The sequence below is a fragment of the Barbus barbus genome (genome assembly GCF_936440315.1).
Source record: "Barbus barbus genome assembly, chromosome: 20".
Lineage (NCBI taxonomy): Eukaryota > Metazoa > Chordata > Actinopteri > Cypriniformes > Cyprinidae > Barbus > Barbus barbus.
This window is the reverse complement of record NC_136748.1, coordinates 19,578,701-19,722,879: the sequence shown is the minus strand read 5'-3', so window position 1 is coordinate 19,722,879 and position 144,179 is coordinate 19,578,701. Positions and strand designations below refer to the sequence as shown.

Genomic DNA, 144,179 nt, shown 5'->3' with positions numbered 1-144,179 from the left:
ATAAGTGCTTAAACATACAAAAATACATTGTATTTATAATCAGAGCTTAAAGACACTTCATATTTGATTTGCATGTTTTCTTAGTGGGGAGGAAATTGGATTTTGGAGAGCAGCCAGTGGCCTTTGTCCTAAACAACAACATCAAGAATACCACTGAACTGACAGAGAGTGCAGATGATTGTTAAAATTCAGTACAATAGATCATGTTGCTATAACATGAAGGTTTAGTCATAAGAAACATTTGTACAAATATATTTCCACTATTGGTACGCATGGGCGCAATCCACTGAAAATGGTGTTGCCAAGAAATTCAGTCTCATTCTTTTTCTATATGCATATTTTGATTAACTGTATTAATTTACAGCACTGAAGTGACTTTCTAAAACCCACTGTTATGATTCCTTGATTCCAAATCTGAAGTGGAGAACACTGAACAAACCCTCATTTCACCAGTTGTCATCCCCTGAGATGATCCAAAACAAAGTTTCACATAATTAATGTAATCCTGTTCTACGTTGAGTACCATGACATAAAATTGTTTGAGGAATATAATCTGGATTGGCAAAGCTCCGTGTTTTGAACCCTTAGTTCTCACAAAGTATTCTGGGAATGTGCATAAAATCGGTTTAGCAAATTTTTTTCACTTATTTAATGTAATTTTGAGTTTAAACGGAATATTCCTATCATAGGCTACTACACATATATTAAAGATGAACATTTTCATGTAAACAAACTTAAAAAGTTAACCTATGTCCTTATCTGATCTAATGTTCCAAAATAACACTCTTAACTAGAATATTTAAAACAATGTGATGATTGAATCTTTAACTCTTTCCTCACAAACATGTCCATGACTTGATAAATGTTGCGTAGTAGATTGAGAAATGTCTGATTTTGACTTTTCTTACATTTTGTGGAAGTAGGGTTAACCAAATGTATTATTGGCATGTCCTTCGCAAACTTGTTTTGCCACACAGAACTCAAAATACACTGTAAAATGTATATTATTTACATTCTGTGTGCTGCTTTTAAAATTCAGGTCCCACTTTATGTTAGGTGGCCATAGCTACTATGTACTTATATAAAAAAATAAATGCAATGTACTTTCTGTGTTCATATTGTATTTACTTATTTACACTTATGCCGCTATTGAGGTGGGATACGGGAAAGGTTAGGGACACGTTTGTTGGTATGGGTAGGTTTAAGGGTGGGTTAAGGTATAAGAAATGGGTCAACAGTGTAATTATATAATTTCAGCTATTAATTACAGATGTAATTGCATGCAGGTGTTTTTAAAAATATAAGTACAATGTAAAAACATGTACACAATAAGTGCATTGTATAAAATGATTAATTTAAACGTAATTACATAGTAGTTATGGCCACCTAACAAAGTGGGACCAAAATTCAAACAAAATCTGTTGAGATGAATTAAGTGTTTTATCTCATTTAAATATATGTTTAAACAGGAAACAACAGAATGTTCAGTTAACAGCCTGTGAGCCAAAGCTGCTCTTAGAGATGCAGCTGGCATACTTCAGTCATTTCCCATTCAACTGTTTTTTTAAAGATAAGATTTCTCAGTGAATTACTGCATTAAGCATATCTGGCATCAGTTATTGTTAGATCAATTCTATTAAGATAATGATCTGGTTTGGACGAATGTAAGATTTGGCCTTAGCTCGATGTGAAGGAAAAACGCTTACCCAGAGTGCCTTTCAGTGCTGTTATTTTGGGACATCTACAGCGCTCTCATTCAAATCCAACTGAATGAGATCCATCAATACTTCAGACCAGAGCCAAAAACACCACTGGAGAAAAATGAGAGAGTGAGGGAAGATGGAAAGAGGCTGAGAAAGAGAGAATGAGTATGTATGAGCGAACGAAAGGGAGAGAGAATGATGACATAAAAAACAGTCACTGAATTTATGAGGGATAATGTGGGCGGTGAGAGCAAGAGAGAAAAGTAACTAAAAGGAAAGAGAGAGAATGTAAAGGTGACACAGAACAGCAACAGTACCGCGAGACATTTGGATTTGCCTCTAGTGCAAACTCTTGGAGAAAAACGCCTAATAAAACGAACTAAAATCTAGTGAGACTTCACCTTAAAAATGTCTCCATTTTCCCTCACTCCTGTCACCTGGTCGGGGTGCAGTTTTTGCTCACTGTCTGTGCTAGATTGCTATCAGATAATCCCAATGGGCCTCTCTACGCTAAGGCGTCGTCATAGAGACAACATGCAGAGAAAGCTTTGGAAGAATATAATCATCAAACTTGATACAGTGCCAGTGGGTGGAGCCACAACTGTCAAAAAGGAACATGAAGGAGGGAGGAATGGAGGAGTAGAGGCTGAAGCAGTGCACAGGAAGCAGAGAGCAGTCCTGTCAGTCATGGGGCTTTGTGTTGTTGTCTTTCAACGGAGGCACAATCATTCAGTTTTTCTGCTTTTTGTTCATCTCTTGACATCAGTCTGCATGAGATTTCCGCAAAGCTGTAAGTGCTGTTTAACCAAAGTCGATCCTTGGACGGTACTCGAGAACCATGGGATAAGCCTGGGGTAAAAACGAAAGTAAAAAATTACTTCAACTTTGAATATTTTGATTTAAGCAGGAAATCATTGTCGTTATATTGTTATAGTTTTCTATCTTACTTTATTGTGGTGTAAAAGGCAAGGACACAAACCTAGGGGCATCGATGTGTCCTCTGATTTTGTGTCAACCTCTAGTGTGTGTGTAACTAGAGAAATATGACTCATAGATCTGTCAGTAGCTGTGAGCATTTTTTTTTGCTCCTGCCCCCCACAATCACCACCAACTCAGCGACAGCTGTTCACACTTCTTCTCATGAGCACACACACTCACACACAGATTCAAACACACCCACGTATTCAGGGTCAAACTAACTTTTCAATAATTTACCTGTCAAAGTTCTAGTAGTTCTTCCAGGGGTTTTCAAACTTTTAAAAACCACAGATACCCAATTATGATGACTCCCTTAGGAGGGACCCCATCCTAAAATTTAATTTTCATTTATAAAAACCCATTTATATTCTGTGAAAAAAAATTAAGAGTGATATAAAGGAAACATGTTTTCAAAATTAAATAATAAGCTTTTATATTGTCATTGACTAAAGGAAGTAGTTAAAGATTCAATGTAACAGAAGTAGCATTAGGATTGTTTTTTAGTCAAGGTTTTTTTTTTTTTTTCTTTTTGTCAATTTTAGTAAAGGCAGGGTTGTGGTTCATTACATCGGTTGTTGATTGGATGGAGGCAAATCTGAATGCAAGCTTGCAGCGACTGTAAGAAAGTGGACTAAATGATTGAAGACATCGCCATATTTCAACAGAGATAATTCTGTTGTTTTATGGGAAGATCAAGTTGATTAAAAATGATAAGTTCAGAAAAAGTTAAAAAATAATACATTCAAGAATTAATTGTTTAAAATAAGATTAATAACAAGTATTTAGAAAATAGATTTTCCATTTTATACTGGCTTTTAAATATTATCTGGGAAAACAAACATTTTTAGTAAGTTTTTTTTAACAAAACTTTTTGTTAATCAATAATCAAAATTAAATTTTGATATATGATCAGTCTTAAGACAGAATAATAAATTAGTAATTTCAGTCAAGATGCAATATTCTGAATGTAAATGTTTAAAAATACATTTTGGAAAATTCTCTCAAATTCTTTGCAGACCTCCTATCACCCCTGTGCAGGTCTAAAGTAATGTTGCAAACTCACACAAACACATAAACACACAGATTTGTTTTTCAATAATGGTGGTAACTTTCTAATAACTTCTGTTGTTTTTATACTGAGCCAATGATATTTCTCATCCCGAAGCCTAAAGTTATCATTGAGGTATTAATAAGGAATAAGGATGTTAAAAAAGCCATTTTCCTCCTGGGGATGGTTGGCTGGTCCATACAGTGCAGGTGATTTTACGTTTTACTATCCTTGTAGGGACATTCATTCCCAACAACATTGGCCAAACTTAACCGAGACACACTTACGCTGTCACCCTGAAGTCTCCAGCGAGTGCGGTAGATGAATTCCAGGGTGTGGTCTTTGCCCATGATCTCTCCGTTACACAAAACATCGAGCTGTAAGAAACAGGTACAGAGTCGACAGCAGGCAAATTATATTTCATGAAATCAAATAATAGGCACATAAAGAGCACGGCATGTTGTGTGTTACGTACACATTTAGTGAAAAGTCTCAGAAAGAACATCCCTAGAAACAATTTTCATTGACTGTCAAGTTTAACAACTGATGGGTAGGAGCTCATTTATTAATATCTGTATTGAACTGTGAAAGGAACCTATTAACTCTCAATACACACACAAAAGCATTTATCTATGTTGACAGCCCTGTGAGATTGTAATAAAACAGTATTTTACCTCATAAGAGCTTGGCAGCTTCAATTTTACACAGAGGAACTTCTTAATGGTTCCCACCGTCACACGGGTGGAGCAACGGATGAATTTCTTCATTAAACCCTGTTGCAGAGAGACAGAGTGCAAATTACAAATATGCACACACACACACACACACACACGACACACATCTTTTAAATACTATACTATATATTTACTTTAACAATGCTTTCTCCTGATTGGCCATTGTTTCGTAGACAGTCCAGACAAATAGCGATCTGAGGATCACTCCTGTGGTAGTCTCCACCTTTCCCGTCATTATCCTCTTCATCACTCAGGCGAGCTTTCTTAGCCATAGGGCCATCTAGAAGATAGACAAAGGAAATCTGGCCTTTAACCTTAAAGTAATTTGGTGTATACTGTATGTGTACACGTGACTCTGTGCATGAGAGGTTATGGGTTTTGTGTAGGGAATAGCTAAGCATTACCTTCTCCATTTGATTTGATCTTATTTTTTCTCCAGAACTCAATTTCCTGTTGTTCCTCCTCTAGTAAATAAACACAATCATTTAAAGAAAGTACATTAAGAAGCAGTTAACAGATATACAAACCCTTAGCAACCAAAAAATAACCACATAAACTACAGAGGATGTGGATTATAGAGAATAAAGTATGCATGTATATGTATATATACACACTCACTCTCTCTTAGTCCAGGCACCAGCTTGAAGATGATCTCCTCCAGGGTCTTATCTAGCCTGCAAAAAGAAAGGCCAAGACACCATATAAAACACAGGAGGGCTCGTGTGTGTACTTAATCTGTGCATGTGAGAAATGAGTGTGGGTGAGTTTGGGCACCTCAGCATCTCTAAAGGGTTGGTTTCATGGACTTGTATCCCACATTCCGGACACTCATTACTCTCCTCAAAGTGCTGAACAATACAACTCTTACAAACTAGAGGAGAGTGGAATTAGAAGAGAAGGAAGAACAGAAGATCAGGTCAAAATACTCTGAAACTATCAAACCGTTTTCATTCACTTTTTGATGGCTCATATATGTGGGAAGTCGTGGCCTAATGGTTAGAGAGTCGGGCTCGTAATCCAAAGGTTGTGGGTTCGAGTCTTGGGCCGGCAGGGATTGTAGGTGGGGGGAGTGAATGTCCAGCGCTCTCTCCACCCTCAATACCACGACTGAGGTACCCTTGAGCAAGGCACCGAACCCCCAACTGCTCCCCGGGCGCCGCAGCATAAATGGCTGCCCACTGCTCCGGGTGTGTGTTCACGGTGTGTGTGTTCACTGCTGTGTGTGTGTGCACGTTGGATGGGTTAAATGCAGAGCACAAATTCCGAGTATGGGTCACCATACTTGGCTGTATGTCACTTCACTATATGCAGGTCATTGAATCTAAACTAATTAAAAACAACATTAAGCAACTATACTACCAGTCAAAAGTTTTGAACTGTAAGATTTAAGATTTCAAATGTTTTTCAAAAAGGTCTCTTCTGCTCAACAAGCCTGCATTTATTTGATCCAAAGTACAGCAAAAGCAGTAATATTGTGAAATATTTTACTATTTAAAATAACTCATTAACATCATTACTCCAGTCACGGGATCCTTCAGAAATCATTCTAATATTCTGATTTGCTGCTCAAAAACATTTCAAAATCAAATAAATGCAGGCTTTGAGAGCGGAAGAGACTTTACATTATATTAAAAATCTTACTATTCAAAAACTTTTGACTGGTAGTGTACATAATTATCAGATTACTTTTTTTTTTTTTTTTTAATCAGAACAAAAACAATGAGTGCATTTTGAAGAATTACAACACTGGTTTTGTAGTTTTAGTTAGTCACTCCCTTACACTACTGGATTTTTTTAAAGGTTATTAATTCACTTTTAGTAACCCTCTGCTCTAAGACAAACACCCACTGCCTAACCTCACCGCTGTATCTACCGAACATTAGGAGACTTTCAGGTGGGTTACACCAAAAATTTGGATGTTAAACATGATAAGTGTGAAACAACTTTTGGAGACAGTAAAGATATGAGGCAGGTCAGATAAGCATGTACGGGCAGGCCATTTTTCCATTACATAATAATCACAAAATATTCTGCTTGTTTTTATTCTCATAAAGAGAAAATGAATGGTGCAGAGGACATGAAGAGAATGTGTGAGACATGGATGACTTACAAGTGTGCAGGCATTCTGTAACAGCGGTGGGCTTGATCAGGTACCCACGGCAAATTGAGCAGGTGATGTATCGGTTGAAATCTCGGACCAGGTGCTTTCGGTGGGTCGCCATCTCGACTCAAAGGTCACAGAGGTCAGGAGATCGCAAGTTAGAGTCACAGCTCTGCCTGTGCACTAACACAGGGTTGCCACTGTGATTTTGTCATCGCCTCGGTTTTGAGGCAGCTGTAACTCCGATCTGAAGACATTATTGTTGAGAGTGACCCTAGTTTAAAAAGCACAAAAAAGGTTAATTTTAAGAACACTTGTTACGTGCTTTTAGTGACTTATTTTATGCCTCCCCATGACAAGCAAAGAATCAAAACTGTTTACGTCACACAGTCTGTTTCAAAACCAATCTAACTCAAACCAGATTTGAGCTGAGCCTTATTAGTCAAAGTATATCAGAGTTTAGGACTCCTTTCAGTCTGAAAACTCTAAGGAAAGTCCCTGTCAGGAGAGACGGGAAAAGCTAAGGGTGTGTCGTTTCAAAAGTTCTTTTGAGTTTTCATTGGCTTGATGTTAAGGTCATGTGGCCACAATATAACCACCAGATTCAGCAAGAATATTGAGGCCCTCTTTCTTTTTTGCATCAGATGCACACACAACAATGTCTTGAATATTTAAGAGCCTGATTTCAGAACTGACCAAAGTCTCCCAAAAAGTAGGATATCAAACAATATTTTTAGTGGGTCTGTACTATGTTGTAGGTTAGCATTATATAAATCAAATAGAGATTGTTAGAAGTGCTGACTTTGAGTGTTGTACAGTAGCTAAATTGCAACATTCGTGTAAAGCAATTATTAACATTTATTTGAGAAAATATGAGTAAAAACTACTATCACATCAACTGCTTTGGATGGAGATATAACACGCACTGCCTACTAACACAATTCCTAACAGTTTTGGAACAAATCTTGCCTTTTTGAGCAAGCATTTCTTTCCTTAATTCTCTGTTTAACCACTGAAAAAATGTGAAATCATAGATAAATTACTCCAAATTGTTTGGAACATCAGTTACAGGCCTCTATATATGCAAACATAAAAAGGTGCTTGACGGAATGTATGCAAGGTGTATGAATATCCCAGGATCTGCTCTGATATTAATGTATGTCTGAACACACTGACCTTTTTGTGACAACATGCCCCAATAGCATGATACTATGCAAGTCGTCACAAGCTGCCTATGATAGTAAACAGTTGTGAAAGTCCAATATTTCTGCAATATGTACATGCACTGTAACAGTATTTCAGTAAAACAAGGTCATCGGTCAATCATTTCACATGACGACGTAGTCCTTGTGATGCTCTCTGCTTTTTATGTAATACGCATGTATAAGAGGAGAACAGCAACTCACAGGCTACTGAGGAGAAATGACTGTGAACATCTCTTTAAAACGCATTATAACCCAATTGACCTGTTCCTATGTAGCTTTTAGTGTGCATGCGAAACGCGCAGTGTGTCACAGTCCCGTTATCTCATCAGCGCGAGCGTCAAAGACTGCGTGACGTCATCCCCATGGAAATTATAACACATGGCAAGTTGAGCTCGTCTCTCGACGTCGTTTTTACATCCTCTAATTATGTATCTATACGCTCCACCAGAGCGGACTGACGGGCTCGCAGCCTCTGTCGTACCACATGACATAATTTCTCCCCTCCCCAAACTTTACACACATTCGGTGCCCCCAAACCGATAACGTAGCGCAGATTCCCCAGTTCCGTAGCTATCCGAAATACACTCACCGTTACGAATCGCCTCGCCTCGCTCTGTGCTGGACCGTTAATGGAGACTAAAAAAAATGGGTTTCCGAAAGCCAGAGAGAGTCAGATCGTTGCAGCCCGGCGGCGAATTGAGCGCGTGCAGGCGGTGCGTGGCTGGTAAACTCGCGGCCGACACGGAACTGGCAGCAGCTCGCGCAGAGAAGGGGCGGGGGACTCACGAGCTTGTTTACGCGCTGCTGTGGAGGGAGAGAGCAGTTTCTCACCATCTTAACATTATCAAAAAAAAACTATTAAGTTAAAATCTTGGGAATGATGACACACGAAGTTTTTTTTCAAGTTGAGGCTGAAAATAAATGTAAGGGAAAGCTGGGTTAACATGTCACGTATTGTACTTTTTATTATTTGTTTAAAAATACTTTAAGTAGGCTTTTCTACATTGACAGATAGCCTACATTGACATGCTGTCTACAAAAAGCTAAAAAAAATCATTAACGCCCAGAAAAAAGTAGCCTAGTAAACAAAACAATTATGAAGCTAAAAAAATATTTTAATTTACATTTATGCAAATATAATGTATTATATTTAATAAATAAACGTATAACACATAACACTAATTACATAAAATAGTTTATTAAAATTTGGTTAAATATTTATATTTACTGTAATTTTATGAAATAACATTCTTCCTTCATTAGGCTATATAGTTGATTCTTGAATGTCTGAATTTATTGTGTTCACTTGCTTATCCAAGCAAGGATTTGTGTATTTATTATTTGCACATATTGGTTTTATGGGATTTGTGCAATTTTTGAAGGTATGTGTGTACCTTTTTTTAGAACGAGAGAAGTTTTAGTTTGTACTGTTGGACAAATTACAATTTATTCATTCATTCAAAAGTTATTGTAAAATATGATATTAGAATTTATTGAAATGTATTAATAAAAAATAATTTAAGACAATTTTAAACTAAATATTTGAAAACAAGATCACTGCTAGAAAGGACATGCATTTATGTAATTTGACTTTTGACTGAAAACCCTATTTCTAATATAGATTAGACAACTTCCTCTCAATGAAAAGTAGCCCGTCTCCTTTACTTAAGGCTGTCATCTCAGTTTTCAGCCCATGCCCTCTAAAACTGTAAGATGCTGCAACCTTCTATATTATCCAGGATACTTGTACTAAAAGGCCCTCAAACTCTTCTCTTTACTCCTAGTGTGGGTGAGTCCTTTGTGTGTGGGTAAGAGCACACACTCTTCTGGGTGAATGGTGATACATGTACATTTCTTAATGAGATACACACCTCTGTGTTATAGCTTTGAATAATGTAAACACTCTCCATTACTGTGTTACCACAGCAACAGAACATAAGCGCAGTGCCCTTTGAACTGAATATCCAGCTCCTCGATGAAAGATCTTCTGACATCTCTGCTCCCTCATGCATTGTGATGTCTTTATTCAGATCTGTAGGCCTACAAAGCTATTCATCAACACATTGTTTACATGAGTGCTAAAATAATGTGTGGCATCCATAAACATACAGAACGATACTATGTAATTTTCTTTTCATTCTCTTTATGAGCACGCAAACACCGTAAAAAAAAGATTTTATTTTTATACCTCTGGGTGTCCTTCAAATTCTTGTGATTTCACTTGCCATTAGAAAGCACTATTTATAGAAACAACAACAATAGAAAAAATCTGTGAGCTGTAGGAAAACAACAAATGAAGTGATCTCCTGTCATTTCAAAGGCATTTAATGTGTACTGCTCAAAAAGCAAGAGTTATTAATGTGCAAATAACATTTTAGAGACCAGCTAGAACTTCAAAGCATTGTACTGATACATTGCTATGTGTCTCAACAACTGATGCATAAAGCTTGAGGCATGTCTAATGAGTTACTCTGACTGCTGGTTGCTTGCTTGTCAAACATAACCTGTCATGAGGAGGAATGGACTGGCAATCAATCAATCAATCAATTAATAATAAATAAATACACACACTTTGGATCACTTCAAGAAGAACTGTTACATACGTAGCTATAAAAATAAATAAAAATGTTTAAAAATGTATATAAAATATAATAAAATGTTGTACATGGTCATTAATGTATATTACTTATTAAAGCTTTTCTTGAACATATTTGAGTCATGAGTGACATATGCAAAAGAAAGAAACACAGAAAATACACAATAAAGTATTAAATAAAAGTATTTTTTATTAATGTATTGATTATTTATTAAATTAATTTGATTGATTTAAAGATAATAAAACGGCACAAATTAAACGTGCTTACATTTCTTTAAACTTCATGGTTGTCTAGCTTTTTAATAATACAGTCTCCAGTCAACTTTTTGATAATACAAATACAATTTTTTTGTCATGCTGAAGCAATAGAAAAATTTCTAAAAACAGAGAATAATTTTATACTGAGTGATAGCTTTTACCTTAATAAAGATATTCTGTGCTCCTTCCTGCTCGTCTTGCTCTCTCTCACATCTTTTTTCTCTTCCTCTCACTCTCATCCCCTCACACAAAGACTGCAGAAGCAGATAAGATTCTGTTGCTTTGACTAAAAAGAAGGGAACAATGAACTCTTTGCTTCCCACTGACGGTGATGACATGAAATAGATGAATAAAAGGGGAGAAAGTAAGAGAGAGAAAGTGGTAGCTAAGCAATACTGCTTGCATAACACTATACTAACAAAGGCAAAGCTAAAAAAACACATTCTCATGTCATAACACAAACTCATAACAGACATATTTGAATTTCAAAGAATCATTTCAGCTAAAAGTGAACAGCTGTGAGAGGAACCTGTGTACCAGGTGATCATCACATTATGGCTGTATGTGAATGAGTGCTCAAGTTTGGCACAAAGAAGGGAAACAGAATACAGGCCCATAAAGAAATGTGTGTGTATGTCTATGTAATTTATAACACTTCAACAGCTGCAAGAAAGGCCATAAAAGTAAAATCTTAAATCTCAAAACCAAATGTTCATACCAGTGTGTGTCTGCTGTACTGTAGGTGCACACAAAACTCTTTTCCCTTTAGCGTTTGTGGCTGCTTTAGTGCTTAAAGCATTAGTCAATCCATGTGGACTCTCAGAAACCTTAAGCAGACCAAAACACCTTCTATAATGTCTTGATTATCCCCCAAAAATGGACCTACTCGATGTTCATGCTACTCTATGCTACACTAAATTCACCTCCAGTTTTAACTAGATTTCATTTTGGCCTATTTAGTTTGAGGTGAGCTTAATCCTGGAACTATTAACCTCATTAAAAGTCATTAAATGTGTCAATTCATTAACCGATGCAAGTATGAGCTGCATTCTCAGCGCTGCTGCAAGGGGCGCTATAACAGGAATTAGTACATAATATAAAATGTGTCTGTGTAGTGATAAATCAGGTCCTCCTTTGAAATTGGGTTCTCTATAGACCTTTGTTCATTTTTGACAGGAATGAAAACCGGGCTGTGAGGAATAGAAGTACATTATATTCAAGAACATATAATTGTTCAACTGAGAAAATCAGTTGACAAAAACTCCATAAAACAGTTTTAAAAGTTGTGAACATTAGGCTATGTGATCTAGGACCATTATGTGTGTGCCATTGTAAAGACATTAAGTTTTTTCCTCACAGCCTTGTTTTCTTCTGCGTTAAATTCAGTTTGGTGTCTAACCTGATTAAGGTCTATTAGGACGCCATATTATATTATTTGTTTTATTACATATTATATGCCGAGTAAATGTATAAGCTACATATTTTAAATTAATATTGTTTGTGTGTACTTGGTATAATTAGTTGATAGAGACCTGATGGCGAGAGGACCCGTTTTATCATAAAACCGACACATTTTGTGATGCAATGACATTCAAGTTCAAGTTTATTTGTATAGCGCTTTTTACGATACAAATCGTTGCAAAGCAGCTCTACAGGAAATTAAGTTTCCACAATATATTTATATATTGCAGAAACCTAATACACTTTCAGTGCTGCTTGCAAGTTTGTGAAATTTTCTATATTTCAACATAAATTTGACCCAAAACATAATCAGATTTTCGCAACCTTAAAGTCCTTAAAGACAAAGAGAACCCAATCAAACAAATGAGACAAAAATATTTTCTTTGTCATTTATTTATTCAGGAAAATGATCAAATATTGCATATCTGTGAGTGGCAAAAGTATGTGAATCTCTTGGATTAACAGTTAATTTAATTAGAGTCCATCTGTGCAGAGGTGTTTTCAGTCAGTGCAATGACTGATATCAAATGTCAATACGTGACCTGTTTTATTCAAAGAACAGGGATCTATAAAAGTCTGATCATGTTTGTGGAAGTGAATCATGTCACGAACAAAGGAGATTAGTGAGGACCTTGGAAAAAGAGTTGATGTTGCTAATCAGGCTAGAAAAGGTTACAAAACCATCTCTAATGAGTTTGGACTCCATAAATACACAATCAGACAGATTGTGTACATGGAGGAAATTCAAGACCACTGTTATCTTCCCGAGAAGTGGTCAACCAACAAAGATCACTCCAAAGCAGAACATGTAATAGTCTGCGAGGTTGCAAAAGTTCCCAGGGTAACTTCTAAGCAACTAAAGGCCTTTCTCACATTGGCTAATGTTAATGTTCATGAGCCCACCATCAGGAGAACACTGAGCAACCATGGTGTACATGGCAGAGATGAAAGAAGAAAGCCACTGTTCTCAAAAAGAAAATTGCTTGCTAAAGATCATGTGGACGAGCCAGAGGACTATTGGAGAAAGGTTTAATGGATGGGTGAAACCAAAATAGAACTTATTGGTTTAAATGAGAAGCTATTATGTTCGGAAAAACGAACACACTGCATTCCAGCTTAAGAATCTTATCCCATCTGTGAAACATGGTGCTGGTAGTATCGTGGCTTGGGCCTGTTTTGCTGCATCTTTGCCATGACAGCCTGCCATCATTGATGGAACAATGACTTCTGAATTATACCAGCAAATTCTAAAGAAAAACGTCAGGACATCTGTTTAAGAGTCTCGAGAGAACGTGGGTCACGCAGTAAGACAACAACCCTAAGCACACAAGTCATTCTACCAAAGAATAGTTAAAGAAGAACAAAGTTAATGTTTTGGAATGGCTGAGTCAAAGTCCAGACCTTAATCCAATTAAAATGTTGTGGAAGGACCTAAGCAAGCAGTTCATAGGAGGAAACCCACCAGCATCACAGAGTTTAAGTGGTTCTGCACTAAAGAAACGGGCTAAAACTCATGTTATTGTGCAGGACTGATCAGCATTTACAAGAAACTTTACCTTCAGTTACTGCAGCAAAAGATACTGAAAGCAAAGATTCACATACTTTTGCAACGCACAGATATGTAACACTGGATCATTTTTCTCAATAAATAAATGACAAAGAAAATATGTTTCTCTCACTTGTTTGATTCAGTTGTCTTTGTCCACTTTCAGGACTTATATGAAAATCAAATTATGTTTTGGGTCATATTTATGCAGAAATATCGAAAATTCTAAAGGGTTCACAAACTTTCAAGCGGCACTGTACACTGATTCCTAGTATAGCGAATGTGGCAGCACTGAGAGTGCAGGGTATAGGCCTACTTGTATTGGTTAATGAATTGTGCTCTAACACATTTATTGACATCCAATTCGGCCAAGTGTTCACGTAATTGCGTTAAGTATTGTTCTAGCCTGATTTGGCCTAAACGGCTTCTTCGTTTTCCCTTCCAAATGAACTACTGTCATGGAGGAGCCAGAATTTTAATTTGTGGGGGGGCATCTTAAAATGAGGGGCCCGCCGGTGTGATCACTTGCACTTAAAATACTCTGTCATTTTTGTTCATACAGACAAGAATAAATACATCGTTGTGTCTACATTTGTTTGTGTACACTCACAATAACAACAATAACAACAAAACACACTGTAAAATAATGAAACCAAACAGAATACTCTATTTCTGCCGTCTCGGTCCCAGTGAACTTGAGGACATCGAAAATGAACTGAAACTCCATTGCCTTACAGACATGAGAAATATATCTATAAAGCGTGAAATGTTTTAATATTGAACCAATTCAAATAGAAAACAAATATTCTCAAATGATGTAATCCATAGCCTATATAACATGTATATCGTCCACCGCAGAGATGACGATTAGGCATCATTAACTTCATCACAAGCTATCAGAGTAAAAAGCAATCACCCCGTAATAGTTATATTTTCTAATGAGACTTGGTTGTGGATATGTCTTTGACTGAGTTAATTAACTGATGTGGTTTTCATAATCCCTCAGGTTACAATAAAATAGATGTTAATGAACTAATTAATGACAACAGAACCTCCTAACAACAACAAAACTCATGTTTTGTTTGAACTGATTTTACTGTATTGTTTGACTGTGCCCTTTCATCACTCAGACCTAAATGTGGAAGCATTCCAGTACACGTATTGTAAGTCGCCAGTAAAAGATTGTCTTGTCATAGAAGCTTTCCAAGTGTTCTTGGAATGATCAGGTGATGAGGAAATATGTGTGTTGTGGACACATTGATGGGATCAAATGGTCCGCATGTGAGCTGTCATGCAAAAAGATATATTATCTTAAAACAACACATGAGCCATATGATCACAGTTAAGGACATAGAATTCCCATAACTGGAGGTTCCTAAATCCCCTCACCGTTCCTAAAACTTCACAGCACTTCCGAATCCCTGTAGCATTCCAAGCCCCTGCCATTGTGAGAACATAATTCCACATTCTTATGTTTGATTTACTGATGTTCTACTGCCCCTATAAGCCTCTTCAATATGGTCTGGAACCCAAAACAGTCTGGTTTTCAGCTCTGGGTTAAATCAGAATTATAAATAGCCATTTGTATTTGGATTTATTTCTTTGTAACACTTGTTAACACTTATAATTCTATAAAATAAATATAAAATATATAGATTTGTAAAATAACATTTAATTTAATCAATACATGCATGCTTTTCATTATTATTATTTCATACATGTTTCTATGTATGCATGTGAGTGGGCAGGAAAGAGTGGGTTGTCTGTGTATATCCTGCTTATTTAACTCTGAGTATGGCAAGTTATTCTGGTGCGGTGCCTGTTTGGATCCACAAAAATAAAAATCATCACTATATCTATAATGACTAAGGCAGCTGTTGCGTGTGCTGCACACATGCAATCACTTGCCAGAGAAGCCATTTGCCAAGGTTAGTGGGTTAGAGCTCTGAATCCTTACAAGCCTTCAATGATACTGTCACATATACACTTGGTAACACCCTGTAAATAACTCTTATTAGAGACACCCACAAAGCCAATGGCTAAATTTAACTACACCTCAGACCTGTCAATACAAACACACATACACACATGTGCAACTGTGTATAAAAACACACATGGGGCTATTCCTTTAAAACACAGCTGATTGACACATATCATTCAATGAGCAATTCAGCATGGAAAGTGTTGACAGCTGGTGTTAATTTAAAAATGATTTTTTTTTTTTTCATACAGTCTGATTTTGAATGGTCACTGCTCTTTTTTATTACCGGTGCAGCGTCTAAGAGATTGACAAAAATGCTGCATTGCAGGGAATTGTTTACATCTGATGGAACAATGGGAGCTACTTATTAGCAACTTAGATAGTATTCACACAAGTGTGAGAGTCAGTCACTGATCCAAGTATTTATTTATTATTATTATTACCAGTTGTTTTTGCTTTATTTTTTTAATCATGAACAGCTGTTCTATAAAAGAGTTTAACACCACCATTGGATTTATACTGGTATTAATAGGCATAAGTGTCATATTTTGGGGGCTGCTGTCTCAAATAATGTGAGAGGACTCCACTATATCCATGAATTAACAGCCTACAGCACAGCTACTGCTGCGCCCTGTCCAAATGTTCCACACCCAGAGAGCTAAAAACTGATCTTTGGCTGACGCGTGATTTCCCTCTCTGCTCTTCAATTCAGGCTCACCAGAGTAACCCTACTAATTTATTGTTTGTAAACCATTTAATATTCTAAAATATATTAGTGACATTAAAATACATTTTAAAAGTTAAAAGATTCTTGCTTAAATGGCATTTCATAGTAGAGTAACACTATCGGTGCGTCCCAAATCGCATATTGTACATTATTCGATGACGTTTTGTAGTATAAATAGTGTGAGTAGTGTGTTCATACTGAAATTTCTAAAAAGAAAAATTGCACTTTAAATAGCCGGATGACGCAATCATGCATTCAACTGTCAAGGTTTTAATTATAGCAAAGGGGCGGGTGGGGGGGGCCTCTATCAGACTTCAATTATGAAAGACAAAGTAAACTTATACACAATTTTTAAGTGCATAGTGTACCGTCCATCATTTGGGACAAAGCTTATGTAGCTTTTTTAAAACTGCATATTACTTACGGAGGAATAAATAAATAAATAACAAAAGAAAGAAAAAGATGGATTTGGAAGAATATGTCTACTATCACAGATGGTGGAATGATGGAAGTATGCAATTTCCTGGGAGATCCATCCAGAGAACCCTAAAATTGAAATAATTTTACATACATTAAAAAAACCAATAAAACAGTATATGTTATTCACAGAAAGCTATAAATTATAAACTTATATGATTAACGGTACATCAAATATTTATTTTTTGCATTCCAATTTGCTCAAATATCAAAAGAGAAAACTCCACAATAATGGTTACACAAATTTAAAACAGAGGAAAATAGAGAGAGAGATTGGTAATGACAGAAATCACTCAGAAGACAGAAATCACTCACACAGATGCTGTATTAGAAACACCTCATAGCAGAATTAACTCGTTTTTCATAATTTGATGCAAAAGTAATGTAATATAAAATAAAGTGTTATAAATATACATCAATTTTAAAACTGAAAATATTAAATAAAAATGTACATATATATCTTAGCAGTATTTGCAATGCTGGTGAAAGTTGAAAAGCATTATCACAGTCTAAAAAGAGTCCATCATAGGGTTACGTTTGGGGTATGTACATAAAAAAACATGCTTTATGTTTTGTTTTTGTTTTTTGGCTGTAGCTATTCACAATTTTGTTGAAACAAACAAACAGTCTAAATATAATGTATTATGGTTTTACAATATTATCGATAACTGTCACATCAGAACATCTTGAGTTGCTTTTTTAAGATTAAGGTTGGTAAAAAGGTGTAAACCCCACATGTGGCAATCCAGGCTTCTGTCCTTGAGCAAGACACTTCAGAATGCACTGAAAGCTCCTGTCATTAGTTACTCTTTCTTCATCTTGAGTCATGACCTTTGGCAAATCTCAGATATAGGTCTAGACAGTGGTCTAAGTGTCTCCTTTTAAGGCAAACACCATTGCGAATAATCTTGTGATTGGTTTTGATTTATGACTGGGTGAGCTCCTAACTCTTTACAGTAAACTTTAGATATATCACTAACTGATCGTATGAGCGATCGCACTTGCAATTCGGCACCTGTTCAGCTTGTGGTTGAAGGGCATGAGCGCCTTGCAGAAGCATGCACCTGCAAAACACAGCCGTTGATGGATGACATCAGCTCAAATTTATCTGTACATATTGCTCTCTGTCCATAAGAGGTGAGAACGTGTCTCAAACTTGTCACTCTGTCATTACCACGAGGCTATTTAAAGCCTATGTTACTGACTCTCATCAGACAGTATTGTCATGTGCAAGGCAGTTCACAGACATCATTCAATACCTGTCAGGCTCACGCTAGACTTGCGCAACTTGACAGGCTGGCGTGTTATTTCTGAACATTTGTTACAATGGAAGCTTGAATTAAATTGATCATTAAATATAGTGAGTGTTAACAGCTCTTGATTGCTTCATGCAAAAGTGCGCATGGTGACATGAACACTAAAAATGACCCCATGATGTACAAGAATAAATGTCCTTGAATATAAATGTAATACTCATAAACAAATAAATACTATACAACACTGTAGACTATTTTAACCATACTGTACTGTTCTATAGGGAATTGGGGGTAGTTGCCACATGTTGGAAGCCTGTTTCCATAAAAAAAGTTAAGATGTAATGACTTTTTGTTTAATTTTTTTTCTAATCAAAATTGTGAAATATAAACTCAAAAGAAGAAAAATCAGAATTTACTCTCGTTTACTCTCAGTTCCAAGAAAAAAAGATCTCAGATTTTGGGGTAAAACATCTCAATGACCTTTTTTATTGTCTACTCTCTGGCAGAAAGAAAAAAAGTAAATGTGTAAAATTGCAATGTGTAAAATCACAACTCTGAGAATAAAACTCAGAAATTTGAGATATAAACTCAGGATTGTGAGATAAAAAGTCAATTAGCTTTTTAGTTATTTTTTTTCCACGGCAGAAACAGGCTTCCATTGACATTTTAGTGTTATACTTTCTATTTTGCATTTTTTAATCATTTCATTTGTATTTTGTAATTGTTTTATTTTCAGTGTTTACCTAAAAGAAAGAAAAAACTATAACTATAATGGGACTGAGACTTATAATTTGTCTAATTTGTGACACTTTACAACGGCAATAATGGACGGTGTACATGTTAAGAAGCTTTTTTGGTATGCAAGACTTTAGTTCATGTTTGTGTGTCTAAACACAACCTGAATTTAAAATAATAATAATAATAATAATAATAGAATTACCCTAAGAACATTTCACTGGAGTACGCCTAAAAAGTCTTACAAGTAGTCTCCCTTACTATAATTGACAAAAAGGCCACGTCACACTTCTTTATTGCTTTTTTCACGCGCTAAATAGACTATGCAGTCATTCAGTCGTGCACCTGTTGCCCACCCGGGTGTCAGTGGTCGCAGGTCAGGCCTGGTAGTCTGGAGCTACTGGCGAGACGCGCAGTCCATTCCAGAACGGAAGCCGCGCGTTCCTGCCTCGTGCAGTCATCGCTTGCGCGAGATTCAGTAGATGCTCGGAAAGGATGAATGAAGGTGTCTCGCGCCATTGGAATTTTGTGGGAGGTGAAAGAGTGGGAGAGAAAGTAAGGAACATGATCTAACTTTTTTATGGACCGCGCCAGACTCTGGAACCGGTGTAGCCTATATATATAAGGGAGGTGATGGAGAAATCATGCACAGATCATCAGTGAGCTGAGCAGGCAACACCGATCGCTTTGGGACTGTAATTGAGCACAAAGAGAACTAACGTTACATCCCTCACCACAGCCTTACAGCAAAACGCGCAACCGAGAGCTGAAGACAAACTTCCAGATCACAGACATCATGGGACTGCTGCGTGTTGAAGAGCTGGTAAGTTTTGTGCTGATGCATGCAGTGCTTTCTGGGAGTCTCATCTGAATGTTGACATGTAATCAGTTAGCTTCAAGATTTATATCGTTAGAATTTTGTGCAAGATAAACGTGCAAAAATCCCATGCAAATGCGTGGGTTTACCTAGAAACGCACATACACAAATTTGAGAAAGCTGTTTATGCTGAAATGTTGTAAGACAAAACGAAACTTATTAGCTATAAACACATATGATAAAGAAAACTGGGTTGCACTTTATTTTAAGGTGTCCTTGTTACAGTGTAATCTACCTTTAAGTAGCTACTGAGTAATATGAATTAACTACATGTATTTACTATATGGTTATGCTTAGGATTAGGGGTTGGTTTAGGGTTACTTGCATGCAATTATGCATAGTTAATTTGTATTTTAATATGAAGTACATGTAACTTGTGTAGCAAGGACACCTTAAAATAAAGTGTTACCGAAAATTGTTAACTAAAATTATAGGCTACATTTGAAATATAGCGGAAGATGAAAAATGCTCATTTTAAAAAACATGTATGAAATGCTCAAATTACTAGAAATAAGTTAAATAAATATAAATCTAAAAGAAAATAACAAAACTAAAACATAACTTAATAAATTAAAAAATATAAAATTATTAAAAATATTAATATGCTGTAATAGTATATCAGTAATACTAAAATAGCACTGTTTACTGTTACAGCATACTACAACTGTAGCATTTAACGTTACAGTGGAAAGAATTGAAAAACATAAGTAAAAGAAAGGCAGTACATAACAAAGAGAAAAGTTACAATAAGGAAAGACCAGAAGAGAAAATGCATAAAATAAAATATGCAAGAGAAAAATGTTTGTGTTTACATATTATTATAAGGAAAGGGATGAAATAAAGAACAGGCTATAACAAACAGAAAGAAGGTACACAAAAGAAAGAATGCATAAAAGAGAAAAAAATGATGAGTGTGAGTGGGGGATGGAGCAGTGTGATGTTATTAAATATCTGTCAGCGATTAAGAAGGATCCAGTGTGTCTAGAATGATCCAACTGCACAGGCCTGTCCTCCTATTTTAAACAACTGAAATGACACAAATGTGTGTAATTATTTTTTTAGGTTCTCAAAACAGCTGAACACTCTCTCCACCCCACCCACACAATCACTAAATTAAACTACATCTGCTTTAAACTGCACACTTGTTCTTTCCCTGAAAGCTGTTAAGTCCTTGAAACTGATTGTGTAAAAGCTGTGGTCACACTAGACCACAGTTGCTTGGGCTCCGTTGACTTTAATTCATACATATATGAAATCCAAGAATGATGAGTGTCATGTCCAATCACAGGTCACTGGGAAGAGAGGCGAGGGAAAGGTGCCAGTAGGTGCCTGTGCAGAGGTGTTTGGTGCAGGAGAATATGAAACCAGCATCATTCAGGAGAAACAGGATGGACTTCAGACACAACAAGACCTGAATGACACCACCCAGAATGACACCAAACCATGTGAAGAGAACCTCAAACTCAATGTAAGAATGAATTCAACTTGATAAAATGAACATGGCTACAATTCCATATAGTAACATAGTCATTTTTTTTAGGTTGACCGATCAGGACAGCTAAAACTAGAAACTGTAGAAGACCTCTTCAATATTTTGCAGCTGAGGAAGAGGAGAAAGGAAAGGAAGATTCAAATGCCAAAGAAACAGCCAGAACCTGATATCCTGGTGAGGAACTCCTTCCATAATGCATTACAAATATGGTTATATCATTTTAATGCGGCTATATCATAAAGATTTGAGGTTTAATTATAACCTAACATCATTTCAGCCTGAAACCGTGGACCAGGCTTTATTCCTAAAGGCTGTCACAGAGAATAAAATGCCTGTTGTTGAGAAATATTTAGCAGATGGTGGAGACCCCAATGCCTGCGATCATGTGAGTGTATAACACAAGAACACACGCATCTCACACTTGCCTTCACTTGTGCTGTCATGTCCTGCAGAATTAAAGGGATAGTTCACCAAAAAAATACATTGAAATTATTGGTAACCAAAACATTCTTCAAAATATCATCTTCTGTGTTCCACAGACGGTTTGGAACAACATATATGTGACCCTGTATCACAAAACCAGTTTTAAGTAACACGCTTATATTTGTAGCAATAGCCAATTGTATGGGTCAAAATTATTGATTTTTCTTTTATGCCAAAAATCATTAGGATGTTAAGCATAGATGAGAAGATATTTTGTAAATTTCCTACCGTAAATATATCAAAACTTAATTTTTGAGTAATAATTTGCATTGCTAAGAACTTCATTTGGACAACTTTAAAGGCGATTTTCTCAATATTTAGATTTTTTTGCACCCTCAGATTCCAGATTTTCAAATAGTTGCATCTCGGCCAAATATTCTCCTATCCTAACAAACCATACATCAATGGGAAGCTTATTTACTCAGATGATGTATAAATATCAATTTCTAAAAAATGGACCATTTTGTTTTGTTTTTTGTAATATTTACTTTGAATTCATTTTTATTTTAGTTTTAGGTTTATTTTGGTTCTTCAACGTAAACTTATTTTATTTTACTGTAGTTGGCAACATTTTGAGTTTTAGTTTTTTAGGTTTTTTTATCTAATATTTAGATTTTATTTTTATCCTCTTAATTTCAGTTAACAATTAAAAAATGAACAGTTTTTGTTGGCAACATCAATACTGACTCTCACTTGTTCTCTCTCTTTCAGTTTAAGCGCTCAGCTCTACATAAAGCCAGTGCCCAAGGTCACATAGAGATCATGCAGAAGCTCCTGGAGAGTGGAGCATCCATGGATCAAAAAGACAAGGTAGCACAGATGGTGGATGTGACTGTTACACCAGTGCTGCAAGAATATTATCTCACATTTATTTTATATTATAATTCTGAGATGCAGTTTCTTTATTGCATGTTCATAGCTGGATGCTACAGCTGTGCACTGGGCCTGTAGAGGTGGAAGCCTGCCTGCCCTGGAGCTGCTTCTCAATAAAGGAGCCAAATTCAACTCCAGAGACAAGGTAGATGTCACCAGATGGATTTTTGGACGTGATAATAACATTCACAAATCATTCTCATGCTTTTCTTTCTAAAGTTTTTGTAGCAAACAATGATGAAGCAATCTTAATCCTTCTTGTTCTTAAAGTTTTCAATGTGCCTCTGGCAGCACTGTAGTTTGCTCTCTTAGCACAAAATGTACTAATCACAACCCTTGTTGTGTATCTTCAGCTATGCAGCACACCCCTCCATGTTGCCGTTCGTACGGGACATTATGAATGTGCTGAGCATCTCATTCACTGTGGAGCTGATGTAAATGCTAAAGACAGGGTAAGAATTCTTTCTGCGCTCTTTTCAAATATTTTCCAAAATATTCAGAATTTTTAATATGGTAACTTTCATATAATATATTATTTGATATATATATATTATATCATAATCAAATTTTAAATGAACTATTTTTGTGTAATTTTGAACAGCAAATTTAAGATATTAATGCATTTTTCCACATTTAGTTCTTCTTCTCTAATGCCAATGCATTTTGTTTGTTTAGGAGGGAGACACACCAATGCACGACGCAGTGAGGATAAACAGATTTAAAATGATAAAACTGCTGATGATGTATGGAGCCAGTCTAAATGCCAAAAACAATGTAAGTTCAATTAGGGTACATACAGTACAATCCATACTATATGATGTTGAAGTTTACATGGTGCCTCTAGAGACGGATTGAGGCACTACAGGATTCTGTACTGACTCCACAATATAAAAAATAAGATAAGCAAACAGATTTATAATGCTTGATTATTTTATAACTAAGAAACAATGCCAATAGCCAGTGCAAAAAAGAATTGTCTCATACTGTGTTTCTCAGAAGTCTTAGTTAGTAAATCTGTTCAAATGGGTATATTTTAGTGGATATATCCTAAAATGATCTGTTATTTACAGGATGGAAAGACACCAATGGAGACCCTGCTTTCATGGCAAAAAGGTGCGAAAAACATCCTGAATAACTTTGATGAAGAGGAAGCACCAAATCCAAATGTACATCTTTTCAACATCCATCCCAATGCTGAAGTGTTATAAAATGCTTTTTCTTTCTTTCTTTCTTTCTTTCTTTCTTTCTTTCTTTCTTTCTTTCTTTCTTTCTTTCTTTCTTTCTTTCATGTTAAATGTTAAATTAAACAGTACTTTGCAATTTACATAATGATGACGCTAATTGCTGGCGATAGGGCGTCTGAAATATTGTTGAGGTTATTTGTAAATATTGTTTTCTCACTTGTCTCGCTTGATTTTGAGAGCAAAGAATCTTCTGTGAGTGGCACAAAGCATGAACATGTGTTAGTGGTTAGTGGTTGTAAATGTTGTAATTTCATTACTTGTTACTGCATTTTGTCGATGTCCATGGCAGTTTGAACTACTGGAAAAATGTTGACAGACTGGAGGCAGAGCTGTAAGTGTTCAGAAATGGAACAGAATGTGAACGCTGGTCTGAGAAGGTTTATTATAATGGATATTATTGTAATTGTTATGTAATTATGGACTGGATTTGTGAAAGACTTTGGCACTGGGTACATGGACATCCCTTATGAAATGCATTGGTATATGTTTTATTTTAAACCTTAAATGTAATTGTGAAACACTTGAAATATATGTGAATAAAGTGTTTTGGTATGAGCCACCAAGTGTTTCCTGACAGTTTTATGTAACTTCTTTATATTAGCATTTTAAAATAATGACAAAAAATATGGACAGTGAACCTATAAACTTAAATTAGTTTATTGTTTAGTTTTACATTCTTTATATAAACACAAACTGTAAATGCCTCTTTAATGTCTCCAAGCAAGAGCTGAATTTGTATTTAGGCCTCATTGTCTATTAAAAAGAAAGCTATCTAGACAAGAATAGCTCTATCATCTTTGACATTCCTTCTTAATGTTTTGCACATACTCTTCTGTTTTTTTCTTATTCTATTTGGGTACATTTCTATCTTCTTGTTCGCTTATTATCCTTTATTACTTGCTGAAATTGCAATGCACTTTTGTTTGGTATTTCAATGTAGGAATATTTGTATGTTGTTATTGTTATTATATTGCCTATTCTTGTTTCTTGTATTTTGAATGTGCATAATTGAAAAAACGTATTTCTACGAATTACACAAATTATGCTTAAAACAACACAACTTAAGAAATTAAATAACAAATCGAAAACGCACACCAAACAACTATAAACCATAGTACAAACAAGCAGCAATCTGGTTATGAGAAATGCGCAGTCCACCTTTTTTTTTATTTTATTTTTTTAATATATTTGCTCAGAAATACAAATGTAACAGAACATATGCCAAGGAAAAGAGCCAGGGGTTCAAGGATGGCCAAACAATAGCAATTATAAATCAGAAGAGAAAGAGTGAAGAAAAAAGTAAACAAATAAATAAAGGAGATAAATAAATGAGAAAAAAGGACAAATAAAATAGATAAACAGATCACATAGCAACATACTCTTCCCTCAAAACTTAAATGATCAAATACAAATTATACAAAAACACCAAAAAGTGAGCATACATTTAAAGTTTTAATTGCCTTTTTGTTACAGGAGGTAGATAAAGATTTAATATAAATTTTAATATCTTCTTGAAAGTAAGAAAAGTTCGGGGTAACTTTCATAAACTTTCATATTTTGCAAGCAAAATAATTAAATGGCAGAGAATGTAAATATTTCCATATTGCTTCTCAAAAGGGAAAATTCCAAACAAAACATCATTGTGTATGAAATTTACAATGAACTGGCAAATGTCTTGCAAAAGTTTTCTTGTATGAACACAATGCCAAAAAAGATGCAAGACAGTCTCTGGTTGCGAGTCAAAAAAACTACAGTCCACCTCACGTGCACGAGCACTCGCTCCCAGCAGCCTTTGCGGTTGCTCCCGCTTATCCGATTGGTGGAATTTGAAAATAAGTACGCGCGACAGTTTGGGAGATGAAGCAACACTAAAAAACACAGCAGCGGAGTTAAAAACAATATAACACACATTATCCACTCCCAGCCCTGTAAGTCAATCAAGTTATGTTGTTGTAATGAGCGTGTTTTGCTGTCCTGTTCTTATTGTACGTTTGTCAGTTCGGGTGGGTGTTAATGTAATTTTTGTGTTTGTCAGATTGACTTATAAAATATGTAAAATTGTGTAATTGTCTGTTAAACTGAACATAAGATCATACAATTGACAAAATGCTAAAATAAATAGGACCTGTGTTATTACCATCAGATGTGATTAAAGGGTTGTCATAGTTATTCTCAGAGGCTGTTATTTCACCCTGCTCTGTTATGTCTTCTCATATGTTTTTTAGAGTATTATGATGGAGTCAGGACTAAAGGATGATACGGCAAGACCGGAGATGATAGCTGTGGAAGATTTAAGAAGAAATCTGTCCTCAGATTTCAGCGAGTGTTCAGATTTCCAGGTAAGCTGGCCATGAACAATACTACAGGATTAAGTGTGATTTTTACATTGTGATTAATAAAATGACCAACAGAAATGTTTTGAGCCTTGATGTTTCTTTTGAAGGACCCGTCTGACCTGGAGAAGGAACATTTGAAGGTGTATCTTAGGATAAGACCATTTTCATCAGCTGAGATTGAGAATGAAGAATCACAGGTGAAAATAAGGAATAAATGGTTCAGGGGTACTGCACATATTGAAGCACCCTAAAATGCAGACCCTCGTGTACAATTTTTTTATAGGGTTAGGAAAAATATTTTAAAGAGAAAATGCCCCTGAAAATCTGTTTCAAATATTGCCTCCAAGTAAAATGATTAGTCTGTGCCTTCTCTCTGTGTTTTTGAAGGACTGTGTAGCCATTCAGCCTCCAGAGACTGTGCTCCTCAAAGCTCCACAATCATCTCTTTCTGCCAGACTCAGTGATAAATCAGTGCCAGTTACAGCTCAACGTTTCCGGTTTTCACAGGCAAGCAGACCCATCAGCACAAACCGTCTAGATTGTGACTGATTACGCGAGCCAGTAGTTTCCCCTATTTAACCATTCTGAAGAATCTTCAAATTTGTCTTTTTTTTGGCTAATTTTTCTACTGTTCGAGGTCAAATGTTGTGCTCTGTCTCGAGTCATGCACATAACTTGGATTTGTATGACAGATTATTCACAAAGTGATATTAACATTGTGGTATTTTTAGGTTTATGGTCCAGACACTACACAGGAGGAGATGTTTGATGGCACAGTGAAGGGTCTTGTGAGGGATGTGCTTGAAGGACAAAACTCTCTGGTCTTTACATATGGTATCACTAATGCTGGGAAGACCTTCACTTTTTTAGGTTTGTATATTTTGTTTTTCTTATTGTATTAATAGACTGAATTATTTTCTTTTGTAGCTGGCATAATGCCACAAATGTTGTCAATGGAGCTTAAAAGTCAACGTGTTAATGCTCCACAATCCATTTTAATTTGAGCAAGAAACAAAAGTTGTTTCCGAGGCAAAAAGTTGTTATATTTCAATGAAAGATTACAAACTTTTTTTTTTCTCTGAAGAAGAACACAATAAATGCCAGGAATGTGTAGTAGGGTCAGTAAATTAAGGTCAGTTTCAATCAGACCAAACATGTAAAAGAGTCTGTGTTAATTCAGAAGTAGAGATGGATCATTTGTTCCGCATCAAAAATGAAAAGAAGGGCAAGAAGGTCTATCCATTTTCTCCAGGGGTTCTATCCATTGGTTGTCAATTGAATGGAGGCAGATCTGAGTGTGTGTGTGTGTGGTGACATTTTGATTAATACTTACAAGGTCAAAAAATTTATGAACACAGCATGCATAAACAAATCATTCATAATAAGATAATGCATAATTAAGATGCATTTACACAATACAAAGCTTGAATTTCCATGCTGTGCTGACTTTAACAGTGATTTGCTTTTGTACAATATTCAAATTCAAGAATTATGTTCTGATGGTGTTTTGATGTATTAGGTCCGGATACTGATTTAGGCATCTTGCCTCGTTCCCTCAACATGATCTTCAGTAGTCTGGATGGTCACATCTTCACCCAGATGTGCCTAAAACCCCAGAGGTGCCGGGATTTCATCCGGCTCACCAAAGATCAGCAAAATGAGGAAGCAGTTTCCAAACGCAACCTGTTAAAGCTTTTTAAAGAGGTACTGTATGTCCAGAGATGGGTTGCTTACAAATTGTAGTCAGTTACTGATTCCAAATTATATGACAAAAATTGTAGTTAGTAACATAATCCAATACATTACACATTTAAGGTAATCCAATCGGACTACTTTTAGTTTACTTTTGAACTATATCTTGTTTTTTTTTTTTACATTTGATTTAAATAGGATAATATGTACCATATGTTATTACGTCAAGGTTTCCCAGACTGGGTTTGTGAAGGAACTGCAGGGGGTTTATGAGTTTAATAAAAAGCTAATAATTAATTAAATCATAAAAATGTTAAAATAAAACTTAAATTAAATGAATCAATAAAACGCCTACTAAAAAAAATTAATATTTGTTTACCTACATGTCATGAGACCTTAATCAAAGTCAGAGAACCATTAACATGCAAATGTGATGCTTTATTATTAAAATATTTATTTTAAAATCTCAGGGGTACGTCAAATAAAAATACATGGTAAAATAACCAACTGTAATTCAAATAAAAATGAATGTGTTCATCAGTAGTAGATGCAATGTTGAAACACTTCTTAAACCTGAAATGCAGCAGTCAAATGCAGTGTAGCGACCTGACTAATAACTGATCTCTGTGTGAATGTCCACAAAGCTGTACGACTTTCTGAATGTATATATGTGGTAGGCTATTTTAGAAAGGAAAGTTTAAAAGATGAAAAAGGAATTAGGGAGAATCAGTAAATTATTGCTAAATATGTAATCATGTAAGCCATTAAAAATGTAATTGTAGTCTGATTATTACGAGTATTTTAAAATTACAAGTACTTAATTTTTGTGAACTGTGCATGTCATAGTGAGTTGAACAACTTTTCAGGGCAGTTTCATTTGACTCAATCTTTAGTTTTTGTCTTCTCTTTAGACTGATGCACAGAAGAGTACATCTTGCCATAGCTCGAAGTCTGATCTTGAAGGTAAAGAGATTTTCTTTTTTTTATTATTGTTTGTTTTATTTACATCTTGTGCTTGGCAGTCTGTTTATATATTGTTTGTCTGGCTGACCCATAACTTTCTGGTTGCCTGTTAGATGGTTCCACTCTAAGTGATGTAAGCTCTGCAGTGAATGAGAGGAGCTTAGCTGTGGATATGGACACACACACCAAGTTTTCTATTTGGGTCTCATTCTGTGAGATCTACAATGAGAACATCCACGATTTGCTAGAACAGCATTCAAACAATGCTTCACGGAGAACCAACCTCCGTCTTTGTCAGGATGTCAAAGGAAACGCATTCATCAAAGGTAAACGAGCATCTATTTATGTAATTGGCTATTTATTCTATCATTAAATTGTTACAATGTGTACGATGAACCTGATGGCTCATCGAAGCAAAAGCTGAACCCTGATGTTTTAAAGTTTTGCATGTAACAACAAAAATAATGCATGTCGTAAGGCTGCATTTATATATGCATTTCTCTTTTATGCATTTGACAGATGATTTTATCCAGTGTGGCTTGATTGCATTCAAGTTATATATTTTATCGGTTCAGGCATTCCCTGAGAATCAAACCCATGATGACCTTGGTGTTGCTAGAACAATATGCTGTTTGAGCTGGAGGAGTGAGATTACACTGCAATATTTCTTCATTAAATCATTCCAAAGAGCAATTATATTTCATTTGTAATTACTGAAGTGACTTCTGGGTTTTTTTTCTTGGGAAAATGTGTAATAGCTAAAACTGGCCAGGTGCTGGTGCTAGAGCAACAAGAAAAAATGTAGCAATGATAGCATTTCCATGTGTTAAGAGTGATTCAGTCAGTTCATTTAAGGTGCTGAATCAGATTGTGTCTTTGCTCATAACGGTTTTTGTTTTCTAGATCTGAGATGGGTGCAGGTGAGCAGTGCTGATGAAGCCTTAAAAGTGATGAAACTGGGCAAAAGGAACCAGAGCATCTCCAGCACTAAACTCAACCTGCTCTCCAGCAGGAGGTACACTATACAAATTCTCTAACTTCCTGCTGTTTATCCTTTTTAACACAGTGGTTGTTGTATGCATATGTAATTCTGACTTCATGTCTTCTTTGGCTGATTTTTAGCCACAGTATTTTCTCTGTCCGGATTCTGAAGGTGGAAGATGTGGGAATACCCAGAGTGGAGTCAGTTAGCGAGTGAGTCTGTGTATCCTTATCTGAGTTCTCTAAAGGTTGCGATGTGTTTCAGAATGGTTTGTAAAAGTATGTACTCTGGTTCAAGACTGGCACTGTGTGATCTGGCCGGATCGGAGCGATGTGCTAAAACACAAAATAAAGGTGAAAGGCTGAAAGAGGCAGGAAACATCAACACCTCTCTACTCAGCCTGGGAAAATGCATCAATGCACTGAGAAATAACCACCAGGCCAGGTATACAATTTATTTTTATTTTTTTATATTTTTTCCCCCTTTTCTTTGTCCTTTAAATACTCTTATTTTGTCCTTTCAGACAGCACGTTCCATTCAGAGAGAGTAAACTCACTCACTATCTGCAGGGATACTTTACTGGCCGGGGTAAAGCCTGTATGATTGTAAACATTAACCAGTGCGCCTCCATGTATGATGAGACGCTCAACGTGCTCAAATTCTCTGCTGTAGCTCAAAAGGTGTGTAGTTTCCTAATATGGCTGCATCTCAGGGTAAGATCACTCAAAAATTAAAATTATCATCAATTACTCAGCCTCATGCCATTCATCTTTGTATATTTAGTGTAACCTGAGATATTTTTAAAGAAAGCTGAGGGATTTCTGTCTCTTACATGGATGCAAACACCTCACCTTTTGGTGAAAACTCACCCTTTTGAGATCAAAATAGGTCACCTACAAGATTTGTGTAGATCCAATGAGAAAGGTTTTTTTTTGGGGGGGGGGGCTCTTTTTACAGTACCATTAGTATCAATTTATATCTGTACCCGCTTGTAGTCAACCACTTTTAAACGCTCCTGTGTGTTTGTGTGCTCTGGTTTCTAATTACAAAACCACGTTTATTTACATGTTTTTGCAGCGTTGAGTATTGTAGCCAATCACAGGCATCTCTGTTGAAAGCAATGTAGGTTCATCAGAAGAATCCCCTCTGAACTAATTTTTTGTTGTCGTAAGTTTACAGAGTTCTAGACGCTTGCAGATTTATCTAATATAATCAGAGAGAGACAAAACGTATACGCGGTGTAAATAAGAGATTGATTGTGTTGTTAGTCATTGATTTATCAGGAGTTTTCACGCGAGTAAGCTCGGTCAGTTGCGCTATAAGAGCTTTGTTCTGTTTCTCTAGAATCTCTACATAATCCATTGACAATTTGAAGGGGGGTTGCGTGTCTTTGTTACCCTTTTCACCCATGATGTGTTTGCATCTCTGCTCTTATCTATTCCACCAAAACTGTGATGCTTCAAAAACTTAATAAAAAGATTGTAAAATAAATCCAAATGAAATCCTTGTTTCAATCCATGGTTTAATTTGTGTTGATCAATGTTTGCATGTGAATAAAATCCTAAATCTATGTATTATATACAATATATATCTTTAGAAGAATTAGATTCAACTTCTCAATTCTGATTGGTTATTTTAACAATGCGTTTATGAACTTTAAGCATCAAAGTTTCAGTGAGATGGACTTTCAATGGAGGGACCGAAATGTGTCAGGTTTCACTAAAAAAAAGTTTATTTGTATTTCAAAGATGAATGAAATTCTTATGGGTTTAGGCACAACATGAGTGTGAGTAATTGATGACAGTTTATATTTTCCTACATTTTTCGACCATTTAATTGTTTTCCCGTCATAGGTTTCTTGACATTGCTCAAACTGCTGAAATTTTTTTTTTTTATTATTATTTTTTTTTTTGCTATAATGCTAAATGTTTTTTGTTTTTTTTTCGGAGCTGTGTTATGGATGGTTTTGTGTTTTTCAGGTGGTGGTTCTCACCACTAAGAGTGTTCCAGTGGTGGTGAAAAGGAGTGCCAGAGAGGTGTCCTTCATTATCAACAACGTTGATCGTCGGGAAATGCGGCGCAGCTCGCTGGTACGATGGGACCCGAGCCTTGAGGATGTCCAGGAAGATTCTGACACTGAGGAGGATGAAGAGGAAAGTGAAATGGAGGACACCATTCTGGATGCTGAGGAAGAGGGGAAAGAGACTGTGCTGCTCGATAGGGGGGTTTATGAGGTGAGATCTGGCATCTTACACCATAAGTCACATCTATAGTCATTTTAGTTTTTTTCCTAATCAGCCAGCTTTAAGTGTCACACAAGACATTTTAACTGTTTTAATGTTTTTTTTTCATTCACTTAGGACAGACAAATATTGATGCGTTTATAAATATTTTTTTATATTGTTGCTGTATGTTTTTAAGTTTGCATAACACTGAGGTTTTTGCGTCAGCATGGCTGTTTTGTACTTGTATGTAAAGGCCCAGCTGCAGTTTATAGAGGAGATTCAGCAGCAGTTGAGGAAGGAGAAAGCCAAACACTTAGCTCTCGAGGCACGTGTTCGAGATGAAGTTACAAAAGAATTCTCAGAGCTGATTTCACAGATGCAGGAAGATTACAGGTCAGAGATCACAGGCCCTGTTTTCAATTGTGTGTAATTAAAAGCTAATTACAGGTCATGCTATATGATGACCCAAACTGCTTTCTTTTTTTCCTTCTATTTTAGTGAGCGCATATCTAGAGAGCGGGAACTGATAGAGGAACGTTGTGAACGGAGACTGGAGATTCTTAAAAACCTGGTGGGAAAAACAGCTGTGGAGGATGACAGCATTAATTCAGCTGCAACCAAATCAGAGGTACAGATATGCTAGATATTCAGGTTGTACTATACTTACTAAAAGCTTTCTTTAAAAGGTGATCTTATGTTTTTGTTAATGCTCAATTGTAGTGGTGAATTTGTGTGTGTGTGTGTAGGAAGAGAACCATGTCTCTCTAGACATCATTCTTGACTCTATGAGCAGTGACCTGGCTGGAATCAGACAGGATGTCCAGGCTGCCCAGTCCTGCTTGGTGACCTCTGACCGTAAAGTCTCTGTGACGCTGCTAGACCTTGAGAAAAAGGTCACTGAACTTTCAGAACTGCTCAGTGAAACTCAGAATCAGCTGTCACTCAAGACACAGGGTGAGAAACGATCGACTGCAGATAAGCAGACCCACAGCAAATATGCCCTTGCACAGAAATGTTTTGTGCTTCCCTTCTCCCTTGAATGTTATTTCTTTTCTCTTTTTTTTTTTTTTTGCTGTTAGGGTTCCCCCTATTCTGGAAAAATTTAATTAGTACTTTTCCAGTATCTCTATTTTTTTTTTTTTTTTTTCAGTTATTTTAGTATTTCTTCAGATAGAAATTGCTTTTTGTGAGACCAAAGCATTTCCATGGAAAACTCATGGAAATTATTTGGCCAGAAAGTGTGGGAACCCTGTATTATGAGACACCAATGCTTTTGCAATAGGACTATAACCACATACACTTGCTTAGTGTTCACACGCCACCGTAGCAGGCTTCCTAATCACTTGATCTAACACCAAGCCCCATACTCCCTCACAGAGCTGGAAACCCAGGGCAGACTGTCAGATGAACTGGAGGAGGTGAAGAAGGTAAAACAGCCACTGTAACAGGCTTCTGCCATTTTAACACTTAGTATGAGGACCAGACTCGCAGCATTTCTACATAGGCAAGCTCCACATTTTTTCTCTTTAGAAACTGTAAAAATGTAGTTGAAGTAGAGGTGTGCGATATGACGATTTTTGATCGTGGACGATAAAAATGTCTCCACGATCTGCTTTTGAAGAAATATCGTAGTATCGTGCTACAGCGCACATTGTTAAATACAGTTCTGGTCTCCGTCTCTATATACTGTACAACACGACATACAGCAGTAGAGTTACTCTGACAGGACACTGCACTTATTCGCGATCGATCGCAAAAGTACATTATTTGCACACAAGCCTTGCTGGTTAAATGTTTAATTCGCGCGCTGGTCTGATGTGCGCTTTTTCTGAGCGCAAACACCTGAAGCATGCGCACTAAAATGCAGGGACGTGCACAGGGGGGTTGCTCAGGTTGCCCTGGCAACTGCCCATATGCCCTTTTCGACTCACGTTGCCCTTCCGAGGAAAAAAAAAACAACATCGTACAATGGATGCAGATTTTCACGTAGGCCTAGATTAATAATAATAATAATAAAAAAAAAATCGAAAAGCCTCATTCACTTCTATTCGGGCACCGAAAGTGAAAGTCAGTAGGGGAAGGGCAAACTCTGTTTACGTGGCTGCTGCAGCGCTGCACGTGACGGGCACCTGAGCTGAGCCTGCATGAGCGGGCGCGAGATTGTCGCGGTTGTCGGGTGAGGTGTCTCATATGGAGCGATTTTTGTGCCGATATTTATCAAACGAATCCAGTGTTTTGCAAATAAACACAATCTGCTTTGCAAAGAAAAACTCAACTTTCAAACAAACGCAAAGTGATTTTCAAATACAAAACTCTATTTGAGAGAAAATGCAGAGGTGTGGACAAATATATGTATTGTGTGTTACAACTGTGAAACTCATTTGCCTTTTTATGAGGAAACTTGGCTTGATTTTGTCACAAATGCGACAGGCTGATTTTCTCACACGTGAGCGGGCAGATTTTCTCACATGTGAGCAAATTTCTTTTACAAAACAGCAGATGGCGCTGTCGGTCAATTTATGCTAGTCTCCCGAGACCTGAAACACCTCTTTACCTTTTCAGACCAATATGAGTGGGGAACAGGTGAGTTTCTGTCTTACTAGATCTATAATTAACCATTTAGATATAGATTTTCACAAAGTGACCCTACTACAGTGTCATTGAAATTCACAACAAGTGCTGTAAAGTTGTTAACATAATTGATGTAGGGATTTTCATGACTCAAGTCATGTTTTTCTGTGTTATTATTAGTAGTAGTTAAGGTGATTGAGTGCTGTATTTCAGTGTTTTACTTCTTTGTGTATATATATTTTAATAAAGACCCTGTTATTCTCAGTCCTTCATATAGCCCGTGAGTTGTTTTTTTTTTTGGGGGGGTGCCCTTTTTTCAGGTCAGAGCAACTGCCCCTCAAAATTCCTGTGCACGTCCCTGCTAAAATACCTGTCTAACAGCGCCTGATTACTTAACTAAATTATCTTTTGCGCTAATACTGTCAAAACACGCAAGGTTTACATACAGACTCAGTTGGTTATCTCTAAAATGAAAGTAAATAGTTAAGAGAGAAACAGATGCTTGCCTGTCTATTAGATGCGTGCAGGTCTTAAAGGGACAGGACACTAAACATGCTGTCGACTGTCATTAAAAGGATAGTTCACCCTAAAATTTACTCACTCACATGTTGTCCCAAACCTCTATTAATTTATTGTGCTGAACCCAACATAAGATATTTTGAAGAATGAGGTTAACCAAACAGTTGCTGGTACACATTGACTTTGATAGCAGGAAAGAAAAATCCTATGGAAGTCACTGTGGACCAGCAACTGATTGGTTTTCCACCTTCTTCAAAATAGCATTTATGCACTGTTTGTTTTATGTGTAACTTTGTTCTTATTTTTTAATAAGAAAGATAAAATAATGACAAATTTTTATCTTTGCCCACTTTGGCCTAAATATCTGCCATGTCTTTTTTTTGTTTTTTGTTACCTTGAAAGGCTTTGTCTTTCTAGTTTGGCTGTGATGCTCAGACAACTTGTAAAACCAAAATAGTAAAACCAACATGACATAGAATCATGATATTTCTAATAAAAAAAAAAATTGTGATATGTTTTTTTTTTTCCATATCGCCCACCCCTAAGTTGAAGTTGTGGCTTGTTCTTCTGATTGTAGGCTCTGGAGAGCCACAAGCAAAGGGAATGGGAGCTGAGTGAAATGTGCAGACAAAAGGATGAGATGGTTTTTAAACTCCAGACAGCTCTTGACCAACATGTTGAAAAAACAGCTCAGGATGTGAGTATGAACATCTAGAGATTTGTTTTCAAATGTCCATAATAATTGGATGTACACTGCCATTCAAAGATTTGGTCTCAACGTTTTTATTTACCATGTCTTTTTTTTTTTTTTTTTTTTTGCGGATTTCCAGAGAGCTCTAATTGACTCCATCAAAAAGGAGATCATCCATCTTAAATGCAATTGTACCTGCTCAGAGCAGCGGCCTGAAACCAGAAAGCGGCGTCAGGAAGGGGAGGGGCTTGATGGACAGCCCCCTCTCAAGAAAGGTACAGACTCCGCCCCAGGTGCTGAAAAGTGCCTCCCAGCTTTTGTCACAACCAGAGCTGGCCGAGAGAATCGGGCCAAAGGACGACGATACCTTCACGGTCTAAAAAGGCTCTCAAACATAAAGAAATGATCGTTATAAATATGTTTTAGAAAAAGTTACCACAGTGCATAAGACCTGTATTTCAAAGTACTTCTGTGAAGTGTACTGTTTTTATGAACGCAACTGAATAAAGAAGTGTATTTATTTTACACATGGAGAACGCTGCACAAAATAAAAAGCACTATAAATTATAAAAGGGGGGTAAATACCAATAAAAAAGGATGCTTGACTTTTATATATTGAAAAAAAGAGTAACAGGAATGTTGTTTTAGTGTTAAAGCATCCCACACACATGAGGTGCTTCCTGAGTATGAATAGGAGGCTTTCAGGCTGAGTGATTCCCCTCTTTCATCTTCAGAATGAAATCAAATTGAAAATTAATTCTATGCCCAATGTGCAAGTAAAGACTAGTGCATTTTAGATTAAATTAATTACTTGCTTTGTTGCCAGGACAGTAGCAATAATTTTGAAATGCCTGGTTGTACCAAACTAATTTAAATCATGAAACAATTTTTAAATTAAATCAATTTATATTAAACACACACAAATATTGCATGTCACACTGGCAGATCATTAATATAAAAATTTATATATATAAATATGTTAAGTCTTTCTAAAGTTCTCCATTCTTTATAGGTCCCCTGGAGGACTCAAAAGTCCAAGATGATGTTCCAGATAATGGATGTCAAGACTCCGCCCTTCTTGAGGTCAAAGGTCAGCTGGAATGTTGCCTTGCTGAATCCAAACAAAAAGACAAGCAGATCACAGATCTGGAGCAGGAATGCCACTCATTAAAAGTTTGCATTCAGGATCTGAAGTTTAAATTGGAAGAAAGTGTTTCACAGGAACATATTCTGCAAGAGAAGCTACATCAGACATCCTTGGAAACTAAATCAATGGTAACAGCAGTGGATTGCAGCAATTTGAAGGTAGAAGTTGTGTCCAATTATAGTAACACTACAGAACATTTAAAAGGTTCTTCTCAAGAACTGGCTGCTTCCAAATTACAAATGGTTAAGCAAGATCACGAAATGGGAGAGAAGAACAAACACATCTTGACTCTTAAACAGGAAATTACACTACTGCAATGGGAAGCAGAAACCTCCAGAAACACATTAGCTGACTATGATGACCTCAAAAAAGTCAACTCTGACCTGCAGGCTGAGGTGACAACCCTTCGTGGGGTCAAAGCTGAACTAGAGGAGAAGGTCAGATGCCTTGAGAAAGAGAAGGAAGAGAGAAACACAGTGCATCTGTCTAAAGAGGAGGTGCTTGGAGATAGGGAGGTGGGGCTGACGAACCCTAACTCTCTTGGATCTAAAAACAGGGAGACCCATAGCAAAATAAACATCACAATGTCTGAAAAGGAAGCTGAACTGGCACAGAGGGAGAACGCCCTAGCGTCAAAGGAGGCTCAGCTCTTAGTGCTGCAGAAGAAGCTGAAGGAAGCGCAGGAGCGTCTGGAGGAGGAGGAGACGCAAGCTGTGCAGGAAGCACGCAGGAGGGAGGTAGAGAGGAGGAGAGAGCTGCTGGCTGTGGCAGAGGAGGCCATCGCTCAGAAAGATGCAGAGCTGCAGAAGAGACAAGAAGAGATCGACCGGTCAGTTATGTTCCTCTTACAATTACAATGCTGTGTCCTAAAACACAAGTTACATTAAACCACCATACAAAATCTGTTTATTTTTGTAGCGTGTCAAGCACATTCACTATTTTTCTTTTTTCATATGTATTTTTAATACACTACCATTCAGTGGTTGAAATAAATGAGTACTTTTATTCAGCAAGGATCCATTAAAATGATCAAAAGTGAGTTCAAGTAAATGCTTTTCTTTTGATGTATTTAACAAAGAAACCTGGTTTCCACAAAAACATTAATTTGACTGTGAAATGGAAAAATTTATAATTATCATTTTGTGTTTAGTCAATTCACTTGTGCTCAATCCTTTTGTTTAGAAGTGAATGGCTGTTTAATGTTGATTCTTTATAAAACAAAGCTTGTTTTTGGTGTGAACTTGAGTATTAGCAGCTTTTCTATAAGCATTGATGATTTTCTTGAAAGCATCAAACTGCTTGAGAAATGTTATTACTTTTTCCCTCTAATGAATTTTCTTGCTTTATTTGTCAAAGATATTGCACAAGATTGCTGCTTTTGTTGGATCAATGATTATCTCACACAGAAGGACATTGATTTATTTTAGCAGCCTGGAAGGCTTTTTATTGTCTCTTCTTACTGAATAAGCACTAAAAGGCAAGTATATTTGTAATTGAGATTGTGTGTAGTGCATTTTGTCAGAATAATGGTCATGTCTTTAAGGCTTTAGCACAATCCAGTAATAGCAAATGAAATGCATATTTGCTGAAGTGAAAAGAAAACTAATTTTACACGTACTCAAACATCACTGAAAAAAGATCAATTTGGAAATGACAAAAGGTAAAGATAAACACTTCTCTTGATTGACCAAGCAGACATGGTTTAATGATGCAGATAACCTCAAATTTGCCCAAATACTGCCCAATTAATCGGACCCCATTTATCAATGCTTTTGCCTCAGATTTATTGTTTCTTTTAGTTTTTTTGGTATTCATTCTATGTGCATGTGACTTTTCATCACTCAGGTTAAAGGAGGAGATTAAAACGAGCGAGTGTAAGTTGAACAGTATGGCTGTTGATCTGCACAGAAGGGAAGATGATTCATCTGATCTTCGGGAAAAACTCTGTGACTCAAAGAAACAGATTCAGCAGGTCCAGAAAGAGGTGAGAACTCACTGTGTTTCAAACGTCTTTACCGTCTGGGCCAAAATGTGTCCCAAGTTTATATTGAATCTGACTGCCATTGGCTTGTGCTACAACTCCTTATGACTTAGATCTCCTCCATGCGGGACGCTGAGAAATCTCTACGAATGAAGCTCAGTGATGTAGAAAAGACTAAAGCACAGCTCCAAAATGAGATCGCCAACAGGGACCGCACCATCAACCAGCTGAAAGCTGTAATCACCGCCTAGCAATGAATAACTAAAACCACAAAGAGAGAAACATTAATTGACACTGTCATGTGAACTAATTACTTTCTCTTTGTTCTAAAACAGGAACGATCTTCTGAATCGAAATCAGATAAGAATCTGCTGCTCTATCAGAAAGCATGTAATGGTAGGATATATGTTGTTTAATTGCCTGTGTCTGCACAAGTGTGTGCAGTAAGGGGTGTCTTTTATTTATTGTCAAGTGTTTAATTAAATGCGTGGCAATAAACAGTAAAGCATGTTAATGTTTGTTGATGGTTTCCATAGATTTGCAAGAGCGCGATCATGTTATTGAAGACATGCGTTTGGCTCTGACAGAACAGGAGGAAACACAGACAGAGCTGGACCTGGAGCTGGACAACAGAGAGGCTCAGATAAATGAGCTCACTCAGGGTACAAGATCACATGGAGAATATTGCATTCATAATACTTTAATGTACTGTAAAGCATTTAATAGTAATATCATACATTTTATATATATATATATATATATATATATATATATATATATATATTTGATGAAAGTATTGCAGGGTTTTGCTGTCTAACATAACATAAATTGAAAAAATAAATACAAACTACGGTATGTAACAAGTTTAATAAAAAAAAAAAACATTTGGTATGTCCCCATTTTGCTTTATTCACTTTATGTTCTCTGGAGTGATTTGCTCTCTTGTTCTTTAAAAGGAAAAAAATCTGTACGAAGGAGTTCATATGATTATAGGCACATATGTACTTATTTCTTAGTGACCAAAAATAAGTACAGAATTTTACGCATGAACATCTTTTTGGCTTTAAAACCATTAAAATGAAAAGTCTTTATATTTAAATAATTTATAACCTCACTCTATTTATTTCCAGAATTGATGAAGTTGAGAGAATTGCAACCTGAACAGAAGAACAGGAGAGATTCCAGATCAAGCTCTGATGACGTTTTACAGGCCAGACAACAGACCACTCAGGCTCAGGAGAGCTTAAAGGTCTGATGTCTAAAAAAAATTTTTTCTCTTCAGCTGTAAGAGAAATGTGTGCTCATTGTCTTTGTTTGGTTCTTCGGGGTTCATGTTTGTAGCTGGTAAATGAAAAGCACCAGGCAGAGCGCAAGAAGTGGATGGAGGAGAAGTTGGTTCTGATTGGTCAGGCTAAAGAGGCTGAGGAGAGAAGGAACCAGGACATGAGGCGATACGCTGATGATCGAGAACGGCATGCTCGCCAACAGGCCGAAATGGTAAATAGCAGTGTGTGTTCAGACACTAAATATATTTTTAGTTTAAGAGAGAATGACTGTTGATTTGTGTCAATTAGGAGTCTCTTGCCGCACGTCTTGCTGCTCGTGAGGAAGAGATGGAAAGCTGGAGAAAAGAGAGAGATGCACTCGTCTCTGCTCTGGAGGTTCAGCTGAAAAAGCTTATCATGTCCAATGCAGAGAAAGACCAACAGATCAAGATCCTACAGTCCAGAAACACCTCCCAGGCACCAGAGGTCAGTCTAGTGTCTGTTACAAACTCATGCTACACTACCTACTAGAAAATAACATTTTAATTGATCAAGTGACAGTAAAGCCATTTAAAAATTGTCAAATAAATGCTGTTCTTTTGAATTTTCTACTTATCAAAGCATCCTGAAAAAAGTATCACAGTTTCCACTTACCACAAAAATATTAAGTAGGACAACCATTTTCAACATTCATACAACCATTGATCATAATAAGAAATGTTTCTTGACCATTAAATCAAGATCAGGTAATCAGATTTCAAACCTAATTGAAACCAGTAGATGCATCAGCCAATCATTGCACATAATGGGGTGGGCAATAAGCAAAGAATGTCACTATGTTCTTACAAATTTTGGTTGATGATAACATTTATTGTAATATACACATTTTTATGGAAATATTTTATTTTAATGTTATGTACATTGCAATAAAACATCTTTCATGTATCTGTTCAGCATGTATTTTTTAAAAGAACATTACTGTAAAATTATTTGAGATAAAAGCATTATTAATTCATATGTTGTTCGGTAATTCTTGCGGTAATTCATTGTGGCAGTACAGGTGCATTTTGGAAAGTGTGATAGCAGTGTCGTCATTGTTCAGTGGCACTGAATACTTCATTCTGATTGGTTGACAGACATTGTAAGGGTTAATTTAGTCCTGATTTGTTTACTGCATTAGTGTCAAATTAGCAGAACTTCAAAGAGCCATACAGCTCTTTTGAAGCAAACAAATCTAATAAAAATGACATACAATTCAGAAATTGTTTTTAGCTGAACTAAAGCTGACTGGGACCACTCTCCAGCCAAAAAATATAATTATGGAGACCTAGTAATGTAGCTTATGTGACTATAAGACATGTATGTGTCATGTATACACACAGGTCCCTATTGTCAACAATAGCCTTGCTTCTGAAAATATACATTATTTTTAAACCATGCACATTAAATAGCTGTATTACCACCAGATTGTTTGCTGTGTTGTTCTACAGTTCATTTCTTCATCAATTTTACCCTACATGAAGTGTTGTTTTAACATTTTGTCCCTGTCTCAGGAGGTCACTGAGGACAACAGGACCGAGACACTGCAGGCAGAGCTGGCTGCAAAGGAGGCAGAGATCCAGAAACTAAAGGAACACCTCCGTGTCAGCATTATAGACAGCAGCCTTCACAAAAACTCATCTACCCAGGTGTTTTATTACTGCCATTCATCCGTTACCTTGGATGATTCATTAGAGTCCGCGTATGACAAATATAATCGCTGTCAAAAGCCCAAGATTGTAATTTGAAGTGACTTTACTCTGAATGTTCTCAAAAAGCATTTTGGCATTTGTACTAAACACACTGCTGAGTGACCTTGTCCTTCAAACGGTTATTTATATATATATATATATATATATATATATATATATACCTCATTTTATATCACTATATATATATATATATATATATATATATATATATATATATATATACATACATACCTGAGCTGAGTTCTCTGTCTACTAGGAGAAACTGCGAGTCATATGAGTAGAGCTTTTATATAGATTCTGTTATATTCGGTAGAATAACCCTTTATTTATTTTCACTTGTTTGTACATCAGGATGCTTTCCAAAGAATTCCCAACACTGCCTGCTTTGTACACATGCATTCATTCAGGCAGTTCTTAGTATTTATTTGTACCAACCTGAGGTGATGTGTTGTTTATTAGACATACTGTAGCTGTTTATTAAATTGAGTTTCTGATTAGATGTTGAGTGAGGAATGTTGATTGACTGTCTCTGAATTGCTGTGCTAGACAATGGAAGCAGAATTATCTGACACGAAGCCTCTGAACACCAGTACACTTAAACACACAAGCAGAGCCAGAGGATCTGTCACCAGTCAGGTAAAACAAAAATGCATCTTATTTATCATTTAATTGTAAAATTGTCAATCACTTTCTGTTGCTTGCTTTTAACTTGTATTCTTTTAGATGGCATTTAGTTTTGTGCAGCAGTAGATGCAACACACAAGTGCATATTCATCATCTCTCTTAGTTTTTAACAATAGATAAACACCACAAGGGAAAGTTGTTATGCTGACACTAATGGTATAATGAATTAATGATTTAGATTATTATTAATATATTATCGTTCACCGTTAATTCATTTTCATTCCTATTAGATTAATGTTTGTTTAGACCGCAGTAATTTAAAACTGATTAATTATATATGTATTAGTATGTGAAAAATGTGTAAAAACTAGTAACGGTACACGTATTCGTACTAAACAATTTCGGTATGGGTCTTACGGTTTGGTATGCATGTGTCCCAAACAAACACAGCATTGTTTTAACCACTGAATGAGTGAAACTTAATTGGAAACTTCCAGTTTTATATGTTACTTTTGATAAGAAGTGTCATCTTTGAAATTGTCAATTTTTTCAGAAACTTCAAACAATAATGCCATTTTCACTCTCTCAGATGTTGCACGACAGATCAAACGGCCACACAGAGAGGGCGTTATCATCTCTTCCTCTTTACTACTAGTTTTAATGTGAAATAAACTTGAATGAACAACTCATGCCTCACGTAATCGCTCAATCAGTGTTTCAACCGTGGAAAGACATCAACAAAATAGCTTGTAGACAATGTCACGTAGCATTTAATTTAGCTCAGGCAAGTCATTAGTGTCCACCGCTGGTTAGTTTCCAGAAGAAATTAAGTGCAGAGAAGAGCATTTCGCGAAATATTAGACTGTATACTCATATTTTACTTTACCTCTTAGTTTTTTTTAGTGGGAAAAAAAAAACAACCTTTGTTTTCTTTCCTTAACCTCTCCCTGTCTACCTAGTACTTATGCTGCATTCACGTGCTATCAGAATTATCGTAAATACGAGTTTCCTAGTCGGAAATTGGCCATATAAGGCCGTTCATTTATTTATGATTTATGCAGCATTACTCTGAACAATGCCTGAAACTTTGTATTAGTGATGTATTAATTATTTAATGTATGTTAAATGCATGTTATGTAATAAGATTTGACAGCCACTGTGTAAATGAATATATTTCAACAACAAATAGAAATTTTATCATTTAGAAGTTAATTTAAAAACTATTTACATGTTTATATACAATGTTTTTTGTTTTGAGTGTTAATTATATTTCAAAAGAAATATTAATTAAATATAGTTTGGGCTCTGTTGTTAATTGTAACCTTATAGTAATGTAAAAGAGCTCCCTATAGTTAGTTTAGAGCAGAAGCTGAGGTTGATTTTTATCCCTATATATAATTTAATTTATTTAAAGAAATAGTCATTTGTTCACAATACCACTGTTTAACAAAAAATAAATAAATTTAGTTTTTCCCCCCTGCTGTAACAAAACCATACCGAACCGTGATGTCAAAACCGAGATCCATACCGATCTGACATGTTTACTGTTTAAAATGTTGGGGTCAGTAGGATTTCTAATATCTAATCTCTAGTATTTTACAGTTGTGTCACCTCTTGTCTCATTAAATGAATTTGTTGCTTTTGATGCATTTGCTGATTTTTGATTAAAAGCATCTACTTTCTGAATATGTGCGCACATTTCTCAGCCCATTGATTATGATAATCAAGTTAATAATAATGATCTTTATATCACAGAGTTCATCCGGTAGCTGTCCGCTGGTGCTAGATTCATCAGAGATCTCCACGGAAACAGGCAGACGTTCCAGGTTTCCGCGGCCCGAGCTGGAAATTTCCTTCAGCCCTCTGCAGCCGGATCGGTTCGCTCTTAAGCGGCAGGGTGAAGACTCTGCCGTTACTGTAAAAATCTCCCGACCCACACGTAAAAGGAAGAGCGGAGAGATGGAGAAGGTGAGAAATGAAATGGATGGAGGGGGTTTAGAAAATGGTTTTCAATTCACACAAATTAGAATGGAGTACTGTGACTGGAATGACCTTCAATCATCTTGTGCTTGAGCTGTATGTCTAATCTTTTCAATGTTTAGCCTTAGAATTATGGGAAATTGACTAGATTTAGAATCATGGGAATTTGACTTGTTCAGATTTATCACACAGTTTTCAGTACTTTTCCTCCCCTTCAGTTGATTATTATACAGTTATTATTGATATTCTTCATAAAACCAGCAGACCATCTGCTGCTGACCTAATTTGCACAGCCAGCAGCCCTTTAATTGTCCTAATTAGGCATTAACAAGGCTCTAATTTTCCTCACTTACGCTTAACGATCAGTGTTCATTGTGCATGGGCAGCAAAATGGCAGTCCTATTAAGCATGTAGTTCTGTGTGTGAGAATATATTTATATGTGTGCGTGTGGTTGAGCGTGTCTTGGCCTAACCTCTCACACTCTTCTCCAGACAACAAAAAAACTTGCGGACACTTGTTTTGAGAGCAATAACAATAATTATAAAATACACAGTAGGTTTATAGATTTCTAAAGGCTGTTTATGGAAGTTTAATTGAATTGTTCAGACAAAGGGATTACAGATGCACAAATTCAAATCTACCATAAATGCCGACTAAACAGGGTGTTAACATTTTATTAAATTACACTTTATAAGGGTAGCTATGCACTTAAGACTCTCTAGTCTGGGTAGGTCTTGCTATTCTCTATTCTCAACAGTGTCACGCTTCCCCATGCTTTGTAGCTGCTAATTGTTGGAGACTTTTGTAATTGAATGGAACAAACTATTTTTAATGGCGCTTCTGCTCACTTGAAGAGGAAAGGAGGCAGGAGCAGCGTGGTGAAAAAGAAAGCTTTCTCTGAACCCAGTGCTCAGGTACCCTCTTCCTGTTTAATCCTACCACAGCTCTTCCACCTTCAGGACTCCTAATGGTCTGGACTCTCAGACACTCAGGGTCACGTTAATTTCCTCAGGTTATCCCACTGAGCTGGATATTGGATGTATAAATCCATAAATTGTGAAATAACTTTATTGTTTATTTTGGCCCTCTCTAAATATTTTTTCTTCACACTAAATCAATTTGGGCAAGTCTGTATGATGGAGGTGTTCCATTAAAGTGCCCCTATTATGCCTTTTCGAATATTACCTTTCATGCAGTGTGTCATGTAGCAGTATGTGAACATAAACTTTCTGCAAAGTTGTGAAGCCGAAAGTGCACGATATATAAACTTATTGTCTATCAAAAAAAGAGTCGGCTCACAATCGCCTAAACGGGTCGCTAGGATTTGGAATCTTAGTCTGTTACGGCTGTACGTCACGAAGTAACACATTTGCGCTGTATGCGGTAGACCAATCGCAAAAGGACTGTGCCATCTGACCAATCACAGCAGCGATGGCTCACAGAAAGGAGGGGTTTAGAGAAACTGATTCTTTGAACTGCTTTGTACGAGTCGTTTAGGAATCATTTAGAAATTAGGTCAAATTAAAGCTATTTTTTTTTTTTTCTGTTTGTATATAGTTTAAATGTAAGTTTTCCTTTGATGGCAAAGCTGAATATTCAGCAGCAATTTCTCCAGTCTTCATATCAGTGTCACATGATCCTTCAGAAACATTTCTTTTTAAAACAGTTGTGCTGATTTTTGTGGAAACTGTGATTCGCTAACGAATAGGAAGTTCAGAAGAACAACATTTATTTGGAGGGGGAAAAAACATTTCTTGTAAAGGATGATGTAATGCATCATTGCGGAATAGAAGTATCAATTTCTTACTGAGCCCAAACTTTTGAATGGTAGTGTATATAGTCATTGTTTTTATCTATTCTTAGTGGTAGTGCTGATTCCAGTTCGTGTAATAAAGATCACAGCAATAATAAATAACAATAGATGTGAAAGAGTGTTACCATTGGGATACATCAAGATGCTCTCCTCAAAAAGTGGATGCAGCTTTCAGACAGGAAGTCCTTTACAGTCCATTGCTAACTGAAATTAGGTCTGGCTCTATTCTGAGATGTAATCACCCACTTATTTACAATCCAGTTTATTCCTTATGTGTAAAATCTACTTCATTCTCATTGAATATTCTTTTTTACTCTGAAATTTGTCCCATTACGAAAGTAAAGTTTGCCTATGCTGTTTCATGTTGACTTTATAGGATCTGTTTTAGCTTCCAGACTCATTTACTAAAAGCAAAACGTGACCTAGCTTACACCTCTTTAATCGAAGTTTAAAATACAGAAATGAAATCCTACCAGTAGCCTTATTAACCCTTTAAAGTCCCTAATGAAGTTTTTGTGACCATTTCATCCAGGCCATTTGGTTAGAGGTACTGATGGTGGAAATGCAGCTTATGAGTCATTATCCCACAAGCCTTTGATGCATCAAAGAAATAAAAACCTTTCTATCAAGGTGGGTGTGTAAATGGATTGGGTTTTGCTATATGGTTTTGCAGATCCATTAGGTTGATATTTCATGTAAGAGCAGTCCATGGCATTTGTATCTACATGATGCATAACCGACAAAGGCTTTGGGAGATAATGCTCTGTAGAATTTAAAATAGACCCATAATTCATCATTCACTCTTCAGATCCTCAAGATCATGACTTTTCACATTTAATTGGGAGGAAATCATTGTGATCGTGCAATACCTTCACCCTCAACACCTTTGAATTATTGTAATTACACTTTCCCATTTCATGGCAGGAAAACACCAGCACCTGACTGTAGAACAAGCCATCATTCTTGATCTCTCACGCGTTTCCCTCAGATACGATTGAATGGTGAATGACTTGGCAGGTTCCTGGAAGTCAGGGCATTAGTCTTGCTTTAATGTGAGCTTGCAAGTCAGAGAGTGGTATAGTATCTCACCTCCCAACACTAGAAACAGCAGGTGACAGATGTGACAGACAGAGATCCGCCCTGTTTAGACTGGCGGGGGTTACGAGCATGACATTGGCTGTCACATGCAATGTCACAGGTGTGATCTTGTTGTCTAGAGAGAGAGAGAGAGATAGCGACAGTAAGGGTGTGATGGAGTGAAAACGCAGAGAGGTTGGTGTGAGAGAGACAAGAAGAAACTGAAAATGATGAGTCACTGGAGAGACTAAGAACGCTTTCAGACTGAATCATTTATTTATTCTGCAGATGTGATTTTTTTTTTTCATGTATTATTTGTTTATTTATATGTGTGTGTAGAGAGAGATTGAGAGGGATATGGCAGATGTTCTGTTGTCTTATTAATGATTTAATGCACTGCACTCTCTTGGCACTAGATCTGTCAACTAATCCTCAGGGCACTGTTTCCAGCTGACCTGAAACCAATTTGTGTTTTGTTAGGATTAAAGATTCAAATCAGAGACTCAGACATGCAGTGCTGTCAGTGTTTCTCCATATGCATTTAACATATAATTAGCAATTCTACGTTTGCTTGTTGGTCAGAATATAAGCAGAGGGACTGTTAACCACTGCGTCTGGGTAACTGTTCTTTTCCTTGTCTAGTTGATCATCATAACATCCATCACATCTTATCTGACCAATCACAGCCAAGCATTCAGATTCTACGAAGGCCTGTTTCACTGTCTGCATTGTGTGAACTGCACATGCCATATTATGTGGTTACAGCATTCATGCTAAACTCTTATTTACATGCTGCGATTGGCACATACAAACCTTTTGTTCAGTAAATCTGACTGAATTCAGACAATTTAAGCAATTTATAGCTACACTTTGGAGTTTAGGTCCAATGTAGACTTGTTACCATTCAAAAGTTTGGGATTGGTAAGATTTTTTTTTTTTTAGTCTCTAGGCTCACAAAGGCTGCATGTAAAATGTAATTTATTCATGTGATTAATTTCAGCAGCCCTTACTCCAGTCTTCTGTGTCACATGATCTTCAGAAATCATTCTAATATGCTGAATTGATGCTCAAAAAACATTTATTTTTATTATAGATGTTGAAAACATTTGGAAATCGCGAGAAGTTTTTCAGGGTCATAGAAACAACAGCATTTATTTACAAACATTGGTAACATTATAAATGTCTTTACTGTCACTTTTTGACAGTTTAATGCTTCTCTGCTGAATAAAAGTAATTTCTTTTTTTTTTTTTTTTTTTTATCTGACCCCAAACATTTGAACAATAGATATATTTCATGTAAATTGTTTGTTTTTTATGGCCCACTTCCAATAACCATTTTATAATATAAAATAATAGGCTTTGTTTAGATACATTTTCAATCTTGTAAGCCAGGAATCACTTCGTTTTCTGCACAGAGTTGTAGGTCGGTTACAAATCAGGAACACTATTCGTGTGAAAGCACAATACAAACCTGTTGTTGTAGCTTTTGCTTTGCTCTGTTTGCAGACACTCAATGTGTGAAACAGGCCTAAAAGAAACCAAAACATTAATGTTAGCCTTCCGAACTCTGAAATATGTTTACTCTTGCACTTTTGTCATTCCTCAGGGTGGGGTGGAAAGTGAGAACATCAGGAATACAAGGAGTAGAATGACTCCTCGCCTAACGCCTCATCAGGAAGAGGTGAGTAACCACATTCTAATACTCAAGCACTAAGTAAATTTATCAAAAAAAAGAAAAAATGTCTTCATAAGGAAATCGATCTCACAGTTTGATACTGAAATTCTTGTTTAGATTAATTAAGAGATGGAATAAGGTAGAAATTAAGAGAAAGTGGCTCATAGTCACTGCATCGCACACACACTCAAAGAGTGTGAATGAGAGAGTCGTGAATACTGATCATAGCAGTGAGTGATGAACACTGTTCTCATTCTTCTCTGCCCTCTAATGCCCAGGATTCAAACCAAAAAGGAAAAAAAGACAAAACCATACAGAAGATTGGAGACTTTCTTCAGGGCTCTCCTACCTTTCTTGGAAGTAAAGGTCTGGAAAAAACATTCTATAATTATTACCCTTTTGCTAGACTCGGCCATCTTATTTGTCTGACTATTACATGCTTTCTTTGTTTCAGCAAAGAGGATCATGGGATTGATGAGCGGAAAGTCCCCTGATGGTGGGGCGATGTCTCTAAAACTCAAATCCAAACGTGACAAACGAAAACACGACAGACCAGAGATCTCCTCCCCAATGGACATACCAGCCCATCAGGTACTGTACTGGTAAACTTACACTAGTGTTCCAAATTTTGTGGTCTGTAAAATTTTTCTTGTGTTTTTGAAAGAAGTCCTATATGGTCACCAAGGCTGCATTTATTTGATTGCAAATACAGTAAATCAGCAATAATGTGAAATTTTACAATTCAAAATAAGTATTTTCTATTTTAATATATTTAAAAATATCATTTATTCTCGTGATGGCAAAGCTGAATTTTCAGCAGCCATTACTCCAGTCTTCAGTTCACATGATCCTTAAGAAATCATTCTGATGTGTTGGATTTGGTGCTTCAGAAACATTTCTTCTTCTTATCAATATTGAACACAGTTTTGATTTTTTTTGTAATAACTGATCTTTTTTTTTCTTTAGGATTCTTTGATAAATAAAAGCTCAAAAGAACAGCATTTATTCAAAACAGTCTCACACTCACTCTTGATCAATTTAATGCATCCTTATTAAATATAAGAATTCATTTCTAAAAAGAAAAAAACTCTTACTGACACACAACCTTTGAAAAGTAGTGTACTTTACGCTGTCAATGTGTACAATGAACTTCAACCTAAAATGACATTAACGTTCTTAGTAACAGTTGACATTTGACCTTTCTTGTAGATCATTGGCCGGAATCCAGAGAAGAAAGAAAGTGAACACCTTATCAAGAAACGTCTTCGCTCTAGAATTGTGAAATAATCTGGAGGGAAATGTGTTTTTATTCTGTGTTTTGTATCTTCTTTTTTTTTTTTTTTTTTTTTATCAACTCATAATTTTTTTTTTTCTTTTAATCTGATGCACTTTTCATCTACAATATCTATTATGTATTAGTTAAATTCTCTTTACTTTTTAGCAAATATGGCACATAATATATTATCCTGGAAATGAACTAACACTAGTGCCGCTTTTAATGGCAAGTTGAGATGAACAGTTTTCATAAGCTCATGTATGGAAGAATTAACTAATTTTTGCTGCTCAAGTTAGAATGGAAGTTGAGAAATCACTACTGCACATTTCTGACACAAGCTGTACGTTTAATCCACGGTTATTCGTTTACATTGTGCTTATGCTGCCCTGTATTTAAATGCAAAACTGTTGTTTCCCCCAACCACTTTCTTCTTTTCAAGCTATAAAAATGCACACACACACACAAAATATAGCACAAAGTAAAAGTTTATGGGTTATTGTGATTTTTAATTTTTCATCCCACTTGTCAACCTTCTTTTGTTCTTGTGTGTATCACCCTGTCACAAACCATTAATATGTGCCATTCACATGATAAAGACTCTCCATTACCATGTCAGTAAAACTGTGCCAGATGCCTAATGACACCAAATGACTATTCGTTTGAATTACTGAACAAATGCTTTATGTAACAGAAGGGTAATTGAATTTCCCAATTGCAACGCGTGGCCTTGTACCCTTATCTAATTTTGCGTAAAAGGAGTGAGGGGAAGGGTGAGGAATTGGGAACAAGCCTATGTCTTTGTTGGCACTGAATGAGAGGATGTGAACGGGGTGGATACTTGCAATGATGAATCACGGTTTTGATAGTGTTGAAAGTGTGCATGTGGTGAAGACAAAATGGAGGAGTGAAAACCGACCATGTGAGGAGGAGGAATAAGGAGAGATGAAGAGAAAGAAAAAAAAAATACAAATGAACGACGTTCAGCCCAGCTGTGCTTGTGCAGGTCTTTGTAGTGCAATTTTCCTCTGATTTCATAGTTGTGAATAATAATTGTTTTGCACGTGCATGATGTACATATCGATGTTTATGTGCTTCCCAGGTAATGTAGGGTCATGAGACAAACCATATCATAGTACTGAGACTGCTCTCATTAGAGTTACAAACGACCTGCTTTTATCATCTGATCGTGGTTGCATCTCTCTATTAGTACTACTGGATCTTAGAGCTGTGTTTGACACTATCGACCACAATATTCTTTTAAAGAAAACAATAAAACAAATTACCAAAACCCATTGGACATGATTATAACAACATCAGAAATAACAGAGCTCATTACAAATCTCAAATCAAAGAAAGCATGTGGACAAGACAACATCAGTAATGAAATGCTCAAACTCAGCAGCCCTTACATAATTCAAGCTCTGGCAAAATTATTCAATCTGATTTTATCCTCTGGTGACTTCCCTGAGACCTGGTCTGAAGGACTGATCACTCCTATATATAAAAAAGGAGATAAATTCGATCCCAGTAATTACCGTGGTATTTGTGTGGGCAGTAACCTAGCTAAGATTTTCTGCAATATAATAAACAACCGCATAGTGACATTCCTTACAAGACGCAACATCCTAAATAAATCACAAATTGGCTTTTTACCAAAACAACGTACATCCGACCACATCTATTCTCTCCACACTCTAATTAACAAAAATCTAAAGGGCAAACAAAGAAAAATATTTACACGTTTTGTTGATTTAAAAAAAGGCCTTCGACTCTATTTGGCATGATGGTTTATTATACAAATTGTTACAAATTGGCATTGGTGGAAAAACATTTGATGTTATACAATCCATATAAAAACAGTAAATGTGCGGTCAAAATTGGGAATCTCAGAAGTGCGTTCTTCCAGCAGGGTCGTGGAGTGAGGCAGGGATGCAGTCTGAGCCCAACCCTGTTTAAGTAGAATTTAATTAATGGTACTTTTACTTGAGTAGAATAATTTCGTACTCTTTCCACCTCTGCTTAAACCTAAACAATATTATTACCATTGCTTTTAAAATCATGCAATTCTAATTCTAATATAGATTGATATGGCGAATTGCTTCTGTGATAAAAGGCCCAGCATGTACATTCATCAGGGGTTATAAGACCAAATTCACAACACCCTTCATGATCAATCCATTATGTTTGTAGATGATAAATACACAATGTCCAGAATCACTCGGAAGTGCAGGGTGCTAGAGGTGTGAACAGTATGTAACAGCAGGTGCTAAATGCTTTTAAAAACACACTCTCACACACACACATAAATGTGTCATGGCTGTTTTTGATGTGGGAAAAAATTAAAAGCAACCTAAGCACCTCAGTAAGTTAGCTGTGACCAGCCTGCCTATGCTGAATAAATGCTCACATATGCTTTTATATATAAATAGAGGTCCACTTCTTTAAAGTTCCAGAACAGTAAATTCATTCACAAAGAATTCAGTATTTTTCTATAAGCGTAATATGAATGATTTTGACTGTTTTGATGAGAGCCAAGAACATGACCTGTCAATTTAAAGGTTTTAAAAATGCATTTTGGGAGCAGTCAAAACATGCTAGACTGACTCATTAAAGGGATAGTTCACCCAAAAATGAAAATTCTGTCATTTTAATTACTCACCCTCATGTCGTTCCAAACCCATAAGACCTTCGTTCATCTTCGGAACACAAATTAAGATATTTTTGATGAAATCTGAGAGCTTTCTGACCCTCCATAGACAGCAATGATATTACCATGATCAACGCACTGAAATGTAGCAAAGACATTGGTAAAATAGTCCATGTGACATCAGTGGTTCCACCGTAATTTTATGAAGCTACGAGAATACTTTTTGTGCACACAGAAAATAATTTATTCAGCAATTCTTCTCCCCGAGTTACTGTCTTCTGCCAGTTTGGAGAGTACACCAGAACGTAATCAACATAATCAGCGTTGTTTACGTTCAGCATGTGCGCGCTGTCTACTGAAGGTAAAAAAAAACGTTGATTACTTTGATTATGTTCTGGTGTACTCTCCAAAACATGTATACATATTTGTCAGTCATAAATAAATGAAAAAGGTATAAAAACTGCAAGATTTCTGCACTCTTGATTTTATTTAAATAATCATAACATTTTAAAACACATTTATTCAAATGGCTTAGAATCAGCATAAATCTGTTCATTGTGAATGTACAAGTATGAACATGGTTAAAATATTGCTCACTGTGGAACAATCAACATTCAATTAGTTTAAATGTATGAGCTTGAAACAAATTAGATTTCTTATTGATAAATAACTTATCATCTATCTATCTACAGTTGTGGTCAGAATTATTGAAACCCTTGGTAAATATGATCAAAGAAGACTGTGAAAATTAACCTGCTTTGTTAATCCTTTTGATCTTTTATTTAAAAAATTCACAAAAAGCTAACCTTTCATTGGATAATAAGAATTTAAAATGGGGGGAAATATCATTATGAAATAAATGTTTTTCTCAAACACACGTTGGACACAATTATTGCACCCCTTGAAATTCTTAAGAGTAAAATATCTCTGAAGTATACTCCCATTCATATTCACAATTTTGAGCACTCTAGGGTGATTATGAACATGAAATTATCCAGCCATGGCTTCCTGTTTCACAGAAATATAAATAGGAGGGAAAACAAAGCCCAAATTCCCTTAATCATCCATCACAATGAGAAAAAACAAAGAATATATTTCTGATGTGCAGCAAAAGATAATTGAGCTTCACAAATTAGTGAAGTGGCTTTAAGAAAAGAGCTAGAGCAGTGAAAATCCCCATTTCCACCATCAGGGCAATAATTAAGAATTTCCAATCAACATAAAATGTAATGAAACTGCCTGGAAGAGGACGTGTGTCTATATCGTCCTAATGCACGGTGAGAAGGAGAGTTTGAGTGGCTAAAGACTCTTCAAGGATCACAGCTGGAGAATTGCAGAAAATAGTTGAGTCTCGGGGTCAGAAAACCTTAAAAAAAAATTGTCAAACAGCCCCTACATCACCACATGTTGTTTGGGAGGATTTCAAGAAAAATTCTCCTCACTCATCCAAAAACAATCTCCAGCATATTCAGTTATCAGACAGGACTGGCACTTCAAATGGGACTGGCTTCTATGGTCAGATGAAACTAAAAAATGAGCTTTTTAGCAGCAAACACTCAAGATGGGTTTGGTGAACACAGGGATAAAAAGTACCCCATGTGTACAATGAAATATACTGCTGTATTTGTGATGTTGTGGGCCTATATTTCTGCTGGAGGTCCTGGACATCTTGTTCAGACACATGGCATCATGGATTCTATCAAATACCAACAGATAAAAAATCAATAAGTGACTGATTCTATTAGAAATCTTATAATGGGCCATGTTTAGATCTTCCAACCGTACAATAATCCAAACACAAACCTCAAAAACAACACAAAAATGGGTCACTGAGCACACAACCAAGCTTCTGCTGGCCATTCCAGTCCTCTGACCTGAACTCTGTAGAAAATGAGTGAGGTGAACTGAAGAGAAGAAGCACCGTCATGGAGCTGTGAATCTAAAGGATCTGGAGTGATTCTGGATGAAGGAATGGTCTCTGATCTCTTGTCAGGTGTTCTCTAACCTCATCAGGCATTATAGGAGAAGATTTAGAGCTGTTAAACTGACAAATGGAGGTTTCAAAAAGTATTGAATAAAAAGGTGTCGTTAATTGTGACCAATGTGTATCAGAGAAAAACATTTATTTCATAATGATATTTCCCCCCATTTTAAATTCTTATTATCCAATGAAAGGTTAGCTTTTTGTGAATTTTTTAAATAAAAGATCAAAAGGATTAACAAAGCAGGTTAATTTTCACAGTCTTCTTTGATCATATTTACCAAGGGTTTCAATAATTCTGACCACAACTGTATCTATCTATCTATCTATCTATCTATCTATCTATCTATCTATCTATCTATCTATCTATCTATCTATCTATCTATCTATCTATCTATCTATCTATCTATCTATCTATCTATCTATCTATCTATCATCTGTTACTTTATGTGACTGACAAAGGTGCATCACATTAGTTTGTTAAAACTTTTTGATGTAAATTTTATATACAATTCAAACAAATAAATTAAAAATTATGGCCTTAAATGTTTTTTTGTTTTGTTTTTTTGCGTACATCATACACCTTTAAAATGCAAAAATGTGTTGAAACACTACAAATTATAGTCACTCATGTGACTACAGAGCGTCAGTTTTCTTACAGTCTGAACAAATTGATTGTATTAAAGCAATCAGATACACAAAGTGGAAATCTTCACCCAACATTCCTCTCGACGGACTCACTACTTTGTTTCAAACCTATTTCAAGCGCATCTCCTGATGAGGCCAACAATTAGACCCATCCCCACAGGCTCTCAATTCTTCTGTCTCTCTTCAGCACAAGACAAAGCTGCACTCTGCTTGTTTATAATTTCAAATGATGTGGTAACTTTCTGCCCTAAATTATAGGTAAGGCAGATGATTATAACTGCATTGTTTACCAGGCCTGGATGCTTCGGATCAAGCTGATGTTTACATGCCTCCCTGACATTTTCTGCATGCAGAGGAACAAGACCAGAAGAAATTGGAACAAAATATAAAAAGACTAGACTGTGTCAATAAGTCAGTTAAGTGACGCAATCAAATGACACAGACAATGACTCAACTTGAGGCAAAAAAACTAAAAATGTGACAATACATACAAACGAGTCAAGTCACTATTATTTGTATAGCGCGTTTAACAATGCAAATTGTGTCAAAGCAGCTTTACATCGGCTTGATATACATTTGTTGTCAGTTATAATCATCAAAATTAAAGGAAATAAACATTTGAAATATACCAGTCTGTGTAATGAATGAATCTAATATACAAGTTTCACTTTTTGAATGGTATTACTGAAATAAATCAACTTTTTCATGATATTCTAATTTTATGACCAGCACCTGTAAAGCTGGGTGGCTATATCAGCTTCACAGTATTTAGACGGGGAAATAGTTTGTCGAAATAGTGTCATTCTCCTCTGGCCAGATAAAATCAGTAGTTTAAATCTAGGCTAAAGCAGAATCAGATTGTGCAAAGGACTCATCTGGTTCCTGTGGTCTTGTCCCGATGGCCGTCTTGGAGACAGGGTCTTCACTGGGGATCAGTCTCTGGGGCTCATCTAGGTGTCCTGGCTGTAGAGGTCATCTCTAGGTGCTGATCCACCATCTGATCTGGATACAGTCTGGATCTGGGTGGCTACGGTGACCTCGGAATAAGAAAGAAACAGACTAATATTAGCGTAGATGCCATTCTTCTAACAATGTAACAAGTACATCAGGTGTTTTGGGAAATGTTCCGGTTCCGGTTGACCTAATTAATGCAGCCTAACAATCCTTTAACGGATTTGAATTATAGAAATGCGATAGTGTATTATGTGTAAACCAGGTTAAAGAGATGGGTCTTTAATCTAGATTTAATCTGACCGAGTGTGTCTGCTTCCAGAACAGTGTTAGGTAGATTGTTCCAGAGTTTGGGCGCTAAATAGGAAAACGATCTCCTGCCCGCAGTTGATTTTGATATTCTAGGTATTATCAAATGGCCAGAGTTTTGAGATCGCAGACATGAAGGACTATAATGCGATAAGAGCTCACTCAAATACTGAGGTGCCAAACCATTCAGGGCTTTATAGATAATTAGCAAGATCTTAAAATGTATACGATGTTTAATAGGGAGCCAGTGCAGTGTTGACAGAACCGGGCTAATGTGGTCATACTTCCTGGTTCTCGTAAGAACTCTAGCTGCTGCATTTTGAACCAGCTGGAGTTTGTTTATTAAATGAGCAGAGCAACCACCCAATAAAGCATTACAATAATCTATCCTCGAGGTCATGAACGCATGAATTAATGTTTCTGCATTTGATATTGAGAGCATAGGTCGTAATTTAGATATATTTTTAAGATGGAAAAATGCAGTTTTACAAAATGCTAGAAACATGTTTTTCGAAGGAAAGATTGCTATCAAAAAGTACGCCTAGTTTCCTAACTGATGACGATGAATTTACAGAGCAGCCATCAAGTATTAGACAGTGATCTAGGTTATTACATGCAAACGTTTTTGGTCCAATAATTAACACCTCTGTTTTTTCAGAATTTAGCAGTAAGAAATTGCTGCATTCATGTCCAACTATACATTCCATTAGTTTTGCAAATTGGTAAGTTTCATCAGGTCACGAAGAAATATAGAGCTGCATATCATCAGCATAACAGTGAAAGCTAACACCATGTTTCCTAATGATATCTCCCAAGGGTAACACATGTAAAGCGTGAAAAGGGGCCAAGTACCGAGCCTTGAGGTATTCCGTACTGCACTTGTGACTGGTACGATACCTCTTAATTTACTGCCACAAATTGATGATGGTCAGATAAGTAAGATTTGAACCATGCCAGTGCACTTCCTCTAATGCCAACATAATTTTCTAGTCTATTTAAATCTTCTAGTTTTCTCTTTGTTTTTGTTTGGGGCTGGTTGAGGTCTGGTTCAAGAGTTTTAAAGTAAGACCTCCAGATTGTGCCAGATTGAGTAATGCGTTTGATTTGGGGCTTTCAAAATTTTTAAAGAGATTCCAGAAATAGTTTTGGTATATTGATTTATCGATTTCATAAACTTTAGCTTCATAAAATTGATCTCTTTTGTTGCAAATGAGCTTTTTATAATTTTTCAAACAGTTGGAGTAGGCGATTGGCCAGTTCTTTATGCTCTCTCTCTCATTCTGTTCCTTTCCTTAATAATTTTGTTGATTAATGCAAGATCCTTTAATAGCACAATAAAGCTGTCATCATACCCTAAGACCCATCAGCCCTGTTGGCGGCAAAGGAGAGGAGTGGACTCATTCTGAGTGGCTTAATCAAGATTGCAAACCCAGATTTTGACAGAAAGGTGCACAATGAAAATTAGAAATTAGAGAATAGCGGAAAACAAAATGTTAAGGAATGAGTGAAAGGAACAATTTATGGAAAGAGGTATGAGCCTAAACCTTATTTTCAGTATATGCCACTCTAATTACCACACCACTCGTTAATCAAAATCTGGCAGACATTTAAATTGCCCAAAGGCTTGATAGGGAAGGATTTCCAGAAAACATTCAGCCTAGAAGGACAGAAAACAGTTGAACCTTAAGCCGCAATGTGTCTGCTAGTTACGCTGCTGACTGGACTAATTAAGTTAATCCACTTGGCTTTAGAGAGAACCCCATCTTTTTAGGTTCATTTACTTTCAGACTGTGTGTGTGTGTGTGTGTGTGTGTAAGCCAATAAATCATTTTAACAGTCTTCTCTAAACCTGAACCTTAATGCATATTAAACATTTAATTAATGCTCTTAATAAAACCTGCTTAGGCATGACTTGAAGATACTGATAGCAAAGATGTGTTGATACATTCCAATTTATCTCAATCTTTAAGGATGCTTTAAGTTGTGACTGTGATTTTTTTGAAGCAGAATAAAAGGGATAACATCTAGAATTTTTCTGCAATATAAAACATGTATTCCCTTTTCAGCTGCCTATTTTATGTGGTTATGACTCTATTTTAGATTTTGATTGAAAGTATTTTGTTATCTTTACAGTACAGTCAGAAAAAAAAGTATTAATATGTAACATTAAGATACTAATATGCACAATTTCGAGGTAAATAAAGTACGTTTTACCTTTTGAAAAGGTACTACACATGATGGCTTTTTTGTCTGAGGGTTTGAAGTAATGGCAAAAAAGGAACATACAGTAATTATTGCACTCTCCAAAATTTTGTCTCCTCACACGACAGCTTTTGCTTGTATTTTTCTGTCTCTGTGTTCTCACAGACACAGATTTGGTGTTATTGCAGATTTATGTAGTGAACTGTGTGTGTAAAACATTTGTTTTGAGGCACAATCAAACCAACTGCAAAGTTGTACTTCTATTAGGTCTGACAGAATTTTAAAGAGGGTTCCTGCAGACCTGTTTGTGTATCTGTTTCTCAGATACTAATGTGATTTATTAAAGATATTATGTGTACAATCAGATCTGCAACATTTAGCCAGGACAGATAAACATAACAGATGGAATTGATATATGGATTTAATATACTCAATGCATCAATTACATGCATGGGGCATCTGAAGAACATGGGCATGCATGTGTGTGAACATATGTGGCATATTTCAGAGTATTGGTCAGCAATTTCAAACTGTATTCCATAAATGATATATAATATTACAGAAGAGTCTTCCTGTGTTGTAAAAATAACCCTGCCATCATCTGATATAAGCATTAGATACAAATACCCTTCTTCTCTAGCCTCCTCCTGTTTCTGTTTGTTCTCCCCCTCTCCTCCACCTTGATATCCCCACACACACTGCTATTTTCTGTCAATAATCTCTTCCACATACCAAATATATAGTAAGATGATACTATAATGGGACTTACAGTCTGTGTGCTTTTTATTGGTCAGGCAGGCAACAACATAACTATTGCTCATTGTTGGGGTTACAGGTTTGAAGTAAATAAAATACTAAATGTTGGTGGTAACTCTGCGTTTGTGCTGTGTATATGAATGATACCTCAAAATGTCCAAGAAAACAGACTTATAACTTTCACCTGAACAAAAAAAAGAAGACTTGAGCCATATCTTGGGAAAAGAATAGCAATTTGGGGATATTTACAACTTCGAAAAGTCTTGTTTTCACATACTATTTTATTGTATTGACTTTAAAGACTGAATTCTCCTCAGTTTTCACCCTTGTCTTCAGTCTGTGTTGCTCTAATGCTCACATTCCGTTGTAGCCACTCTACAGCTTGCTTTTTTCTTCCTCTTGCAAACCAGCTAAAACAACCATCAGTGTTTCATTAGCTATCCTGTCGTACATACATTCAATATAGTCATAGGTTTTCTTTCTATAGGGCATATGAGAGTGTGTGTGGATGTGTTTGGATGTGTATGTGTGCTTCCTGTGTACATGCTGTGAGATTATGAGATGGCTGTGGGGAGCACAGCCCTCTGTAATCAGCTTCACAGAGGGGATCTGACCAAAAGGCTGTGTAGTGGAAAAACAAACAATCATAAAATGAATAGAGCTTGTCTCATTTAATACTTGTATACTTTAAGACACTTTTATGTGCTATTTCGTTTCAGAGTTAATAATCAGCATTTATAAGGTTGAAATGAAAACAAAAAGTTACAGGAAGTATTGTTCCCATGAATTTTTCCTAAAACAAATCAACAAAAAACTCAGTTAAGGTGTTATAAGAAAACTAAATCAACCAGCTGAGGTGAATGTAGACTGGCTCATATTACATCATTTGCATTGTTTGTTTGTTTTTGCCAGGAATTCCACTGTAAAAACATGATTATGTGAAAAATAAGTGAAACAATGTGAACTGATAGAAACGTTGTTAATGATCTTGATTATAACTTTTCTTCAAGTAGTCTGTGTAGTAATTTAACAAATTGAGCATGGAACTAAAGTAACAATTCAGAAATTGTCAACTGCTTTTTAATTCTTATTCCAGAGGAACATAACTTGAGGGAAAACAGATGTACAGACAGTCACTCGAGTATTATTACTTAGACATAATTGCATTAACCTTTATAATAATTACCTGCTCTGACAATTGAGCCAGTCCTTAGGTTATCACATAATCCGTGCATGAGGAAGCCCTGCAGTTAGACACAGCTGACACAACCTCCTGAAAAAAAAGAGTGACAGACAGAAGCAGTGAGAGAGAACTGAATGAATCTGAGTGTAAACGACGTCCTCAAAGGGCATTGATGAGTAACAGGTAACATTTTGGACAAGCAACAACGGGTCCTTTTGATAAACAGCCCAGTCAGAACACCGGCCAACAGCCAGAACACAAATAATGTTGTATATAATGCAAATTCTGTAATCATGATTAACGTCTGTGATTACTGTAGTGAAGTAAGCCAGCTTGAATATTTAATACTTTTTTAAAGCAGGGTCAAACACAAGTATGAGCTAATCAGTCTTAAGTGCACAGAATGCTCACAGATGAAGCCTCTTGTTATTTTTCTCAGCTTCTCGGTGCTCTCAGCTCACTTGCTTTCTCTCAGCAGGTAGTTCGAGCAATTTTTGCGACCAATACATTTCTGAGCCACTTCATATGCAAATAGCAGGGAGACGGATGAAGAATACAGACGTATCTATTTTTCTAGCGCAGAAATCACATTAAGAGCAGTTCAACAACCCACTGCAACCTCTACAGCAAGACAAGAGGAAAGCAAGAGGAAATTGTATTATTATAATTATCATCCATTGACAAAGTGTGATTGCTAAGGACTCAAATGAGCTTCCCAGAAAATATTAAAGGTATTTCAGCGGGATAATTTAGCTGAGCATAATGAGATTTTCAGAATTAATCTCCAGGTTCCAAATGTAATTAATTTATGCAAAAAAATAATTAATTAGTGTTCATGAGAAGAAATGGACTCAGGTGAGTCAATAATCTGGAGTGAGTCTCATCACTGATGAGGTGTCATGATGGATGGAGAGAACATCTAAATGTTGGTGGAAAAGAGGAAATAAAGTTGGAGGAAAATTAGAGAATCAATAAAAAGAAAAACACAGGTGATCAAAATTCTCCTCTCTTGCTCTTACAGCTGAAAGGATTTTCTCAGGTGGGTGAAATGTGAGGGAATTATTCTGACCTGTAATTTTACAGTCCTCCAGTCCATCAACCACTGCAGCGTCAGCCTTTATATTTTACTTCTTAAGCGAAAAAAATGATTTCTATGTGTCAGCAGGAGCTTATACAATACTCATGGATCAGATTGATGTTGGTGTAAAATCAGGTCCATCATCAGCAGCAGTGTAGCCTCTCTGTGAATGGATTTTGCAGCAGCGGCAGGCAGCTGTCATAGAAACACTGGACCCTTAAAACAGAATTCCCAGCAGGGCTTCAATGACTGGGCAACTAATTAGATTTGAGTCATAACAAGTGCTTTAGTGATTCTAAGTGAATGGGAACACCTCCCCCACAGTTCTCTTCCTTTTCTTTCCCTTCTCCCGCCATCATTCTCTTATTCTCATCTCCTGGATGTATTCAAGGTGAAGTCATAGAAATAGCAACCTGATGGGAAAAGTGTGTAATGAGTGAGGTAACTGAGCAGCACTTTTCTATAGATCTGGCAATGTTCTGAGGTTGATTCAAAGCTGTAAACGCAAGAACTTCACAAAAATCCCAATTCTTCCATCCTTTATTTCTAAATATCCACAAGGAGTAACATTAAAACAACAGCGTTGAATATTTACACAGGTAGACATAAGTACAAAAGTCATTACAAATTTGTTGATATTTTTATGCACAAGTAATTGTGAGGGACTCAAAAGAGTGAACCTCATTACAACTGCATGATTTTTTCTGTGACATGTATGATAAATAAATACTAGCAACAAACAAAAAGATCCAAGAATCAAACTATAAATAGCTGCCTGCAAAAAAGAGACCCGAGTCAATCTCATCAAAATCCCTTTAATTACTGATCTGTGATCAGATTACATCCTGTTCCTTCTGGCTTAATCACAGCTGCAGAAAGAAGCTTAGCTGACATTAGATCTGTGCTTTAATGCCTTTTCCATCAATACATAAAACAATCGGTGGTTTTATACAGAGTGAGCATGTGAAGAATGAAACGGTTTGCCTTTAGTTGTGTTTAGCAGAGAGGCACAAGATTCAGACACAGATGAATCACACTTAGTGAAAGAACAGGTGCTGAGAATTGACAAGCTCGATAAACGTTTTTTAACGCAGAAACTGAGCTGAGTGGTTTTCTGTTTTCAAGATTGAATTAATCTAAAACGATTTCTCCCTACAGTTCTATTGATCTGTATTTCTAGAGTCCCTCGAGTGACAAGATATCATGATACCGGTGCAATATTGCACACTACTTGTATATAAATTCATATACATATATATTTCTTGCTTTGTTCTTTTATATTATCTGTAATTAAAATAGAAGCTGAACTCATCACCTATAAGTATTTTTCTCTCTTGTTCTACTAAAGGAAAGCCAGTGATTGTGTTCTTGTGTCAGCAAAGATGAGAAAATGCAATTGCACTGACCATAACTGTCTAATGCACGCCTCTGTCTAATTTGACCACTGTTTTGGACTGTGTATGTACTGTCCAAACATGACACAACCCTAAATGCCATCATGACCCTTTAGACTTGTGAGTTCCTGTGCAAATGTTGACCTCTGAACTTTGTTTGCACAGTTGGGGTCACCCAGAGACAACCACCTCCGGTCTTTCCACCAGTCGTAGGGCCTCATGCATGCCGGCGGCCGACAGTCTGCGGTTAATATTGCGGTAACGGCAGCTGAGCAGGCTTCGGTAGGTGGTGCGCAGGTCACGGTTGAAGAAAGCGTAGATAAAGGGGTTGATGAGTGAGTTGGCGTAGCCCAACCACAACAGCGTTCTCTCCACCCACAGCGGGATGCAGCTACACTCTGTCCCGCAGATGAAGGGGCGGGCCGTGGAGAGGAGAAAGAACGGAAGCCAGCAGACGGTGAACGCTCCTACCACAATCCCGAGCGTGGCCGCCGCCTTCTGTTCCCGCTTGAATATAGAGATGTTCCTGCGGTCCGAGCTCCTCTTGCGCACTCCTTGCAGCAGTCGAGGCAAACGCGCACACTCTTCCACTTCCCTCTGCAGCTTGATCGCGACGGTTACACAATCCATTTCCACATGTTCTTCCGCCCCATCAGCCCCTTCTGCCTCATCCTCCTCTTCCTCCTCCTGTCCTGCACGAGGGAAGCCGGTGATGGTGTGTTTGGCAGCGCTGAGCTTGGCGGCACGGTAGATACGGTAATACATGACCAGCATGACAGTCATGGGGATGTAAAACGCAACTGCTGTAGAGTAAATGGTGTAGCCAAAGTCTTGGCTGATCAGACACACACGGTCATCGTTCACATTCTGTGCCCAGCCAAAGAGTGGCGGCAAAGTGATTGATGCAGAAAGCAGCCATACAGAGAGCACCATTTTGGCCATACACCAGCCATTCTGCCTCACTGGGTAAGTTAGGGGTCTGGTGATGCCAAGGTACCTGCGATAGAGGGAAAATGCATGGACAAGTAAGAAGACAGGACTTTATTTAAAGTCATTTTATCATGACAAAAATTGCTTCAGCGATATGTTGATGAACTATTTTGTGCCATACATTTTTAGCTATTTGATTTAGATTTTATCCAGTTTGTTTACTGGTCTGATCAAAAGAGTCAAGACCCAAAGAATGAATTTCTCCAACACTGCATGCCAGTTCATAATAAACAATTCATGCCACACAGAGTTTCAAAGCAGAAAAATAAAACTTAGAAGCATTTAATTTCAAAGAAACCTACTTGATAGCAACTGAATGTGTAATTAGTAACACTTTACAATAAGGTTTAATAATTAATTAACATCAGTTAATGTTCTGGAAAAAATTATAATTATGATATATGATAATATAATTAAAAGTATTTGGGAATTAATATTCACTTGAGGAACCAAAATCATGTTTGTTTATAATAGATTACAAAAAAATTATTTTATTCTAAATTATTTGCATTCTAAATGTTGTATAATTTAAATTGTACTTGAGTTGAATGTAATGTTAAAATATTAGTTTTATGTTGAAAGTGATATTAACATAAAATTATAAATACTATAAAAAGTACTGTTGAATGATACCTAATGTATTCACTAATCATAACAATGTTATTGTAAAGTGTTGCTAAATCATTTTTCATGATCATTGATCATGATTATGAATGATCAATAATTATCAGTCCACCCTTAAGAAAACTCACCGGTCGATGCTAATAACGCAGAGGGTCATGATGGACGCGGTGCAGCACATCACATCCATGGCTATAAACACGTTACAGAAGAACTTGCCAAAAATCCAGCGGCCACCGATCAGGTCCGTAATGCTGACGAACGGCATCACCGCGAGCGCAACAGAGAGGTCCGCGAGCGCGAGGGACACGATGAGATAGTTGGAGGGCTGCCGTAGCTTTTTCACGAAACACACGGAGATGACCACAAGCAAGTTTCCGCAGATGGTAATGAGCGTGAGCATGGTCAGCACTCCACCGATCAGAACCTTCTCGACCTCTCCGTAGCTAAGGATCTGCTCCGCGCAGCGCGTGCCGTTCGCCACCTCCATCATCTCCAGAAGGATCGGGGAGCTGGAAGGCTTCATTTCCAAGGATCCGGAGCCCGCAGCCACTGCCACCTCTCCAGACTCGTGCGCAATTTTGAATAGGCGAGGGATAAGGACCTCGGAGATCATCATGTCGTTAGAGGTTTCCTCGCATGCACCTGTCTCTAGCGCGCGCTCCTCGCCCATCAAGGACTTCATAGTTTCTCCGTGGCTTTGCGCGACAGTTGATCTGTTGGTATCACCTAGCACCATGCCGTGCTCCTTTTATCCATGAACTTTTCAGAGCGCCGAAGACGGCAAGAGATCACAGCTGCGCGCGCAATAAGTAATGCACATCCGATTAGCGTTCAGTCACTGACTCGCGGCTAATTTCTCTATTTTTAGAAGAGATAATTGGTTCGTAATTTTTGCACACCATGTTCTGACAAAAACTGAGTGAGAGGGAAGTTTATCATTTTGTTTTTAAGCATTAATGGCTGCCCACTGCTCTGGGTGTATGTTCACTACTGTGTGTACACTTGGATGGGTTAAATACAGAGCACAAATTCCGAGTATGGGTCACCATACTTGGCCACACACCACTTCCCCTTTCCTTTCCTCAAACAGATGTCTCACAACACCAAATTTATAATAGTCATGAACTGATAATGAATTTAATTGATTGAGTAACAAAATATATTTAAACGTTTTGTGTCTCTGATTTTAGGCTACCATTTTGTCTGCTGCAGATTAAAATAATTCCTGAATCTATTACAAGAATAAAATAGTGCTGGTGTTACAATTTGCACTGCTACGGGTGGGTTTTAACAATAGTCTTTAATATATTGTGTCATTTGTGACATTTCATATTTTGTGTGTGAATATTGTGGTGATCAAAAATAATATTATTCTTCATCCCCATCTACAACCTGAATTCCGGAAATGTTGGGACTTTTATTTATTTTTTATTTTCATTTTTTAATAAAATGAAAACTAAAAGACTTTCAAATCACATGAGCCAATATTTTATTCACAATAGAACATAAATGTTTAAAATGAGAAATTTTACACTTTTGAGCTCATTTCGAATTTAATGCCTGCTACAGGTCTCAAAGGGCTGAAAAAGCAAGAAATTTAGAAAAGATTCAGCTAGGAGAACATCTAGCAACTAATTAAAGGGATACTCCACCCCAAAATGAAAATATTGTCATTAATCACTTACCCCCATGTCATTCCAAACGTAAAAGCTTTGTTTGTCTTCAGAACACAATTTAAGATATTTTGGATGAAAATCGGGAGGCTTGTGACTGTCCCATTGACTGCATAGTAAATTGCACTGTAAGGTTGGGCCGATAGATGATGCCATCGTCCATCGCCGATGGCTGACGGACATCACGATATTGAGCCCACATCGTGATTCCCCCCCCACCCCCTCTTCCGCAATCCGCCACATCCAAATAATAATTGGGATAATAATTAATCCTAATAATCCCCATACACTTGATTGGCTCTATGACTCTCTCCTCTCCACCTGTAGCTGGTGTGTGGTGAGTGCACTGGTGCCGTTGTACTGTGGCTGCCGTCGCATCATCCAAGTGGATGCTGCACACTGGTGGTGGTTGAGGAGAGACCCCCCCACGATTGTAAAGCACTTTGGGTGTGCAGCAATACACAATAAAGTGCTATATAAATGCATCATTCATTCAATACCGTGTTCGGAAAGGAAATTAAGTGTACTACGGAACCCCTAGAGGGAATAAATATCCTACGAGATGGGAGGATTAAAAAAATATATTTCAATACTTTCTCTCGCAATTAAATCGTTGGGTAATTATGCTGTACATAAATTGTTGCATCAGGGAGCTGCAACTAATATGCAGGCCATTGACACCGCTTTTGAATGCGAACTCTCATTTCACTTTCACTTTCGAGATTCGCGATCACACGGATTCTATACTACGGAGCGGCAGTATTTACCACACATTTTAAAACATTAGACATTTGTCAGTGGTGCTCAATATCTACAAATCATTCACTATTGTCCTATCAGTCATCTCTCCTTACTCTGTGTATGTGGTAAGTAACTTTCATGTGCTGTAATGTAACAGGCAACCGCTAGCCGCTAATGTCCCTTTAGTGGCTCCATAGAACGCGTTATTTGTTTTCCGTGCCTTTCTGCATACAGATTCACGCTTCGGGCACACCCCTAACCCCGCTCCCCATGTCATCGTCCATCACGATGTTTCACTGTAGACATCGTCCGATGCCAATTTGATAGACATCGCCCAACCCTATTGCACTGTCAAGGTCCATAAAATTTTTGATGAACCACTGATGGCAGATGGATTATTCTGACGATGCTTTTCATACTTTTTTACTATTTACATTTAGTCATTTGGCAGACACTTTTATCCAAAGCGACTTACAATTGGGGAATACAAAAAGCGATTCATCTTGAAGATGCAATCAGACAGAGGAAGTGCTCGTAACACCAAGTCTCAGTCATTGTTCAAATAAGTACAAGCTAGTAAGGGAAGGAGAGAAAGATAGAGGGAAAGATTAAGTTTTTTTTTTTTTTGAGTTTAGGATGAAGTCAAGTACTGCCGAAAGAGATGAGTTTTCAGTTGTTGCTTGAAGATTGACAGGGATCCAGCATTCCGGATAGGGGTGGGAAGATTATTCCACCAGCCAGGAATGGTGAACGAGAATGTTCTGGAGTCATTGGGATAGTCACAAGCCTCCTGGTTTTCATCCAAAATATATTAAATTCTTTCCGAAGAAGCTTTTACCGGTTTGGAACAACATGGGGGTAAGTGATTAATGACAAAATTTTAATTTTGTGGTGGAGTTAATTTTAAGTTAATTGATATCAGGTCTGTAACATGTTTAGCTATAAAAGGGATGTCTTCGAGAAGCAGAGTTTCTCAGAAGTAAAGATGGGCAGAGGCTCTCCAGTCTGTGAAAGAGTGCATAAAAACAATGTGGAATACTTAAAAAACAACGTTCCTCAAAGTCAGATTGCAAAGGCTTTGCAAATATCATCATCTACAGTGAATAACATCATGAAAAGGTTCAGAGAAACTGGAGAAATCTCTGTGCGTAAGGGACAAGGCCAAAGACCTTTGTTGGATGCCCGTGGTCTTTGGGTCCTCAGACGACACTGCATCACTCATCGGCATGATTCTGTCATTGACATTACTAAATGGGCCCAAGAATACTTCCAGAAACCACTATCGGATTCTGCCATTCTGCCATCTGCAGATGCCAACTAAAGCTCTTTCATGCAAAAAGGAAGCCATACGTGAACATGATCCAGAAGCGCCGTCGTGTGCTGTGGGCCAAGGCTCATTTAAAATGGACTGTTTCAAAGTGGAAAAGTGCTATGGTCAGACGAGTCCAAATTTGACATTCTTATTGGAAATCACGAACGCCGTGTCCTCCGGGCTAAAGAGGAGGGAGACCTTCCAGCGTGTAATCAGCGTTCAGTTCAAAAGCCAGCATCTCTAATGGTATGGAGGTGCATAAGTGCATACGGTATGGGCAGCTTGCATGTTTTGGAAGGCACTATGAATGCTGAAAGGTATATAAAGGTTTTAGAGCAACATATGCTCCCCTCCAGACAACGTCTATTTCAAGGAAGGCCTTGTGTATTTCAGCAGGACAATGCAAAACCACACACTGCAGCTATTACAACAGCATGGCTTCGAAGTAGAAGAGTCCGGGTGCTGAATTGGAATGCCTGCAGTCCAGATCTTTCACCTATAGAGAACATTTGGCGCATCATTAAACGAAAACTACGACCACAAACTCTTCAGCAGCTGGAAACCTATATCCGGCAAGAATGGGACCAAATTCCAACACCAAAACTCAAGAAACTCATAACTCATAACATAAATGTGCAGATGTCGTCAGACTGTTTTGAAAAGAAGAGGAGATGCTACGCCATGGTAGCCTAAACATGCCCCCGTCCCAAATATTTTGAGACCTGTAGCAGGCATCAAATTTGAAATTAGCTCATTTTGTGCATAAAATTGTAAAAATTTATCAGTTTAAACATTTGTTATGTTATCTTTGTTCTATTGTGAATAAAATATTGGCTCATGTGATTTGAAATTCTTTTAGTTTTCATTTTATTCAAATTTTAAAAATGTCCCAACATTTATCACATAATTTACTTTAACTTTAATTTTAAATTTAAAAAAATAGCCAATCCACCAGGACACTTTAATTGAAAACAGCACATCAAATTGAAACAAATAGACCTATAGAAATGCATAAAACATAGCTCAAAATCATAAAAATAATATCATTCACTCTGAAGATTTATTATCTGTTATGTGTAATATTTCATGGGACAATAGAGGTTGTCTGGAGAGTAATGATACAATAGAAATTCCCCTTTGTATTCAAACGACTTCTGTTTGAGTACAATAAAGAAGAAAATTATTTCATCCAGAAACAAGCTACACTGTTGCCTCCTAGTGACAAAATATATTTCAGGTCAGCCAAGAAGTCAGAAAATTAGTATTCTTTTTTGATAAATAAACGAGGTGGTTGAATAATATATCCCCTTAATGTGCTATATTAATTATTTGGCAAGCTTAAGCTCTAATGACTTTTTAAATATGTTAATGAAATTTAACATTTGATTAATTATTTTGTCAACTGTGTTACGGACAAATTCTGTCAAATGAAACATGAATGAAGTATCACATGTTTGATAACACATTTGTTTGAAGGTTTTTGAGTCTATTCACCAGAGTTTTTGATGTTATCTGTCTAACTGATTTGAAAATATGAATTTGGGGCATCATAATGGGCGTTCTGTGAGATGCTATCATGAAGGATGAAACTTTCTTCAACATAAATCCAAAGTATGCTGAAGTTAGCGTTATTCACCATCCTTACCAGAGACATCCGTCTCCAGAGATATCCCCATCTTTTTGTCTGACGGTTTAGTTCACATTTAAAAGATTTATAACATAAAAACCACACATAACACAGTTGACAGGTATGACCTTAGTATCCATAAAGCAATTTAAACACACACACATTATAATAACATACATTATAAAGTTAATGACTATATTACATTATTATAAAGTTAAATTAAGTTTTACAATGCATCATGACACTTCAAGTTGTAAGGACTTCAGGTTCAATAACATCATAACACTTTATCAGTCATGACTATGTGGAAACTAGGGTGACCATACATGCCATTCTTCCCGGACATGTCCTGGCCAGGATTTCTATATTGCTTTGATTCAAAGTACCTTGAGAGCTTTTCGAAAACATAAGGAACCGATGTCATACACCACACGCAAACAAAGTCGAAACCTAGATTTTAGCCATGTCTGGGAAAAATGGCACGTATGGTCACCCTACAGAAACAGATATATGCCAGATCTATAATATTATACGTTTAAGTCAATCATGAGGAATTCTGAATGCTTCATAACCCTTGACAAATATGAATATAATGTGCATATAATATTATGGATAGGCCTACTGAGTTCATAGAAAGTGTGTCCGTGATTAGATCAGTTAAGTTTATCCATTGTAATGCAAATCATGGTATTTAGGCAATTCCTATGTAATTTGCGTGTAATGACAATAGTTTGTGAATATTTTTTTTTTTTATCAACAGCACTCAGTGGGAGCATAAATTGACCCACAAAAGTTGTTTGCACTGTGCTCTTTCGTCGCTTGATCTTTCGTTTAGGCACGTTGATCCATTAAATCACTTATTATACAAAACCATGATCCGCACTCACATGAAATAGTCTTTTCTTTTAATTTTATTCTACATTTTATCACCAATAGGACAAGGACACATACGTTTTGGCTCAAAAGCCTTCTTCGGTGTGTATAAATTGCATAAATTGACCCTGAATTGCCAACAATGTCAACCGTGTTAATCCTTGTCAACTGTGTTACAGCTGATGGGTAACACAGATGACATTTCGGCCATTTTAGGGCCTTGTGCAAACTGCTGACCTTGGACTAGTTAGTACATGACCTTGATTAACTTATGTTTTTATATTCTTTCTCTACATATTTATAAATATAACATGTGACGCAAGTTCACCAGAACATGTTGATAACACAGTTGACGGTCAATTAATCTACTCTACGTGCAGACAATAATATAGATAAAATATTGAAGAGGAGAAGTTATAACTTTCCACACTGTCTTCAAACTTCCCTCCAAAAAAGGACTTTGGAACAAACCATTGCTGATTTATAGGGGTTTTTATAGTGAGTAACACAGTTGACACTAACACTGACATACACAAAATGGATGATTTAATATAGATGCATGAGCAAAATATTTTTTTAAACACCTTTCTCATAATTTAATGATTATTTTGCACAAATAATTATAAGAAATATATGCAGAAAAATGTATTTTAGAGCTAATCTGAAGAGCAAAACCTCACATTTACCAAATCGGACAGCACAAAAACAGCAACTTCCAGTATGGAATAAGCCATTTTTGCAAGATAAAAGATGGATATTTGTTGGATTTTTGTATTAAATTAATTAGAAATGTCCCCTGATATAAAAGTGATCATTGTTTGAAGTGAAAGGTTAATGAAAAATTAGTCAAATTGATAATAGAGTCCATGGACCTGACATGTACCCCTAATTATAGAATCACTCACATATGAACTACACCTGCGGCTGCTCTGCTGGGGCATCTGTGTGCACTGAAGTCATTCACTGGGAGCTGAGCAGCTGCCTAAAAGTAACTGTAAGAATATAGTTATACAAATAAAGTTTGTTCTGAGGAATGGTCAAACATCTTTTCTTCACAGATGCCATTTAGTTTTTAGTCAAATGCAACGATATTCATGCATTCACGACTCCAGGGCCGGCCCGTGGCATAGGCAGTTGCCTTGGGCGCAAAATGATTGGGGGGGTGCCGCACAAAAGGAAAATAGATAAGTGACAACACTTGTACTTATATATATATATATGTAGCGCCCCCCCCCCTACCCTTAACCTTTAATAGGGCGGAGCACCCAGGTTCTAACAATGTCTCTCGACTTTATATGAATGTCTCTCCTATTACCCTAGTTGGCTACTGTACCCCAGACTAAATATATTTATACTCTATAAATAAATTAAACTCAATCCACCCAAAAGGTAAGTTTAAAGAGATTAACCATAAGATTTATTAAAACAACAGGGGAAACAAAAATAAAAAATAAAATAAAGGAATAGTGTATATATAAACACTGGAATGGATTATCAAAAGTCAGAAATGTATATTACTTTTGAGAAATAACTCTTAATACCCGTAAATTAATACAGTACACCATATATAGGATTAAATCACCAATAGAAATATCAGTAAACCCTATGTATGTGATGGGGAAATCAGTAGCCCCACACCACACTTAGATGGTAAATAAAACCAAAACCCACAGAATAAAACACACGAATGCAGAACAATCGTCAATATGACAGCGTGGGCCCACACACACACACTCACACAGTCAAAACAACCCACCCCGTTGCAGGCCTGTAACGTTGCTGGGGAGCGTTGTGGCCTTGAAAACAGCAAATGGCCTCTTCACTCAAATGAGCCAAAATAAATCAACAAATCACCTGAACTCCTGATGAATGCAGATGAACTCCGCGATGTTCCTCCTTGGAAACAGCTGATCGTCCTGTAGCCTCCCCGGCAGTCGGCAGAAAGGCGGCGCGGTACTCTCCACTATGTCAGCGGGGATAAGAGGGCGGCCTGGTCCGGACTCCGGAGCTTTAACTCACTCAAGGAAATCAGTCTTGTACCCAAAATGAACCAAACTCAGATGACTATTTGCAGCCAGACGCCAGTTAGCCGTCTGGTTTCTCACTCAGTCTTAATAATGAACAAAGCTTCGTGCTGCGCTGGGAAGCAGGCTCAGACGAAAAAATAACCTTACTTTAAACTCTTGTACCAAGTATAAAACACAACCATAACAAACAAAAGTCTTCAAAAAACAGAATATATATTTAACTCACCAAGTCAGTAGTTAAAATCACTATATCTTTTAGTCTTAATCTCCCAACTCCCTTCTCGCGATCGCTCAAAAACTCCCTCTCCACTCCTCTCCAATCAGAAATTCCCTTCTCCTCACAGAGGCGGGAATAAATCAAAGATTAACCAATCACCAATAAATGAACAAACATGCTGGGCAAAGCCACGTTTTAGCATGTATATCCCAATCAAACTTTATAGTTGTGCGTCGCTCTTAAAGGGGCAGTACATAGATAGATCAACTGAACACACAGACACTATTATGATACTATCTGAATCATAAAACTTATAAATACTATTTAATCAGTAAATAGCTGTTAATGAACTGACTAATAACCCTCACTGGGTTACACTCTCCCCCTTCTTTATGACTCATGTCCCCATGAGACTAGCCATCTACATTAGTACCCGGGCTCTAGATTTTAAGTTTTCACTCAGTCTAAAACATTGAGAGCACAGGGCCATAGGGTGGCACCACAATGTTTTGCAAACATTTTTCTTTCTTGGGGAATCTTCAATTTGCACCACCATACCCCTATATACTAGGGTTAAGGGTCTGTCCATAGATTGCCCCAGTTCATCATAACTCAGTTTTTTCACTGGTTTTACTTGTCTCTTAGGACGAGGTTCAACTCTTTCAGTTTCTGCTTCTTTTTGGAGATTCATGAACTGCCCGTCTCCCCCTTCTGATTCCAGATCCTCTATCCGATCAGGGGTCGGCAAAGAGATACATTCCGCTTCCCACTCTGGTAGATCTCTCATCACTTCCCTTTGATAAGGAACTCTTTCATGGCTGTTATGGACCTCTAAGTTTTCTGTATTTACTGATGGGGTGTGCATCTGTCTGACCGGTCTCCTTGGTTGAACTGGGAAGTAATCACACAGGCTACTTTCATCACTATCAGAGTGATCTATTGAATCACAACGATCTTGTTCTGATTGCTCTCTTTGTGTTTTCTCCACAGCTTTTGCCCTGGTCACAACTGGAAGCTGGACCTCTTTCCTCTCATCAGGTAAGTACAACCTCACTCTATCTCCGATAGGTAACAAATGGTCTCGATGCAAGGTCCTGACACTCCCTGTGCCGGTCTCTGGCTTTACCCTGTATACCGGTAAGTTTGACAGTTTCTCCATAACGAGGTACGGTAATGAGTTCCAGCGATCCTGTAACTTATGCTTTCCTGTAATGGCCAGGTTCTTAATAAGAACCCGATCTCCTTTCTCCAAAGTCTGATATTTCACTTTACGGTCGTACAGTCTCTTGTTCCTTTGCTGTGTCTTTAGAGAACTCTCCGAGGCTAAGTGGTAGGCATTCTGCAGCTCTCTTTTCATTCTCTCGACATACTCCAGATGTTTCATCCCACTCTCACCAGCTGCCGAAGTCCCAAAGCATACATCCACCGGAAGACGAGCTTCTCTCCCGAACAACAGGTAATAAGGTGAGTAACCAGTTGCTTCATTTTTAGTACAGTTGTACGCATGCACCAACTGACTGATGCTTTGGCTCCACCTGTTCTTCTGGGCAGGATCCAGGGTACCCAGCATGGAAAGAAGAGTTCGATTGAAACGCTCCGGCTGCGGGTCTCCTTGAGGGTGGTAAGGCGATGTCCGAGACTTGCGAATTCCCAAGATTCCCAGGAGTTCTTTGATGAGCCTACTTTCAAAATCACGCCCCTGGTCGGAGTGAATGCGTGCAGGCAAACCATAATGTATGAAAAACTTTTCAACAAGGATCTTGGCCACTGTTAATGCTTTCTGGTCTCTTGCAGGATATGCCTGAGCATAGCGGGTGAAGTGATCTGTGATGACCAGCACGTTGGAGATTCCCTTCGAGTCAGGTTCAATAGACAGGAAATCGATGCATACAAGATCTAGTGGGCCACTGCTCGTTATGCTGTTCATGTAAGCCGATCTTTGAGGTAAAGTCTTCCTAGTGATACATCGTCCACATTCCTTCACATACTGCTCCACGTCTTTGTTCATGCGTGGCCAGTAGAAACGATCTTTGCAAAGTTCTGTGGTTCTCTCAATTCCAAGGTGACCTGCCCCGTCATGAAGAGACTGTAGCACCTGGGCCCGGTATCTTTCTGGTAAAACTAGCTGCTCTCTCTCTCTCCCGCTGGTACTTGTTGTAATTCGGTACAAGAGGTTGTGGCGAATGTTCAGCTTCAAGCCCTGTTGCCGTAAGAGATTCTCAATGGGGTTAGAACTTTTTGTAGTGTTAAGTATATGCCCTTTCTCCACTTCCTGCTTCACCTGTCCGATGATGGGGTCTTGCTCTTGTGCTAGTCTCAAGTCATAATTTGACAACTGCTCTTTGTGTCCTATTTCCAACTGTACAGGACAAACATACACAGAGGGAATGACTTCTGGAGTAGCACCCAACTGATCCACCAGCCTACTGTATGATTCATCGGAGGTGTGAGTATCAGCCAGCTGACAGATGGCCCTTACTCCTGATCTTGGTAAGTCCACCCATTCTTGTGACAATTCAGTGGGTGCGTGATAGCGTGACAGTACGTCCGCATCAATGTTGTGACGTCCCGGCTTGTACTGAAGGCTAAAGTCATATGTGGCTAAGGCTGCCAGCCACCGATGTCCCGTTGCACTAAGCTTAGCGGTGGTCAGAACGTAGGTGAGGGGGTTGTTATCCGTCCTAACTGTGAACTTTGCTCCATACAGGTAATCGTGGAATTTATCCACAACGGCCCACTTGAGTGCCAGGAATTCCAACTGATGAATGGGATAGTTGCGTTCAGCAGCACTCAGTTTGCGGCTGGCATAGGCGACAGGTCTCAGTCCATCTGGGTGTTCCTGATTTAACACGGCACCTAAACCACTCAAGCTTGCGTCGACATGTAGGACATAGGGCTTAGCTGAATCTGCATAGGCCAGTACTGGGGCATGTGTAAGGCAATAGATGATGTTATGAAAGGCCTCTGTGCAGCTGGAGGCCCAGCGCTCACCAAACGGCTCTGACTCATGGTAGTACTTGCCTTTCGGTACAGATTTGTAGTGACTTTTAACAGGGGGATAACCTTTGGTTAAGTCAGTCAGTGGTCTCACAATGCCAGAGTAGTTCTTAATAAAACGGCGGTAGAAACCACAAAATCCCAGAAAGGACCTCAGAGACTTCAAATCGTGCGGCATCTCCCAGTGTGACACTGCTTTCACCTTCTCGGGATCAGCAGCTATCCCATCAGTAGAAACAATATGTCCCACATATTTGACTTGTGGCTGACAAAACTGGCACTTGTCTATAGATACTTTGAGCCCATATTCTTCCAGCCGAGCCAACACTTTCAGCAGCCTTTCCTCGTGCTCTTCTAATGTACGGCCAAAGACAATGATGTTGTCCAGATACACAATGACCTGGAGAAGATGCATATCTCCAACAGCTCTCTCCATTAGCCGCTGAAATGTGGCAGGAGCTCCCGTGATCCCCTGTGGCATACGCTCGAACTGGTAAAACCCCAGAGGACAGATGAAAGCTGTTTTTTCCTTGTCCTCATCAGCCATCTCGATCTGATAATAGCCACTACGCAAGTCTAAGACGGAGAACCATTTACTTCCAGACAGAGAGTCCAAAGCATCATCTATTCTGGGAGTGGTGTATTGATCAGGAATTGTTCTGGAATTCAAAGTGCGGTAGTCTATGCACATACGAATGGTTCCATTTTTCTTCCGCGCAATCACAATTGGTGAGGCATAAGGACTCCTGGATTCTGTTATGATGCCTGCAGCCAACAGGTCTTTAAGGTGCCGCCTCACGTCGTCAATGTCTGCAGGTGCAACACGTCTGGATCGTTCCCTAAATGGTCGGCTGTCACTCAGTCTAATATTATGTTTCACTCCTTTTGCTCGGCCCACATCCCACTCCTCAAGGGAAAACACGTTTCCGTGTTCAGCTAACTTCTCTCTCAGCCTTTTCTCCCAAGCAGCAGGAATAGAAGAGTCGCCAAACTTGAACACGCTGGGATCTATCCTCTTCGGATCTATCGGAGCATCTGGCGTAACTGTGACCGTGTCAGTTGCAAAAACTTTAGCAATTACTGTGTCAGTTGGGATGCGGATGTCTTTAGAGGTCGCATTGCATACCAGCACTCTGAAGTGGTTCACATCAATGGCAGAAGAAGACATAACCGTTGGAGGGATAAACAGCCCAGCTGGAAGATGACTGTCCATGGGTGTTTCCACAAGAAAAATGTCTTTTCTCAGTGGCTTCTCACACTCCACTTTACACACTGCATAGCTTTCACCTCGTGAGGGGATAGTAAGGACTCCTGGTCCTTTCCACTTTACTTGTCCATCAGCTGACTCTGGGGCTTCCTCTTTTCCCTTGACCCGCTGGAAAAATGGTTTTAAAACCGATGACTGAATTCTCAGTGAGTGGGCATGATTTGACACACCAGAGTCCTGACTGAGCATGGTCAGACGTTGAAAGAAGCTTGCATTGGTGCCAATTATTACGGGAACTTGCTGAGGACCTTGAGGTTCAGGGCAGACCAAAGCGAGAATGGAAACTGACTCTTTGACCCCAGTGAGGGGAACAGGAAGCAAAACATCCACTATTATGTATCCCTTGTATGGATAACTAGAAGAGCTCAGTCCCCAAATGGACAATCCAGTGAGTGGATGGATGGGTATCTGCGATAAGTATCTGGAATACCACTGTTCGAATACAATGGTGACCTGGGACCCACTGTCCAGTAAAGCTTGACAAGAACATCCATTCAGCTCCACAGGAACGGTGGAGGCGGGACCCACTAAGCCTCTAGGAAGTTGACTTACCCCACTGACCACAGTTTGACTCTTTTTAGAGAAACAGTCTAAGCTGTTAGAAGTGGCACTGTTTCCAGTCACAGGGTTATTTTCAGACTTAGCTTTTCGCAGAGCACGTAACAACTTCTGTATTACTTGAGAGTTGTTCTCCGGTGATTGACACTTGGTAGCGATGTGTCCATCCTCTCCACACCGATAACAGAAGAAATCCTCTCTGTGCTTAACTGGCCTTTCTCTATATGATACAGGAACAGACCTGGTGCTTTGCTGAGCTTGGGGTGACTGAGCAGTGGAACTAAAACTCATTACTGCCAGCTGTTGTTGCAGTTGTTGAACTTGCTTCTTTAACGCTTGTACTTCAGACTCTCCAGTGGAATCAGCTCTTTTCTTTTCCTGATTATCTTTTGGATCCACCCTCATGGCAGAGACAGAAACGGTATTTGGATCTTCCAAGAATTTGGATCTTAGTTCCTGAATATCTGCTTGGAGTTGTCTGATCACAGGAGAGTCTAGCTTACCATCCTGTCTCAACTGTATGGGCTTCACGGAAGCCTTGATTTTATGGCGAGAGCTTTCGTTCTCCTCGGCTTCTTTGATTTCATTTAGCAGGGCTAAGAACATTGGCGGCTGTTCTCTTCTCTCCCTCAGTCTTAATTGCAGAAGCATCAGATCCGACTCTACCGCACCTCTAATCAGCTGTTCAACCCTTGTTCTGTCCATCATCTTGAGGCTCAACCCTCCTCTCTGCACTACTTTAGTTAAGGATTTCTCCATCCTACGCAGAAAGTCAGACAAAGCTTCCCCAGGGAATTGACGTAAGAGACGAAAGGCAAAGTATAGATCCTCCCCTGACTCAAAGGTTCCAAATGTGTTTTCTAACGCTTCCAAATATTGAGAAGCACTTGTCTCAGGACATGAAAATCGAACAGCTTTGATGATGTCAAGGGCTGGCCCTTTCACACTCTCCATTACTCTTCGCCGTTTTTCCTTTTCAGAACACTCACATTCCTCAGTCATTAATCTGGCCTGTTCTATCCAGTTTTCTAGACTTTCCTCTCCAGTCGGTATTGGCACTGTGCCAGAAAAGATACGTAGCCGTCGATAAGCATTAAGTTCACCGGATGGTTTCGTTGTCTTCTCCAGAAGTTCACCCACCGCGCGTATGATAGACTCAGGAGAACTGGAACTGTGTGGAGAGGACAAGGCCTGTATGTCAGTCATAAATTTTCCTTCATCTGTTAAGAACTTTGACAATCTCTTGGAAAACTCAGAGGCTGAAACATCAACAGGGGCCACTAAAATTTTCCATGACTCCTCCCCATCAGGCCGCAGTAGTTCAGTGGGAATGCGGGCAGGATCGATGACCTCACGACACTCACATAGCACCAAGAGGGTACCAGGACTTGGCCCCAATTTTGAGTCTCTTACTCGCACTCTTCCAAAAACTTTCACAGTCTGAACAGCATCTTCGATACTGGCTACTTCAGTAGTTGCAGGTACACCAATCAACAGTATGGCATGGGCCTCCTCTATCTCTGCCTCCTTACACCACTTGGACAGTTCAGCGTGCAGGAATGGGTTACTTCCAAAGGCCATGCTGAAACTTCAGGCAGATAGTTATCAGTTAACGTATTTAAGCTTAAAATATAATTCAGCTCTTGTTTTCAGTGTCTCTTTTTTCTTCATCAGGGTAACAGGAAGATGGATCCCGGACGAGCCCCCATATTATGTAGCGCCCCCCCCCTACCCTTAACCTTTAATAGGGCGGAGCACCCAGGTTCTAACAATGTCTCTCGACTTTATATGAATGTCTCTCCTATTACCCTAGTTGGCTACTGTACCCCAGACTAAATATATTTATACTCTTTTAATACTATTCTTATACAGAAAGGAAATTAAACTCAATCCACCCAAAAGGTAAGTTTAAAGAGATTAACCATAAGATTTATTAAAACAACAGGGGAAACAAAAATAAAAAATAAAATAAAGGAATAGTGTATATATAAACACTGGAATGGATTATCAAAAGTCAGAAATGTATATTACTTTTGAGAAATAACTCTTAATACCCGTAAATTAATACAGTACACCATATATAGGATTAAATCACCAATAGAAATATCAGTAAACCCTATGTATGTGATGGGGAAATCAGTAGCCCCACACCACACTTAGATGGTAAATAAAACCAAAACCCACAGAATAAAACACACGAATGCAGAACAATCGTCAATATGACAGCGTGGGCCCACACACACACACTCACACAGTCAAAACAACCCACCCCGTTGCAGGCCTGTAACGTTGCTGGGGAGCGTTGTGGCCTTGAAAACAGCAAATGGCCTCTTCACTCAAATGAGCCAAAATAAATCAACAAATCACCTGAACTCCTGATGAATGCAGATGAACTCCGCGATGTTCCTCCTTGGAAACAGCTGATCGTCCTGTAGCCTCCCCGGCAGTCGGCAGAAAGGCGGCGCGGTACTCTCCACTATGTCAGCGGGGATAAGAGGGCGGCCTGGTCCGGACTCCGGAGCTTTAACTCACTCAAGGAAATCAGTCTTGTACCCAAAATGAACCAAACTCAGATGACTATTTGCAGCCAGACGCCAGTTAGCCGTCTGGTTTCTCACTCAGTCTTAATAATGAACAAAGCTTCGTGCTGCGCTGGGAAGCAGGCTCAGACGAAAAAATAACCTTACTTTAAACTCTTGTACCAAGTATAAAACACAACCATAACAAACAAAAGTCTTCAAAAAACAGAATATATATTTAACTCACCAAGTCAGTAGTTAAAATCACTATATCTTTTAGTCTTAATCTCCCAACTCCCTTCTCGCGATCGCTCAAAAACTCCCTCTCCACTCCTCTCCAATCAGAAATTCCCTTCTCCTCACAGAGGCGGGAATAAATCAAAGATTAACCAATCACCAATAAATGAACAAACATGCTGGGCAAAGCCACGTTTTAGCATGTATATCCCAATCAAACTTTACAGTTGTGCGTCGCTCTTAAAGGGGCAGTACATAGATAGATCAACTGAACACACAGACACTATTATGATACTATCTGAATCATAAAACTTATAAATACTATTTAATCAGTAAATAGCTGTTAATGAACTGACTAATAACCCTCACTGGGTTACATATATATATATATTAGTCTCAGAAAAAAGTACAAAAGTTGTCACTGGGGCAGTATTTTTTCAAAGCGTACACTTTAGTACCTTAGTACTAATATGTGCACTTTAGGTTGGCCCACTAATATTACCTTTAAGGTAGCATATGGACACTTTAGGTACTTCGCCAGTGGCAGCTTTTGTACCTTTATATATATATAATATATATATAAACAATTATTTTGTAAACTCGTAATTGACAACCTACATGTTGGCCCTGTAGTACGGAAACACACAAGTTACAAAACTAGCTGGTTGTGTAAGTGTCCTTCTTCCTCCTATAGAGGGCAGCCAATACCAATTCGCTTGCAGTTGCATCTCGTTTTCGTACGGAGTCATGGCTGCTGTTGCGCTCGTGCAGGGCGCGAGTAGGGGTCTGGGCTTTGAGTTCTGTAGATATCTACTCTTAAACAAATCTCCAACAGCCGTGGTCGCCACATGCAGAAACCCGGACGCCGCACAACATCTGGCAGCCCTGAGCGCGCAGCACGCGGACAGACTGACTGTCCTGAAACTGGACGTCTGCAGGGAAGATGACATCAAGAAAGCGGCTGAGAGTGTCAGCGATGCCTTTGGGAAAGTGGATTTGATCATTAATTCTTCAGCTATGCTTCATCCGTCTGGTAAAGGAGAAACAAGTTTACGAGAAGTGTCCGCACAGGTGACCAATTTACCTTTTTTACCAATGCGTATTCAAATGTTTTTGACATGTAACATTTATTTTCTAACACTTTGGCGTTCCTGATTAGTTTTTTCCCCTCTCCTTCAGGGAGTAATTTCCACTTTGACCACTAATACAGTGGGTCCACTGGTGATGGCCAAGTATTTTGCCCCCTTGCTTCAGAAGGGAACAGGGGCGTTTGGCCAACAGTCCCCAAAGAAAGAGAAACAGCACAGTGGCATCATTGTGAACATGACTGCTAGAGTGGGATCTATAGGAGACAATGGTCGGTATCTAAGCATACGTCAAGAGCAAGTTTTTCTCCATTTATGTAGAAAATGAGGTTTGAACATGGTATGGCTTCAGGGGAGTCAGTAGCCAAGCAACAACTTTATGAAAGAATTACTCCACTGTCAAACATCAGATGAGCTTGTGTGGAAAACTAAGAATTTAGAAAGTTAAATTTTGAGGCTCCATGTGGGAGGAACTGACTGCCTTCTGTCTGACCTGATCTGACGTGAAATTTGTCCTGCACTCAAGCGTATGGGTTAAAAAAAAAAAAATTGACTATTTAAATGTGTCTTCATTTACAATAGATCAAACCAAGGAAAACATAAGACTCATTAAAAATAAGTTACCACTAGTGGGTCTCGTTGCATTGATGCAGATCACCCCATCTCTAGAGAGGAAAGATCGCTAGTAGTTTGCCATTGACCACATATTGTGTAAAATACACATTGACTGTCTACAGATTACAGAGAATTTGGCAAAATATATTTTAAAATTCTCTAACATCAAATACAGTAAATTATCTGACTTCCAAACATCGAAAATATCCCAAAAAGCTGAGGCGTGACCTTGCTTGTGAGAGGATGATAATAAAAACATAGACTATTTTGTTGGACAATTACAGTTTTTCATTTTTGTTTACAAACACATAGTTTATTAAATGGTCATAAAAGAAACATTTGTGTTGTTAATTACCTTTTTAAGAGCATACAAATCAGGCAGCCTTCCGGGGCCCACAAATATGGCAATACCAAAACAAATTGAACATTTATCTTATAATTATTTTGCATAATAATGCAAAGAAACTCATACACACATTTTCCACAATAATTTCAGTCTTCCCAAAATATATCAGTCTGAATATCATTTTACTTTTCTGAGCAAGGCACAAATAATTAACACCTACTAATATACAATTATAGCAATATGCTGTGAGCCCAGGTTAAAAAAAGTAGCTACACTTCCATAATATACTTAAAGTGCTCTATTTTTGCACACTAATTTTGTACTTAATATACAAAAAAATTATTCTTTAGTGCTTTTTAAGAAACTTAAGATAATCTAAGGGTGCTATTTATATAATTGTGCTGTGAATATGAACTAGAATGTACTTTTAACATACTATCTCTGTATTTAAAAAATGTATTTAGTCACCACTTGTAGTACACTTGAGTTACTTTTTACTTTACTTTTTACTTTACTTATGTCACTTATTTCTCAAAAGCAAGATCACGTCTCAGCTTTTTGGGATATTTTTGATGTTTGGAAGTCACGTAATTTACTATATATATTTAGTAAATTAGAATTTCAAAATGTCTTTTGCCAAGTTCTCTGTAATCTGTAGACAGTCAATGTGTTTTTTACACAGTATGTGGTCAACGGCAAACTGCTGGTGATTTTGCCTCTTGTGTGAATTTCCGTACATTATAAGTGTACTTTTTTTTAACCTGGGAGTGGCCACAGATGAAGTTAACTATAGAGTTGTCTATAGCTGCATCTGGTCTGTTTCTGTCTCAACAACCCAAAGCTCACATTTCTGTTTGTTTATCTTTCTGTCTTCAGCTCTTGGAGGCTGGTACAGCTATAGGATGTCTAAAACTGCCTTAAACATGGCCACCAGAAACCTGTCCATTGAGCTGGGACGAGGGCGCTCTAAAATTATCTGTGTATCCCTGCATCCTGGAACTGTGAATACAGATTTGTCTCGGCCCTACCATCGCAACGTACCCAAGGACAAGCTGTTCAGCACAGAGTACTCAGTCCAATGCCTCATGAGCATTATAGACACTCTAAATATAGATAAAACTGGTAAAGCCTATGCATGGGACAGTACTGAAATACCTTGGTAAACTTTGTCTTGTCAAAAACAACAGTATTCTGTGTGTACCCCATTTTAAAATAAAGGTGGAAGAGAAAAAAATGGCAAAGGAAAATCATGCTGAAACAAATCAAGCAAAGTCTTGTACAGAAAATGAATGTTTGCATATTAAGGAAACATTGGATTTAAAAATTAATGTTGTTTTATAGAAAACCTTTGAAACGTACACATACATTCCAGCAAGACTTGTAACTGTCCTTGTTTCTTTTTCATTTTGACTAAGAATGGTACAGTCTATCTGCTCTGCTGTGCTCGAAACAAAGAACTACCACATCAGATAAGAGCTTATCACAAATTTCAGTATGAATTTTTGTGTTTATGATATGTAAAATCATGTTTAGTACTATTGTAAAAGCGATATGCATGGTTAAAATGTTTATATATATATATATAATATTTTTAAATTGAATCCATGAAAGCCTTAAATTTTATCAGTTTTCAGTTATTTGCCCCTTTGATGGAATCCAATAAAGCGTTTTGGGGTTTTTTTGTATTTGTTTCATAGATTAAAAACATTTTCAATTGTCATTTGCCTTCATTAAATTATGGCCGGGATGTCCAGTTCGCTCCTGACTCTCCAAGTAGTTGAGGTCACTGATGTCACATTTGCTGCAGTTTCCTGAATGTTTTGACCCCTCTCAGTCCTGTAGCTATTTTAACATGTATCTATTCTGAAAAGTACCGCCCACAGTACTTTCCAGAAATGTACAGTGAATGAAATGAATGATGCAATTATTCACTCTTTAGTATTTGTCAGATATACTCTTCTGAATCTAACTAAAACGACTGACCAAAGTTCGTTACCGCTGTAGTGACTGGAGACCTACTGGTGATATACCTCTGGTTAATGTGGTATTTACTTGTTTCTGCCACTCAGTCTTATTTGTCAGTTACTCTTTTTCCCCATTTGGTGGCCAAGCCAGTTGAGAGCAAGAACAATGAAAAACAAAACAATATATTTTCATCTTAATTTAAAAACCTAAATCAAATTCTCAATCATTAACAATTTCTACAAAACAAATATGATTGAAAATAAACAATAGAAATACATTTAGTTTTGTTGATTAGCCCTATTTTATTTATTGCAGAATTGTTAGATTTGTTATTATAAGTGGATAAGGTGGGAAGAGTCTTTTTCTACCATTCAAAAACTAGTTTGCATAAGGTGTGTAGGTTTGTCATTTACAAATGTCTGTATTTGTTTAATTCAGCCTGAAGACACATAGAGATTTAAAACTAATTTATTTCAAATGATTTATCAAATTAGCCCATATTTCTTACATAAATGTTATTTTGGTTAGTTTACGAATTTAAACCCTCCTTCATCTCTCTGTTCCTAATGTCCTTCCTTACCTTCTGATGCTTGATACCCGAGAATCACTGAACTGAAACTCCCCTTTGACCTCATTCACCCCACACACATTCATGCAGAGAAATCGCTTTCAGTTGCTATCATAGACTTAAAATAATTCATTCGAAACGATAGACAGACAGATATATAGATAGACAGACAGACACAGATAGATAGATAGATAGATAGATAGATAGATAGATAGATAGATAGATAGATAGATAGATAGATAGATAGATAGATAGATAGATAGATAGATAGATATGTCATCAACACACGACAAGAGTGGCGCAGGCGAACATTCCGTACACCCTTATACCGCGCTGACAAAAGGGAGATATTTAAAGACATTCTCGATTGACTTGTGAGGAAAGCTCGTTCTGTACTTTGATCTATTGTTGGCGAGAGACGACGGTTGTGTGAGTGCGCGCGTTGGGCTATGAAACCATGCTGCTGACGTCATGAGCCGGGTGTTTGACGGGGTGACTGCTGCAGCGCCAACCCAGGACCCGAGAGTGGAAACATGACCGACAATGACCTCGACCACAGCGGGTGCTAGTGTTTTACTCTCGTCGTTTAAGATTCGACACTTGTAACACGCGATTTTATCATCGCTGCTGCTGTTTTATTATTAAATCCGTGCATTTGGCGTAACGTTAGGTCTTTAGCCACGAGCCTTCTCTTATCTCGAGAGCACGACACATCCAGCGCGTGTCTGTGTGTGTTTTGAGGCTCGCCTCCAACCTTATTACGTTACCGGAGCCGTGCACTGTAGGCTTTTGCTGTGCATTGAAATATGGATAAGGCTAAATCAGTGATGGATCAGAAAGGATCGGGTCCTTGCAGCACAAACGGCATGCATAAGCCACTCCGGCGACAGCTGAGCAATGGGAGCCCGTTCAGTCCGACGGACGACAATCACCACCATCTTCACCACGACCCTCAAACCAACGGGTCCCCGGCGAAGAGGTGTCGGCTGCGGAGGCGAATGGAATCAGCGAAGAAAAACCGACCGCGTAAGTTTATAGTCATAGACACCTTCAGAGTTCATCAGATAATATTTGTAAGTTTGATTTCAACAGTGTCTGATAAGCAGTAATGCCCTAAAATGTAAATGATTAACTCATGATTGCGAGATGGTTTACACTGGCCGTTTTGTTAGGATTAAAATAAGATTTGCCAGTGTAATGCTACAATATATTAGTTGCCCTCATTTTTGAGACAGTGACCGGCACTGAAAGAAAATGTGTGAATTAATTTGAAAAAATTTAAAGGTATTTATCGACTATTTTTGAACCAGAGTCCAAAGTAGGATTCTTAAGGAATTTATCGATTCTTAAATTTAGTAAGCTACTTTTGAGTAGAGAGAAATTAAAATTTGATTTAATTCACTGCCCTCAAAACAAAAGCATGTTGCCAAAATCGTGAGATAATTACACATTTCCAGAGAACACGTATAAAGTTCATGCAAAAGGAGTTGACAGATTTTTAGATAAAACACTGTATTTGGATCATAATGATCTGCGGTTAATTAAGTGATGGATTCATACGTGTTTTGTTGCACTAAAAAGAACCGATTCATTAGTCATTTATCTGGGAATCGGACGCACAGTATGTTTTTGATTCAATAAAAAGAACCGACTCAAACGAGTCATTGGTTCGGAGACCGGTCTCGTATGTTTTCGCTGGAGATTAAGTAGCAAACCCTGTCAGATTGCTTTAATACGGCGTTCATATCAGCAAAGGATGACATTAGAGTTTTTAACGCTTCTCGAACGTACATGAAAATTATTCACTTCTGGCTTTAAATGCTTCTCATTCCCAATCCTAGTACATTCTTGTATTTTTTCCGAGGAGGAGTGTATTTTGTTTTGAGGAGAGCGTTGACTGTTCTTCTCGCTCTCTGATTGGTCGTTGTGAAGTCAGGAGGTGTGCTGAAACCCGCTCCTGATGGAAAGGCTCGACGCGTTTCGACCAATCAGCGCTTGACTTTTGTCTTCGCGTGGCCGCTCTAGACAGAAACGCCCCCACCCTCCACTATACAGAATTTCTCAGTTTTTTCCCCACTTTTGCAAAGCGAGGCTTTGAGAGTGTAATTATAATGCATTACAGGCCAAACTAGACTATTAATTACGTTTTGCCTTCGAGCTTTCCTGCTGTTGGGCGTTTTTGTTTGCACCTGAATATATTAGGACTACCAGCAGGATGAAGTTGAAGTGTTCTAGGGAGCCAGGTAAGACATCACCTCATCCTTGTGTGATGTTGTAAAATTGCTCTCATAGTAATTTTATTTCCTTGCAACATACTCTGGTGACACTAGTAAATATCAAAGAAAAAAATTAAATCCATTTACAATGCAAAAATGTAAAACAAAGTGGCTTCATGTCAGGTTTTAGTTTGTGTTGCCAAAGGTAGCGGCAGCAGAAAAATGAATGCTTAATATAGGGTTCACACAGTTGAGTGAGCTTTAGTTGTCAGACTGCATGCCAGGCCAGCTTGTCAACATTCCTCTGCTCCAGCCATGTTTTGTGTGTGTGGTAACACCTTTGTAGCAGCATTTTTTTCTTTTTCTTTTATCTATGCTCAACCCATGTACGTAGTGTTGAAATGTATTCTTACCACCACATAATCAATTTAGAGTAGTGTATTAACCTTAGATTTTTTAAAAAGATATTTCTATCTCTGTATCGTGAAAGGCTTGTATGAACTTTTTGGCTAAGGCTTGTTTACATTTTACATTTATTCATTTAGCAGACGCCTTTATCCAAAATGACAAATGAAAAATACAACAAGCTATTTATTATAAGGAGGCAATAACACAAGAAGTACTGACAACGCAAAGTTTCAAACATTGTCCAGAATAGCACCAGCTAGAAGAAAGAGGGATGTAAGAAGAATAAAATCATGGAAAAAGAATTGTGAATTATTTTATCAAAACAGCAGGATGTAGTTAAGTGCAAAGTTTTGAACTGTCACAGGGTTTTGTTCAGATTCACACACCACAAGTACACAAAGTGTATAGGCATTAAATATTTATGAATATAAAAAACTATTATTAAAGTAGATTAAATTATTATATTTAAATTTATGTATATGTATAATTTGACTTTGCAGTATGTTATACTGAGTCAAGTCAAGTCATCTTTATTTATATATCGCTTTTAACAATACAGATTGTGTCAAAGCACTTAACAGTATCAAATTGGAGGATAGAGTGTCAGTAATGTATAAAAATAAGATTAAACACTCAATTTTCAGTTAAGGCACTTCATTATTGAATTCAGAGATGTCATTGTCTAGCTCAGTTTAATTTAAATAGTATCTGCGAAATCAAATTGACGATAATCACTAGAAATTGATTGACTACATTCACTCAGGTCTGAGTGATTGTAGGTCTTACATTAATGTTGAGTTTGGTGATGGAAAAGTTTCTTTTGTTCTAGTTTGATGGGTGTTTCAGATACTCAGTGGTCGTCATTCTTGCTCTTTTGCACCCTCCTTCTTTCACATGGACACTCACTTGCCTGCCAGTTTCTCTCTCTCAGCATCTCTCCTTCTCGTTGGTCACATTTTCTCTCGCCACTTCTTTGCCTTTCCCAGCCCCTCACATGGACACGCTTGCCTGCCAATTTTCTCTCTCTCTCTTAGTCTCTGTCCCTCTCGATGCCTTGGCTGACTGGGGGAAGTAAACAGACCTTTCACCCACATGGGCTGTTTGATGTCATTATGTCACACCACTGTCACACCCCCTGTTCACCTGCTGCTTCTGGCTCAGATCATTCAGGTCAATGAAGAAGCAACAGTGTTTCATTCCAGGCTAGGATGTTCTTCTGCATTTTTCACTTCAAGTAATATTCTTTTTCACTGTGCTTTTTAAAACTATGGAAGTAAAGCACATGTATATTCATTTAGATGGGCTTTCGTCTACTTGATTTGCATTCTCTGAAATGAGTGATGTCCAAAATAACCCTCCCAGCATACGCCAACATCTATATTAGTGGGGGAAAGAAGTGTGAGGGTCATTTGAGATGATGATGTAGCAGAGAGCGTTCTGGTTGCAGACAAGTCACCTGTGCAGCACCAGCTGACAGTGTTTTTATACCTGGAAAGTCAGATTGATCTGTGTGTACAAGGCTATTCAAGTTCAGATCTGTGTCCCTGACCTGCCCTAATTCTTCCAGTTTTCTCTGGGGTCAGTCCAGTGAATGTCTGATTTAAGAGTCATATCAGTAATGATGTACCAATTATTTGATAAGACTTTGCCCCCCCTGCTTGTTAGACACTGATCTATAATTCAGGTCAAATTCAACATTTCGGTGAACTCATATGTATTAAATTTTTTAAATTAAGTTCTGCTATCTTAGTGTGTATCTGTCTGTTTCTCACCTGCTAAGCATCCTAGAACAGCCATTTGCAGCCTTGTGGCTGTTGCTATGGTAACTACCTGACTCTTCATTAGATGCTGCAGTGTTGCTTGGGGCAAGCAAGTCACTGCCTCTCTTTGGCTGACCTGCTTGCAATGTTTGAATTAGCTTACTTGCTTTTAAAAGTTTGGGTCGGTGAGATTTTTTTTGGATTAGTGGCTTTGAAAGAAGTCTCTTATGCCCACCAAGGCTAAATTTATTTATTCAAAAATACTTTAAAAACAGTAATATTTTGAAATATTACCATTTAAAATGTGTTTTCTATTTTAATATATATTTAAATGTAATTTATTCCTGTGATGCAAAGCTGAATTGAAATTGAAAAGCTGTCTTGAGTATCATATGATCTTTCAGAAATCACTCTAATATGCTGCTTATGAAACATTTCTTTTAATATCAATGTTGTAGAAGCTTTGGTGCATTTTGTCAGGATTCTTTGCTGAACAGAAAGTACAAAAGAACATAATTCTTTGTGGGAAAAAAATATATTTTGAACGGTAGTATACACACTAGACACTACAATAATATGGTCAAGTTATTGTTCTTGTTTTAACACACCTTTCATTATTTATTGTGTACTTGAGGGTTCTTTAGAAGATTTTGTTTGCCAATCCTGTTTATCTCCTGTCTTATCTTTGGAACAAAACTTATACAATCATGTTGATCAGTCTCCTTATCTCTTTCTAGCCTTTCCATGGTTTGGAATGGACATCGGTGGTACTTTAGTAAAGCTTGTTTACTTTGAGCCAAAAGACATCACTGCAGAAGAGGAGCAGGAGGAGGTGGAGAATCTGAAGAGCATACGCAGGTACCTCACCTCCAACACGGCCTATGGCAAAACCGGTGTCCGTGATGTACACCTGGAGCTACGCAACCTGACAATCTGCGGTCGCACAGGGAACCTGCACTTCATCCGCTTCCCCACCGCTGCCATGCACAGATTCATCCAGATGGGCAGAGATAAGCACTTCTCCAGCCTGCATACCACACTGTGCGCCACTGGTGGCGGGGCATACAAGTTTGAGAATGATTTCAGAGCGGTAAGGAGATGTACCATAGCATGGCTTTCAAACTGGTTTGACAGTAAAATCAAATGGTTAATATACAGCTGTGTGGAGTAGTATTTTGAACCAGTGAGATTTCACAGAGGGGTTATATTACGTCACAGTAAAGAAGTAGAAGTGTATGTGTGCGTGTGTATGTATCTACTAAATACTTTTAGAATTAAATAGCCTACCGTTCAAAAGTTTGTGGTTTTGTAAGACTTTTAATACTTTTGAAAGCAGTCTCTTATGCTCACCCAGGCTGCATTTACTTAATCCAAAATACAGTAAAAACAGTAATAATATGAAATTATTACATTTAAAAAACAAAACAGCTTTCTGTATTTTAGAAAATATTTGTATTTATCAAATGTGATGGCAATCTGTGATGCTGAATTTTCAGCAGTCATTACTCCAGTCTTCAATGTCACATGATCCTTTAGAAATCTATAAGATATGCTGATTTAGCAATTAATATTACTGAAGATAGTAATATTTTTGTGGAAGCCATGATAAATGCATATTCAAAAGAACAGCATTTATTTGAAATGGAAATCTTTTGTAAAACTGCAGAAGTATATAATGCCGTTTTATTAAGTATTAATTTATTTATTTCATTAAAGGGGTCATCAGATGCCCATTTTACACAAGTTGATATGATTCTTTATGGTCTTAATGAAAAGTCTGTAACATACTTTGGTTTAAAATTTCTCTATGGTAGTGTAAAAAACACCTTTAATCTGTCAAAATCAGCTCTGTTTTCAGCACGCTGATCTAGTCCATAAATGCTAGTGAGCTCTGCTGACTCCGCCCCTCTCTTCTGTGGAGTGACGAGCGGACCATAAATATGTGTAGATTCCCTATTCGACCAAGTACTCCAGAGTGCACCCCCAATTCCACTGGTTTATAACACTGCAAATCTTATTGGTGTAGACTCGAGCATGCGCATTCCTTTGTGTACGATTTTGTAATTGATTTGGCCATATTACAGAAATATTATGTGCTAACTCTAGAATCCTATCTTAATTATTATAACCATGGTAATTTTAGTCAGATGAAGTCATTGTTTACAACTCTTGATAACAGCACCTCCAGGTTCTTCAGGCTGAATAGCGCTTCATTCATATTTCCTTGAGGATCGGCAGGCCACGGATCTAAATTGGGATTTTATACGCAAATGATAATTTACTGTATTTTAGAGATGGACAAACACAAACATAAGCGGCTGATTTTACGTTTTAAAGCACAACCGTTTTTTGTTGTTGTTTAAAGAGATGAGTTGCGTTGCTCAATGCGTCACAAACTTGTAAGTGCTAATAAAATGTTTTCACGGCAAGCTCAATGTTTCCTTGTTTATATCTTAATAAAATATTTGAGCCTATATTGATTCTCTTACAGTTTTTAAAGGTTCCTATCTCATAGTAATAAGTATCCTTGACATTAGATATTAAAAATCCAATTATTTCTGTATTCACACCCTCATTGTGTGTGCGTGTTCTAATCTGGGATGAATTTAGATTCATTATCAACACTCGATCATTGTAATATAGACCTGCATAACTATCGAATAGTAAATCACTCGGAGCTGTAAATCTGCAATATGTACGTGAGCACTTTCAATGAGTGAAAGAGACATTCTGTGATTAATATTTTTTATGTATTAAAGACTATAATAACTACTAAAAATCTAAAATCAGTAGGCCTAATATAGTACAGTGATTCCTGGTTCTTTTTAAAGGATTGAGCCACAAAACCAGTCATTTAATTTGTGCATATAGCCTATATATAAAAGTATAAATAAAAATGTTGCAGAGAAAATTAACATTTATTGCTTAAAGGGTAACTAAACCCTAAAACAACTTTTTTGAGTTAATGATCTGTAAGACTGTGTCTTTATTAGTGCTGTGCATTGATTCAAGTAAATGTTTTGACATTTGGTTATAAAGTGTTTTAATTCTATAATATATGGTGTAAAAACGTCTGAGTGCTGGCGTCTTCAGGTTGAACGATGGCTACTGCAGTTGAATTCTCCTATTGGACGTTGCATACCCCTGTGACGTATGATGGCACTTACTAACCACGCCCCTGCAGGAGCTCAATCAATCCATTACTGCGGGTCTCAGGTGCACGCCCCCCGCTCAGCCCCACCCTCGGATCGTCTCCTCTGTCTCCGCTGGGCTCTGCCCACTTTTCCAGCATTTTTCAAATTTTGCCAGTGGGTGGAGTTAGGCTCTGACCAGAGGTTTAGTTACCCTTTAAATACGCACTAAAGCACATTAATAATAATATTTGCTGTAGGTCAGATTTAATAACAGCTGTTTTAGTAAACAAAACATTTAAAAAAGGCCTGTATGCAAAATAAATAAAATGTTTCGGCAAGGTTTTTATTCCCATTATCCACACATAAAACGCCCAGTTCAAGATGATGCACTATTTGGTATTATTGTCTTATTTGTGACCGCAGTTGTACTTTAAAATAAAACCATTTGCGGGTTTGTCCTATGTCTTACTGAACTACAGTAAATTATCATCATAAGTTTTTGCTTATCCACCGATCCTAAAATAAAGAATATAGGCTACATATAAATGTACATTATACAAAACAGCTAAATCTCAAACAGTGGATCATTTTTATCAACATCGCCCAGCTAAATATTACACAGCTCTGTTCTGCCAGAAGTACTCGGAGATGCCGCCGCCAAGCATTTAATAGGAAGTTAATCTTGGGGGTGGGCGGAGCGACACGTGTCGCCCCACCTTAATGTGTCGCCCTGCCCCATCGTCCAGCCCCATCGTCCACTCTATTCGACCGCTCCAGATATGTTGCGTATAACTTGCTGTTGTAGACGCACACAGTCAATGCGCTCAGATTCGCAGACCGCCCATAGAAACAGTCCATAATGAGGCATCTAGGTATATATATCTATGGAGCATACTAAACTTCAGCCGCAAAACTGGCTTACTAGCACATTATTAGGAAAGGCTAAAAAGTCTTATACTCACTTCTTCTGTAGATAAAGCTGGATCACGAATGATTCGTGCGAATGTAGATCTTTAATCTTCTGCATCTTCAGCGGCTCAGATGTCAGGAGTAAATGGTGACTGCTAAATTCATTATTACATCCAACAACAAAATGCCTCAATCGCTTAATTGGAGACATGTTGTCTTCCCCTGCACTGGAGGCTGACAGCTCTCAGGTCACTCAGGGCGGGTCTAAGGTAAGACTGCCTTGTCAATCAACTATCGTGGGAGGGGCCTGTACAGAACAATGTTATTCTGACAGGAATCTCAGAACAGCCTGATTTGAGAGAGAGGATTTTAAAATAGGGATGTAAAAAACACCACTTGGTGGATTTTTATAATTATAGGATGGATGTGTACACACTTCCAACACACATTTATGTTCAAACAACTTGTAAAGTGAATTATGCATCTGATGACCCCTTTAAAATCTTATTGACTCCAAAATTTTGTATATATTATACATCATGTTTTTTATTTATTTATTTAAAAACAAATACAAATTTACATTTATTGCTTGTTGCTTTATTATTGTGTTTAACACTGTTACTTTTAAACTGACCTGTAAAAAATAGGTCTTGGTTTGGTAATAAAGTCCAAACTGCTTAATGGAAAGGCTAATCGTCACATTTTTTTCACGAATAAAATCTGGAAATAAGTTTAAGGAAATGAAACTTGTACATTCAGAGCAATGAGTAGTCATGAGTCATTCTTTTTTTTTTTTTTCTTTGTAGATGGCAGACCTAGAGCTGCTGAAGTTGGATGAGTTGGATTGCTTAATCCAGGGGCTGCTGTACATAGACTCTGTCGGTTTTAACGGTCATCCTGAGTGCTATTACTTTGAGAACCCCTCCGACACACAGAACTGCATCAAGAGACCCTGTTGTCTTGACAACCTTTTTCCCATGTTGCTGGTCAACATTGGCTCGGGCGTCAGCATTCTGGCAGTCTATGCAAAAGATGATTACAAAAGAGTGACCGGCACCAGGTCAGCACAGCTGAGCAACATGCACCATATAGAAGAAACCTACAAATAGGAATATCGGTAACATGGCCAGACTTTGTCCAGGCCCATTTAAACTAGTTTATTAAAGTTTACATTGATTTTGCAGATTGTCAAGTCAAGTCAAGTTGAGCTTTATTGTCATTCCGCTACATGTGGGGACATACAGTGGAACAAAATGTCGTGCCTCGCAGGACCACGGTGCTACATAAATACAGACATACAACAATGAGGGGAAAAAAAAAACACTATAAACCTATACACAACTAACCTACTGACAGAAAAGCAATTTCTAAAGCAATTTCGAGAGCATTAAACTCTCAATAACTACAGTATGTGATAAAATTAATATTTTGGTTTTGTCCATTTGTTTCCAAAAGAAATTCACATAAGGATGTTTTAATGTTGATAATTAAAAAAAAAAATTACAAGCTAAAAATTCAAAGTACTGGTTGTAATTTACAGTTCTTCTGCTGAAAAAACTAAAACAATTAGCTTATTCTATATTGTCTATGTGCAATCTTTGCTTAGATCCATCCTTGCCATGGAGCTTTTATCTTAAAATTTCCCTCTCCAGTATGAAATATGAGTTTACATTTGCCATTTGCTAACCACGTGATTGTGATTGTTTCCTCGTCTCTCATGAACGCTGAATCAGAAGCCTGTTAGAAGCACAAGAACACACAATCACCTCCTGCTGTGTTCATTTTTCCTTTTGAAACATGAGATTGAGTCATCTTTAGATGATAACAAATCTGATTGACAACAGAGTAGGTTGTGAAGTTCACTGTCAGTTGACAGATGAGCGTTTTAAATGTCCTTGTGCCAGAATGGAACAGCCGTTCTGCCATGATTGACAGATGGGAGGAGATTTGTCAGCAGTAGTCAAAGCTGATGTGCAAATCTGTCACACTTGTAGGAGGATCAAGAACTATTACTCACATTTTACAAACCTCTGTGTGTATTTCCCTGTCAATTTGATCTTGTTCACTACATGTCAAAAGTTTGGAATAATTCAGATGATTTAATGTTTTTACGCTCACCAAAGCTGCATTTGATTAAAATACTGTAAAATCAGTAATGGTGTGAAATATTGATACAAATAAAAGTAATTTTTTAAACTATTGTTTCTATTTTAATATATTTTAACATTTTATTTAGTTCTTTGATGACAGCACTGAATTTCAGCAGCCATTACCCCAGTCTTCAGTGTCACATGACCCATGATGATGATTCTTCTGATCAATATGGAAAACAGCTTTTGCTGCTTTGATAACAAATTAAAAAAAAAATTCTAAAGAACAGCATTTTTTCGAAATGGGATTTTTTTTGTAACATTGTAAGTCTCTTTACTGTAACTTTCGATCTTTACTGTAACTTAATATGTCCTTGCTGAATAAAAAATATTACTTTCTTTCTTACCCCAAACTTTTGAAGTGTAGTTCACAGCTTCCAAACAAATATTAAGCAGCACAACGGTTTAAAATATTGATAATAAGAAATCTATCTTGAGCATCAAATCAGCATATAGAATGATCATGTGACACTGAAGGAATAAATTGCCTTTTAAAATAAATAAAAATAGAAAACGATCATTTTAAATTGTAATATTTCACAGTATTACTATTTTACTGTATTTTTATCCAAATAAATGCAGCATTGGTGAGAATAATAGACTTCTTTCAAAAACAAAATCTTAATTATTCAAAACTTTTGGTAGAGTATGTGTAATATAAGATGTCATGTAGACATTGCTTTGTGTTGCAGTGACCCCAACACTTGTTACTTGTCTCCTTTTGTAAGCTGGCCTGTTTGCGACCTTGGCCATAGGCATATGGTTTAAATTGTGGTCACAAGGTCAAATTGTATGCATGTATGAATGCACGTGTGCACTTCAGATGTAGCTTGTAACCATGTTTTGACTCTAAATGTTTCTTTCTTGTTTTTTTGCTCTCTTTAGTCTTGGCGGAGGGACGTTTTTGGGGCTCTGCTGCCTATTGACGGGTTGTGAGACGTTTGAAGAGGCCCTTGAAATGGCCAGCAAAGGGGACAGCACCAACGTGGACAAACTGGTGAAGGACATCTATGGAGGGGACTACCAGCGCTTCGGCCTACAAGGGTCTGCGGTAGCTTCAAGGTACAAAAGTCACTCAGTGTTTGTGTGCGTGGTGTCAGATGACAGAGATCCAGAAATGAAATGTGATGCTGCTGAGTTGTATTTATGGGGTCTTGCATGTGGGGTTGTCTGTTTCATGTGACACATGAGATCCCACTTCCTTTACATTGCTATTTGAATTTACATTGCTGTTTAAAAGTTTAAAAATCATTTGCTTTTTGCTCTTTTTTTGTTAAGAAATTGATACTTTTATTCAGCACAGATACATTTAAGTGAATTAATCAAGACTCTAGACACATTTATAACCTTTTAAAAGATTGTATGTTTGTATTATTTATACATTTTAATTAGTGCTGTCAAACAATTAATCGCATCCAAAATAAGTTTGTTTGCATAATGTGTACTGTGTATATTTATTATGTATATACATATTTAAGAAAAAATTTATATATTAAATATATTTATATATAATATAAATTATATAAAAATATACATGTAACTACAATATATACTGTATGTGTGTGTATTTATATATACATAATAAAAATACACAGTATACACATACATTACATAAAAACGTTTTTTTATTTTGGATGCGATTAATTGCTATTAATCATTTGACAGCACTAATTTGAATCTGTATACTGTTTATTTTTATCATAACTGCACAATCTACACTGATTTAGATGCATAGTCTATAGTACTTGTGCCATGGGACTGTTGCATTATCCAACCCTATGTTATTATGCCACAAGTAGACAAACTGTTTTTTTTCTGAGTGTCTAATAGGTACATAATAAATATGTGCTTGTGTTTTTATTATAGCTTTGGGCACATGATGAGCAAAGAGAAGAGGGAGAGTATTTCTAAAGAGGACTTGGCCCGAGCCACTCTCGTCACGATTACAAATAATATTGGCTCCATCGCACGCATGTGTGCAGTTAACGAGGTGTGTTTGTGTTTGTGTTAATGCCTTAACTGAAAATTGAGTGTTTAATCTGGTTTCTATACATTATTGACACTCTATCCTCCAATTTGATACTGTTTTGTTAAAAGCGATATATAAATAAAGGTGACTTGTGTTGTGTTTGTGTGTTGTGCGTGTGTGTGTGTGTGTGCGCGTGCTTGCGTGTGTGTGTGTGTGTGTGCATTTAGCAGCAGCTGTGCGCATCTGTCTGGCCACTCTGGGCTTCTCTACAGTGTTGCCTTGTAACCTGGTGATCAAGCAGCATTGTACAGGGCTTTCAGGGTGTACAGGACATCATCAGAGCAGAAACTCCCAAAATTATGCAGAGAATACATGGTTTTATCACATCAGCTATTATGACAAGATGATGATGCAAATGCTTTGAATTTTACCAAAAACACCAATTTGAGCATCTCCTATAAAAAGTCCATAAAACGAATTGCTTGTGCTGGTACTCCCCCTGCTGGTGCTTCAGGAAACAACCTAATTTAGAGTTATAAACAGACCCACATTAAATATATGCCTGCAGCAAGAATGTAGTACTCAGCACTCAGTTGAACTAATTAAATAGTGTTTAAATCTGTTCCACAGAATTATATAGATTATCTTCCAAAATGAGTGTGGAAAATGTGAAAAACATCCACATATTCTAACTGGGCCTGGTCATGCTGAGTGATATTTCTGTTTTGTCCTGTAGAAAATCGAACGGATTGTTTTTGTGGGGAACTTTCTGCGTATAAACACGGTGTCGACAAAGCTTCTTGCCTATGCTGTGGACTTCTGGTCCAAGGGCCAGCTGAGGGCCCTTTTCCTGGAACATGAGGTAATTCTCTCTGTGTTTTAATAATTTATTGTTGCATTTATTTTCTCAAAATGAAATACACTATATTTAAAGAGATTGGGGTCTGTAAAATGTAATGTTTTTCATTAAAAACGTCCCACAAAGTCTCTTATGCTCACCCAGGCTGCATTTAGTTCACTTTTCTATTTTAATGTATTTTAAAATGTAATTTATTTGTGTGGTGGCAAAGCTGAGTTTTCAGTAGTTCCCAGTATCCTTCTAATATGTCGATTTAGAAATATTTTTTATTATTATTATTGTTGAATAAAAAAATACTGGACCCAAACTTTTGAAGTAGTGTATAACAGTGAAGGATTCTCAGAATAATTTATCTTCTATATTTGTAGTTTAATGAAAACATGTATGTTTATATGTGTGTATGTGCGTTTCAGGGATACTTTGGAGCTGTCGGTGCTTTTCTAGAACTGCTGAAGTCGTCTGATGATGCATAAAGGAAAGAAACCATCATCTCTGATGATCCAGAAGCTGCTTTAAGACTTCCACACAGAAGCTCCAACAGGAAAACTGGAATACTGGGAACACTGGGAAACTTAAAAGAAGCCATTATAGTAATTAACCTGTAAATAACCCTTAAAATAAGAGTCTAAACAATATTTTTATGAGTAACTTGGTCTCACTCAGACTGTCGACTGTAATGTAACATTATTGCTAATTTTTTCTGGTTGTTTTTGTTGTTATTAATTTTGCAATGTCTGTAAATATCATTGTGTATTGAACAGGGAGAGTATATTGGTGGCCAAAACTTACTCTGTTTTGCTATTCTTGTCATGCCCACCAGGTGAGAGCGTATTCACCGTTAACTGGTTTCTGTTTTTAGGCCTGGTTAAATGATGGACCTTTTAGAGTTTTTTGCATAAAACCCAAAATGATGTTTGACACACAATTCTAGTTATTTTTTAAGCCTCAGGTGCTGTGTTAAATGTGTGTCGACTGACAGGGATCCTCGTAATAAAGAAAATACATTTTTCTATTACTATTACAGCATAGAGCAACCTTTTTCCAGTTGCCTCTCCTTTCGCTCTTCCTTTTCACTACAGTTAAGAGTTCTCCATGCGTTTATGCATGAAAGTAATTTTAAACCAGAATAAGTTAACTCTTGGAATTATATCAGAATAGTTACTTTTTAAAGATATATTTACGCTGATTCACATGAAGCCTTTACTTATAAAAGGAGACACAGAAAGCTCAGGGTGTCACTTTTATTTTTGAAAGGGAATTCTGAGGGACCAAGTGGCAAATTAGAACTTCAGATAGAAAGATCCCCTAACATCCCATATATTTGTCCTCTTTGTCCAGCGTTGCCTCTTTTTCATCCTGCCTTTTCCCATTCTTTTTCCTATTTAAACCAAAGCTATGTCTGTCATCTTTTTCTGGATGCACACACTTATATGTATATAACTCCTCTTATCTAGAATGGTACTAGAGTACTCGAAGTAGCCGTGTGATGACAAAACAGAAAGATTAAGTCAGTATGACAGCAGTTACCTACAACCCTCCATTCCTTAGTATTCAAATATCAGACATGTTTGGACAGTTCTAAGACTCAGCCATTGTGTTTCCATTGTAGTGCCAAAATGAGACTGGGAGGAGTCGAACCAGACAGCCTGCAATGCCAGCATTCCTGCTTTATGTACCACATTACTTCTCCTAAAAGTTGCCTAGCATTAGAGTGTTTCTAAGTCCAATATCATGTGTCATTAAAAATAAAAACACCTCTCCCTTACTAGTTAACTGTTGTTCAATTCTCCTTGCCATCTTTCTTGCCGCCTTTGTGATCGATCTGTTCTTTTAACCTCTGTGGCTGTTTTTAGGTTGTGTTTTTATTTTATTTGAACTTTTATTAACTTTTTTGTTATTTCAAATCTGAAGTAGGTTTTGGGGACCTCACATGTCAACCGCAATATTTTTCTTTTTCCAGAAAATGTTTTATTTGTTTGTTTTTATATAAAAAAAAATTTTTTTTTCTTAAAATCAAATTAAACATTAAAACATTCAAAATGTTGTATACCTTTATAATATTTAATTATAGTATATTTTGCATTCAATTATTAACAGCATATTTTGGGTGCATTATGTGATTTGATTTTTATTTTGTTTTTGTCATTACTGTTTAGTTTTTTTATGAAAATTATCCGGTTTTAAACCCCTCATTCTAGATTAGGATGCCCTTTTTGTTTGTATACCAAACAAAATGAGAGTTGAATGCTGTATGGATGATTAACATCGATGAAGATTGTACATTTATGATATTGATAAATTGTTCTTGCCACACAATCTTAGTAAGATGCAAGTATGAGCATGTTTTTAAGTGTGTGTAATTGCTCTGCACAAGTCTATGCTATCCTTAAAGCTGTCATTCATTGTGCGTTATACTTAAATCCACAAAATACAGCTTCATGTTTTGCAAGTTTTGTTTAGTCAAGAAACAACGCACAGACGTTGAAGTTCAAAAGCTGTATTAGTCTATATCATAGACTGTTGTACTAATGCAAATCATTTTAATGTATATGGTTCTCTTCCTCTGAAAGGTGGTCTTTCACTCATCTTGCTATGCAGTGAAGTCAGTTGTGCTGAATGTTGTTTGAAAAGCAGCTTGTTTAAGAGAGTTACAAACTGCTCGTGACCGGTTTGCCACTTTTGTCAGTAACACTGTTATAAAGAGTGAAAAGGGGGTTTTGACACATTATTGTTCTTTTTCTGTATCTGGGTGTTTTCTTTTAATTCCTACTGACATTTTAAAACAAATTATACTTTGAGTTGCTTGTTTGATGCTTCTTTAATGGATACTTTGTGCTGTTATATTCGATTGTATAAACATGTAAATATTCCTGTCTTTGTTTTTCACCTCTCAGATGTCATTAAAGCCACACTGTTGAAATTTGTGGCTTTGTTAAGAAAAAATGAGAGATTTGATGCCTGTGTGATTCACTGGGTTTAATTGGATGCTATTATGCATAGACTCAAGAAAACACATTTTAAGAATAATAAAGTTTAAAAAACAAAAAATGTATTAGTTTTTTTAATTAATGGCAACCATTTTAAAATGCTTACACTTAATAATGAAGACAATAAGTACACAGGTTTGTGCAAATCTTAAAACAGCTTTTCTTTTTTGTACCGTTTTGTCTTACGTTGATAATGCAAATGTAGAGTTACTTACTAAACTAAGCTGAACATGAGAAAGAGAACGAGGACAAAAATGTCAGATACAGTTGAACCATTTGCTTTTCAAAAGCAAATAAGTTGCTCACCTTGCCCCCTAGGGTAATATGCACTGTTCTCCTGACTGGGCCCCTTAATAAATACAGCTATAGCTTGAACCCTAAAAACTTCAAACAAACGGTGAGGACGGGCTCTTAAAGGTACATATTCTTTTTACATATCAATGTCTCGGTTTTGAATTTTCAAACACTTAAGTAATCACAAAAGTTAATTTACAAGACATTTTGGGCCTGTATTTTCACTGACGATAAACAGTCGCGGATATCCCTATAAAAACAACAATAGAAAATGTAATGGATTTAATGGTTATGATGGGAATTGTATTGGTTTTAATGGAAACTATAATGGTGTCTACTGGTATGTGATGGATTCTATTGGTGGGATGTTAAATCCTATTGGGAAAATGCCCAAAACACACTACAAAAAGGAATTTTGTAATGGTTTTACTTGAAAAAGCTGATGGTTCATAATTGTATTTTAATGGAAACCATTGGAATTTCTATGATGTTTCTATTGGGCTTCTATTATTTTTTTGGCAGGATAGGAGGGGGGACCCCCCCCTTAAAGTCATTAATATGCACACAGGGTGGGGTGAGAGAGAAAACATGGCAAATATCCGACCCAGGACTGCAGTTAACGGTAGTTTAGACGCTGACTTGAAAGCAAGTAAGAGGTCCCCTGCACTTCCACTCGTTGGCTGGTTGTTTTCCGCCTTGTTGATCTGTCCAAGCGAGCACGCCGCGCAGTGATGCAGAGCCATGTGCGCCAATGTGTACCGCCACACTTTGGAGGAGAGCAGCGGTTGTTTTTGTTCCTCGTCTGCTCTAGATTCTGTACACTGGGAAGTATGTTTCATTCAGAGTAAGTTTGATTCTCTTTTACCTCATCAAACGTTCAGTCATGTATTTTCTTTGTTTGTATGTTGTTCAGAAACCTCCCCAAGGGATTTTACACAACTGTTATGACTCTTTCATCTGCTAATTCATAATTATTTGTCTAGATATTGTTTTTATAGACATTTTATGCATTGATCCAGAAAGATGATTTTACATTCACTCTTCTGACCTCTCCTGGTTACAACTATTCAATGATTATTCAACTATTCAGCAGGTTGCAAGTATTCAATACTCCATGTCTGTTTTTGGCTCTATGTTAATGAAGTGTTTATTACTTACAGGATATGCTTAATACATTCCTTTGGTTATTTATATTTATCAGTATTTCTTGTTATTATCACTGTTGACAACAGTTGTGCTGCTTATTTTTGTGGAAACAGTGATACATTTTTTCAGAATTTTTTGGTGAATAGAAAGTTAAAAGGAACTGCATTTATTTAAAATAGAAGTCTTTTGCAACATTGTAATGTCTTTACTGTCACTTTTGATCAATTTGATGCTGAATAAACATTAAAAATCTTACTGACCCAAACATTTGAACAGTAGTCTATTTCAAATGTTTGGGTTTGTAAGATGTTTTTTTTTTTTATGACTCTCATTTTTCAAGTTTCTGAAGATGTACCTTCAGTGAGGCGGTCTGTTGACTGAAAGTCATCGCATACATTCTGGCTGGTTTAACGGACATAGATTGAGGTGAGTCTATACCAATCAAGCCCACCACAAAGTTGTTTTTTCCATGTCTTTGTTCCATGTCTGATAATTTTTGCAATAAAGTAACAGCTTTTGCCCCATGAAGTAGTTTTTGGCCCTCTCACTTGGAATTAATGAAGACACACTGTGTTCCTTGCCTCCCTTTGGACCAGACTAGTGTGTGTGTAGTAACTTGGTCACACTCTGCATCATGGAGTGTTTATGTGGCAGACTCAGACAGGCTCTAATTTCTTTATTTTGCTCTTACTCACTAACCATAGCATTCACACGTTCATGAGGGTGAGCAAATGATGACAAGAATGTTAATTTTCTGGCTGAACTATCCCTTTTATCTCAGAGACATAAGTGATACATTTTAGTATTTAATCAAAAGCACCACAGTGTCATTTGAGGTAAGTTCACAATAAAAATAAGAGATTTTTATTCACACAGACTGATGTAGATTGGACTTTTTAAAAAAATAAAAAAATCTGTTTCTCCTGCAGATTTTGCTTGATGGCATTTAGAAGCTCCTTATAGATGAAAGCAAGTGAAAAACAGCAAGTAAATTCGTCCCAAGTAGAGCCAGAGAGAGCAAAACCAGCTGAAACTGGACAGAAGAGGAAACAAGAGGCTGAAAGGAGTGAGAGAGTGAGGGAGAGGATGAAGAGAGGAAGCATCTTGTCCAGCAGAAGTCTAGAGATGAGTGAAAAAACTCCACATTCTGCGGCCGCTCCTGATGGCGGATGGGGCTGGATGATCGTGGCCGGATGTTTCCTCACCACTGTTTGCACACGTGCAGTCACTAGGTTAGTTTATGACTCCCCCAGGATTTTTTTTTTTCAATTTTCACTTCTTACCTTACCAGGAATTAAGGTGATACCCCCAGTCACTTCAGTTTTTGCAAGTTTAATGTGAGCCTAAATTAAACTAAAAGCTGCATAAATGGCCTTTAAACCAATATTCTTATGTTGTCTTATGTTTTTTAATTCTGAGCCCCTAGCCAAGACTGAATTACTCATGTCCTCTAATATTAAATCATTAAATAAGCAGAAGAACTTCCCCAGGAAAAATACCCAGTTTTAGATGTTGTGCTTAAAAGGAATAAAATGAATGTTTCTCTAAGCAGTAAGCACCAGAAGACCTTTATCATATGCTTTCTCAAATCTGCACTTTCTCATGCTGGTTGCAGGTGTGTTTCCATCTTTTTTGTGGAATTCCAGTCATACTTTTCCAGAGATTATTCTGCAACTGCATGGATACACTCTCTGCTGGACTGCACCACAATGCTGTGTGGTAAGACTCATGCCAAAAATCCCCCAGTGTTCTCTCTGTAGAAAAACTCTCTGACTCAAAGGTGGCAGCTCAAACTGTATAAAACTATATTGATTTTAGGAGAACTTTGTTTAAAAAAAAAAAAGTTTCTGTTGACAGGTTTACAGTGCATAGTCCACTCTAAACCAGATTTATCTTGCTGCTGGCGAGAAAGAGTGTTCACAGAAACACATTTTCATATTTATGTAAGGGCCTTGGTTATGGTATCTGTTTTTCACCATTCTTTTACTTAGTTTAAGCAGTTAGATAACATAGTATTTGTCCAATGTTTGAGATTACATACACATTATTTATTAATAAAGATATCATAAAGATAAACATACTCTTAAAAGCACTGTAGAGGTTAATACGCAGATGTCACCTTAAGGAGCTATTTCCACCGGATCTAAGACTGGTAATCTAACACTAGCTTTTCCAGTGTAATTTAATAGATGTCTTGTTACCACATGAAGCACATTTTTAGGCAGATTTTTATTTTTTTTAATAAATGGTTTTAGAGAGCAGTGTAATATTATAATAATAGAATATTATTTTATTTATTGGTATAGGCTAATATTGTATATTTATCAGTTAATATTCAATATTTTTCATGCTATCCACCACTTTCTCTCCATTCTTGTTCTCATTCTCTTTATAGCTCCATTGGGTAGTTATATAGGGAACCGCTTCTCTTCTCGTATAGCTATCATGATTGGTGGGCTTCTTTCCTCTGCCGGCCTGCTGCTTAGCTCACTGGCCACCAGCGTGGAGTTCCTGTATCTCACATTGGGTGTTCTTACAGGTTTGATTCAGATTTGTACACATACACCAGCATACAAGCTTTTATTTCAACTATAATCATAATTTGGGGAAGCTATTGTAGTCACCTAGCCCTGCAATTATTACATCAATTTGTAACAAACTAGGCAGGTATATCCGTAGTCTTGTATACTAACCTTCCTGATACTCTGCACAGGTGTGGGATTTGCTCTCAGCTACACTCCTGCAATTGCCATGGTGGGTTCTTACTTCAGCGAGAGAAAAGCGCTGGCTTACGGGATCGCCATGTCAGGCAGCGGCATCGGAACCTTCATACTAGCACCCGCTGTCCAACTCCTCATTGAGTTCTTCTCCTGGAGGGGTGCACTGCTCATTCTGGGTGGTTTGGTGTCCCACCTGTGTGTCTGTGGAGCCCTTATGAGGCCTTTGGAAGGCCAAAGCGGGAGACCGAAAGAGATGGACTTGGAGGGTGGCAAAAAGGTTGACTTCCTATATGTGAAACTTGCTGATGCAAGGCACAATATGCAAGTGAGTGCACTGGAACAGAGATCGGTGGAGGTAAAACATACGGATGTGGAAAAGAGAGGGGAAAATGAACATGCTGAGAATAAGCAGAGCGATGGAAAAGAACGGATGGAGTCAAAGCCTTCTGATGCAAAGAAAACACACTCTAATGTGGAAATAAACCTTAGACAGGAAGACTCAGAGGACTCAGAGACTGTGACCAGAAGCACAGATGAATCGGACAAAGAATCAAAGCCAAAGTGCTCAGATACAGACATCTCAGTCCCAGCTTTAGTACAATCAGATGAGTTGCCTTTGGACTGTTTGCCAACCAACCAGGAGGATACAACTATCCCAGAATCAAACACTAACCACAATACTTTGGCACAGTCAAAAGTGGCAAACACAAAATTACTAAAGGAGTCCAGGGACAATGTATGGTCTATCATAAGGAAAACAGTATTGAGAGAATATTCATTCCTGTTGATACCAGACTTCTTATTGCTGTTGGTGTCCTTCCTGTTCCTTGCATATGGTTGCAGTGTGCCATTTGTTTATCTTGTGCCATATTCCCTGAGTGCAGGTGTCAGCCCTCAACAAGCAGCATTACTCATGTCCATACTTGGAGTGTCAGGGATTGTCGGTACTATCACTTTTGGATGGATTGCAGATAGAAAGTAAGAGTTTGTTGTGATTTTATTTTTTTTTATATTTTTTATAATTCTCCCATAAATTACAATATTATAGACATTTAATGGGATAGTTCACCCAAAAATGAAAATTCTGTCATTAATTACTCACACTCTTGTTGTTCCAAACTCTAAGACTATTATCTGTAGAGCACAAATTAAGATATTTTGATTAAATCTGAGCGCGTTCTGACCCTGCATAGACAGCAATGCAACTGAAATGTTCCCAGGCCCAGAAACGTAGTAAGGACATTGTTAAAATAGTCCATGTGACATCAGTGGTTCAACCGTAATTTTACGAAGCTATGAGAATAATTTTTGTGTGCAAAGAAATCAAAAATAATGAAAATATCTTAAATTTGTATTCTGAAGATGAACAAAGGTCTTTCGGGTTTAGCACAACACGAGGGCGAGTAATTAATGACAGAATTTTCACTTTTGGGTGAACTATCCCTTTAAGAGCTACATCTACACTAGACACCTGTTAACTTTATAAAACCTGTGGAGGTAGCCATAAAAAAATGTGATATTGTAATTTGTTTTTAAATTCATATTCATGTCTTCTAATGTAGATGAAGTCTATACATTCAGTACGATTGGGAATCAACCCTATCCGTTTGTTAAGTCTTATGTCACTTTTTCTGGGTCCAAACGCTCGATCAGCAAAAGCAAACAACAAGCGGTACTAATACACACTCACAGTGTGCTCTGTTATCTCCATACTGATATCTTACCTGGCCACACAGTCATTCATATGTTCCGAATCATTAAATATTGGTGTCTGGGACAGCATGAGACTTTAGTCTACACTGTGAGTTTTTAAAAGGTGTGCTATTAATAGTGCTCATACGTGGCTACTGAGATCAAATTCTCCTCGAAACGGAGTAGAGATTTGTGCACTACTTATTCAATGATACTGCACCACTGCTATTGTAATTCTTCACAATTCCTATCTGTCACTCTGTGGTTTGATCTGTATCTATGTGCGTTGTGTTCAGGTGTTTGAGGCCATATAGGGTGGTGAGTTACATGCTGGCTGTGGGGTCAGAAGGGCTGAGTTGTCTCTTTCTGCCTCTGCTGAATGGTTTTTCCCTGCTCGTCCCCTTTTCTCTCATCTACGGCTACTTTGATGGAGCTTACGTGGCTCTTATTCCTGTGGTGACCTCTGACACCGTCAGCTCCACCCACTTGACCTCAGCTCTGGGAGTTGTTTACTTTCTTCACGCCATCCCCTACCTCATCAGCCCACCTATTGGAGGTCAGCAAATTTTCCACTCTCTATTTAACTGAATGATATGTAAATTAAATTAGACAAACTATTTAACTAAATGAGTGTTTAATGAAATCTCTCTCTTAGGTTGGCTAGTGGATCAGACAGACTCCTACACAGCTACATTCTTCCTCAGTGGAGTCACTCTGATCTGCAGTGCTGTGATTCTGGCTGTTGTGAGAGTTATCATCCGTTGCACTAGAGGGAGCGCTTGCTTAAACTGACTCACAACCAGGTACACTGGAGATTTCTAAAGCAGCAGAAAAATACTGCATAAGAAACATGAAAGTGCCCCTCCGGAGTTAAAAAGGTTTATGTGTTCCTGATCTGAAGCTGTCATCAGTCAGATTGATTGCCACAAATACAAGCTCTTTTATAGCATTAGTGATCAAAAGAGCACACTGCTCTACTGCCGAAATACAGGATTCATGCTCCAATTGGTTAAAAGCGAATTAAAGGTGAAATTTCAAATTTCATGAATTTAAAGTGCTGGTGAGTTACTAGTCAAATGCTCTAAATATTTGAATGTGTTCGTTACAAAGGAAACTTGTTTTGTATTTGATACTTATTTGTTATTTTAATGTTTCTCTCTCAGCTGATATCAGATTGGCTAGTCAGAGAAATGAACAGATGTGCTTTGCCCAATAGTTGCATGTACACTGCTTCATTCACAGCTCTGTGTTTTTATAATGTACTCTACCATTCAGAAGTTTGGGGTCTTTAAGATTTTAATGATTTAAAAAAAAGGATCTTATGCTCATCCAGGCTGCATTTATTTGATCAAAATACAATAAAAAAGCAATATTATGACAAATATTGACATATTACATTTGAATTTTTATTTTAATATATTGTAAAATGTAATTTATTCTGGTGATGGAATAATTTGCTGAATAAAATAATTTCCTTTAAAAAAAAAAATCTTGACCCCAATCTTTTGAGAAGAAGTGTATACGGCTACATACACCACTGTTAACCTCACTGTCCTAAAAACATTCCAATCAAATCAATGCCGTCCTTTGTCATAAATATACATTTTTGATGTTAAATCTTTTGAATTGTACGTTTTTAAATATTAAGTATGCATCAATCTACAAAGCTTTCTTTGGACTTGGATATTCTGTGCAAGCCATTCAGAGAATGCTTTGGTGAATAGACTTTATGGATGCAAAAAAATGGCTACATGTCAGGGAAACAAGAATAATATGAGATGCTATATGTAAACGGGATCAGATAACCTGTATTTCATATAAAGGTCATGGACAGTATTCTCCCTTCGAAAAAAAAAAAATAGGTATTCGACAAGAAGAGAAACAAATGACATGTAGTCTCTTGATTTAAACTTTTAGAAAGTACATCAAATACATCGTGACTCTGAACAATACACATTTATTTGTATGTGACCTTGTTTTGTGCTGGAACAGTGTTACAATAGATCATTTTCAGTTTGTCACAATCTATCTTCAGTCTCTCCGTTGGCATGTTCTTTGGAAAATGTGAAAAGAAATCTATTGTTTGAAAATCACTCATCTGTGAGAAAATATTTTTAATTTGCATATTACTGCACACAGAAAACACAAAGTTTCAAAATCAGCAAAGCAGGCAGATCTGATCAATTAAAAATGAGAAATCAGTTTTTTTATAATAAATGTTATTCTATTTGAAACAGCAGCACATGTAAGCATCTGTATATCCACATTTCAGAAATGAAGATCTCAAAGCAAAGCAGTTATAAAAGTGTTTTAGTTATAATTAAATGCAATAAGCATATGATCCAGCTCCAAGAAGTAGTTTTCTGTTGTTGTTTTTTTAAACATCAATGGAACTGGTGCTGGAAGTTACAGTACATCCATTAATACAACAAAATATAGCATTGAATTCTAATATAGACTAGCTGTCCTAATCCATTTTTAAGTCTTTTTTTTTCATCACCACCATTTCTTCATTACGTTTCCTGCATTGAGTGAAATGTTAAGACAACATCATCCATAATGATTTTTTAAAGGGTTATTGTATGATGTTGGGACAGTGTTTATAACTTATCTGTAGCATTAGAGTACATTTTAAGTCTCCATTCCTTCAAGAAAATGCTAAATTTCCCAACAGTGAGGGTCTCTTCCCCTTTTTATACTCTTTCGTTTACAATCTGTCAATTCTGGGATTTCCGCTGCTTTCATGTAATAGAAGACTGAATCTCTGGACTGTCTAGAATGATGTAGATGGCAGGCATAACTATAATATAAACGCTGTTGTCCATTAAGAGAGAGATCCTCTTTCTTTGGCAGGAGCTGCTGGTAAATCTACACCGCTCTCTGTGTTGTGTGCATAACAGTGCAGTGATGCAAGGGCTAACTTTACTTTGAGACAATCAGGATAATGTCTGACAACCTCCTCAAACAGCTCAAAGTCTCCCTTTCCTCACTGTCATCTTGCATCAAGAAAACCTTCCATTTGAATAAATTAGCTACTCTCGCTAAAATATTCTCGAACCCTTTCTTCTTCTTGAAAACCTCTCTATGTGGAATCTTTTCTGTAATACTGAAAAATACCTGGCAATCCCTCCAAGTTTTTGTTTTCAATGGTTCTCTCTAGTAAAATTTGTATTTCGTCATCATTCTTTTTTGCTTGCACCTCAGACTTTGTCAGTATATAAAGGGACTGAAGGAACAAATCATTTGGGTCTATCGCTATTGCCTTTTTCAACTGCTCTAGAATTTCAGCATTCAGCTCTGGAGTGAATTCAGATTTTCTGTAACCCTTGCTCATTGCTTTGGCAAGACCTTTGTGCCATTCCTTCCTTTCTGGTTCTGCTATCTTAAAAAGCCATCTTAAAATAATCAATCACCTGGCCATTCTTGGACTTGTTGTGTCCGACTGTATTTCTGATTGGTTGTTCAGACGGTTGAGGAGATTTGCATATTCACCATATTATAATGAATATTTGTGCTAGTGTTTACAAAGTCAATTTGCCTTTTAAAAAGTATTTTGTTGGTTCCACCTGTTTTTGCTGTTAGATATCTTCATCAGGCAATTTCAGATTCAGTGTGTATTCAAAATCAATTTGCCATTCAAAAAATAGGAGAGGAAGTCATTATAAGCAATAAAGATTTATTATGTCATTTTTCTTAAGTTCCATTCAACAAGTGATTTTTTTATGGGATGGAAAATTACTGCAGAGTTTATGTCCTTAAATAAAGACTTAAGAAATGTCCACTTGTCATTCTGGAAATTAATTATACAGACTTATATTTATTTGTTTTTTTTGTATTGTCCTGGGTTAAATGTTCTTACATTGACATTCTTTTAAAATAGAACACATTGTCATTAAACAGGTAAAGACCTCCACAGAGGTAAAAAGAGAGAATTATTAAATACAGATTTTTACAACAAGTTCAACAAGTTCTAATTTTCTGGCAGAGCACACTTTCTCCATTATAGTTTGTCCATCAGGTAAAACAGAGAACATCGTCCCTAGTGATTTTTGAGGGTTGTTGCATTAAAGCACATTTTAATCGTCAATATGAATTCTTTCCAGAAAAGTCCAAATTTCCTCACAGCGAGGATTTTTGCCATTCTTCCCAATTTTTTTAAGAATCTTAATACTCTTCTGTTTGTCCACCGTATTAGCTGGGATTTCTGCCACTCTCATGTGAAGGCTGATTGAATCTTCTAACCATCCGCAGCTGTATTGATGGCAGGCATAACAATAGTAAATATACTGTTGGCTGTAGGGAGGGAAATCATCTTTCTCTGACAGGAGCTGCTGGTAAATCTCATCTGCTTTCTCACGGTTGCCTGCGTAATTGTGCAATGATGCAAGGGCTACCTTTTCTCTGAGTGAGTCAGGATAATGTCTGACAACCTCCTCATACAGCTCAGTGGATTCACTAGCCAATTTCCTCCTTTCCTCGTTGTCTTCCTTCATATTGTAAACCTTCCATTTGTAGCAAATTGCCAGACATTTCAACACTTTCTTTGAGGTGGGGAACTTTTCTCGAGCTCTCTCTGCTGCATCAATAGCTTTATCTACAGAAATGGTTCTAAAATACCTGAAAATAGTACCCAAACACACCAGGTCTTCAGATTTAAGAGCTTTCTCTAGTAAATCTTGCATCGGTCTCTCGTTGTTTTCGTGAAGCCAATCAGACTGTTTTTCTAAATAAAGAGCGTGAAATAACAAATTGTTTGGTTCTTTGTCATGTGTAATTTTCAGCTGCTTTAGAGTCGCTGCCTTAAGTTCTGGAGCGCTATCATAAGATGTATATGTTTTGCTCATGGCTATGGCAAGACCTTTGTGCCATTCATTCCTTGCAGGTTCTCCTTTAATAGACATGTTTAAGTAATAAAATGCCTGTCGCTTCATGGATTTGTTGAACTTCAACAGCGTCCAGCCCTTTTCTCCACTGACTTCAGGGTGTAGAGCACATCCAGGTGGAGCAGGATGCATTTGCTGAAGGCTCTTCACCTCTTCTAGGTATTCTTTGCTCTCATCCATCTTTCCCATATGGAAGTAGACCCAAGCCAGGTTAGCCTTGTTAACTTGCAGCCGTACTCCAGCTTTTTCTGTTCCTTGGTCCTGCTTCACACTTTCTGCTTTGTGCAGGTACATCAGCGCCTCTGTGCTGGAGCCAAGAGTCTGTTGGATGTAGCCCAGGAGGTTATAATAGTGAATCAGCCAAGTGCATCTTTCCTGGTTCACATCATTCAAGTTACTCAGTAACTCCTTGAGTTCATTTTTACTGCTTCCCAGATCCCAGGTGAAGTGGCACTCCAGCTTGTGAAGGTGTTGTTTCAGGCTGGAGTTACAGAACCATTTAGAAAAAAAAGATGCTGTGTTTTTGTTTGCATAAAAATATAGAATATCTAGCAGGCATTGAACAGATCATCAACATTTTTAATAACCTTCAAATTTTCTACACAATCCCACATACAGTCTAAAAATCTGTCATGCATTTTTGCATATTTGAATGGTAAACAACTTACTCCATAATAATGGTCAGTGGTGGTCCGTTTTGAGAGATGTTTCTTCTAGCAGTGTCGATTTGTTCTTAATGTGAGTCACTGAGAGATGATGCTGTATATATATAATGATCAAGCTCATAAAACCACTTTCTTATCTACCTGAACAAAGTCATTAAACACGTCAGCCCAGGATTCTTCCGGCTTAGGTTTCGTTTGTTGAATAAAGTGTATTTTACCTATTGACAGTGATAAAGTTTAAAGCCTATAACACAACATGTCCATGATTCACTGTACTTTGTACTCTGTGGTCCAGAGTCATGCTGATAATATTATGTGGGCAAGACCAACTGTCTTGCTCTTCTGGCTGGCCATTAAAAAGTTTGAAGTGATTTGCATATTTACCATATTATATAAAAAAATTTAATACTTATAACAATGCACTATATATATATATATATATGTATATATACTGTATATACAGTGTATATGTGTATATATATATATATATATATATATATATAATATATATATATTATATATATATACAGTGCCCTCCAAAAGTATTGGAACGGTAAGGCCAATTCCTTTATTTTTGCTGTAGACTGAAAACATTTGGGTTTCACATCAAAAGATGAATATGAGATGAGAGATTAACATTTCAGCTTTTATTTACGTGTTTTCATCTGGATCTGATACACAACTCAGATGATAGCACCTTTTGTTTGAACCCACCCATTGTTACCAAAAGTATTGGAACAGATAGAATTAACATAGATTAAAGTGAAAAAGACTTAATATTTAGTTGCAAATCCTTTGCTTTCAATAACTGCATCAAGCCTGTGACCCATTGACATCACCAAACTTTTGCATTCTTCTTTTGTGATGCTTTTCCAGGCTTTCACCGCAGACTCTTTCAGTTTTGGGGGGTTACACCCTTCAGTCTCTTCTTTAGCAGGTAAAATGCATGCATGTCTGAGTCAAGATCTCCATTTCCTGTGTAAGATATCAGAGACCGAATCAGACGAATTTAAGATGCATCAGAACATTGAAACCTGAGGAGCTGGAATGCAGAGAGGCCTCAAAGCTGTAACAGGACAATGCCATAAATCGGATTCCTGGCTCCTAACTAGCAAGCCTCTTTCACAAAACAGCTTGCAACATTGAGACAAAAGAACACATTGATAATTCCAATTCAAGAAGGAGACTGTCAAATTTGTTGCAAGTAATCAAGACTGATGTTCACATGTAAACCTGTGATAGAAAATCACGAGCTACAGACTCTCTTGGGCAGGTCTCCACACATAGAAGACAGACCAAACCAAAATTCCTTTGTCTAAAAGAACATGCCTTCATTCTCCATAGAAATACATAAAAGACTTTCATTTTCAATTTTTAATGAAACTAATCATTTCGATGCATAACTGCGTATTATGTATGTAACACATTTGAATTTCCTTGTTTTAATCACTCATTGTGTATGTAGTGGTAATAGCTGAAGGATTAATATTTATGATTGGTATGTATGAGTTTGAAAATGCTTTAAATGTTTCTTCCAATCAATTCTTTGCCAAATACATCATAGTCTTGTTATAGAAATCATGTTCAAAAAGTATACTTTGCAAGAGCCTGTAAAGTTCGGACCTCTGACTGAACAGATAACAACGATTTCTTAGTGGGGTGGAGAAACAAAGCAATACCCCAAGCAAGGACAGTATCTAATTGGTCAAGACGTCCAGATGGGACGGTCTGAAAGCTGAGTTTAAAAACTCAGGACACCATCAAACTTCTTCTTAGTCCCTCTTACTTTTCTTCGTAAAAATGCTCTCTTAGTCACTCTTACTCTCTTGGTCGCCCTTCTTCTCTTTTGCCACTGCGTGCTGCTCTTTGAGCGTGCTCTGGCCCACGTGCCAGCTGCTACCATAATGAGAAGAAAGCCACCTAGTCTCATTACCTCCTTTTATTTTTATTCTTTTACTTTAGTTTATTTTCTTAGAAAGTGAAGTGGCACTCCAGCCTCTTGAGGTTGTTTTTCAGTCTGGAACTGGAGTTACAGAGAAAAAGAAATTAGTCTTACAAGGATATTCACTGCTGACATAACATTTGGATCAGAGGACATTGAGAATGAAATTGATTCGAATGTTGTACAATTAAAACAAATCCTCAATTAAAGAGAAGGAGTCATGGTGAGTAATCTAGTGATGGTAAGTAATCTTAAAAATAAAAGTATTCGGTCTAGAAATACCAGCATAAATAATGATTTAAATGAAAAAAATAAGGCAATATTTTATGGTATCATTGATTCTTAAAATATCCACATTATTAGACCAGCAGTGATCTTGTTTGGTGAATGTGTTTCTCCAGCAGTAGTGATCTGCTCTCTTATGTATTTATAATTACAATGTTATCTCCAAAACAATGCCATTTAACACATGAGGTCAGGATCCTGCAAGGTTTTGTTTTCGTGCAATGAATATGTGCAATGTCCACAGAACATTTCAGGGTAATTACATGCAATATATATGACTAAGGATGAAGATATTTATGACATGCATTGTTATTATTATAGATATGGTGTATAGTTATTCTGGTGCAACTTTACACAGTCAACAAGGTACATGGAAGGAGAAGTCAAAAGCATTTAAAAACAAAACCAGCAATACTTTTGTAGTGGAGAAATCAAACTATTCAGAGAATGGAACTGAAAAAAATAGGCTACTATTTATTTTGCCAACACTTTTCAGCACACAGATCTTCATTTGCTAATAAATCAATTTTATAAAAAAAAAAAAACTTTTGTTCTCATTATAGGACAGAAGGTTAATGAGATCTACTATATGTGTAAACACCATCGATATTAGCCTATCAGAAATCTGTTATAACACTACAGTTGTAAAATTGTAAAATGGTTTTGCACTATATGCTGGATTAATTAGGAGAACTTGAAGCAATTTGGTTGAGTTTGAGCCATTGTGACATTTAAAGGCTTGACCACATTTGTTACAAAATAATTTTAATTTGTACAGCAAATGTCCTCTGCAAACATGGCTGCAATTATTTGAAACGTCATCTTTTATCGTTTCAAGTGAAGTGACCCAGCACTTCCAGATGGCATTGTTAACAACAATACAATTCATTCTGAAAACCTACTTACGATGAACAGGATACAATTTTAAACAAACAAACTTTGACAAAAAGTAGTCTTTAATAATACCTAAATATGTATCCAAATGCAAAACCTAATAATACATACAGATAATTATGACTGAAATCTGTTTCCAGCAACTAGGGTATACACAGCCATGGATATATAGGGCTATACCGCCATCCAATGGTTACACAACGGTATTACAGATGATAAATGGTGCATCATTTTGATGTATTTATTACTAAGTTAAAATTACTAATACATATAAAATTAAATAATTATATTGTGTATTTATTTGTTTGAAATATTCTAAGTTTGGAATGTGTCATGGGAGTTCAAAGCAGCTGGTATTGTTAGACTATAATACATCTTTCTCAATTTCCAGAAGCGGAGCAACTTTTCCATAAACAAACTTCTGATGCTGACCCAGACGATGCAGTGATCGTACCAGAGATCCCTTGGCCTCGTCAGACAAGAATCCTATTTTGTTCAGACACATCACCTTTGAATGACTGGGATCTTGATCTTCAAGATCCCAGTCATTCAATCCCATATTATGCAAATATTTAAATTTCTTTGGAGCTCTAGATTAAAACAAACACAGTTCACACGCACACAAGAGGTTGCACTTTATTCTTATTAGTCTATGCTGATCTTGAATTAGCAAACCAACAGCATATGATTGTTAAGGGGATAATTCACCCAAAAATAAAACTTTTACTCACCCTCATGCTGTCCCAAATGCATATTACTTTCTTTCTACTGGACAGGTAAACACAAATTAAGATTTTTAGGCAAATAATCCATCTCTGCGAGTCCTAAAGATGCTTTAAAAACCACACACAGTGACCGTGACAGTAATCCATCTGATCTTAGTGGTTAAATCAATATCTTTTGAAGTAAAACAACAGATAAGAAAAACACTAATAATTTAAACGTTTGACTATTAACAATCGCTTCTGTTCAGATGTCATACGTGCATGGGTTGCAGTCCACTTGTGTCATTTGGATTCTCAGAGATGGATTATTTTCTTAAAAATCTTTGTGTTTATGTCGTGAAAGAAAGTCATAAACATCTGGAATGGCATAAATGTGAGTAAATAATTAGAGAATTTAAATTGTTTTGGATGGACTATCCCCATAAAGACTGATATTGCACTCCATTACATAACATACTCATTCACTGTTTTGTAACTTATACTGTAACAGGAACTGTTGAAAGGATCATTGCTGTGTTTAAAACATGAATTTTAAACATATTCTGTATATTATGTTCTTGTGCATTTTGTGCAGTAATGTAAATTATGAGAATCCAGTGCATTACATGTATACTATGCAGTTAGTGTTTTGTGGATTCTGCTCTTTCCTGTCACAACATAATAGCATCCAAGACTTTCACTTTGATACTTGTGTATATGCTATAGTGACAATAATGTACATTTATTTTAATTATATTTCATTTACATTCATTCAACAGGTTTATAAAAGTCACTTGAAAGAATTGATGATTGTTAAAAATGTATTTCCAATTTTAAATGTTAGATGATAATGTTAACTTAATAAAATAACTAAAAATGATCAGCATGATAAAAACAATTGGCAACAAGAACGTTCTTTTGTGTGGAATATGTAATGAAATGAGCTCGATTGCCTGGCTGGAGTGAGACTTTCTTGACGTCTGAATAGGCCTATATGACACATATATATGATAGCATCTTTCAGGTGGAGGTATACTGAGAGAAAAGGACATTTGACACCAAAATAAAACTGAATGACTTGAATTGTTTGACTTTGTTTACAGAACAGTCTAAAATGACCTATTTTTGATTATTATGCTGCCAGCTGTCAATGACCCAATCTATAGTAAACAATTAATATCTATAATTTTAGTTTTGACTGATCAACATCATTTAGACAGGTAAAGAAATTCAAATTCTGCTATTGGTATTTTCAGCCTGTTTTCACAATATAAGTTATAATTTTGCTTTTTTAGTTCACAACTCTCATTCAGTGTATGGCTGAGCTATTGCTTCTTTCTTAATAATTTTCTGAATCTCATCTGCTGTTCTTCTTTTGTTCATGTCATGAAGAGTTTTGATGAGAGCTGGGTAGGCTCCATGTAAACCTTGTCTCTGGTACCAAGCTTCCAGAAGTGCGTAGGTCTGTTCTTTCACATCGAGGTGATTAAGCTCATGTTCCTCAATATCAGTTTTACTCATGCCGCTCCGCTGGGCAACACGTTTCATTGTTTTCCAGCCCAGAACATCAACAATTTTTGATAGGTGAGGGTTCAGGTCTAAATCTACACAGAAAAAGAAGACAGCACTGATTTAAGCTTATTATCCTGCTATTATTTGAACTGTGATCTAATGTCAAATTTTCTCCAGAAACATTCCATAGGGGATCAAATTAGGCATGCATTTATTTTAATGGTTATTTACCAACAAATAACTGGGTAAAAATGAGCTAATATTACTTTTTACATTATTGGTAATACAATTAATTCTGAAAACCTACTTACGGATGTACAGGATGTAATTTAATATTATTTGACTTAAAATTGTAAGTAAATAAAGTCAGGTTGGAGAGACAAATATACAGAGAGAAAAATAAGCTAAAATGAGCTAATATTACTCTACATTATTGGTAATCAAAATTATTTATTATTTATAAATTAATTAATGAATGAACTGAACATGAATTTAACAAAAAAAAAAAGACCATTTCAAGGGAGGACACTGATATTTGATGTATTTTTTAAAAAAAACCATGCAAACATATCAAATAGTTCTCACTACCAAACATACCATTCAGGTGAAGAAGGCCTTCCTATATGGGAAAATACAAGCATATTCATCAGTCACAAAAGTTTTGAACATGCAAATAAAAAAATGAACATGCAGTTCCAGTGTACATCCAGTGTAATCAAGAAACCGGTTTTACTGACTAGATGCGCATGATAATCGAATTCGATTAATTGCACAGCCCTAACATTCATGTGCAAACAGAGGTTATTCGGTTGAGTTTGAGTTGAGTTTGTTCTTCATAAATCAGTGGAATCAAATTAATTTGATTGTATGCAAATAATTGTCCATACTTGGACAAACATACCCCAAATTATGAGAACATGGACCAGGTGTACTGCTTATTTTAGTGATAAGTAACTGTTAATTTGTGGTGTAGCGATCACAAAACTCTTAGTTTATAATAAATAATAAAATTCAAACTTTATTAAAGACAAGTACACTCTTAAAAAATGCTGGGTTAAATACAACCCGGCGATTGGGTTATTTAGACCTGCGGTTGTGATACTGCTCAGAAGGTTGGGTTAAACAACCCAGCATGTGTTCTGTCCAATATTTACCCAGCACTTGGTTGTATTTAACCCAGCATTTTATAGAGTGTACACTAATACAAGTGAAGTGATACTAAAATAAGAATAAATGAAGACATCAGATGCAAAAACCATCTGAAATATTTCTAAAAACATTTTTATCAGGCTCTTATGTTTATGTTCAGTTATTTCACTGTAATGGCAATGAACAGGACCTATATTTGCCTGATAAAAATTATAATTGTTTAAAAGAATTTCAGATGGACAGATTTTTACATTTGTGATTAAATGAGGCATTTCATTTTTGTGAACTATGCCTTTAAATGTTGCCCTGTGCCCTTGTTTACACAGAAATCATTTGTTTATGATAGAATATTATATCCAATACCATTATTGTATTTCCTGAAAAAAAAATTTAAATGGAGATGACTGCTTATTTATTGCAAGGGCTTAAATATGGAATTTAATCTAACTTTGCTCTTTGTGTTTTACAGGAAGCTTGAAAAAAATCTCTTACAAAGCAAATTACCAGAAAAGAGGCAGAAAAGTCAAAGTGGTTAATCGGTGACGGGAGGAAACTGTTCTGCGAAGTCACGTAGTGGAGAGCAAGATGGATAAGTCTTAAGATAGTCTTGATTTTTAAATGGAAATATAATCTTTAAAAAGACAAGAAACATCTGTTTTAACTGAAAAAGTGGCACAGTGGTTGATAATTTGTTGTCTTTTCAAAGGGCCGTTGTGAGAGCGAGGACAGAGGAGTGAGGAGCTGCACTGTTGCACATTTTACAGTTTTCAGATATGAATATACAAACGATACAAGTTATGCCAAATAATGTTTGTCAGGAGCTTCACTTTAACTTTAAGATACTTATGTTTTGTAAAGTTGTAAATATACAAGTTTTAATGGTCATGTTCAAATTATTCCAACGAAACCTTGCTTAAAGCATTCAGAATAAAAGTTATATAGGTTTTCAGGAAGCTTAAAAATATTTGTATTTTTTTTTATAGATACTTGTGTTTTATAAAGTTGTAAATGTACAAGTTATGATAGTTTAAATTATTCTCAATAAACTTTGCTTAAAAGCATGAACTACTGTACTGGTTTCTGTTTATTGAATACCTTTAGCATTTTAGTGGATTTAATGTAATGTTTGTGTTTAGGGGTTTACTGTAAAATAAGGTAACCCAAGCAGACAAATATGTTAGTATGTGAATACCTGTTATGGCCCATAAGAGATCATAAGACCTAGCTGGGTCCCATCACTAACCCATGTAGGCAGACTCATGTAGGCACCAAATGGGAGCTACTTGGTTAACCCATATCGGCCCTATATGGAGCCCATCAAGGGCCCATCATCAGCCCATCTGGGTTAACCCATGTAGGGCCACCATGGAAACTGAGGACAAAATTAGCTGGGTCCCAGTTGGTTAGCCCAGGTGGGCCCCAGATATCGGCCCAATTGCAACCCCAATGGGCCCCACATGGATGTGTTGGCTGGGGTGTGTTGTTGAATTTAGTGGTTTACATTCAAATTTCCCTGTTTGTAAATTACAGTTTTATACTGTAATTTACAAACAATTACAGTGTTTACAGTTTTTCTGTGTTTTTTACAAAATTATTCTGGCAACCACAGCTGCCAGAATTATTTTGTAAAAACTACAGAATTGTTTTTACAGTGTAGACCTCCACGAGTGCGTGATTTGCTAAAAACGGTGTGATGTAAATAAAAATTTGCCATTTTATCAAACAATAGTTACTTAAGATACCTTCCTGAGGCTTTGTACCACCTATTGCAATGGAACTGGTCATGTGATTTACATCAATTGTTCAATAAAATTCCAGCTACAATACAATTTATTGCTATTTCTCATTCTCTTCCATTACACTGTGAACCCAGGACATGCCAGGGCAATGCATGCCATTTCATAACAGTTTCTAGAAACACCTTGTTCTCCAAAAACAGGATCTTGATACAAGTGGAACTTTTTTTAAGTGCCTGTACTATAAATGACTCACTATGTCAAAGTTAAAGCACCAGTGAACTAATATGTGCAATGATTGATTTAGGTTTGATTTAAATTTCAAATTGACATCTGCAGGTTACACAAAAGCAGTTTTAGAGAATATTAGCTTGTGTTCAATACTAAAATTACACTGAAGTATAATGTGAGGTACTGTGACTTTCTATAAAACAATCCACCTTCCTTTAAACCTGTATAGCAGACAAAATTTTGGGTACCTTCCTTGTAGCTACTACCAACATTTTTCAGCATGACCTTTTGTCTGCTGTGGTCGTTCTATACGCAGAAACTGCACGCGAGTGAGCGCACGCTCTCTGTTTGGGTGTTATCACAATGTTTTTTTATGAAACACACAGGAAGGTGACATTTATCAGGTACAGGTGAGGTACCCGATAAATGTCAGGTATGAAAGGTGAAAGGTGAAAAATACGTTTCTTAGTAGCCAGGAAGTCTGATTTTGAGACACTGTGTGCTGATGTTCTTATGTAACACTGCGGCCACACATTCTTTCACAGACTGACTCTCAAGTGTGTGACCTAGTTTCTGTCGTTTTCTTATTGGTTGAGCTTCCTGCTGTGAATTATGGGATGTTTTACTTCTGCTTTGTTACTGACAGATGGCACCAGAGGACAATATAGACGCACTTCTCACTGATAAATATCACTGAGGCTCATACCCTGCTATGAACATATGAAAATTATACCTTTAAAGTATGGTGTACACAGTTTTTGGTTCTGTGGTTCCATTAAGAACTTTTAACATCCATGAAACTTGTACAAAAATCTTCATAATGTAAAAAAATTTTTTGGATTTACTACAAATTCATCACAATAAAAAAAGGATTCTTTCAGGAACTGTTGACTTCAAGATACTTTGGGGAAACCAAATGTTTCTTATATGGCGACACTAAAAAACAACTCTTTGGAACCTTTATTTATAAGGCTTGATGATACACGGAACAACTTTTTTTGAGCAACATTGCTTGGGCACTTTTCCATTGAGAATGGGTAACAAATTTCTATTTGGATATTTTAGATCAGTCATGGGCCCTGTATCTCACCCGCTGACGGCAACATTGCTCAAAACGTTGCCCAGTGTATCATCATCAGCTTAAGAGCGCAAACGAGAATCATTTTGATTAAAGCACTAGTATCACATCAACACACCTTTCTCTTACACAATACCAATCTAGCACTGGCTATAAAACTCATATAACTATAAAACTATAAGACTCATTCATTGATTTCTCATCTCTTGACTCATGTGACAACAAACCACAAAAGTCTCGACTTTTGAGTCTTTGTCGCCTTTCTTCTGTCATTGTCAGCTGTAGGAGTGGAGAGCTGTCAGGTGAAGCTTTTTCCTACGTGACAAGCATTGCTAGTTAGAGAAAACTGAAAAAAAGAGGTTTAGTTTTTGCATTAGAAATCTGATTGTGCAGATTTAATGGTCCTGTGATTTGTTGTTTAATGACAACCTATTTCCTATGCAGCAATAATAACTCAAATTCCTGTCTTTATGCTTTGGGTGTCTTCATGATCAGTTCTTTTTAGCTATTGGCTCCTATAGAGGTTTTTGTGGCCTTAAAAACGTATAAACTGGGAATGACTGCACATTCACACGTTATCTTTATCCCTGTGTGTGTTTGCCATTGGGTATTAGTGTGTGTGTGTGTGTTTATATCATGACCTGTTAATGTGTCACATCAACAAAGAGTGAGAAGGTTTTTGAGGTTTTCATAATCTGGGGTCGACTCGAAGCCATTTCAGACCTCTTTATGATCGCCTTTGTGCACATATGAGATGTGTGACAGTAAGCCGGGTTCATGGAGGGGACACACTCCTCAGCGCTGATATGAGAAGTGTTGGTGTCTGTTATCTGAGCCCCATATTAATTTGGCTGTGACGGATGCTAGCCTGGTCTAGCGTGGCCGATTGTCTCTGGGGAAAACACGCCGTAATCCTCTAATCCTTTCCCCTTGGGATTCTGTCTAATCAAGCACTCTTTAAAATGAAAAAGCGCACACACTCTGAATACTAACACCCATACATTGCAAATTCTTGTCACTTCGGTATCTTCCGCAGCTCTTCTGTAAGTACAGTGCTGAGCTTTTACTTCAGAGATTTTGAGACATCAGTTCAGTGTCTACATTTATACAGGTAACCTCCTTGATTTAATCATAGAAACCTGAAGGAGCGGTGTCTATTTATTGACACTGGAGCGAGTGTGTGCTGTCCACAAACAGACAACCATAATGTTTGAGCATGACAGACCTTAAAGGATTATTTGTGGTTCCACGCAAGTTAAGCTCAATCGACAGCACTATGGCATAATGCTGATTATCACTAAAACTAATTTCAACTTGTCTATCCTTTTCTTTATTAAAAAGGCAAAAATCTGAGTTACTTACAGTGAGGTGCTCACAATGAAAGTGAATGAGGGCATTATGTAATTGTTGAAATACTAAATGTTTGAATAGTATAGGCACAAATAAATATCAGTGTTGAAAGTTGTGGTAATAAGTAGCGATATATTTTCTCCCGTATTGTAACATACAAGCAAATGATTATAGAAATATTATGAAAAAATATATCACCGAAGAGAAATATGTTTTCACCAGAAGATCAAGTTATGACATTCCAATTAAAAACTATGGAATATTTAAAAAATAATAAATTAATAAAATGGATGAATCATTCATAAGATCATTAAGATGCTTTTACAAAATGGGATTATCATTAACAATGTGAATTTTAAAGTTCAAATAATGCATAAAGTTCTAACAGAATTATTCAATTGCCATCTAATTTCTGCTTTTGAATCTTTGAACATTGGCCCCATTTACTTACATTAAAAGTGCTTCACTGTAACCTCAATATTTGTTTGGCAATAAACATTACACCACATATGCTGTTAATTGAGCTACATTTATTAAACACAGAATATTCCTTTTAGGTCAACAGAAGCAATTAGGTTAATTCTGAAACTAGCCTACACTTTGATTTTTATCTCAGACTACATCTATATTTGCTAAAAAAAATAAATAAAAAAAAATAAGTCAAAGAACAAAAATAGTGCAGCCCCCATACTTCTCTCAGGGCTGTTCAGCTCTTGTAATGAAATGCAGAACCTGCCACCCAGGCCAGTTAATCCTCACTTCCTGTTTCATTCTGGGCCTAATCCAAACATAGCACAGCTGTGCTCTAACAGCAAGTTTTTGCCAGATTAGTTTCATACTGTCCAACAGTGTAGATGAAGTGTTGCCAGGTTGAGCAAATACTTCCCAAACAGAAAAAAAAAAAAAAGTGAACATGCTAATGCTGCAATTATTAAATATAACTTGAAATGAATAACTTGAGTCAAATATTGATATAGTCAATATCAATAATTGATATGAGTCAAATAGTCGCACTGCTGTATAAACCTACTCTTAAAATCCCCAAAACTGTGCATAAGAGGGCACAGTGGTTGCCAGATTGCCGTGGCATTGCATCAGCGACAAGTTCTCAGACGTAAACCGGAGGCTCAGCCGTTCTTGGTGACTGAATCTCTTCCTGATGAAAGCAGCGGTGCTTGCCGACAGAGGAGGGCAAGCACCTCATTGGTCATTCAGTGCTGGTTTCTATGACTCCCCGTTGGGCAACCAATTACAGTGTAGCAGAACAGTTCCCGTCTCCATCATTAGCTGGTGCGAGTCTAGTTTGATGTTTTTATCAACATCAGAGGAGACGTATGACAGGATGGCGTGAATGGACAAAGGGGGTAAAACTGATCAAGAGGCAAATCAAAAGCAATAGGGAAGACAGAGATGAGGAGGACGGATTATATATCCATGTCCTCTCCTCTTTGTTATGAGATTAATATTTTCCTCCATGTCTATACGCTCTAATCTAATGACTGCAGAAAGCTACAGATATGCAGAGACAGCTTTAAGACTGGACAATTATATGGATAGACTAGTCGGATACTGATTCCCACAGTAACTATCAAGAGTTATGCATTCTACATTCCCAACTCAAGACAGTTTAACGGCACAAACAGGAAGCCAGGAGAGAGCGAGCATCCAGCAGTGACCTTGTTTGAAAAGGAAGCTTCGATTTAAGAAAAGACTCAAAAAGATGAAACCCTCATTAAATGACAAAAAAAATATTTCAGGAAAAAGAGAGGAAAAAATGATCACTGTTTAAAATTCTGCAGAATTCCTCAAAAGCAAAAATATTTAATGTTAACTAACAAATAGTCAATATTAAAAATCTATATTTTAAACAGTTCAAATATTTGGGGTCAGTAAGATTTTTTGTTTTTAAAGAAATTAACACTTTTATTCAACAAGGATGCATTAAATTGATCAAAAGTGACAGTAAAGACTACATTGCTACAAAATTACATTTCAAATAAATGCTGTTCTTTTGAACAAAAATCTGGAAAAATCAGTTTACATAATCTTAAGCAACACAACTGTTTTCAGCATGATCATAAAAATGTTAGAATGATTTCTGAAGGATCACACGACATGGAATGACATTAAAAAGCATCTTACCAACCCCAAATTATAGTGCACTTTTTTTAATCACTGAAAAAAAACCCCACTATAATTTAAAATTTGGCAATTTAGGCATAACAATATAATGTACAATATAAAAACAAATGTAATCTTTAGTAAATAAAATTAACATTAAGTTCAAATTAGTATTGTTAGCGTTTTAAGGCTCAACTTGTCAGATAAAGGCTCAGTTAACAGTGTAAAATAAGGGAAGTGAGTAAGGGAACAAATTAAAATCAACATATATTGGCCAATGTGGTGCTTACACTGTATGCATGTATGTGTGTGTATATGCATGTGTGTGTGTATGTGTATATTATATATATATATATATATATATATATATATATATATAAAAAATATACACATACACACACAAACAATACAATCACAGCTTGAAGTCTTGATACCGATTTACCTTTGTGAATTGATCTCAGACAACCGTTTAAGAGAGTTTTGACACTTCTGTTTTAATAAAAACACATCATATAGCATTTATTAAACATGGACACTGACTCCAATGACATGCACACCAATTTGTCCTTTAAATGTTGAGTGTTAACATTATTGCAAACACTGGTTCCCTGCGCTTTCATGTATTATATTTTTTTATTATCTTAGGATAAAAAAGAAAAAAGTAAAGAAAAAAACACCGACAATTACATGGGATGTCGTGTTTTTCTGCATAATTTATCGTTATACACAGTGGGGTGGGGGCGGGGTAGGTTGTGAGGCTAGGAAAAGGAACGCTGGCACGCCGTAGTCTTTGTACAACAGCCTGAAGGACTACGTACACCAGCACACACCGCGCAGGAAGGAGTCAAAAGGTCTTAGCGCCTGCGGACAGCACGAGAAGCATTCACAGTAAGGAGGGGAAGAGCGAGGGAGAGGAGGAGAGGGCGACTGCAGCACTGGCCTGGGTGAAGACAGGGAGGAGAGATGTGTGGTCTGCTCTACCTCTCCTCCCCTCCCCTCTCCTCGCCTGATTGCCTAGATTTGTAACGTCTTTGACACAAAAAAGGAATTTTATATACACAGAATAGCTACAGGACCCTCCCTCCCACCTCAGGCAACGGTGTTGTTATCCACACACGAAATTCATCGATCAAAATGAAGTAAAATAACATATTGGTCAGGATATTTTCTTCGTCCATGATCAATGGCGTTCGACACGACTGTCCTCGAGCTGTTGGAGGGGTAGGGGAGGAAGGGTCCTTTTCTCTTCAGTTTATTTTCAAGTTTTCTCCTTTTTTTATTTCACTGGTGTTGGTTGGTTTTTCTTATTTTGTCCGACATGTATTTGTTGGTGTATATGTGTGTGTCTTTGTGTAGATGCCAAAAAGTGTTCAGACTTTTGTAATCTGTGCATGCTGTTCCTCATCAAAAGCTTCGTTTTCTGGGTCGGAATCAGTGGTGTCTGAATAGCGGTAGTGATCGGGTTCATTATCACTCACATCCGGAGTGACAGAAGTTGAAGTGCTCGCTTCTGAGTTTGAGGGCTCCTCCACAGTCTTGGTGAAATACAGCTTCACCTGACAGAGGCAAAAGACAGAAGGTAGCATAAATGAGTGCTTTGCAGAGCACAAAATTAAACAGATTCTTAATCTATGAGTCAGCATTTTATTTTTTTTATTATTATTATTTTTAAAATACACTGCCGTTCAAAAGTTTGGGATCATTAAAGCCTGTGTTATATTTTCCGCGTGCACAAGTCCATTAGGGTATGCGTGATGTAAAAATCGTCATTGGAGGGTGTGTGCGGACATCCGCGTGCCTCCCATTTTTTGTTCAGTAGGCTACAGAAGCACCAATTGAGCATTCGCTGGCCTGTTGCAACCTGAACCTGTACAATCCGTAGATAAAACAATATAAAGACAGCCAGATGTGCAATAACTCTGGGCAATTGTTTGTTCACATTTGTTTACTGTTCAAGCCGATCTACTGCGCATGTATGGAACACGTCCGGGAAACGGACCACCAGAGTACGCTTTCGGTAGTATAAATACAAGTAGTCCGTGCTGTCCGTGTACATGTCCGGATTGCTCATGCGGAAAGTATAACACAGGCTTCAGTTCATTTTTAATGTTTTTTTTTTAACAAGTTTCTTCTGCCCATCAAGGCAATATCTATTTGATCAAAAATGCAGGAAAAAAACCCTGAAATTTTGTGAAATATTACTGCAATTTAAAACAATATTTAGCATTATCTATTTTAAATATACTTCATAATTTATTCCTGTGAAGCAAAGCTGAATTGTGTTACGTGACCCTTCAAAAATCATTCTAATATGCTGATTTATAATCAATGTTGGAAACAGTTGTGCTGCTTAATATTTTACAGACTGACAGACAGATGTATTTGTTTGATCCAATTCAGTAAAATATTACCTTTTTAAAAAAAAATGTAAATTATGTCCATAGTACTGCTTTATCTGTATATGTCTGTACATATATAACATTGTAGGCACTGTATATCTTGTACTTCTGCTTATTGCACTTCTGGTTAGATGCTAACTGCATTTTGTTGCCTTGTACCTTACCCGTGCAAAGACAATAAAGTTGAATCTAATCTAAATATCTGTTTTCGGTTTAAATATTCAAATTCCTGAAATATTTCTAATATGCTGATCTCGTGGGAGATTGTTTTTTCTTTGTATCCATGCTGAAAACTGTTACGCTGCTTAATATTTTCTTGGAAACCATAATTACATATTTTCAGGATCCTTGGATGAATAGAAAGTAAAAAAAAAAAAAAAAAAAAAAAAAAAAAGTATAACAATATAAATGTCTTAACTGTCACTTTTTATCAATTTAATGCAGCCTTGCTACTAAAATATTATTTTTCTATAAAGTGTGTTATTGACCCCAAACCTTTGACACCATCAAAGTGTGTATATATCAGTGGCGTAGCCAGAATGTTAATTTTGGGGGGGCCCATCATAAAATGAGGGGGCCGTTCTATATTACATGTAGGCTATAATGTCAATATTAACGAGCACTCAGCTCAAGTTACTGCCAGAGGAATACTCGGACTGATTTAATTGAATTTTTATTATTATTTTGTTTATTTTTTATTATATTTATTGTGATTAACCTCGCGTTCTTGTTCACAGTATTATGACATTCAGCCGTTGCACTCAATCACGGAGAATATAACTATTAAGATGATCAAACTTATTTTTAATTATCGTCTATGGGCTGGAAATATTTCTTTATTTAAATCATAAAGTCAGCGCATGAACAATGTGAGCATTATGTTTAATGCAACAAGTTTGTCTCAAACCTTTCATTTAATCCTATACAGCCTTCATATGTAAATAATGTTTTAATCTTTGGCTAATTCTAATGCTTTTTAATGCGATATGTTATTTGTAAAGTTTCCTTGCTGTTCTGTAATGAAATAGTGAAGAATTGCCTTTACACATACAGTATGGCTCGCGCTTCTGTTTAAGTAAAGAAATGCACATGGCATATCACATTAATTGTTGTAAACGGAGATTGGTGTCTTTAGAAGACATATCTGTGCTGAATTGTACATAAGTAATCCACAACAATGCACAGTCATTGATAGAGGCTGCAGCGGAAGTTCTTTTAGGGGCCGTTCATATATTGCGTCTTTGCGCGCTCAAGTCCGTTATTTCAAATGTAGACGCGTGGCAGGCGCGCTCAGGCAGGTCCGCACCACATCAAGATTAAAAAAAATAAAAATTTAAGAATGCCGCAAGTAAACCACGGGTCATGAGACAAGAACCAACCAACCAGCTTCTTCCTTTCTGCTACAGCAGTCGGCTTAATTAAATGGCAAAACACAGACTTTTAAGAAGGGATGGATGTTTACTTCAAATGATAGGCCAGGTAAGTGCAATTATATTATCTTGCTGTATGAGTCCTTTTCTTTACGTTTTCTGACTAAAAGCAACCAAAAAGCCATTTTAAAGTGGTTAAGCAAACATTAATCGGCAGGGATCCCCAGACCAATTAGTGTGCCTCCCCTATTTTAAAACCCACGAGCCGCCACTGACAGGGATAGCCATTTTTAAATAAATTTAGTAGCAGAGCGCCAGTGATTTTTTGTGCTGGAAATCCATTTATCCTCTGCTGAAACTTCTGCGTCTTCATGGAGAGCACAGGTCTAGGTTGCTTAGCAACGGCAGACGCCACGGGAGCGCAAGCATAGAGCGCAGGCTACAGAGCGCTTTGGAAAGAACGAGAAAGCGATGTGCCTAGCGTTTTCCTCACGATTTTAAGCGCGACATGTGAACGGCCCCACGCTAATATTTGAATATTCCACTTTTCGAAAGCGGAGGTGTGATAAAGGGCTCAGGGCTGATTCATTCAGAAACGAGGCACGTGACTGTCCTTATGAATAAGCCACTGAATCATTGACTCACTCGATTCGTTCAAAAACGTGGATTCATTCAGTACCGAAACACCACTGTGTGTTGCTCGGAGTTCTGCTGTGGTTTGATCGGAACTATTTTCGTCAGCGAAATTGAGCAAAAACAGTCAATATTTTGTCTAAAATCTAAGTCACTTAATTTTAAATTTGCGCCGCTGGCAATAAAGTAAAGTAAAGTAAATAAAAGGATCGGCTCTGAATCGGCGAGACGTGAGACTGACCGACCAGTGCGATTCCGATCACTGGCCGGTCAATCAGTGCAACTCTAAAAAATACTGAAGCTGCAGGATTTAAATCAAAAGCATATTCAATAACATTTTGATAAACATTGCAATTTGAACTGTGATTTAAACATTTAAACACCCACACTGCTGAGGTCTCATATTGCTGCAATATTCAAGCAGTCTTGTCTCCTGTCTCCAAATTAAATCATGTTTTGCTGCCAGTACAACGAGTTAACATTCATAAATATATAGAATATTAGAAGAGTACAATACAATAGTAATACATTTCTGTCGTAATGTATTCACTTCCACACAACCCTTCAGCAGTTAAAATCTTTGAACCCTTGTTTTGGCAGAAAACTAAAAGGTACAACTTTGAGTTTCAGTGCACAATTGACAATATTTGAATATGTTCTTCATTCAAAAACTGTCCTTTCCTTTTCTGAGACTTGGTTTCACATTATTAAATTTGTATAACCTGTAGTCACCAAATATGTTTGAAATTATGCAAATGTCGAAATAAATATTGAACCTGGAGTATTTGCATATTTGATATAAAAAGCCATCAAGCTACTTTGATCAATCCATTGTTCAGTGTTGAATGGTGTGCCCTCACCTTGAAGTTGGGTGAGAAGTATCGGTTAGCTTTGTCCTTATTGGCCTTATCCAAGTCGTTCTTCGTTAAGGTCAGAATCAAGTAGTCTTTATCGCCATCCGCTACTCCCGCTCGCTCTCCTCCCCTTTCAGCCCCCTTTTCTCTTTCAAGTCCTCCCACTGCGATCCCTCTCTCCTTCTCTCTCTCCCTCTCTGCCGGAGAGCTCTGGCTCTGAGAGGAGAGGCTGTCCACGTCGTTGACCACCGACCCATTCTCCACTGTCTCCCCAGCTTCCTCGGGACCCGGGATGAAGAACGTGTTTATCCAGAAATGGAACATTTTATCCTGCGAACACACATGAGCACACAGCAAAGGTTTACATTTGGGCATCGGATAGCCATAAATAGCAAGTGTTTACAAACACAAATACACATTCCAACAACTGCACTTATAAACACATTTATATAAAGCAGAAACACAAACACGCACAGGACAGAGATGGTCTTTTGGGAGAAGCAAAAATAAAAATGAGGAAACAAACATATTTAGAACACACGCAAAAAGACGAAGCAGCTGCCAAAGCAAAAACGTGAAACAATAGGAAAACCACAATCCACCAAAAGGCAACACCTCCCTGCTGCCTTGGTAACGGGGTCAAGATCCTGTGATACAGTGTACCAACAAGATTATAGGTCATAGGTCAAAGTTTACATGATAACTTACCTTCTTCATCATCTTGCTCTGTTTGTGGAAGAATTCCACTTTGATGTCGCCACAAACCGGAAGAGGCTGAGGGAACTCAAAGATCATGTGCTTCTCTTCCCTCCGTGTGTGGGCCGGGTTTGACGTGTGTATCTTTACTTTCAGCTGATACACGACGAACTGAGGGTCTGTTTGATAGAAGAGAGATGGAGAGAGTGAGAAAGGGAGGGAGACAGGGAGGAAGAGGAGAATGGTGGGAATAAATTTAAAAAGAGAAAAAGAAAATAAAAGGTAAGCAAAAGCATTGTATTGAGCAAAGAGGAAATAAAGGAAGGTGTTAATTAACAAGGAGCCCACACTGAGTGAATTAACTCCACCCCCGGCTCTGACATCAGTCAGTCAGTGATTAGGAGCGTGCTTGATGCAAAGGAAGAGATGCATCCAAGAACAAGCACCCAGCCGCCCAACACCTGCATGCACCCAGCACAGTCAGCATGTAACACAGGGAGGTTCTTCTTTTAAATAAGTACACTAGGTGTGCGGTATGATAGTATGTCGTCAACCTATAGATTCTTTTCTGTATGTATATATATATATATATTTTTTTATTTTTTTCTGAAGGATCATATGAGACTGGAGTAATGGTTGCTGAAAATTCAGCTTTGCCATTACAGGACTAAATTACAATTTAAAATATATTAAAAAAGAAAGAAATTATTCGAAAAGTTATAATATTTCACAATATTACTGTTTTTACTGTATTGTTGATTAAATAAATGCAGCCTTGGTGAGTGCATTCTTATAAAACATTAAAATTGTTTTACCACACAAACTTTTAACTAGGTAACCAACCAAATAGTACATATATATTGTAAATACATTGTAAAAAAATAAATATAATTAGTAAAAATTTTAAATAGTATATTTGATACTTTAAACGTAATTCATACCATGATATGAAATTTAGGTCATACCGCCCACTTAATGCACAGCAAATTTATTCAGAGTAACTTGATTCATTTAGAATTCTATCATTATAATTACTAAACTGCTATTTTTTGTTCTCGATGAAAACATAACATCTCAAAGGGTTTTAGAGCAGATCAAATATTTAAGACTTCTTTCTACATGTTTCTGGGCTCCTGCCTGAAAGAGACTACAGCATCAAACGCTGTACTGAACTGTACCGAATGCAGTACAGGGCAGGGCCTTTCTGACATTTGAAGACGATTTCCTTAACAGTAGTAGTAGTAGTAAAGTAATGCCGTTTTACCCCAGTGCCAGTTGCCTTTCTTGAAGCCCTGGGGATTCACCTCACTCCTGTTTTTAACAGTACTGTCCCCTTAGAGAAAGAGAAGGAAGTTAAACATCACCATCAGCCTGGCCAAGAGCTCGGCTGCACCACACTGGCCCTGGCAGGACAGCCATCTCACACACACACACACACACACACACACACGGACTGGAACTCTGGAGTCTACCTTTAAATCATGGGAGTTCTGAGACTGACTCTGCACTTTTAGTTCCCATTTCGATAAATGAAGAACTTCCCAAAAATGGGAGTGATGTAGGGTGCAGTTCGGGTTGGCGTTCAGCCTGGCTGTGGCGAACAGATCCACGAACGTGAACAAAACATGAACTAGCACACTATGTACGAATGGGGGGAGGGGAGGACAGAGGGCGAGGTCTGTGATGTCATTATGCACAAGACTGTGTTGTGGGCTGCAGGAGCTGATATGTCAAAACATCGTCCTCAAGGGAAATATTTTAAGAAAAGAAAACAGGAACAGAGAAAGAGAAAGACAGCGTACCCATGAGTGTTAGAGTGTTAGGGACACAGCCGAAAGATGTGGAACATGGTTAAAATGACAAACATAACGGCAGCTCCTTGTGAGTGTGACCACAACCCCACATGACAGTATTATCAAATAACACGCTTTCAAAACATCTCAGGCTTTTGTATGTACAACATATATACAAACATGCTTTCTTTACACACCATCATTCCAAAAAGCTGAATTGCGACACATTGTCATGTTTAAGACAAGGACATTAAGGACATTAAGACTTACTGCAGGTGCCCCCACTGAACATGGGCAGAGTCTGGAAAACCATTTTATGGAAGAGGAGAGCAACGGGTTTATATTCCAGCTTGTTCTTCAGCAGGTAGCTGTAGTAAAACACATATCTGCGCTGGCTGGGAATGGTGACCCCCTGAAAAAGGAAAATGGCTAAGTAACTTGGCAAAGCAGTCTAGGTGCGATCCCTCATCATAAATGCAAAATCATAAATAAAATGCAGAACCTAAGCATCATACCTTTTTATCTCTGGTCCTGACTTCCCCATAAAAGTCCAGTGCCTCTTGTGCCTCCGAGAACTTCCTGCGATGCAACAAGTAGGCACATATCATAACCCCTGTGCGGCCTTTGCCTGCCTTGCAGTGGATAGCCGCCACGTGGTTCTCGTCTTCAGACAGCCACTGGTCGAGATCCTCGCAGAAGGGCTTTATTAGTTCCAACTGTGGCGGGTTATGGTCCTCGAAGGGATATTGAGCCACTAAAGACAAGAAGAGTTAAGATTCAGTACTCAGGGGATTTTAGACTCACCTTTATAGTCCTTCAGAATTGGATTGAGAGTGAGAACGTCATAATCGAGATTACACCAGTACTGATATCATGTTAATACTACACATATGATAACATGGTAAATAATCTGGTTGACACTCAAACAAAGTAGGTGGCAGAACTGGACTCTAATGCAAGTTGCTACCTGTCAAGAAATGAAAAAAAGACAACGATGCAGCTACTTCTGACACACAAAATCATGTCGGAAGAGATGATGAAACCAAGACACTCTACCGGCATCTGAAAAGATTTTGCTCCCCGATGTGGGAGTTTTTTGGATCTTGAATAAAAATGAGATGTTAGAAAACTTGTTCTGAAGGAAGTGTTGATAAGCAGTTATTTTGTATGCTTTTTGTAGCCTCGCTTCAGTCATACTTTGAGGAAAACTGATATGCAAGGAAAAAAAATCAAATAAAAAGGAAAAATGTTAAATATTTAATACCATTATTGTGAATTCTTTTGGCCACAATAATCATGTAATAAAAATCTGATACTGTGAATGGTCACCACCTAAAACAGACATCAAACCAGTTGCTTTTTCTGTTTTTATTAAACAACAGAAAATCCCCTGCCATTCAAATTTCAAAATAAGCAAACTAAATTTTAACAGTTTCATGTTAGGAAAGACTTGACACCAAGTGTTATTGCTTGTCACTGCATGTGATTAGCACAAAAATCTTTACTTAACTTCCCATCAATAATCATCAATACCAAACCATCTCATCGAACAACTGAAGCAGACACTCAAATCAGTTGTTTATGATCAGGTGTATATAATGTGCTATCAAATGCGAACTTAAGAAAAGAAAACATGTTAATGCGCCACCCCTCATCACTTTCTAAAATCCTGTATCATAGTCTGAATGTACAAAAGATTCTGTGCTTTATCAAACACAAGGCGATTTTTAGTCGATTCTGACGACACAAAATCTGTAGATTGGCTATGACTTTCTGCAACTAGCGCTGACTCCTCCAGATTGCAAAACTTGTGTATTGTATTTCAGCTTTAAAAATCAAATGGAACCGTTTCATGTCGGCTAAAAGAAAAGAGCTTATATCTTTCATTCAGGTGTAATTAAAGAGACACTGCAGTGAAGTACTTATGTCATCACTACTTTCCAGACAAAAAACAAAAAGCTCCAGTTTGAAAATGTAAATGTAATACTGTAAAATGAAACGATGTACTCACCCCTACAATTGAATTTGGATGCATCGTAGTGTCGTTCAGCACATCTAGAAGGAAAAGCACAGCTCTGAGCACCCAATATTCTTTTTAAAAAAATCACTTGTATTGTGCAAATACTCAAATATAACAAATACTTACAGATTATAAATTTTATAATGATTTTTATGCTTTGAATCTAAAAATCTGGAAAGAAAACATATGAGAAAGACTGAAATGACAGTATTAATTCAGAGATGTTTTCGTAATTCTAACTTACGAAAACATTTTATTGTCAAATACGAAGAATGAAGAGATTTTGAAGAGAATGTTTTTCCAACTGAACTTACCGAACAACATCATCGATGTTGTTCCTGTAGACTCCCTCCAACCTTTCAGCAGGGAAGCCCATTGCAATTATATTAGGGTATATGTCTGATGTGCTTGTTAAGGAAAATAAGGTAAATGTATGTACAAGACTTTACAAGACTTACAAGATAAAGGAGTTCACCCAAAAGTGACAAGAAAAAAACAAGATGACAATCAAAAAGACAAACACACAGAAACAAACAAGGAACAATATTGGATATTTGGACAGAGATCCCCAGAGTGTCATTACAGGTCAGGAAAAAATGCTGTAATACAGTCATTAGTTTAGATCGCTTGTAATTTACCCAAGACTTCAAAATCAACAAGGAGAAAACAAAGGCAAAACTTGTGATACAGAAGCTCAGCTGTCTGTAAAGTATAAATGTCACACTCTCATCATCATCATCATTATGCATTGACCTTTTAGCACAGCGTCAGACCGTAGGCACAGGAGTCCCTGCACTTTCTACCTACGCAAAACCAGGTCAAACCGCTTTACAATCCTTACCTACACCAACCAGGTCAAAGGTCACCAAGCAATCACTGTGCTCAAATGCAGCTCACACTTAATCATGCAGCTTTTTGACAAGGCAATGCAGTCTCCTTACAAAGCTTAATTCTCATCCATTCTTTCGCTTCTCACTTCCCTTGTTCGCGGTGCATCTGCAGGCATTTCTACTGTACGCTCTCGCTACCATGATGAGTGCGGACTCTGGGGGAGGTTCACACCTCGACCACGACACGGAGGAGAAAGACGGAGAAGCAGGGCTTCTCTGCTCTGTTCGTTTCCTGTCGTACTCTGTCAGAACAGAAAGCCAGAAGCTTTTTAATTGGATGAGTCACGCTTATTTTTAGCCCAATCCCTTTAAAACGGTTAGCGACTCATACATCATAACTACTGTTAAAGAAATCTAAAGCACTAATATAGCAGGTGTTCAAAACTAACATACCCTCAACAAACCACAATAGACCAGAAAAAAGAAAGGAAAAGGTGGGTGAATTGTATTATACATCTACAAGGTAAGTTGGTTTGTACATGGAAATGGAAAGGAAAATGTCACCTCAATGACACCTCAAAATAAGACGATGGCTCTCAAAGCATAGAGGAACAATTTAAGCCCTTCCGACAAATTAAATAATCAAACTTCTTGCAAACAAAACTGACTGGCTAATCTGTAACTGTAACAGATTCCCATGTTTAACAAGCCTTGAAAACACTTTTTAAAAAGGTGAAATGCACAGCTTCCTCCATGTCTGAGAAGAATGACAGGCAGGACAAAAGTATTGATGCACTGATAAGCTAATATATATTTTTTGTGTGTTTGTGTTATGGCAGATAACCGATCAAAATTCTATATCACTTTCTCTGAATAGATTTTAAAACAACTCATTCATTTAAAACCAAGCATTCATTGACATTCGATGACAATTCTCAGAACAAGGCATCTGGATTGCATGCCTCTCTTTCATCAGGTGCTAAGCAATATCTCAATGTCAGCCGAGAAATGTACACACAGTCACACTGATGGAGCCAGCGGTTTTAACATGTAAACCATTTCTACCCAGAATGCTAAAACACCCTCCACCCTTCTGAACATAGCTGCATGAAAGTATACTGAAATGACACTTAAACCACACACACAAAAAAAAAAAAATCTCAGAAATCAAGCAAAGGCGAAAGAAAGTAAAGCTGTGACTTTTGAAAACACAAATGTAACATGAGCAACAGAGAATACGGTCATTTAAATAAATATTTCTGATGAAGAACTGAGGCATTAAAAATATGCAGTTCTGACAGCTTGTATGACATTTGACCTTTCCCAGCATGCTCAGTACGCCAGTGGTGTAGCTTTGCAAAACCAGAGGTGAGATTCACTGCAGTGGGGGAAAAGGCAATAGTAAACAACCATGATCATTACAGAGCTTAACAATGATGACCAGCAAGAGTTTCGACTATTTCGAAAACCCCCAGAAGTTGGGATTTACTGACCTCACTTACAAATCGGATAATTACTCTTATACCTGACATCTCGTCCCATTTAAACATGCTTGTCAAAGACAACAGCAGGCCATTTACTGTCAAACACCTGACCTGCACACTTCCTCAAATCTACAAGGCTTAGCAGCAGTAATGTCGAACCACTTGCTGGTGCAAAAAAGGCACAAGAACAATCACATCTGCTTCATTCTCTGAATCGTTAACGTTAGAAAAACCTCACTCCTTACCTACATCCCCCCTGCACTGACGGTGTTTGCACACAAGACCCAAATTGTTAAAACAAAAGGCCAGATGAAAATGAGGAAGAGGTCTAAATGCTGAGAGCAAACGAAGATCTATAATTCCTTCAATAGCAATGAGTTCACAATCAAAAGGGAATTTCCACCAAACTTCTGTTTTTCTGTGCATGTAAATGCATATGAACAATAAAATATTCCTTTTGTCTTATGGATTAATACATCAATATCTAGGCCAAGCTGATTAACCAACTGTCATTTGGACATTTTGAGAGTCAGTTTAGTTATGTCAGACTCTAATTTAACTGACAGCTTTGACAATTATTAAAAAATCATTAAAACTTAAATGATTTGGGAGTTCACGAGTTGAGCGTTTTTCAATACCTGATATTGGTCAACCACTATTATAGATACAATAAATAAAATGTTTTATCTTTTGGACATGAGTCATTACTATAATTTATCACTTGCTCACAGCATTTGGACTTGACAACAAAGCAGGTTACATGCTGACCTGGACATATGACTGATTAATTACATTTTTGATAGGCTAAAGATGTTTGATATTTTCTCATAATACGGAGGAAGTTGGACCTTCTATAGAGTCACAGTGCATTCTGGCCAACTCGATTTCTCTTCACATGCATATTAGGAAATCAATTGATTCAAAGATTTCTAAGAATAGCCAGGTTAGAACACACTCCATTATCCATTAAGTTCACTGTGTAGACCTCTCGTGTCTTTACATGATCAATAGTACTGTCATTAGCTAGTAGAAGAAATCACGGATTTGTCAATGCACACCGATTTGTTCAATCTCTTCAGCAAACTGCTGTCATTGTTGTGCTAAGCTCATGTAGAAGCTGTCAAGCACTGATGTTCAACAAATTGACAGGGCATCTCATACTGTATGTAAAATTGACAGTCTGGAAAGAGACTGTCTGCCATTACAGCCATGTAGCTGTCAAACCAGATATCGGCATCCTACAGGACAGGTTAAAAAAAAAGATATTTCATTACTAAGAGTAAGAGCGTCATGACTAAGCATTTAAAAAAGGTTTTGCCTAACATATATAAAGGCATTAAAAGGAGGAAGCCATGTTGGGAAAGCATAACATAATTCTCACAAAGCCCTATCGTTTACAAGATATGACACACACACATATGTATATATATATATATATATATACCATAAAACATATATAGAGTAGAAAGTGGCTCAGACAGTAAATATGAATAAGGATACAAGTTAAGTCCAAATCGAACCCATCCTCTTGATATCGCCTCTTATTCCGACTGACTATTTCTTTAATTTTTGCAGTCATTGCCATGACAGAAGTTCAAAATACTTCAGTTTTATTCCGGGTTTTTTTTTTTTTTTTTAGAAACTGGGTTGTGTTTGCTCGGAATGGCTCTGCGCCTCTCTCACCCTTGTGTGTGTGTGTGTGTGTGTGTGTGTGTGTGTGTGTGTGTGTGTGTGTGTGTGTGTGTGGCCCGGTGGGTCTCGCGCAGCGGGCCGGATTACAGCTTCTCGCGGACGGGCCTCTATCCGCTCCGGCGCAGCAGGCCCGACTCTCCCGGTCCCGATCGCTCAGTCCTCCAAGCTGCAGAAAAGGTCCTCCGATCCCGCGGCCCGGTCAAACCGGAACGCATCCGATATAATAACAACAATAGTAAGGCAGAAGTCTGTGAGTCCGGCGCGGGCGCCGTGATCAGGTCCAGAGAGAGGAGCGAATCCTCTCCATCTCCGCGCGAAGAAGAAAACACACAGGCGAGCCTTTCCCGACTAGCATCGCCCGCTAGCCACCGCTGCTAAACCCCCCCCTCCCCCCTGTCAAAACCCTCCTAACGAATGATCATCGTCGTCGCTGGATGGCCAAGTTGGTTCCGTGAAAAATGACAACTGACAGTCTCCACCTGAACTGTGTGCTAGATATGCGACGGCAGCCTTTGGAGAAGCGTGACGGTGTGCGGTTTATCGGCGGGACTCATCTCTCCTCAGCGCGCTCCGCTCTCAAACTGCCATCATGGCTTCCCACGGAGGAAAAAAGAACGTAAATCCGGCACGTTTACCCAGAGAGAAAAAAAAACATATCTTGCCGCCACAAGCAGAAATAGTGCGCGGACGCGTACCGTTTAGTGTTAAAAAAGTGATAAAAGCAGTCGCTTTTAAAAATATCAGCCGAAGAAAAAAATAAACCTCTATAAAACGCTGTGTACAAAGGAAACGAGGCGAGTTCCCAAGCGCGATGGTAATAATGGCCCTGCATTCGTGTTGAAGGGCGGAAGGATATGATGGATGTGCGCAGTGCTTCTCCCTGTCAGAGTGGTCACGTGCGCGCACGGTGTCGGTATATTGTTTCGTTCCGTGCAGAGCTCTGGTCTCTGCCCCACAGACATCCAATAGAGTGAGTAACCTATATTTTTTGTAGATGATTTTTTACCGCGGAGTCTGTGGACCTCGCGGGCCCCTGATGGTACTCTGGGGGTCTACGGAGAAGATATTTAAAACATAACATTTTCTTGCATTCTCGTTGGATTTATAACTATGAACTCATTTCTAACTTTATAACTAATGCAGTGATTCTCAACCATTTTGACCCCATTGTCCACAACATAGCCCACTTAGTAAGGATATGGATTTTTAAAAGAAATATGTTTTATTCAAAATTTATACAATAAAATATGGTGTAAAATATATGCATTATAAAATTTACTAGAAAATGTCCATGTACATGATTTCTTTAAGGGTCTAGAAATTACACTTGAATTTTTTTTTAATATTAATTATTTTAAGAGATCTTAAGAACTCTTGGAAGTTTGCTGAGGCCCCCACCCTCCCCGGCCCCTTGGTTGAAAACCACTGAATTAACCACCTGTTAAGCAATTGCTATATTATTTTTGTTTATATTGTTAAGTAACTTTTTTAAAAAAGTATATAAATGTTTATTAAAAATTATTATTTAGAAAATAATCTACTGCATTTATAAATTTTTCTTTTAGTGTATTAAATTTAGTAGGCCTACTTAAAACAAAAAAACTACCACATTAAACATCTTAAAAATGTAGGTATAGGGCAACACACATCTAAAACAACAGTGCAATATTTCTCAGAATGCTTCAGAAGATGTTTCATGTGTTCATACCTTTTATAATCTGTAAAAATATTTTAATTCGAATTTATTATAATTTTTTTTTAAATATTCATAATTTTAAATGTTAATTTTAAAAATATATATTTTAAAATATTCATACTTTTAAATGTTCAAACTTTTATAATCTGTACTATACTTAAATATTTGCAAATTTAACATTAAAGCACTGTTGTCTTATATGTGTGTTGGCCTATTATAATATTAGACTTCTAGTATGTATGAGTATATTTATAGTTTCCAATTAAAAAATTTTTTCTGATGGCACATGTAAGGCCATATAGGAGCTGGTTAAAGCATTGACACTGTAATAATTGACCTTGCGCCACCTATAGTACATTACACTACAGTGTTGCTTGCTCTTTAATTAATAAAGGCACCTATTCACTTCTCCTTTCACGTGTATTATGAAAAAAGCTAAGCAAAATCTGAGCACCATGAATTGTAGGTAATTTGATATGTTAAAAGAAATTAAAATCACAGTTTTGTCTCTGTGTTTTAGTAATAATGTTATCTATAGTGCATGCCTAAATGCTGACAAAATTCAGCTTTAGCACAGTAACTGAACTATTATCATTCAAAGGAAATTATTAAAATTATTTTAATCTAAATAAATCTTAAATAAAATAAAATAGAAATGTAAATATCAGATGAAAAACTTTAAAAAACAAATTTAAATGTTGTCCTGGCACTGAACTGAAATAAGTTCAAGTTGAAACACTTATTAGAAAAATTACTAACTAAAGAAATAAATTAAACCTAAATAGTAATATTTAAAAAAATCTATAAAAAATTAAAGTTAATTAAAGGTGGGGTATGTAATTTTTCAAAAACGCTTTAGAAAACTGAGTCGGGGCCGAGTACCAAAACAAACTTGTAGACAATCAGCAGTAAGGGGCGTGTCTACTCGTGATGTGGAGAAGAAAGCGTTTAGTGAACAGCCGAGCGACAGAAAGATAGAGATGGCAGATAAAAAACAAAAGAGGAAAACATCTGCAGAACGATAAGGCAAGAAGTAGGACCCGTACAAATATTGGATCAGCTTTCCAGCACTGGAGAGAACTCAAGGAGCAGAAGGCCTGCGATCGGACGCCGAGGTTGCTTTGTTTCTTCCCGATAGGTGAGTACACCGTGTCTACATCGGACGTGCTGCGCCGCAACAGCTAAAGTCTGCCTACACTGGACGCGACAAAGCGACCGTTGAAAATCAATTGAAATTTGTGTCAGCACATCATAACAGAACGCGGCAGCAGTTTTCTGTTGGAGATTTGTCGCACCTAATCATTGTTGTGTAGGCTACGTATGTGTGGGGCGGAGCTATCAAAATAGGGGCGAGACCCTTTTGGGGTAGGGGCGTGTTTGTTTTGGTGATTTCAAATATCAAGATTGACTTACAGAACTGGCTTACCCCACATTTAAATTAGTAATAAAGATTATAAATGTATACAAATAATACTAAAATAACACTTATATATAGATGTGGCAGTTTCAACATACAATTTCTTGGGGTCTTTAAACCCATTCAGCATTTAATAAGATGTTAAAAACCCTTTGTTCACAATCTTGTTTCTAGAACACATATCTAAACTCCTTAATTAAACACACACAATTCAACTTGTTAGTACTTAAAATAGTAAAGGAAGACAACAAGGGTTGGGAAACACTGTGTACTGAATTAAAGGCACTAGATTTAGGGAAATGGGTGAGTATGTCCTGTCCTTAACCCAAAGTAGGTCTCTGTGCCTCCAGCGGCTTATTTTATAGATGCTTGTTCCCTGAGAAAATCCATGCCACACATCCTGTAGATACTCACTGTAACCTTTTCAGAATTGCACAGCACTGCAACTGCAGTTAGCAGATTTAAATAGGGTTACCTATTGGATCTAATGCTCTCATCCACACCAAGTCTAATTGGGAATCCCCTAAATCCGTTTGGGAATGCCTAGGGTCTAGCGGAGCACAGTCACAGCCCTGCTCCCTAAATCCATCCATCCATCACCTTAGGAGTTATTCACCCGTAACAGATTTTGGGACTATGATCTAGGGCATATTATGCCTGCGTTCGGGCTATGACCTCATATAAACCGATTATTAACGGCTTTTTGCATCATACTGGAATGAAAAGTTCCACTAAACAGTTTGCTTATGTACTGTAACTGTTACCTG

At 37.2% G+C, this 144,179-nt stretch overlaps 8 protein-coding genes and 1 pseudogene across 16 annotated transcripts in view; 5 read left to right on the top strand and 4 right to left on the bottom strand.

Annotated features, from left to right (window-relative positions):
* Positions 1-8,533, bottom strand: part of LOC306886634 (polycomb group RING finger protein 5-A-like) — a 9,408-nt gene extending 875 nt beyond the window's left edge. Inside the window, exons 1-10 of one of the 3 annotated variants that reach the window (XR_013785640.1) lie at positions 8,359-8,533; positions 6,574-6,838; positions 5,238-5,334; positions 5,082-5,137; positions 4,868-4,927; positions 4,598-4,743; positions 4,404-4,502; positions 4,017-4,106; positions 1,402-2,552; positions 1-1,066 (exon numbers count right to left, since the gene is read on the bottom strand). The exon at positions 1-1,066 is cut by the window's left edge and continues 212 nt beyond it. Coding sequence is in view for 1 of the 3 variants with exons in the window: in XM_079443915.1 (XP_079300041.1) it covers positions 2,505-2,552; positions 4,017-4,106; positions 4,404-4,502; positions 4,598-4,743; positions 4,868-4,927; positions 5,082-5,137; positions 5,238-5,334; positions 6,574-6,685 (708 nt within the window). In the remaining 2 variants the exon portion in view is untranslated. Of the gene's footprint in view, positions 2,553-4,016; positions 4,107-4,403; positions 4,503-4,597; positions 4,744-4,867; positions 4,928-5,081; positions 5,138-5,237; positions 5,335-6,573; positions 6,839-8,358 lie in introns of all 3 variants that reach the window. The other 2 variants (XR_013785641.1, XM_079443915.1) reach the window with 2 other exon arrangements.
* Positions 8,534-19,171: 10,638 nt separating this feature from the next.
* Positions 19,172-24,333, top strand: LOC306885967 (uncharacterized protein). Its single transcript, XM_079442804.1, has 9 exons — positions 19,172-19,629; positions 20,972-21,151; positions 21,224-21,349; positions 21,453-21,560; positions 22,370-22,468; positions 22,578-22,676; positions 22,885-22,983; positions 23,207-23,305; positions 23,602-24,333. Exons 1-9 carry the CDS (start codon positions 19,603-19,605, stop codon positions 23,737-23,739), a joined length of 975 nt encoding a protein of 324 aa, XP_079298930.1. The 5' UTR covers positions 19,172-19,602; the 3' UTR covers positions 23,740-24,333.
* A 1,280-nt stretch (positions 24,334-25,613) lies between these two features.
* LOC306885893 (kinesin-like protein KIF20B) lies at positions 25,614-51,603 on the top strand. The gene is made up of 34 exons (XM_079442698.1): positions 25,614-25,703; positions 26,001-26,114; positions 26,219-26,308; positions 26,499-26,618; positions 26,843-26,981; positions 27,631-27,815; positions 28,715-28,766; positions 28,880-29,092; positions 29,670-29,781; positions 29,889-29,960; positions 30,046-30,192; positions 30,272-30,428; positions 31,728-31,982; positions 32,227-32,366; positions 32,472-32,601; positions 32,720-32,927; positions 33,351-33,400; positions 35,641-35,760; positions 35,894-36,029; positions 36,767-37,730; positions 38,747-38,885; positions 38,996-39,118; positions 39,218-39,278; positions 39,419-39,544; positions 40,013-40,131; positions 40,224-40,379; positions 40,457-40,633; positions 41,701-41,835; positions 42,445-42,534; positions 44,278-44,490; positions 49,000-49,074; positions 49,347-49,434; positions 49,523-49,659; positions 50,278-51,603. The coding sequence occupies exons 2-34, from the start codon at positions 26,007-26,009 to the stop codon at positions 50,353-50,355; spliced, it is 5,115 nt and encodes a 1,704-aa protein (XP_079298824.1). The 5' UTR covers positions 25,614-25,703; positions 26,001-26,006; the 3' UTR covers positions 50,356-51,603.
* Positions 51,604-63,664: 12,061 nt separating this feature from the next.
* Positions 63,665-65,843, bottom strand: LOC306885935 (5-hydroxytryptamine receptor 7-like; the record flags this gene model as incomplete). The annotated part of the gene is made up of 2 exons (XM_079442760.1): positions 63,665-64,490; positions 65,236-65,843. 2 exons carry the CDS (start codon positions 65,841-65,843, stop codon positions 63,665-63,667), a joined length of 1,434 nt encoding a protein of 477 aa, XP_079298886.1.
* A 16,049-nt stretch (positions 65,844-81,892) lies between these two features.
* On the top strand, positions 81,893-84,428 carry LOC306886182 (C-signal-like). The gene is made up of 3 exons (XM_079443102.1): positions 81,893-82,226; positions 82,335-82,512; positions 84,078-84,428. Exons 1-3 carry the CDS (start codon positions 81,903-81,905, stop codon positions 84,362-84,364), a joined length of 789 nt encoding a protein of 262 aa, XP_079299228.1. The 5' UTR covers positions 81,893-81,902; the 3' UTR covers positions 84,365-84,428.
* A 1,771-nt stretch (positions 84,429-86,199) lies between these two features.
* LOC306885925 (pantothenate kinase 1-like) lies at positions 86,200-102,174 on the top strand. Of its 2 annotated transcripts, none has more exons than XM_079442746.1 (7): positions 86,200-86,760; positions 90,856-91,208; positions 94,968-95,221; positions 97,197-97,373; positions 98,178-98,301; positions 99,017-99,142; positions 99,553-102,174. In XM_079442746.1, exons 1-7 carry the CDS (start codon positions 86,541-86,543, stop codon positions 99,610-99,612), a joined length of 1,314 nt encoding a protein of 437 aa, XP_079298872.1. In that variant the 5' UTR covers positions 86,200-86,540; the 3' UTR covers positions 99,613-102,174. The 2 variants fall into 2 exon arrangements, with proteins under 2 accessions (XP_079298872.1, XP_079298873.1); XM_079442747.1 differs by lacking the exon at positions 86,200-86,760 and adding an exon at positions 87,810-87,977.
* An 860-nt stretch (positions 102,175-103,034) lies between these two features.
* On the top strand, positions 103,035-110,005 carry LOC306886122 (monocarboxylate transporter 12-like). Of its 4 annotated transcripts, XM_079443007.1 has the most exons (9): positions 103,140-103,264; positions 103,907-103,992; positions 104,271-104,402; positions 104,496-104,798; positions 105,182-105,285; positions 105,962-106,105; positions 106,280-107,264; positions 108,275-108,534; positions 108,634-109,946. In XM_079443007.1, the coding sequence occupies exons 4-9, from the start codon at positions 104,530-104,532 to the stop codon at positions 108,768-108,770; spliced, it is 1,899 nt and encodes a 632-aa protein (XP_079299133.1). In that variant the 5' UTR covers positions 103,140-103,264; positions 103,907-103,992; positions 104,271-104,402; positions 104,496-104,529; the 3' UTR covers positions 108,771-109,946. The 4 variants fall into 4 exon arrangements, with proteins under 4 accessions (XP_079299135.1, XP_079299133.1, XP_079299132.1 ...); XM_079443009.1 differs by lacking the exon at positions 104,271-104,402 and having other exon boundaries at positions 103,035-103,264; positions 103,916-103,992; XM_079443006.1 differs by lacking the exon at positions 104,271-104,402 and having other exon boundaries at positions 108,634-110,005.
* A 955-nt stretch (positions 110,006-110,960) lies between these two features.
* LOC306886741 (interferon-induced protein with tetratricopeptide repeats 1-like) lies at positions 110,961-121,259 on the bottom strand (annotated as a pseudogene). The gene is made up of 4 exons: positions 121,256-121,259; positions 118,779-118,955; positions 112,898-113,409; positions 110,961-111,391 (listed from the first exon to the last, which is right to left on the bottom strand). The product of its transcript is annotated as an interferon-induced protein with tetratricopeptide repeats 1-like (transcript).
* Positions 121,260-127,002: 5,743 nt separating this feature from the next.
* LOC306886446 (phosphatidylinositol 3,4,5-trisphosphate 3-phosphatase and dual-specificity protein phosphatase PTEN-like) lies at positions 127,003-140,912 on the bottom strand. Of its 2 annotated transcripts, XM_079443552.1 has the most exons (10): positions 140,108-140,912; positions 136,608-136,692; positions 136,420-136,464; positions 136,285-136,328; positions 134,789-135,027; positions 134,544-134,685; positions 133,745-133,813; positions 132,493-132,659; positions 131,791-132,114; positions 127,003-128,084 (listed from the first exon to the last, which is right to left on the bottom strand). In XM_079443552.1, exons 1-10 carry the CDS (start codon positions 140,190-140,192, stop codon positions 127,899-127,901), a joined length of 1,386 nt encoding a protein of 461 aa, XP_079299678.1. In that variant the 5' UTR covers positions 140,193-140,912; the 3' UTR covers positions 127,003-127,898. The 2 variants fall into 2 exon arrangements, with proteins under 2 accessions (XP_079299678.1, XP_079299679.1); XM_079443553.1 differs by lacking the exon at positions 133,745-133,813 and having other exon boundaries at positions 140,108-140,904.
* Between the last annotated feature and the right edge of the window lie 3,267 nt (positions 140,913-144,179).

Coding starts and splice junctions, on each gene's coding strand:
- LOC306885967 (XM_079442804.1), top strand. CDS start 19,603: ATGGGACTGCTGCGTGTTGAAGAGCTG. Junction 19,630..20,971: donor TGCTGCGTGTTGAAGAGCTG/GTAAGTTTTGTG, acceptor GTCCAATCACAG/GTCACTGGGAAGAGAGGCGA. Junction 23,306..23,601: donor GTCTAAATGCCAAAAACAAT/GTAAGTTCAATT, acceptor TGTTATTTACAG/GATGGAAAGACACCAATGGA.
- LOC306885893 (XM_079442698.1), top strand. CDS start 26,007: ATGATGGAGTCAGGACTAAAGGATGATACGGCAAGACCGGAGATGATA. Junction 26,982..27,630: donor GAAGACCTTCACTTTTTTAG/GTTTGTATATTT, acceptor TTGATGTATTAG/GTCCGGATACTGATTTAGGC. Junction 33,401..35,640: donor AACTGGAGGAGGTGAAGAAG/GTAAAACAGCCA, acceptor TTCTGATTGTAG/GCTCTGGAGAGCCACAAGCA.
- LOC306886182 (XM_079443102.1), top strand. CDS start 81,903: ATGGCTGCTGTTGCGCTCGTGCAGGGCGCGAGTAGGGGTCTGGGCTTT. Junction 82,227..82,334: donor TACGAGAAGTGTCCGCACAG/GTGACCAATTTA, acceptor CCTCTCCTTCAG/GGAGTAATTTCCACTTTGAC. Junction 82,513..84,077: donor GGGATCTATAGGAGACAATG/GTCGGTATCTAA, acceptor TTCTGTCTTCAG/CTCTTGGAGGCTGGTACAGC.
- LOC306885925 (XM_079442746.1), top strand. CDS start 86,541: ATGGATAAGGCTAAATCAGTGATGGATCAGAAAGGATCGGGTCCTTGC. Junction 86,761..90,855: donor AGCGAAGAAAAACCGACCGC/GTAAGTTTATAG, acceptor ATCTCTTTCTAG/CCTTTCCATGGTTTGGAATG. Junction 98,302..99,016: donor GCATGTGTGCAGTTAACGAG/GTGTGTTTGTGT, acceptor TTTGTCCTGTAG/AAAATCGAACGGATTGTTTT.
- LOC306886122 (XM_079443006.1), top strand. CDS start 104,530: ATGAAAGCAAGTGAAAAACAGCAAGTAAATTCGTCCCAAGTAGAGCCA. Junction 104,799..105,181: donor TGCACACGTGCAGTCACTAG/GTTAGTTTATGA, acceptor TGCTGGTTGCAG/GTGTGTTTCCATCTTTTTTG. Junction 108,535..108,633: donor CATCAGCCCACCTATTGGAG/GTCAGCAAATTT, acceptor TCTCTCTCTTAG/GTTGGCTAGTGGATCAGACA.
- LOC306886446 (XM_079443552.1), bottom strand. CDS start 140,192: ATGGCAATGACTGCAAAAATTAAAGAAATAGTCAGTCGGAATAAGAGG. Junction 136,329..136,419: donor CATTATAAAATTTATAATCT/GTAAGTATTTGT, acceptor TTTTCCTTCTAG/ATGTGCTGAACGACACTACG. Junction 132,115..132,492: donor AGAGCAAGATGATGAAGAAG/GTAAGTTATCAT, acceptor GTGTGTTCGCAG/GATAAAATGTTCCATTTCTG.